The sequence below is a fragment of the Vulpes lagopus genome, chromosome 2, assembly GCF_018345385.1.
Source record: "Vulpes lagopus strain Blue_001 chromosome 2, ASM1834538v1, whole genome shotgun sequence".
NCBI classification, from domain to species: Eukaryota; Metazoa; Chordata; class Mammalia; order Carnivora; family Canidae; genus Vulpes; species Vulpes lagopus.
In genome coordinates, this window is record NC_054825.1 from 178,353,782 (window position 1) to 178,489,682 (window position 135,901).

The 135,901-nt window shown below is 62.0% G+C and overlaps 6 protein-coding genes and 2 long non-coding RNA genes across 22 annotated transcripts in view; 2 read left to right on the forward strand and 6 right to left on the reverse strand.

Moving 5' to 3' along the window:
• The first annotated feature begins 29,704 nt into the window (after positions 1 to 29,704).
• Positions 29,705 to 38,345, forward strand: C2H19orf12 (chromosome 2 C19orf12 homolog). 7 transcript variants are annotated; one of them, XM_041743398.1, is made up of 4 exons: positions 29,750 to 29,799; positions 29,982 to 30,151; positions 35,255 to 35,440; positions 37,545 to 38,345. In XM_041743398.1, the coding sequence occupies exons 2-4, from the start codon at positions 30,085 to 30,087 to the stop codon at positions 37,808 to 37,810; spliced, it is 519 nt and encodes a 172-aa protein (XP_041599332.1). In that variant the 5' UTR covers positions 29,750 to 29,799; positions 29,982 to 30,084; the 3' UTR covers positions 37,811 to 38,345. The 7 variants fall into 7 exon arrangements, with proteins under 7 accessions (XP_041599339.1, XP_041599332.1, XP_041599336.1 ...); XM_041743401.1 differs by lacking the exons at positions 29,750 to 29,799; positions 29,982 to 30,151 and adding exons at positions 31,596 to 31,738; positions 31,926 to 34,183; XM_041743405.1 differs by lacking the exon at positions 29,982 to 30,151 and having other exon boundaries at positions 29,705 to 29,799.
• A 7,232-nt stretch (positions 38,346 to 45,577) lies between these two features.
• LOC121484323 lies at positions 45,578 to 51,108 on the reverse strand. 3 transcript variants are annotated; one of them, XR_005985993.1, is made up of 7 exons: positions 50,715 to 51,108; positions 50,030 to 50,391; positions 47,550 to 47,712; positions 47,300 to 47,501; positions 46,115 to 46,558; positions 45,835 to 45,905; positions 45,578 to 45,636 (listed from the first exon to the last, which is right to left on the reverse strand). It is a non-coding gene; the product is annotated as an uncharacterized LOC121484323 (long non-coding RNA). The 3 variants fall into 3 exon arrangements; XR_005985994.1 differs by lacking the exon at positions 50,715 to 51,108 and having other exon boundaries at positions 46,728 to 47,501; positions 50,030 to 50,587; XR_005985992.1 differs by lacking the exon at positions 50,715 to 51,108 and having other exon boundaries at positions 50,030 to 50,576.
• A 576-nt stretch (positions 51,109 to 51,684) lies between these two features.
• PLEKHF1 (pleckstrin homology and FYVE domain containing 1) lies at positions 51,685 to 61,317 on the reverse strand. 5 transcript variants are annotated; one of them, XM_041744797.1, is made up of 4 exons: positions 60,619 to 61,317; positions 60,045 to 60,276; positions 55,314 to 55,439; positions 51,685 to 53,083 (listed from the first exon to the last, which is right to left on the reverse strand). In XM_041744797.1, the coding sequence occupies exon 4, from the start codon at positions 53,068 to 53,070 to the stop codon at positions 52,219 to 52,221; it is 852 nt and encodes a 283-aa protein (XP_041600731.1). In that variant the 5' UTR covers positions 53,071 to 53,083; positions 55,314 to 55,439; positions 60,045 to 60,276; positions 60,619 to 61,317; the 3' UTR covers positions 51,685 to 52,218. The 5 variants fall into 5 exon arrangements, with proteins under 5 accessions (XP_041600731.1, XP_041600732.1, XP_041600730.1 ...); XM_041744798.1 differs by lacking the exon at positions 60,045 to 60,276; XM_041744796.1 differs by lacking the exon at positions 60,619 to 61,317 and having other exon boundaries at positions 60,045 to 60,552.
• An 11,539-nt stretch (positions 61,318 to 72,856) lies between these two features.
• LOC121479385 (collagen alpha-1(I) chain-like) lies at positions 72,857 to 80,437 on the reverse strand. Its single transcript, XM_041734913.1, has 11 exons — positions 80,428 to 80,437; positions 80,072 to 80,216; positions 79,562 to 79,918; positions 79,277 to 79,347; positions 78,327 to 79,063; positions 77,987 to 78,091; positions 77,037 to 77,041; positions 76,668 to 76,794; positions 75,197 to 75,321; positions 74,189 to 75,082; positions 72,857 to 73,109 (listed from the first exon to the last, which is right to left on the reverse strand). Exons 1-11 carry the CDS (start codon positions 80,435 to 80,437, stop codon positions 73,076 to 73,078), a joined length of 2,610 nt encoding a protein of 869 aa, XP_041590847.1. The 3' UTR covers positions 72,857 to 73,075.
• A 121-nt stretch (positions 80,438 to 80,558) lies between these two features.
• Positions 80,559 to 87,415, reverse strand: POP4 (POP4 homolog, ribonuclease P/MRP subunit). 3 transcript variants are annotated; one of them, XM_041746447.1, is made up of 8 exons: positions 87,231 to 87,415; positions 86,969 to 87,070; positions 86,690 to 86,742; positions 84,929 to 85,152; positions 83,560 to 83,637; positions 83,342 to 83,403; positions 81,787 to 81,888; positions 80,559 to 80,945 (listed from the first exon to the last, which is right to left on the reverse strand). In XM_041746447.1, exons 1-8 carry the CDS (start codon positions 87,235 to 87,237, stop codon positions 80,809 to 80,811), a joined length of 765 nt encoding a protein of 254 aa, XP_041602381.1. In that variant the 5' UTR covers positions 87,238 to 87,415; the 3' UTR covers positions 80,559 to 80,808. The 3 variants fall into 3 exon arrangements, with proteins under 3 accessions (XP_041602381.1, XP_041602383.1, XP_041602382.1); XM_041746449.1 differs by lacking the exon at positions 86,969 to 87,070 and having other exon boundaries at positions 87,231 to 87,413; XM_041746448.1 differs by lacking the exons at positions 86,690 to 86,742; positions 86,969 to 87,070; positions 87,231 to 87,415 and adding an exon at positions 85,960 to 86,669.
• An 8,682-nt stretch (positions 87,416 to 96,097) lies between these two features.
• Positions 96,098 to 108,216, forward strand: LOC121479392. Its single transcript, XM_041734925.1, has 4 exons — positions 96,098 to 96,987; positions 100,120 to 100,280; positions 107,330 to 107,568; positions 108,050 to 108,216. Exons 1-3 carry the CDS (start codon positions 96,098 to 96,100, stop codon positions 107,560 to 107,562), a joined length of 1,284 nt encoding a protein of 427 aa, XP_041590859.1. The 3' UTR covers positions 107,563 to 107,568; positions 108,050 to 108,216.
• A 3-nt stretch (positions 108,217 to 108,219) lies between these two features.
• LOC121485129 lies at positions 108,220 to 112,553 on the reverse strand. The gene is made up of 2 exons (XR_005986211.1): positions 110,317 to 112,553; positions 108,220 to 110,075 (listed from the first exon to the last, which is right to left on the reverse strand). It is a non-coding gene; the product is annotated as an uncharacterized LOC121485129 (long non-coding RNA).
• Positions 112,554 to 124,255: 11,702 nt separating this feature from the next.
• Positions 124,256 to 135,901, reverse strand: part of VSTM2B (V-set and transmembrane domain containing 2B) — a 20,519-nt gene continuing 8,873 nt past the window's right edge. The window contains exon 5 of the mRNA XM_041745287.1: positions 124,256 to 124,960. Coding sequence (XP_041601221.1) covers positions 124,872 to 124,960 — 89 coding nt within the window. The 3' untranslated portion in view covers positions 124,256 to 124,871. The remainder of the gene's footprint in view (positions 124,961 to 135,901) is intronic.

Here is a 135,901-nt window from a genome sequence, read left to right on the forward strand (position 1 = left end):
GGAGCCCGCCGCCGGCTGGCGCGTGGATGAGGCATCCTGCCACTCGGGGGGGAAATCTGTGCAAGCGACCACAGATGGGAGGAAGAGCCGGTATTCAAATTGGAGGCTGTTTTGCTAACACGTTAAAGATTAACGTGCTTTTACGGGCTGCCGCAGACTGTAGCAAGACGAGTTTTCTTCTTAAAAAAGAAGGAGAGGAAAAGAAAAGAAGGCAGAGAGCTGGTGCTGGGCGCGGGTGGGGGTGCGGGGCGGCCCCCCGCCTCCTTTGCCCCCTCTGCCGGGGAGAGCCCCGCATTCTGCGGCTTGCGAGCCCTGGCCCTCCGCTCCGAGATGCTCAGCCCACCACGTGCCCGGGTGGAGGCGCATCCCGCCCCCTGCGGCCAGGTTGCCGAGCCCTTCCACGGAGGCCCGGCCCCAGCGTCACGCTGAGCGCCCAGAGCGCGTCCACGCAGACCTGCAGGCCCAGCACTCGCTCCCGTGACGTCCTGCCGAACTCCCTGACAAGCACTCCTAGCACCCTCATTCTGTACGAGGGGGAAACTGAGGCACAGCGGTTAGTGACTTGCCCAGGGCCACGCAGCTGACAACAGGGTTGAGTCCCAGCAGAGGGGATCCAGAGTCAGCCTCTAACTTCTTTTTTTTTTTTTTTTTTTTAAGATTTTATTGATTCATGAGAGACACAGAGAGAGGCAGAGACACAGGCAGAGGGAGAAGCAGGCTCCATGCAGCGACCTGACGCGGGACTCGATCCCGGGACCCTGGGGTCACGGCCTGGGCTGAAAGCAGACACTCGACCACTGAGCCCCCGGGGCTGCCCGGCCTCTACCTTTTGCAGCAAAGCTCTGCTGCTCCCTCCTACCCCCAACCTGGCCCGCAAGACCCTCTCTTCTGTGCGCTTCATGCCCAGCTCACGTTCTTACCCCAGGGGCGGGGTGGGGTGGGGGGGACTCCTGACTTCTCAGAACTCCCTGCAGGGCCCCAGGGGGCAGAGCAGAGGTTCGTGGGTCTTTGTAGCTTGAAACACGGCTCCCCGTGAGGGATTTGCTTTTAATTTTTGCAAAGTAGCACACGAGGTGGGGAGCTGGTCAGGGAGGTAGGACACGTAGCAGGGGCGACGGCGGAAAGCCTGGTCTTAAAGCTCCCATGGGGCCCGTGTGTGTGTCTGTCCCCGGCCCTGGGGTCCAGCCGGCTGCTTTCTTCTGGAAGATGCTTTGGGTCGGCTCCCCAGGAAAAGGAGCCTCCTGAGCAGGTTTCCCTACCGGCGCCCTCGGAGGGCCCGTGGTGGTAGTTCAGCCCACCTCACCCTGGGGCCCAGGGTCCCGGAAACCGGGGTCTGGGGCGGGCACCAGGCAGAGAAGGGCCTTCCAGTGGGCCAGGACGGTGGGGTGCAGAGGCGGGCACCTGCCCTTCCTCATGGTCGCCCCGGGATGCCCGCTGCGGAGTCAGGCCCCGACAGGCTCACCCCCGAGCCCCCTGCTCGTCCCTCAGGCCCTCGTCCCGGGCTCCGTGCTGGCTCATAACACAGGCCCGGCTGGGGCAGGGAGCCTAGTGGGTGCTCTTTAGTCTAGTGAAACAGAAGCAGGACCGGCTCTCAAAGACACAAGAACACCGGTATCTGTGGAAGCTCCCTCCCCCCGCGCCCGGGGCAGCCTGGGTGGGGAGGCCTGTGGCAGCGGCAGGAATGCTATGGAAACTGGCTGATCTGGCTCGGCCAGGCCCGCCACGCCCCCCGTGCCTGGCCCCGTGCAAGTCGGAGCCTTGGTTTCCTTATCTCTGTAATGGGCACACGGGCGATCTCGGAGATTACGGCCTTGTGTGTCTGGACCCGGATTCCAGTGACCACTTGCCCTCAGGGTGACCCTGGCAGTGCCAAGCGTGGTCTACAGGGAGGCTCCCCAGCTGTGGACACGGGGTAAGGGTGCCCACGTGCACGCGGCCCCGGGCCTGGCTCTCCAGGTGCCCGCTGTGTCCTTCCTGCCCCCCGCGGGCCATCGCGGGTGGCTTCGTGCTGACCCTGGCCTCTCGCCCTGGACCGCCACGGCCCCTGCACCCAGCTGGGCGTCAGCAAGCAGTCGCCCAATGAGCAACCGGGTCCCAGAGGTCACCCCGGCCCGGGCCCCCAGCGCGGCCCCCCTCGCCCCTCCCCAGCTCTCCGGGGCCCTCGCGGGACCTCACAGGTCCTCAGCGGGAGAGAGGGCAGAGGCGGAGGCTGCGCACCGCGGGCTGCGGCTTCGTTGGAACCAAAGCTCCACACATTCCGTGTTCCACCTGCCGTGACGGGTCCCACAGCACGACCACCCCGAAAGCCAGGTTCTGACTCAGCAGTCGGGCCCGGCCTCCCACCCGGCCTCCTGGGCCCCCACCCCTGTCCGGGCTGTGCCGTCCCCTCGTGCAGGGGCGCCGCCGCCCGCGGGATGCTGGCTCTCTTCCCCCGACGCCGCCCCTCAGCCGCCCCTGGGGCCCAGGGCACAGCTTCTCCATCTGGACACCGCTGACACTCTGGGGCCGATGAGTCCTTCTCAGGGGCCACCCTGGGCACCGCAGGGTGTAAGCACCCTACACCCTCGGCCTCTGCCCACCGGATGCCAGGAGCACCCCTCCTCCAGCTGCAAACACCAAACGTGTGCAGACACGGCCGAAGGGCCCGGGAGGCAGTCACGGCCCCCGCCGACCCAGAGGAACACAGTCCTGAGGTCGGCTCGGGGCCCAGGAGCAGGCCTGGGGCTGTTCGGGCAGGACGTTCCAGGTTGTTAGGTGCCCAGCGTGGTCGGGCACGGGGCCGTGTCTGTGTGGGCGCGTCCCCTCGGCCAGGTGGGATTCCCACCTCGCGGGGAGGGACAGCCCCGATGAAGGCCGTCCCTCATGCACGGTGACGGGAGCCCACGGGGGCCACTGCCTCCCTCGTGGCCGGCCCTGACCCGTTCAACCTGCTTCCAGAATGAGGCCGAACCCCTCCCTCCCCCCCCCAGCAGGTAACCCCGATCCCGGGGAGTCCGAGGCTCCCTCCTCCCTGAAGTCCCCCTTGCCTGCAGCCCCGGGTGGTGCGCGGCCGCCTCTCCGGGTGCCCAGGGTAAGTCTTGGCGACACACGGGCGAACGATGCTTATATTTTAATATTCCAAGTGCTTTGCACACGTGCCTAGAGAAAAGCCCATCGGGCCTGCGGTGTCCCTGGCGTCTTGAGGAGGGAGGCGACTTTGGGAGGGTCGGCTTCCTAGGGGCCGAGGCTAGAGCACGATGGGAGCGGCCGGGATGGTGGCTGCAGTGACTCGAGACGCGTGAGCAAGGCGGGAATCTGTGTCTTCATAGTGACCCTGGAACACGGGGAGACCTGGGGGCGCCCGGGCGGCTCGGCCGGTCGACCTTCTGCCCCTTGGTTCCGGCTCGGGTCACGCTGCCAGGGTTGCAGACTCGAGCCCCGGGTCAGGCTCCGCGCTCAGCATCCCCCTCCCCCCTCCCTCCCCGCTCATGTTCATTCTCTGTCTCAGATAAATACAACTTACCAGGGCTAGGGACGGCCCCACGCGGGGCTGCCGGTCCCGCCTGCGCCCCGCTGCCTCGTCCGGCCTCAGCCCCCAACCACGTCCCCCGAGACACGCGGCTGGTCCCTCAATGTGTCCTCGTCGCTTGGAGGGACTGGGCCCTGTCCTGGACGTGCAGTTGTCCTGTTTCTGGGCCCCGAGCGCTGGGCAGCATCCGTGACTCCTCCCCCGTCCACGTCCAGGCGGCCTCTGTATCCGGGGTGAGGGTCCCCCGCACCGTCCATCAGGATCGGCCCCAGGACTGCGTCGAGGCCGCTCCCGGAGCCCTGCCTCTCAGCCCAGCGGTGGTGTCCCGGCCGGGCTCCTCCTGGGCGCCCTGTGGCCGCGGCCCAGCCCCCGCCTCCCTGACCGCCTCCTCCTCCACCCCAACCCAGGGCGCTGGCCACGGTCTGTGCGAGGACACCCCTCCCCGACCCGGGACCAGGACCCCTTGTGCGGGCCCCAGCCCCACCTGGGTGGTTGGGGGGCGGCCCCCGGGCCTGCTGCGGCCCCACCGGCGACCCAGGGAGCCCCTGCACTGGGCGGAGAGGGCTCTGCTTTGAGGCAACATTTGTGAGTCTTAAAGTTGTTTCAGGCTCAAGCTGTCAGAGTCGTGCGTTGGCCGAGTCCGCGCGTCTGCTGGGTTGTTGCTCCCAGAACCACTGGAGGGGTGGGAGCGCCTGTGCGAGCGACTGTGTGGTGTGGTGGCCGCGCTCCTGGAAGCGGCACTGGGCTCGGGGGCCCGGCCTGCAGCCCGCCCTCCCGTCTGGGCCTCGGGACCAGGGCGCCACGGGGGCAGAGCAGGGCCGGCACCCTTCCTCCTTGCCCCCGGCCCCGGCTCCCCGGCCCCCCGACCCCCAGCCCCTGCAGGCCAAGCCCCTTCCTCACGGTGCCTCAACACAGCCCCTGCTTTCTGGCTATGTGAGAACCCCGGGCCCCCGCCTAGTGCCAGCTGACTTCAGGGACCCCTTGTGTCATGGCTTGTACAACAGCCTGGGTGACAGCGGATTTGGGGGAATCAAAGAAGTAGGACCAGGCGCCCAGCGATCCTAAGACGCGTCATGATTCCAGCAGGTGAGAGGCTGGGGACCCCAACCAGGTAATCAGGCGTGTGCCTGGGGCCCACATGCCGGGGTACGGTGGCCTCGGGACCACCTGCCAGCCCTCCCCAGACCCTGGGGCCACGGGCGGCAGCTATGGTCCTCCCTGCCATCAGGGGAGCAGCCAGGCCGCTGGGGACGCCCCAGAGCTGCGGGGCCCCGACCTGTCCCTACACAGGTGACCGGTGGCTGGGGGTATGGGCGGCCTCTTGGGGTCGCAGCTCCTCCCTGGGTCCTTCCCATCCTGTGACGTGTGGCGGCCCCAGGGGCCACGAGCTCCTCACCTCCTGTCCCCTCTGCGTTTGAACGGGAGGGGAGTTTCAGGTCGGGGGACGGTGGGCAGGGGTGAGGGTGGCCGGGCACGGAGACGGGAGCCCTGCACCCCCTGCTGACCCGCGCCAAAGTGCTTCTCTGACGGCTCAGATGTCCGTGTCGCCTGGGCCTTCCCACCTGTGACAGGCGGCGGTCCTGCAGTGTCGTGGAGCTGGAGGCCCGGTCAGCCCCGCTGCCCTTCCCAGAACTGCTGGAACCTTCTGCCCGGGTTTCCTCATCCTGCGTCCGGGGCGGCGGTGCTGCTTGTAGGCTGACCCCGGGGCGGCCGGACTGTCCCGTCGCATCCCTGGGGCCGGGACTCAGGCCCTGCAGCGGTCGCCCGGGAGCCTCTGACCCGGGGCTGCAGCCGATTTCCAATCGGTTATCAAGAATCGAGAGCCGGAATCCCCCCCGGGAAATATTAGTTCTTAGTGCACAAAGTGGCTTGGTTGTAAATACCCATAAAAACGACGTTTTGTGCGGCCGGATTTATTCTTCACCCGGTGGAAGGATGGTAGCGCATCCGACTGCATAAATCTGCCACCGCCTGGCACCTGCGGCCTGCGTGGGAGCTCACGGCACGGCCCCGCCCGGCCCCAGGGCGCTGGCCCCATGGGGACCCTTCCCGGGGCTGCTGGGGGTTCCGAGGACGGGTGGGGACTGGGGGCGCCACAGGGAGCCTGCCTGGGGGGCTGCGGGGTGGAAGGGAGCCCCTCCTGGAGGCCACCCGAGACCCTCCTGGCCCGACGCCCACGGCCTGCCACCCCCGGGCCTCACCTCCACAGGCCCTCCTGCCTTCTCCACGATCCTGCCCCGTGGACGCGGCTCGCCCCTCCGCCTCCCCTGCCCGCGTGGACACACAGAGACCCCCAGGAAGGAGCATTTCTTCCTTCTCTGTCGCTCCCAGGAACACGCATCCTCTGGGGGCCGAGCTGCAGTGTCTTGGCCCCGGGGTCGCCCAGGACAGGGCTGACACACAGCCCAGTGTCACCGGGTCAGCAAGTCCCCGGTGGTGATGACCAGCGCAGCGATTGTCCCTATTCTCTGCCCGCTGCGCACGGTCGGTCCCTGTAATCGTGACCCCATTTGATCGCCGTGGGCTCGGGGTGCCTACGCTCGTTTGGAGACGTGCACACGGGAGCTCAGAGGCACCCAGTGGTCCGGCCAGTGACCCCCTGCCGGGCCTGAGGCCCCGAGATGTGGGCGGCCGTCGGGTCCCACCTGGCGCTCCCCTCGCGGCCGTTGTGAGCGGAAGGGAAAACACGCAGAGGGGGCGGTTCCCGGAGCGACTCGGGGGGCAGCGGTTTAGGAGAACGAGGTTTGGGCTCGCTTCAATGCTCTCTTTGGGTGTAGACGTGGCTCCTGACACCGTGGCCAGTTCCACGTACTGATCTCTGCGTGGTGCGAAATGCAGGCATCTGGCCGGCATCTGCGACCCTGCTGACACGGGTGAAGGCACAGTCGGCGCCAGGGCAGGGCCGGGCCCACGGGGAAGCCCGCAGTCCAGGGCCCGGGCTGCTGCTGGACCACGGCTTCCCCTCCCACAGACGCTCTCTGCGTTTTTATTCCAAACATTTAACTCGCACAGTTGACAGAAAGGCTATAGATTTCCCCCCAAATATCCATTTGCCTTTGCCATTTATCTACTTCGATCTGAGATACAGAACATGATGGGTGCCCGAGGTAAATCAAGCATTTCCCGTCTTCCGAAATGGGTTTGCAAACGCTTATTTCATGCCATTACCATTTTTTTTTCTGTTTCTAACAGTAAATCAAAAAAGTATCGCCCATCCATCCACTTTAAAAGTAATGCCTTTCTTATGCGTAATTACACATACCCAGTGGAGGTCTGTGTGTGCGCACCGTAAATCTCCCCCTTTAAAAGGTTTCCCCTTAAGTACATCGGTGACATAAATTGGTGTAGAGCAAATTTATTTATTTAATAGGTTTATTCTTTTAACTGGTCTGATAACCATTACTGTTCAGTGTTTGGTCGGGGGGAGGGGGGAGGAGAGAGTTCTTATTAATTTATCTGATTTATTTCCGTGGCGGATATTTATGGAAAAGGGCTCCTCTGGAAATGAGGGTGAAGGTGATTTATCGGTTTAGCAGGTTTATTCTTAACTGGCCTTCAGGCAGACCCGCGCGGTGCTCACGGGGCCCCAGGAGAGTTCTTGAAATAATCGAAGGGGGAGAAACTACCGGGAACTTCGGAAGCTGCTTTCTTGACCAAAGTCCTCCCGAACGAGGCAGTAAAGGCGCACAAGTCTCAAAACCTGAGATGATTTAAAAAAAAAAAAAAAAAAAAAAAAAAGGAAGGAGAGAGAGAGAGAGAGAGAGAAAGAGAAAAGAAAGTGTCTCAATAATAACATCCCCAAAATGTTTTGGCAAATTGAAGAGAAAAGAGAATCTGCTAATCAGGCCCGTGTAAACTTGCTCGCTTTTGTAAATCTTGTTTGTAGCTCCTGATGGTGTTGGAGTGAAAGCAGACAGGCCCAGCTGGTGGAGGCGAGGGAGAGAAATGCTGAATTTTTAGCAGATCGGGGTTATTTTTAGGCATTTAAGAGTATCTTTAGCTTCCCAGTAAATGAGTCCATCAGAAGGCCGGGGATGGAGTAATCAGAATGCAGACGTACGGAGCAGAGCGCTGCGGCCCGCGGGCCCCGGTGCGCAGTGCAGGACCCGTCGGCCGGGCACGGCCGGGGACAGGCCCGCTCCCTGCGTCTGGCCCCGCTGCCCAAACCGCCTGCAGGAGGCCCAGCCCCGCCGCTCACCGTCCCCTGGGCCCTGCTCCTTCTCCGTCCTTGTTCAGGGGCCCAGACTGGCGGGCGGGGGACAGTCGCCTTGCAGGGAGGGGGGCCGTGGGGGACCCGGGGACGAGTGTTCAAGGCCGGGCACCCGGGATGTGTCTTTCAGGACAGGGGACGGGGTGAGTCTCGGAGAATCTTGGGAATCCGAAGAGAATCTGAGGTCCTGAGGTCCTGCCCAATGGAGGCCTGAGGCTGGTGATGGAGGTGACCCACCTGCTGGGCCCACGTTGATTGGGTCCCTCTGCCCACGCAGAACCGGGAGGCCCGTGACAGCCTCCACTCCGTCCCCAAGCGCCAGGTGTCCCCAGGAGCGCCGCTGCCACGCAGCAGGCCTGACCCTCGAGCCCCGCTGTACCTGGTGACACGGAGCGTCCTTTACAAGGAAAGAACTACGGAATCGTGTGCCAGGCCCCGTGCTGGCTGTGGGGGTGACGCACCTCCAATCCGTGCTGGGTCCCTGCCCCCAGGGTGGGCTCCGGGTCCTGGGTGGGGGGACCGGCTGACGGCGGCGAGGTGGGTGCATCCGCCACACGAGCCGGCTGCTGCCAAGTGCTGCGGAGGCCAGAGCTCTACTTTGAAACTTCTTCCTTCCAAACTTTGCTCCCGTGACGTCGAGCCGGGCCCACGGCAGGGGTTTCGAGTGCGCCCGTCGGTGCCGAGCGACAGCAGCGAGGCCGGCAGGGTGCAGGCGGCCTCCCAGCTGCACGAGTGCGAGACCTGCTGAAGGCCGTCCGTGTCGGGCCACCTGCCTAGTGGCCCCGCCGCCCAGCCTCGCCCCGAGGGCCCCAGCCGCTGCCTGGGGTGGGGGGGCGGGGGCAGCGTCCATGCTGCTTCCAGGTGGCCCGGGTTGAGGCCTGCGGACCTGCTGCGGTGCCTCCCCGAGCACCTGCTGCCTCAGTGCAGCCACCGCCGCGTGTGCCGGGGCCGTGGGGCCACCGAGTGGCCGTCCTCCCGCGGTGCTGCGGGCGCCCTCGGCGGGGTCGGGTCTGCCAACGTGAGCATCCAAACCCCTGACGGGTCACAACGACTGATGATGGACAAGACGACAGACCGTGGTCCCTGTTCCCCCGGGGCCGGGGCCGGGGCCGTAGACTCGCTCCTGAGGTCGGAGAACGACGAGACCCCCAGGTCCTGCCCGGCCCGCTGAGGACCGAAAGGGGACGTTCCGGGTGGGAACTCAGGCCTAAGACGCCGACGGGACGGCCCTGCGGCGGTTTATCGTCTGTTTGTGTGGGTCTTGGGAGGCCCCGGGGTGCTGGCCCAGCCTCCGCCTCCCCGTGGACAGCAGGTTTGGGTGCCCTTGTGCCCAGTGGCCCAGGGAGCCCCGCGGGCGAGGCCTAGTGCGCAGGGCTCCTGGGCTCCCCACCATCCCCGGGAGCACCTCCGTCCTCTGGCCCTGGCCCTGGCGGTCCCTGTGCGCAGCTCCCTTCCTCAGCTCCCGAGTCCCCGCGTCACCTCCGGGAGGTCTCCTCGGACCCCCCGCACCAAGGTGCCCTGCTCCCCAGCCTCTGACCGGAGCCTCCACTGTTATCTGGCTCGTCCTGTGTGTCGGCCACGTCCCTCAAGCAGGACATGGGCTCTGTGACGGCAGCGACCTGTCTCTGCGCCTACCGCTCGGGTCAAGGGTGGGGACAGGGCCCAGCAACTCCTGCCACGAGCTCCCGGGAGGCCCCTGATGGGTCTGTGCCTGCGCCCGGCCCAGTGGCACACAGACACGTCTCCCTGTGTCCCCAGGGCTCAGGCTGGTCTTTGGCCATTCCCCGGGGACAGAGGCCCCTCCTCCAGGGATGTGTGCACACACTCGGGGCCTGAGAGCTCCGGGGGCCGGGCCACCCACGTCGGTGGATGGCGCCGACCACACACCCGTGGGGCCTTGCAGGCCATGCACGTGCCGGTCACCACGTCCCTGAAGCCACGTGGGAAAGATGGCCCAGGACCCCGCGACGACACGAGGGCTGTGTGTGGGCCGGCGGGAGGTGGGGTTGGGGGCCCTCTGAGCCCCTGGCCCGGGGGCCCCGCTGCACCCCCCCGTGTCAGGCGGGTGAGCCAAGGGCCCCGAGGGAGGAGGTGCGGCAGCGACGCCAACAATTAGGCGGAAAGCTCCCTGTGTCAATTTGCTCTGGCAGCGGCGGGCTCGTCTTTGTCGGGTGGAAGCTCATCGTCACACGCGGGGGCCGCGGAGGGTAAGCATTTTAAGCTGCAAATATTGTTATTCATAATAGGTTGGCAAATATTTTCCAATTAAGCCAAGTGCCAACCTCTGGAATTACGACGCTGAATCCTCCCGCCGTCCGGATCCTTCCTCTTGCCCCGTTCTTAGGCAGGGGGCCCGGGCCGGCCAGTGCCATCCTGGGGCTGTGCCCGCGGCCTCCCCGCGGCAGGGGTGCCTCGCCCGCGTGCCTCCCATGCGCCTGCGTGTGCCGCGGACCCCTCTAGGCGGGCCACCCCCACCCTCCGAGGCGCGCTGGCCTGCTCCGGCTCAGCAGATGCTCCGGCAACCGTGACCCCCAAGCTCGGGTGTTCGTGGAGCTGCCCACACCCCTCCTCGTGTGTCTGCCTGGCACCTGACCATTTGCCGGGACTCAGACACGGTTAAGGAGCTCACCCCCATCCCGGGGCGCACACGTTAGAGGGGAGCTCAGGACAGAAGGGGGGACAGACGGTGGCTTCGAAGGACGGATACAGCCTGAATGTGCAGAGGCTGGGACGGGCATGGCTTGTCCGGGGAGTGGCCGCAGCAGGGCGCCCCGTAACCCAGCGCCGCTCTCTCCTGGCTCCCAGGCGCAGCTCCAGCGGCCCCACCACCGGGCCCTCCCCCGTAACTCGGCCTCCGCCTGCGGCCCTCCAGGCGCCCCCCACAGCAGGGCAGCCCGTCTCCCTGGGGCTCCAGCGGACACCTGGGGGTCCCTCCTGACCCCCTTCTCTTCTGTGCCCACAGCAGCAGGCGTGTCGTGCCCCTCAGCTGCCTCGCCCAGGCCCCCCAGCTGTTCACAGCCGGGGCCCCCAGCCCGCCTCCTGGCCCTCTTGGCCCAGCCCGGGTGCCGCCCGGAGATGCCGGCGGGGGCGGGGGGGCCCCGTGTTTCCCCGCAGCCTCGGAGGCAGAAGCAGAGCTGGGCTCCCGCCGCACCCGCCCCACTGGGAGGGAGGCCAGCTTTGGGCTCCCCGCTGATAAGGACACTAATCCCGTCAGGAGGGGCCCACCCTTGTGATCTCAGCTACCCCGGGCACCTCCCAAGGGCCCCACCTCCTAAGGCCATCACACTGGGCGTTAGGGCTTCAGATATGAATGGGGTGGGGGCCAGCCCCCCAGGCTCCTCGACCCCCAGCCCCTGCTCCTGTCGGGGGGCAGCTCCCCTGCAGGCCCCACCTGCCCCCACCCCGCCCAGCGGCCCAGCATCCAGGACAAAGCCCCATGACCCAGTGGAGCCCACAGGCCCGGCCGGCCCCTCCCGCTGCAGCTTGTCCTGACACCCCCCCACCCCCGACCCTCAGGACACCGGGGGAGACGAGAGACGGGAGAGACTCGCGCAGCCGCCGTAGCAGAGATGCTGGACCGTGAGGGGCCGAGGGCCTGGTTCTCCCCGAGAGCCGGCCCCTCAGCCCGGCTGCTTCCACGTCGCGAGGACAGTCCCTGCGTCCCCCGGCCCTCCGGAGCTCTGTCCCATGGGCAGGGCCTTTAGGAGCAATGAGACGGGACCTCGTCGAATAACCTGCACTCACGGGCTGTGAGGAGCCAGCGGGCCCCTCTCGTCCTGAATGGGGGTGGCGGGGGCCACAGGGTCCCCGGGGAGGACCCGCGCAAGGGGGTTCGGGGGGCACCTCAGCCCCAACCGCGATCAAAGGGTATCTTCCTAGCAAGTCCTTGTGGCCTAGACTTGATCTTCGCCCCTCAAGGCAAGACAAGAGGGAGCCTCTGCTCCTAACTGAAAGGTCGCGCTGGGGAAGGTGGCCCGAGGACAGCCTGGGCTTTGCCTGCACACGCCCGGGTCCCCGGCGGGGCTCCCAGGCGCGGGCCTGCGCGGCACAGCGGCCCCTCGGCCGGACACCTTGAAGTCTGGACCCCAGGGTGGCGACTGGGTGCAGACCGGCACCTGCCAGGAGTGAGCGGGCGGGAGCAACGGGCAGGTGGGGGACCGGCTGAGCGACGCGACCAGCTGAGCGGCTGTGGGAAATCCTCTCCCCCTCCGAGCTTCGCGTCCCCCCCCGGCCGGTAAAGGGTGACAGGTGGCTGCATGAGGACCCTCCGGCCCTTGAGAGCTCCTGCAACAGCGCTCGGGGGGCCAGGAGCCGCAGGGCTCTGGGCGAAAGGCCTCTGCAGCCGCCCTGGGCCGCATCCGTGAAAGGGGTCCCTGGCCAGCCCTGGGGCTCGGAGGAGGGCGCCCCCAGAGCCCATGTGGCTGCACAGCCTGCGGTCACGTTAGCTGTCATGCCCGGGATTGTCCCCAGTGTCACTGGAGCCCAGGGAGATGCATTGGAAGCAGCAAACGTCCTGTTAGCTGGGGGGGCCCCTTGCCCCAAAGGCAAGGACGGTCTGGCTCCTCGGGCCCTCGGCATCCAGGAGAAAGGATGGTGGCCACACAGACGACAGGCTCCAGGTCCGTGACATGGTTGTGGCCCTGCTTCCCGAGGGGCACGGACCCTGCACAGGGAGCCCTGGGCTCAGGCGTGCGCTGCGGAGCCTGAGGAGTCGGTCGCACGGAGAGACGGGGCGCCTGCGGGGAGGGGGCCGGCCCCCAGGCCCACCTCAGAGCCTGCTGGGCCCAGCACAGGAAGCCCGCCGGGGCTGTGTTCCGGGGAGCCAAGGAGGCCCACGTGGGCGAGGGGTGCCACCTCGGGCGAAGAGGTGGAGGACGCTGGGGTGTCCAGAGCAGGGAGCTGGGGGACTGGCATGGAGTGAGCCTGGGACGCGGGACGGGGCCTGTGCCCGCCCCCCAGTCCCTGCAGTCCCCGGAGAGCGAGGAGCTCAGTGCGGCCCCGGGCTCCAGGACAAGGACCAGGGGCACAGAGGGGCGGGGCCTGGGATGGACACGGAAGGTCCCAGATGGCCCCAGAGGGTCCGCAGGTCCCAGGGGCCAAGATGAGGTCAAGAGCCCCAGGGGGTGGGAAAGGGGACGGCAGGGCTGGGGGTCTTTGGTAAGAGGCGGTAACTGCTGCTCTGTCAGCGAGCTGTGCACGGGGGCGGGGGGGGGGGGGGGGGGGGGGGCGGGGGGGGCCCGGGAGCCGACCCCACAGCCCAGGGCTGGCAAAACCAGAGGCGGCGACGATCCTGGCCCCCAAGTCCAAGTCCCTAATCACCTTGAAACAACCCCCCCCCCCCCCGTGTTAGACTTAGCTCCTTAGGGCAGTTTTAGGTTCACGACAAAATTGGGGGAAGGTGTAAAGGTTTCCCACCTACGCCCTCCACCCCCTGCCGTCAGCGCGCCCCCACCCGGGGTGCATTTGTCACTATGAACCAAGCTGCGCTGACACGTCGTCATCCCCAGAGTCCACGGTTTCGGGGTCACTCCTGGGGCTGTTCACTCGATAGGTTTGGGCAAATGTACACTGACCTGCACCTACTACTCTGGCACCGTACAGGGCATTTCCACCCTCCTAACCCGTCCATCCCTCCCCGGCCTCCCTTTTCAAAACCACTTTTTGAAAGGCCCCAACCTTCACTTAACACTTATTTTGAGTGTTAAGAATTGAGGCTCGCCCGGGGCGCCTGGGGGCTCGGTGGGTTAAGCCTCTGCCTTGGGCTCAGGGCGTGATCCAGGAGGCCTGGGATGGAGCTGAAGGCACACGTCCCAGGGTCCTGGGATCGAGCCCCGTGTCCGGCTGTCTGCTCCATAGGGAGTCTGTTCCTCCCTCTTCTTCTGTGCTCTCTCTCTCTCTCAAATAAATTAATCTTTTTTAAAAAAAGATTTTATTTATTTATTCATGAGAGACACAGAGAGAGGCAGAGACACTGGCATGGGGAGAAGCGGGCTCCCTGCAGGGAGCCCGATGGGGGACTCGATCCTGGATCCCGGGATCACCACTTGAGCTGATCGCAGAGCCACCCAGGTGCCCCAAATTAATAAAATCTTCAAAAAAAAAAAAAAAAAAAAAAGATTGAGGAACTCCCAGGAACCAGGAAGGAGGATTTTGATCCATGGTTAGAACCATCTGATTGGAAAAGCTGCTGGTCTCTGTCTCGCCCTCTGTCTCCAGCAGACCCCATGGGGTCCCCGATTCCATAGATTCAGGAAGCCCGGTGAGTGCCAAGCTTCCTACCAACTCCTCAGAAGATAAGTCGGGGCTGCTCCGTCGCTTAGAGAGCGCAGGGCCCCCCTCAGCCCCGTGGCTTCAGGGGCACAGGCAAGGGAAGCAGAGGCCCCTGTGTGCACACGGATCACCCAAACTTCATTTTCTTCTCGACACCAGAATCCCTCCCTGCCCGGCCCGTCAGCACCCGGCTCCGACCCGAGCGTGTTCGAAACTTCCACCAACAGAAAGGAGGTGGGATGCAAACCGTCTGGAATGGGGCTGAAAATCCTGACAAAGACCAAGGACTTTGTGAAGTTGATGAAAATGCTGTTGGAGAGTTTCTGGGATCATGTGGAAAGCCCTGAGCCTCTGGCCAACTTAGATCAGATAAGGATCAAAAGAAAGAAAATCGACAAAAATGTTGACTTGTAGGAGTTCAAAGGAGAATGATTCAAATATCAAATAGTTGAAACCTCACATGTTTTTAAAAAGAATGATATTTTTGTGATCACCCTGTAGAAGTCGTAAGCTAAGGGGGCCGCAGCATGTCATCATGCGCTTCGGCCAGAAAAGCCTTCTTCTCCCTAAAACTAAGACAGTTAGGAACAACAATACAAAAGTTATACATAAAATATAATGAAATAAATAATATAAAATATAAAAGTTATAATAGGAAATAGTCAATTCATTCTTTGTCCTAATATTTAGAGCATAGTGGCCATAATAACCTAGATTTTAGTTTAATTTAGTAAATTATTGAAAACAAACTTATTTTCAAATAGTTGATAGGTTCAATTTTGAGGGCAATGACCAAATCATATTTTTTACTCATTTTTATTTTATTTTTTTATTTCTTTAAGATTTTATTTATTTATCCATGAGAGACACAGAGAGAGAGGCAGAGACACAGGCAGAGGGAGAAGCAGGCTCCATGCAGGGAGCCCAGTGTGGGACTCGATCCCAGCACCCTGGGGTCACGCCCTGGGCCGGAGGCAGACGCTCAACGGCTGAGCCCCCAGGCGTCCATTTTAAGTGGCTTCTGTTTGAAGCTTTCTGTCCAATTCTAAGTGAACAAATATGTCCCAAGGAGTCAGGCTTATTGTTTGTTTTGGCTTTTGGTTTTAATGAACATGATAATTTATGACTGATCAGATTGGGAATTTAAATCATTAATGTATTTATTCTCAACTTTTATTTTGAAATTATCTCAAATTTCATTAAAAATTGCAACAATAGAACGAAGAACTTCTGTCTGTCCCTCACTCAGCTTCTCCAAGTGTTTTCACAGTTACCACCTCTATCTTATCACTCTCTCTTAATTGATAGACATATAGTATCATTTCTTTCTCGAAACACTTGAGAATAAGGTGCTGATCTACTTCCCCTTTCTTAAGTATTATTGGGTATATTTTCTCAAAAACAGATACATTGTCTTATACAACCACAGTTCAATTGTCAAAATCAGGAAATAACTGCTGATATAATAGTGTTATCTAATCTATAGATCTTCAAATTTTACCATAAGTTGCTCTTTTGACCTTGTGGGAACCTACTGATGTCTTGGGAGAAGTTCCAAAGAGATGGAAATCCGTTCATGTGTTCATCCAATCAACCAACCAACCAACCAAGCAACCAACCTTTACTGACCCTTTCCCCATGTGCCAGGGACTGGGCAAGGGCTGGGAACCAGAAAGGAATCCTACATAGACCCTGTCCTCAAAATGATTTTATAGGGGATCCCTGGGTGGCGCAGCGGTTTGGCGCCTGCCTTTGGCCCAGGGCGCGATCCTGGAGACCCGGGATCGAATCCCACATCAGGCTCCCGGTGCATGGAGCCTGCTTCTCCCTCCGCCTGTGTCTCTGCCTCTCTCTCTCTCTCTCTCTGTGACTATCATGAATAAATAAATAAATAATTTAAAAAAATGATTTTATAAAACTAAGAATCAAAATGCCATGAATAAAATGATACCTCGGGATTCTCTACCACGATATGGTCTGAACAGCGCGATGGTGTCCATTATGGCGTTAGGCCAGGTGGACCTGGTGAGCAGCAGGCGGCAAGCCCTGGATGTCTTACTAAGACGACACTTGCATGCCAAGGGCAGGAGGTGGGGGGTGTTCAGGGCACCGCCATATGGGTGAGGTTTTTAGAGGTCTCACTGGCCTGCCAGTTGGCAGGACTCCCTTCTAAGGTAAAGCATGAGCAGTGGCAATGCTGGATCATCTCCTACGGAGAAAGAAGCCCAGAGCTGGGTGCACTCCTGGGATTCCAGGAGAGGCACACTTGGACATAGTTCTCCAAATCCATTACTCAGATGACTCGGAGGCCTGCCCGTTTTGAGGGAGTTCAGAGCAAGAGCGGGCTCTTCAGCAATCTGCTCTTCTACTAGGGTTGTGTGACCCAGAGGAACCAAAGGTGATAGACTCAGTATCCATTATGACGGAGAAGGGTTCCATGCAGAGTCTCTGGCGAGCCCCAGTGGGAGAGTCCTAGTCGTCCTAGTAGAGACCTTCAGCTTTCTGGAGAAAGACCCTTCCTTCTGCCGCAGAGAACTACTCCGGTGTGAAAACCAGCTCCTGCTGTGCAGCTGGGTCGGCCAGAGACTTAGCGCCGACTAAAGGGAGAGCAGCGACTGTGCCGTTGCACTAACCATAATGAGTTGGCAATGGCCAGACTCAACCAGTCACTGATTGCAAGGGCACAGTAGCAATCACAGCAATCCGTCATGCAACGAAAATGGTGCATTTGGGATCAGGCCCAGAGAAGTCTAGTAGGAACGTAGAAGTTGTGTGAACAGGAGGCCTAGACCCTTACATCATCTGTCTCTGACGCAATGACAGGTCTCCCTCAGCTCACACTTATAGCCTCTATGGTTTGAATGTTTGTGTTCCCTGCCCCTCTAGTTCATATTTTGAATTCCTAAACTCTAAAGGTGGTGGTATTGGTAGATGGGGCCTCTGGGAGGCCGTGAGGATGGAGTCCTCATAAATGGGATTAGTCCTCTTATAAAAGAGGCCCCAGAGGGCCCCCTAGCCCTTTCCACCACGTAGGGACACAGGGAGAAGTTGGTGGTCTGCAACCCATAGGAGACAGTCACAAGACACCGAAACTCCTGGCCTCATGACCCTGGGCTTCCCAGCCTCCAGAACTGTGAGAAATAAATGTTTGTCCCCAGCGTTTTGTTACAGGAGCCCGAAAGCACTAAGATAGGGCCGTGTAGGCATACGGTAGGGTGGAGGACGCGTGTGCCTGTGTCCTGCTGATGGAGGAGGAGAAAACTGGGACCTGGCTCATACGTCGGTGTTAAGTAAAAATAAACTATTGCCCTCAGGCTGGGACAAGGGTGGGACACACCTTGGGTGAAAAATTTATCAGTAGTGAAGATAAATGTTACTGTAACATTTAAGTCAAAATTAATACAAAAACATCCATGATGAGTAAAATACCAAAATCTGCAATAAGCACAGGCTCAGTAACAGCACTGTGCTGGGCTGTACTGAAGCTTGAGGCAAAAGGATAAATCAGTGATACTAATCTATGGGAATGGGAACGCGTGCACCAATCTTAGGATTTATGTTAAGGGTTCACCCTTCCCCCCACCCCTTGTTAGGGTTAGGGTTAGGGTTCGGGTTAGGGTTAGGGTTAGGGTTAGGGTTAGGGTTAGGGTTAGGGTTAGGGTTAGGGGTTAGGGTTAGGGGTTAGGGTTAGGGTTAGGGTTAGGGGTTAGGGTTCGGGTTAGGGTTAGGGTTAGGGTTAGGGTTAGGGGTTAGGGTTAGGGTTAGGGTTAGGGGTTAGGGTTCGGGTTAGGGTTAGGGTTAGGGGTTAGGGTTCGGGTTGGGGGTTAGGGTTTGGGTTGGGGTTAGGGTTAGGGTTTAGGGTTAGGGTTAGGGGTTAGGGTTTAGGGTTAGGGTTAGGGGTTAGGGTTAGGGTTCAGGTTGGGGGTTAGGGTTTGGGTTGGGGGTTAGGGTTAGGGTTAGGGTTAGGGTTCAGATTAGGGGTTAGGGGTTATGGTTAGGGGTTAGGATTTGGGTTGGGGGTTAGGGTTTGGGTTGGGGGTTAGGGGTTATGGTTAGGGGTTAGGGTTCGGGTTGGGGGTTAGGGTTAGGGTTTAGAGTTAGGGTTGGGGTTTAGGGTTTAGGGTTAGGGTTAGGGGTTAGGGTTAGGGTTCAGGTTCGGATTAGGGTTAGTCAGAAAACATCTCCTGCAGAGGAGACTCTCGGCACTGAGGTAGATAAGATGATTCATCCTGCGGCTCTATCATCAGCCACCTCACTGCTTGGGCAATAAAGGCTTTCCTGATTGACATGGCCAAGGTGGCAAAGATCAGGCCATCGGCGGGCCCAACACCATGCATTCCTTCTTACTAAAGATAGTCTGGCTGCTGTGACCGCTCAATACCTTTTCTCCAGCAACATAAACCAATATGCAGGTCCTCCCTGTGACGCCATTTCTTAAGGAGACCAGCCACTGGTGTGAAGTTAATCAGATTCCTTCTGCCCGCGAGGGACAGTGGTTATTCTTCGCCAGCATCAACACTTATTCTAGATACGGATTTCCTTCCCTGCCGTAGTGTCTTCACCAGCGTGACCATCCGAGGACTTACAGACGCCGGGTTTATTGGCATGAGTTTCAACCATTGGCTCAAGCCTGGGGATCTGTTTGCTAGGAAAGGAGGTAGACAATGGGCTTGTGACCACAGGATTCACCCAGAAGCAGCTGGCCTGATAGAAGATCGGAATGGCCTGTTAGGAGGCCGTGAAGGGAAAACCCAGGTAGCTGGGATGCCATCCTGTAGACGGTAGTTCACGTGCTAAACCCCAGGTTGGTCCTCTCTTCCCAGCAGCTGAGACACATGGGTCCGAGAACCAAGGGGCGGGCGTTGGAGTGGCTTCTCTCACCTTCCATCTTAGGGACCAACTTGAGAAATCCGTGCTGCTTGTCCTCACGACCTCAGGTCACACTCTGGCAAACTAGCCATCTTGGTTGTTGACGAGGGTGGTGGGAGGGGAGGACACACTCTTCCACAGGGGGACGTTGGAAACGTCACTGATCTTGACAACATGACTACTGCCTGGTCACCTTGGGTTCCCCACGGAAGTGGGCCAGATGCAAACAAACAACTCCCACAACAAAAAGAAATGCCCAACACAACTAGAGGGACCCTCTACCTCACACTGCCCACAAACACCAACTCAAAATGGATCGATGACCTGCACACAAGAGCTAAAACCGTAAGACTCCAGGAAGAAAACAGAGGGGCAATACTTCTTGACCGTGGGTTTGGAAACGGATTCTTAGATTATGACGCCAAAAACATGCAGAACACAAGAAAAAATGTATTGGACTTCATCAAAACTGAAACGTGTGCATCAAAGGACCTTAGCGAGAATGTGAGAAGATAATATATGGAATGGAAACATATTTGTAAATCGTATAAGAGGTTAATATCCAGAATACAGATGACTCTCGAGCAATGTAGGGCCCTGACCCCCACGTAGTTGAAGATCTATGTACCTTTTCTTTTTTGGAAAGTCTTTTTTTGGGGGAGGGGGATTTTATTTAATAACATTTAGGGAGGAGCAGAAGGAGAAAGACAACAGGTCCCACATTGAACGAGGAGCTCACCGTGAGCCTCGATCCCACGACCTCGAAGTCAGGACCCAAGGTGAAAGCAATGACTGCACAACTCAACCGACTGAGCCACCCAGGCCCCCTAAAAATCCACGTACAGCTTTTGACTCCCCCCAAACTTGACTGGTATCCTACTGTTGACCTCACCAATGGCATGAAGAGTTGATTAACACATATCGTATATGTTATATGTGCGTTATATGTATCATATTCTTTCAATAAAGTCAGCTGGAGAAAAGAAAATGTCATTAAGAGCATCCCAAGGAACAGACACCACATTCATACTACTGTAGTATATTTACCAAAAAATTCCATGTGGAAATGGACACACATGGTTCAAAAGCGTGTTTTTATGGGTCAACTGTATATAAAGAACTCCTACGACTCAACAACAGAGAGATAAATCAATTGAAAAATGGGCAAAGGACTTAATAGACATGTCTCTACATAAGATGTACAGGTGCCCGGGGATCCCTGGGTGGTCAGTGGTTTGGTGCCTGCCTTTGGCTCAGGGTCTGACCCCAGGGTCCCAGGATCGAGTCCCGCATCAGGCTTCCTGCATGAAGCCTGCTTCTCCCTCTGCCTGTGTCTCTGCCTCCCTCTGTGTGTCTCTCATGAAAGATTTTATTTTATTTTATTTTATTTTATTTTATTTTATTTTATTTTATTTTATATAATTCATTATTTAAAATGTAAAATAATTTATTTATTATTTATTAAACTTTAAAATAATTTATTATTTATTAAAATGTAAAATAATTTATTTATTATTTTATTTTACTTTATTTAAAATAAAATTTCAAAAAAGAAAAAAGATGTACAGGTGCCCAAAAGCACATGAAGAGATGGCCAACAGCACCGGTCCTGAGGGAAATGCAAGTGGGGCCATGAAGCAGACACGGCGTCACACCCGTTAGAAAGGCTAGTACAGAAGGAAGCAAAGGACAAGTGGTGGTGACCATGTGGAGACGTCGGAGCCCTGGCGTGCGCCGTCGGCGGGAGTGCACAAGGACGCGGCTGCTGTGGACCACAGCGGGGTGGCAGGTCCTCAAGAAATTAAAAACAGAATCAGCAGCAATTGCACTCAGGGGATAGATCCGAAATATCGGACGCAGGGACTCGGACGAACGCTGGCGGCCTCTGCAGCAGCATTCGCAAGAGCCCCAAGGGCGGGAGGCACCCGAGTGGCCATCGACAGATCGGACGCTAATCCAGGGTCGACGCGCAGAGGCACGACATTCGGCCTCAGGAGGGAATGAGATTCCAAGACCCGCTGCGGCGGGGATGGACCTGAGGACACGACGCCGAGCAAAACGCGCCGGGCCCGAACGGGCAGCAGGTGCGACCGTGCTCGCGGGGAACGTCCAGAGCAGGCAGGTGCACCGCGGCAGCGAGCCGACGGGTCACAGGGGCTGGCGGAAGGGGAAGCAGGGCTTGTGGCTTCCCGCGGGCCAAGACGAGGGAGTCGGGAGTGGCTGGTGCGGGACGGGGGTGATGGCTATCGCCGTGGCTCCAGGGCCGTCGGCCGCGGGGACTGTGGCTGGTCTCTGCCTTGGAGACCTGGCGGCAGATGGGAGCTGATGCAGCGCACAGGGTGTGAGGGGGGCCGGGTGGACTGTGCCGGACAAGCCTCTCGCGGCCCCACGTCCCCCTTGGCCTCCGCTCTGACGCCAGCTGCGGCTCTGGGGCAAGCCTCAGCTTATCTGGCCCTGATAGCACCTTTGCCTCAAGTGTGTGGTTTGCTGTTTGCCCCGGGGTCTCCCTAACGCCGTGGCACCAGGCGGCAGACGGCACGCGGGGCACAGGGGCAGCCTAGGAGGGCGGGAGGTGACGCTCGGGGAGCCTTGGGGGGTGGGCTGTAGAGGGGGGTCAGGCCCGGTGGGGACGGGGGATTAGCTGGGGTCAGGGCGGGGGGCGGGGTAGGCAGGGAATCCGGGAGTCTGTGCGGGGCTGCGCCCTGGCCGCCCCCAGCAGCACCCACCAGCCGAGGCCTCGCATCCTTACACCTGCTCTCCCTCCTCTTGGGCTGCATCCGCCCGACCCTCCTCCCTGTCCCTGGGGTGGCCTCTCAGAGCAGCCATCCTGGGTCAAGCCCCTTCCTCGAGCTCCGCTTTTTTTGGGAAGGACCTAGGTTAAGCTGGAGTCTCCAAACTCCCCCTTCCCCTGGGAAAGCCCCCCCCGCCCCCGTCCGTCCCCGTGGGGCCGAGAGGGAGGAGAAAGCACGACGTGGGAGGCTTGTGTGTGGCCCGCTGCGCTGTCCCTGGAGCCAGCCGGAGACCCTCGGCCTCGCAGGGGCGCGTGTGCCCCGTCCGGGCACGTGGAGAAGAATCCATCGGAGCACCATGGCGAAGGGAGACTCGGAGTCGCTGTCGCTGCGCAGCCCCCGCAAAGTGACAGCTTCGTCTGTTGGACCAAAATCCAGAGCAGTGCCCGGCTTCGGAGCGGGGGCTTCCCGGATTTCCAGATCCCGAGCTCCCCCTCGTGGTGGCTTCCACTCATGCTCCGAGCTTGGCCGTGAAGCCTCAAATTTCCAGCCCGTTTCAGGGCTTTTTTCCTCTTAGGACCAGTCATCAGGTGTTTGAATCTTTGGTGCTACGTCTGGGTTTAGAATAAATAATCGTGTTTTATGCTCCGTCTGAGAGTAGCCGTTGAGTGTCCGCGTGGCTGCGGGGCCGAGATGTCGGTGGAAGGCGCAGCCCCTTTCCGCAGAGGAACAGCGAAGGAGGCAGGTAAAGCGGCATCCCCGCGGGTGGGCGCAGGGGAGACAGCGGCCACTGCTTGCTTCCGTCCCAAACCCGAATTCGTCATCCTGCCTCGCTCAGGAACAGGTACGGGGAGCACATGCCCTCCTTACAGTCGGCCCACGCGAGCGCGTGAGGGCGGGGTGACGTCCACTGCCCTAAATGTCTCACGGAATGAAAAGGCACCTTCGCCTTAGCGGGGCTCAGCAGCTTCCAGTGCAGTGGGGTTGAGGCTCTAGCACAGTCCAGTGGGGCCGACTGTCACGCGCTCCGGGTAATTCATACGCATGAGGAGACGTTATCATTTTTGGTGCAGTTTTGAAAGGAAGTATTAAGGGCGAGAATCTGATTTTAAGTGATGGGAAGAAAAAAAAGGTGTGAATTTAGCTCCAGACTCTGCAGAGGATGAAAGAAGATGTTATATTTCTGTTTGAGACGTCGCAACGCCCTCTGGCCCCCTGCCCCGGCGCACCTGCCCACGGAGCGCTGGGGACGCGCTCAGTTGCGCCACTGCTCCCATTAACAGCCTTGCAGGACGGACCGTCTCCGAGACGCCCCGGGTCACGGCAGGGCGACGGATTGCTCTGCAAAGCGATGGCGTATGTGGGATACACCGAGAGATCTTTTACAAAAGTAGTTGTATTTATTGTTTTTTTAAGATCTTATTTATTTATTCATGAGAGACCCAGGCAGAGGGAGGAGCAGGCTCCATGCAGGGAGCCCGATGCGGGACTCGATCCCGGGACCCCAGGGTCATGCCCTGGGCCGAAGGCAGGTGCTCAACTGCTGAGCCACCCGGGCGTCCGTCAAAAGTAGTTCTAAAAAGTACCCGAGATTTGGGGCGCCTGCATGGCCGAGCGGAGAAGCAACACACTCTTGGTTTCGGCCCAGGCCTTGAGCTCAGGGCCCTGAGATCGAGCCCCGTGTCCGGCTCCACGCTCATCGGGGGGTGTGCTTGAATTGTCCCTCTCTCCCTCCCTCCCCCTAACCGACAGACCCCCTAACCCTAACCCTAACCCTAACCCCAACCCCCCGTCCTCCCGCTCTCTCACTCTTGCTCTAAAATAAATAAATAAGACCTTAAAAATGAATAAATAAGTACTCAAGATGTGTCAGTTTTCTCAAGACGCTATTTCTGTGTTAATCAGCTGTCCTGCGGGCACGTCTGTGTATCTACAAAGATTTAAGATTTTAAGATTTGCTATTTTAAAAACCGCATAATAATTGATGGGGGTGCGTGCGTCTCTAAGGGAAGGGCCGTTACATAACCCGCCGTGGGACTCCAGGCAGCCGTCTCGCCCACGGCTGTCCTCGAGTGGACGCACGCCCAACAGTGTGACCTGCTAACCCGAGGGTAAGGAGTTAGTTGCAGCCTTCGACCCCCAACCGGGGAGGAGCATCCACCCGGCGCGGGCCTTGGGCGGGGGCGTCCAGGGTGACAGTGCGGGGGGCTGGCCCCGGGAGGGCAGGTGTCTCAATAGCATCTCCCCCGCTCTGGCCGCCGTAAACCCTCCAGGTCCCCGACAGCAAGCGCGCGGGGGTTAGAGACGCCTCGGGCAGGAGCCGGGAGGCCCTCGGCGCCCCAGTCCCCTGGGCCAGGCGAGCGGAGCGGGAGGGGCCTCCGAGCGAGCAGCTGACCCAGGAGGCTGAGGGGAAGCGGGACGACCGGGGGCTCCCACCCTCTGCCGCGCTCCTCTCTGGCGGTCTGTGGGGTGCTGCGCCGACGTTCCCCTCCACGTGGGCTGGGAGCCTCAGCCGCTTTTCGTCATGAACGTGCAGGTGACTTGCATGGGACCTGAGCGACTTGGAGACACCCACGAGGCTGACGCCTGCTAGACCATGATAGGTAACGACTGTCCCTGGTGGACTCCAGTTACGTCTGGTCATTCGGCGGGTGCCAAGGACACGGGGGGCGGGAAGACACAGCCAGTCCCTCTCCCGTGGGTCTCACGTTCGGGACGGGGAGTGTCGTGCCAACGCGGGCGCCCCAGGAGAGGGGGATGCTATTAAAGTCCACCTAATCCAGGCTGTGGTTGTGCTGACACGTTGGCTGCAGCCACCCCACTGCGTGCACGGTCATCGCAGATTTCCAACGAGGTGTGCGGACCCCCAAGCACGGCGCTCGGCCTGGTGTCCTTGCTGAGGCCCCACGGCCGGCGACACCTACAGCCCCTCTACTGCACTGTAGCACTAATTGGCGTCCGTTTGTCTCCTCGTGTCCTCCCTGAGGGACGCACGATGAGGAATCTTGTCCCTCTTGACTACTGTTCTATCCCCCAATCCGGAAGGGGCCCCGAGTCCACGTCTGTTGGACAGATGGCGGCTTGGCTGCGACTCGGGACACCATTAACAGTAAGCGACCACGTCGTTTCCGTCGACGACAAAGACAAACGAGAGATGGCAGCGTCAGCCATGTCGAACCGCCCTCCGGACCCTCAGAAAACCCCTGGAAAGTAGAACTGATGGTCATCGCTAGTGGTGACCAGTGTCCGCGAGTGCTCTCCGTGACCCTCACCTACTGTATTCACATCCCCTGCAGCCCCGGCCAGACTGACGGAGGCTGGGCCGCACCACCCCTGGGATGCCAGGACGTGAGGATGTGGAACTGTCAAAGCTGGAGCGGGAGGAGATGTGGCCTCTGCTCTGTGCCGGGATCACTGGCTCGGAGGACCCCGCCGCCTCGTCGTGAGGGTGCTCAGGAGGCCCTCCGGCGCGGCCCGCGTGTGAGGAGCTGAAGCTTCCACGGCCATAGACGCCTGCCGTGGCGGAGGCCCATCCTCCAGCCCCAGTCGAGCCTTCAGATGACAGGACCCCAGCCCAGGGAAAAGCCTTTCCAAGTTCTTGACCCGCAGAAAGAGCTGGGAGGAGATGTGGGACACCCTTACCGTTGCCCTAAGCCACTAAGTCTTGACGAGACCTATCACGCAGCAATACTCCCAGGTAAGGTGAGGCTGGTGCAGCTCCGTGAGCCAACGATGGGCGTCTCCTCAGCCTGACACGGCTTAGAAAAGCAATTTGAGAACGTCTCACTTATTAAACGTTGCAACGTGGACCTCAGGGGTGTGCTCCCTTTGCGGACACAACTTGAGAGAAGCCCCTGAGCCTCCTGCTCCTGCCAGGACGCGGCTGCCCCTGAGCCCCTCCTACGTAGATTCTGGAGCTTTCCCGGCAAGGAAGGCAGGCTGGACAAAGTGAGAGCGTTGACTCCCCCGGCCGAGGCGGACTCCCCCGGCAAGAGTTGGCGATCTGGCTCAGAGGACTGAAGCCGGGCTCTGGCCCGGAGGACACCTTCCCTCTGCCCCCCCGCCCCTGCCATCCCCGCGTCCTGCCGCAGCCCCGATGATCTCCACAGCACCGGAGGAGGACTGTGCCCTGGGACCACAACGCAGGCAGGGCCACGACACATTCGTGTACGACGGTCCGACCGCCTGCCGGAGGGCAGCAGCAAGCAGCGGGGGAAGGCAAGAGCCCGGGGCGCGCGGCTGCATCTGCAGATCCACACACACGAGGGTCCGCAGGGGCTTCCTGCAGGCCCGGCGCTCTCCGGCCAGGCTGTGCCCCGTGGCTCTGTGCTTGCCGGGGGGGGGGGGGGGGGGTGGCAGAGCAGCGCCCTCCCCTGCCCGCAGCAGAGGCCCCGGGGCCTTCGTCCCGGGGAAGCAGCGGGCTCCCCACCCGGCGCTGGGAGTGCCCGCCGTGTCCGTGCTCCCTGCGCCGCGCCCTTGCCCGGTGCTCCCCGGCGTCACTGGACGCGGCTTTGCTCCCACCGCGTGGCCTGTCGTCTGTGAGGTTCCTGGAGATGTTCTGAGGAGCTCGCTCCACGGAAATGCCTGGCTCCCGTGGGCCACCCCGCCCCCGCCGGCCCAGCAGGGCCCCCACCCGGGCCACAAAGGCCTCCGCCCCCCCAGGCAGGTGCCCCCCCCCCGCCTGCGGGTCTTGGTCGGGCTGGCTACCCAGTGGGCTCCGCGGCCAAGCCTGAGGGCAGCTGCCAAGGGAACCCCCGTGGCGGGTCCCGCGTAGGCAGGGGGACGGGGGAGCGGCCATGGCCAGAGCAGGGCCTGGGGGACACGGCGCCCCTCACATCGCTGACGTCCCGACCCACGGAAGCTGCACAGACGCCGCCTGTTTATCCGCCCAGGCCTCCCCCCGGAGTCCTGCTCAGGGCCGGGCATGGGGGTGACGGAGCCTCGTGCACCTGAGGCCCCAGCCGGGAAGCCCTGGGGGAGCACAGACGGAGTCTCCGCTGTCCTGGCAGAAAGGGGGCCCGAGAAGGGATGCGCGCCCACGGCACCCCTTTCCCCGCCGCCTTCCAGCCTCAGGTCCGGCGGGTGCCCCCCAGGGGAGCAGGGACAGCCAGCTGCCGGCGGGAAGGGGTGTGGGGGCAAGGGGAGACCCCGGGCAGCTCCCAAGGCTGCGGCGCCCCAACAGAGCTCCGTCCACTGCGGGGCGTCCCTCTCCCAGGAGCTCCCACTGAGGGGCGTCTCTGTGCTGGAAAATTCCCGGGTCGTTCTCCCGCCAGTGGCTTGGTTCACGGTGGGGGGCGGGGGTGTGCGTGCGACCCCGAAGCCGCCCTGCCTTCCACGGCCCCCAGCCCCCCCGCAGGGCCCTCCATCCCGTCCGTGCTGCGGGGAGAACGGGCGCCCAGGGGTCTGGAGGTGTGACCTCACTCTGGAGCCGTGTAACCCGGAAAGGCCGTTCCTCTCCCTGCATCTTGGGGAGCCTGAGGAACCATCTGGAAACCAGGGTGCCGAGAAGACGTGGGCTCCGTCTAGTGGGGGGCTGTGGCTGGGAGCCTCGGCCCTTCCCCGGGGCCAGGACGTGTCCCTGTCGGTAGCTCTGGCTCTGAGCTGACAACGCGGTTCTCCAGGGACGCGCGGACGTGGCGGCGGTGGCAGAGGTGCTGCTGACGGCGCTGGAGTGTGTGGGCAGGTGTTCGGGGACTCCTCGGGGTCCTCCCACCTGTCACTGCGGGGGGGCCCTAAACCAAGAGCTGATGTCCAGGATCGGGGGACCACCCTTTCCCCAGGGGCGGTGACGTCCCGGCTGCTATGACCTTCGTGCTGGCGTCAGGGACGTGCTTCGGGATCCAGGCCGTGCTTCCAACAGGGGGTCAGAGGGCAGTGAGCTAAGGGGGGCCTCCTGCCTGTCCCCCTTCTCCCCACCGTGGGCTCCCGCCTGAAGGAGGAGGTTACATACCTGAGCTGCGCTGGACGTTTCAAGGTCTCAAGCATCCACCCACCATTTACTCCTTCGGGAATGTTGCTGTGAGGCTCCCCGACACCAGGGCTCTGGGTCTTCTTCAGCAATAATAACAGAACCTCAGCGCGATGCCCTGTGTGCCCCCAAATTCACGTGGAGGCAAATTCAGCGTGACTGTGCTCGGGGATGGAGCCATCAGGAGGCACCTAGGGTCCGTGAGGCCCTAAGGGAGGGGCCCTGGTGTGACAGGACGGATGGTCGCGGAAGGGAGACGGCAGAGACTCGCACCCTCCGACACGGGCCCCGAGGGCGCACCCCGGGCTGCAACCGCCTCGCGGCGTCCAGGCTTCCAGGCTCCAGAACTTGGGGGAATCGGTGTTGGCTAACCCCAAAAAACAACAAAAAAAAAAAGCGCCACATTTCATCCCAGAACAAAATCATGAACACGCCAAAGTTTAAACCAAGAAAGAGAAACCGCGCGGGGCGCGCTGAGGGAAGAGCTACTTGGGAGAAAGAGCCTCCGCCCTCCGAGCACCCGGAAACCCCGGCCTCCGCACCCCGCAGTGACCCTGCCACCCCTTCTGTGCTAGAAGGTCCTTCCGACGGACACGGCCGGGCGATACAAGTCCTGCTGTTCCAGAAACTGTTCTGACGGCAACGGGATAATTCTAGAAACAGCGGCGTGAGCCTGGCCTGCTCGACAGAACCATGGAACATCCCGCACCTCGGACTGAGGATCAGTGTTCCGGGGGCACAGGCCTCCTCAGCGAGCTCCACACGGAAGACGACGTGGGTTTTCCTCCCAGCTCTTCTGCAGCAGCTCCGCCTCCCAGAGCCCCCTCGGGGCCGTCCGTGGCTTGACCCCAGGGGCCCGGCCGCTCCGGGTCCCACACTTCACTTGGTAGAGTTTGGAGGAGGGCACCTCTCTATTCTCTCCACAGACAGATTTTAGGGTGCATCTCGGCTCTATCAGGCTCGCTGCGTGAACCCTAACTGAGAATTCCCGGTTGTAGCGCAGGGGACCTCTGGAACGTTCCGCGGGGATGCAGTCGTGCACGGAATGCATCGCCACGCTCCCCGCTTTGCAGTTTATGAAGCACTTTCCACTCTGGCCCTCCGAGGGCGCCGAGGGCGCGGATTCTTAGCCTCATCTCGCAGCTGAGGGCGTTGGGGCCGTCCGGGTGGAAGCAGGGCCAGGGGAGCCGTCTGGAAACTGCACTCGCACCGTAACACGCCGTTTTTACTCGGCTCGTCTATTTACTTGATGTGGCTTTGGGGAAAGTGACAAAAATGACGGAGGAGCAGGAGGCCAGAGGGCCTGTGAGCCGTCCCCTGTCACCTGACTACTGACTTCTGACGGTTCATCCCGGTGACTTGGAGCGTGTAGGTGGGACCTGGAGGAAACTCACGCGGCAGTGATGGTGGCTGAGGGACCCAGGGAGTGTGCAAGGGGGACATAATAGTGGATAATAATATGAATGAGGATGACACACACTCAGCACATGGCAAATAGGTGGAGAGGTGCTAAGTGATGACAAAGGGACAGGATAGCCGTCGGGACCTAAGTACCAAGGAAGAGGACGACTTGAGTACTTAGAAGGACGATGAAGCCCGGGATGGGCTCGTAACCAGTCCCAGCCAGCTGGTCCCACAACAGCCCTTGCTGAACTAAGCTCCCCGAGACCAAAGGCGGGCGGCCCCGTGGTCCCTCCACGACGTTGACGCATGGGCAGAGCCTGAAAGTTCCTTGTGCCCCAGGTGCCATGTGCATCCTCACACGCTTACCTGGCATTTGTGGAATACCTGCGTTTGGCCTTGAATTGTGTCACCCTGGAGAGGCATCTGCAGCCCTGACGCTGGTACTTGTGCGAGGACCTTGTTTGTGGTCCCTCGTCACAGGGCTCTAGCCAACCCATCCATCTCCCTGCTACGTGGCCAGCAGTGCACCGAACATCCCACGTATGAAGGGAATGGCGTGCGTCCCCGGAAAGACGGGGCCACGGAAGGAAGGGTGTCCTAGGCCGCACCCCGTCCCATCAGCCCCTGTCCTCTGCCCCAGCCCGCACATGGTTGAGATGGACCTTGCACCCTGCAGAGCTTCTGCAAGCCTGGAGAGCCTCCGGGGACTGACCGTGCCTCCCTTCGGCCTTTGATCCAGGCTCTCTGAGCCTCGGGCCCAGGGATGCCCCTCCCCGTCCTCAGCAGGCACAGGACAGAGTCCAGGGACCTCGGGAAGCCCAAGGTGCTCAGTTAACGTGCGGTGAGTGATGGGCCGACGTCCGACACGGGCTCTGTGGACACAGCCTGGCATGCCGGGGGCCCCTGGACCTCCCGCATGGTGGACCGTGCGTGGTGGGGGTGGGGGGTGGGGGTGGAATCAGTCTCCTGCCTCCCTGGGCGCGAGGCTCCCACTGCGACTCTGGAGATGGGCTTCGTTTTCAGAGTCTATGACATCAACAAGAATGATCTGGATGCCCAGGCATCACCTCCCCGAGTCTCCAGAACGACCCTATGAGAAGGCACCATTATCGTTGCCATTTCCCAAATGAGGAAACTGAGGCATAGAGCAGCTGAATGGCCTCCACAAGGTCCCCCAGCCAGACCTCAGCACGGTGGGTGTCACGGGGGCACTGTCTGGACGCCGGGCCAGGGCACCGCGGTGTCATGCGCTACCCCGACGGGCTTGTGTGCGTGCGACCCCACGGCTTCATTCATATCAGGGTGCAGGTCCCAGGTGCAGAGGTGGCGGGGCTGCCCGTGGCTGGCCTGCCCTGGAGGACCCTGACTGTGACTTTCCCTTCCAGCATCTCTCCTGCCTTCCCACCTCCGGGGAGTCGGCGGCCCGATTCCTTGAGGAGCCGCCAGAGGGAGCCGCCCGCAGGGGAATGGGAGGGGAGTCTGCGGAGGGCCGGCCCCCAACTCAGGGGGGCTCCTACTGGGAGAGGGTGGGACATGTCGGGGCGGGCAGGGAGTGTCCGTCCTGCCCCGGATAAGACTGTGTGGTAGACAAATGTATAGTAAGGGCCCAAGCCCGCCTCAGGGGTGCCTGCCCTGCACGCGCACAAGTGACAGTAATAAGGAGGTGGGAAGAGACCTCTGGAGGGAAGGACAGGCTTAGGGGATGGCTGGTGACATGGTCTCACAGGGTCTGCCTAGCCCCCAGCTCACCGAGCTGCACGCGGTAAAGAGCTTTTTAAAGTCGCCACATGTGTACCTTTTTAAAAGACCCACCTACGGGCCGGGATGTGCTGTAGCATACGTGCGTGCAAGTGCGTGCTGTGCCTGCGGGCACCCGGGCACACACACTCCCAAAGTACTTTCCATTCCAAAGAGGAAAAAGAAATGAAAGGAGCCAGGCAGTGTGAGGGCGGCCCACGGCCCGGGGTGCCAGGCGCCCGGGGAGCAGGGCTCTGAGCCAGGGGGGGCCCAGGCTGCAGTCAGGCCCCTCCACCCCCTACCTGGGTGCCCCGGGGAGCTGCCTCCCTGCACCTCACTGCATGGGGCTGATCAAGTGGGGTCGTCACCGAGGCACCCCGGGGCCTTTTTCAGATTTGAGAGGCTTCCAGGCCAGCCTGAGTCCGTGGGTGGGGGTGGGTGGGGGTGAGGGTGCGGCTGCGGGTGCCGGTGTTGTCCATCCCCCTGTGACCTGTGCCCCGCAAGCCCAGGAGTAAACCCAGGCCTCAGTCTCGCAAAGGCCCAGACCCGAGGCCCGCGCGGTCCGGGTCACTGCGGCATCCGCATCCGGGCCTGGGGGTCGCGGGGGCCTCGTGGCACCGAGGGGCGCCCGGGTCAGCCGCCAGGGGAAGGGGCCGGAGCCCAGCGGGAGGGGCGCGGCCGGGCCGGCGGGCGGGAGGGGCGGGAGGGGGAGGGGGAGGGAGGAGGAGGAGGGAGGAGGAGGGAGGAGGGAGCCGCGGCGGAGCGGACGCCGGAAGGGCCCGGGCGGGTGAGCCGGAAGGCGGCGGCGCTGGGGTGCGGGCGGGTGCGCGGGGACCGGGAGGGGGTGCGGGGCCGGGGCCGGGGAGGGGAGGGGGGGGGAGGGGTGCGGGGACCCGGGTGCGGGCGGGTGCGCGGGGCCGGGGAGGGGCGCGCGGCGGCGCTGGGGGCGGTGCGCGCCGGGGCGGGGCTGCGGGCAGCAGGGCCTGGGGGACGCGGGGCCGGAGGAGCTGGAGCCTGCGCGCCCCCGGGTCGCGGCCCGACAGGTGCAGGCCTGGGTCCCCCCGGGGTCGCCGCCGGCAGGTGCAGGCCTGGGTCTCCCCCCGGGTCGCCGCCGGCAGGTGCAGGCCTGGGTCCTCCCGGGTCGCGGCCCGACAGGTGCAGGGCCTGGGTCCCCCCGGGGTCGCCGCCGGCAGGTGCAGGCCTGGGTCCCCCCGGGGTCGCCGCCGGCAGGTGCAGGCCTGGGTCTCCCCCCGGGTCACTGCCCGGCAGGTGCAGGCCTGGGTCCTCCCGGGTCGCCGCCGGCAGGTGCAGGCCTGGGTCCCCCCGGGGTCGCCGCCGGCAGGTGCAGGCCTGGGTCTCCCCCCGGGTCACTGCCCGGCAGGTGCAGGCCTGGGTCCTCCCGGGTCGCCGCCGGCAGGTGCAGGCCTGGGTCCCCCCGGGGTCGCCGCCGGCAGGTGCAGGCCTGGGTCCCCCCGGGTCGCCGCCGGCAGGTGCAGGGCCTGGGCACCCACGGGAGAGGCCAGCGCCCGGGGCGCGGTGCCAGGAGACCTACGGGCTGCGGGGCCCGCCCCCGGCGCCAGGTGTCCAGGGCCCGTATGAACCACTGAGGCATGGAGAGGCCGAGTCACGGCCCAGGCAGCACAGGCGGCCTAGCGGGCTGCGACCCCAGGGGCGGGACTCAGGGCGCTGGCACCCAGCGGGGCCTCCGCAGTGGCCGCGTGTGCGTGGGCTCCGGGGCACCGGCTGTGCGCCCCTCCCGTGTGTGCAGGGCGGCGTCCTAGGAGGATGCGGGTGCCAGCACCCCGCCGGCAGGAAGTCCCGGGATGGGGGATGGTGAAGATTCCCCGGGGGAGGGGGAGGGCAGCCCGGGTGGCTCAGCCTTTAGCGCCGCCTTCAGCCCAGGGCGTGACCCGGGATCCCGGGATCGAGTCCTGCCTCGGCTCCCCACGTGGAGCCTGCTTCTCCCTGGGCCTGGGTCTCTGCCTCTCCCTCTCTCTCTCTCTCTGTTTCTCATGAATAATAATAAAAAAAAGATATCCGAGGGGCTGGAAGTTTCCTTAGCCTTTACAGAAAGACATGGGGAGATGCCAAGAGGCCAAGAGGTCTCAGGGTGACCTCCCTACTGCTGGGAGGGCAGGACAGCCACCCGGCCCAGGCCTGGGGCACAGGGAGGCGGCACCTGCTCCCCTAGGGCGAGGGGTCAGGGCAGCCCCGCACTTGGTCAGGACAAGTCAACGCACATGGCCGTGGTCGCCGGGGTTTCAGCACCGGCCACCCCAGTCTGTCAGGAGTCCGGGCTGCTGCGACAGGGCCGCAGGGGCTGCAGGGACATGTGCCCCGGCCTGCCAAGGAGGAAGACAGGCCCGCCGGGAGCCGGGGCCACACGGCAGGACCCTATAGAGCCCAACAGGGAAGAGGCAGGACTGAGGCCACTGAGGCTGCATCAGGGCTCTGCGAGGCACCGGGTGCCCTCCTAGCCTCCCCTCTTCGCAGCCTCCCCTCCTCCGAGCCTCCCTCTCCCTGGAGCCTCCCCCTCCACCTCCCTCTTCCCCGGAACCAGCCTTGCAGCACCCCAGCCTGGTGCTGGTGACATCAGGGCCACCAGTTGGTGCTGCCCCCCCTGCCCCCCAGGCAGCAGAGGGGCTCTCTGGGCCCAGAGCCCGTTTGTGCGTGAACCTGCTGGTGAAATACGTGTGCCATGGGGAGGCACCGGCCCACCCTGAGGCCTTTCCCCCCGCGTCCCTGCAGTACACACAGCAGGCGAGGAGTGGGGAGACGCAGCACCAGCTTCCCACCCCGCGTGGTGAAGTCACGAGTCAGGAGCCAGGCTTTCAACGAGGCCCCGGGCCCCGGGTCCCAGCCCTTCCACAGGGTCAGCTGATGCTCTACCTGCTAGTGAGGCCCCAAGGAGCTTCACCCAGGGGTGTCTCCCAGTGAGGCCTCGGTGGGGAGCCCCTGCACCCAGCCAGAGGTGGGCCGCGTCCACCGCCCGACACCGGCTGGCTCCCCAGCTCCGCGCAGCCCTGGCCTGTGCCCTGCCCGGCCCTGCTGGGCTCCGGGGGGCCCGGGGGTGCCATCTGCACCACGAGGCCTCCCTAGCCCCTGGCGTTGCTGGGGAGTCATTCAGAGCAGCTGGGAGCTAGGTTCCCTGAGGGACGCTGGCGGGGGGGCTCTCCTGCCCCTTTCCGCGCATTTCCTCGCCGCGCAGTGTGAGTGCGGGTGCGTCCTCCCCACCCGGGAGGGCAGCGCCCGGGCAGCCAGCCCCGCAGCCCATGGTGGGCTCCTCGGGAGCCCGCAGCGGGCAGCTCACCGCAGCCTCCAAGGGCCCGCCAGGACTGCCCGCGGTCCCCTGCTCCCCAGCACAGCGGACGGCCAGAAAGCCGGCAGGAGCCGGGTGTGAACGACACAGCGGGGACCCGGAGGACCGCTCGCTCCACGAAGGGACCTACCGTGAAGTGAGACCCGTGGGTTCTCAGTACTCGAAATCCGTTAGTATTTGACACAAAACTCATTTTATTGGCATAGCTGCGCAGCACCTGCGGACTGGGTACACCAAGTCACAGCCCGCGCCCCCTCCTCTCTCAGTGACTCGCGCCAGGTGCAGTCCGGTTGCTGTTAGGACTCCAGTGCGTCACTGTGACCTGTGTGTGCACGGGGCTCGCCCGTCCCGGCGGCTCGCTTCCAGGGTGGAGGAGGGGCCAGGACTCTGTGCCAGGGCTGCAGTGGGGGGAAAGGAGCCCGGGCGCCACGGGTGTCCTGGCAGGTCCGGGACGCAGGGAGCCAGGGCGGGGCAGGCGCACCTGACCTCCTCCAGGCCCTGGAGCACCCTGCGCGGCCTCCACACCCCACGTGGTCAAGCAGACACGTTGGGGGGATGTTGGTGGCACCTTCTGAGCTCGAGGGCAACGTGGCAGGTGGCAGGAGCCCTGGGTCATGCTCTCCTAGGCTCTTGCTGTCCACAGTGCGGTTAGGACGCCAGCTGGAGGCTCGTGGCAAAGGCAGCAGCTCAGCCCGCACCGTGGCTGTGTCGCCTCTCGGGTCGTGGCCCTTCCCAGGTCACCTGGCCCTGCCTTCGCAGCCCACATACGGAGCCTCACTGGCGTCAGTGGCATGTCAGAGGAGTGTATGGGTGAGAGAACATCCGCCAGGGCCACCCTGACCCCCGCCGGGTGCCCACCTCCGATCCCCTCAGACCTCGGGAGCTCAGCCTGTAGCTGGTGTGTCTGCACTTCACACGCAGGACTGGGCGAGTGTGCTCAGGGGCCCAGGGCGGGCACACACGGTCCCCGCGTCCAGCGCCTCCCCCTGCCCCGTCCCAGGGCCGGGATCGAGGCCGGGCCATCGTGCCCCCTGCCAGGCTCCAGGCCCCGGGGATGCGGGAGCCAGCAGAAGGCCGCGGACGCCAGGAGGGTGCACTGGCCTCCGCGGTTGGCCGGGGGGAGCGCGTCCTGGCCTTGCTCCAGCCGAGCTGCTGCCGTCCATGCGGGACTCGGCCTCGACCCTAGGAGGAGTAGCGCTTGGGCGGAAATAGTCCGATGCTCATTAACACTCTCCCTTAGAAATGCTTCCTTCGAGGCTCGCCAAGATGCCCCTCGTGGTGGAAGACGTCATGAGGCTGCTCTGCTCCATCGCTGAGGAGAGGAAAATGCAGGCAGCCGTCAAGCACTCTGGGAAGGGCGCCCTGGTCACTGGGGCTGTGGCCTTCCTCGGTGGCCTGGTCGGAGGCCCACCCGGACTAGCTGTTGGTAAGTGCAAGCTCCGCGCGGGGCGGCCGCCTCCAGGGCGTCGTACAAACAGCCCTTGACACCACAGAGACCCCACGGAAGGGTGACCCGTGTGCGATGCTTTGCGCTGAGGTTGCTTCTGTGACATGGTCTCCGTGGACCTAACTCATCCTATGGGCAACACGGGCTTGAGTGTGAATGTCTCAGGAATCCGGGCATCCTTGCAAATGGCACGTGTCCACGCAGACCCGGGGCGTCTCTCCCCACAGGGACGTGTCCCAGCGTCCGACAGTGGGGCTGTGCTGGGTCCCCGCCGGCCTCCTGGCCCTGGCACCATTACGTGTCCCTGCAGAGGGAGCCGGGGGGAGGCTGGCACGGCCGAGCACCCACGAGCAGAGCCGGGGGGCCCCTCTCCACTTGCTCGTGGGGAGAGACGGCCGGGTCCCGGGTCCGGGAGCAGACGGGCCCAGGCCGGAGCAGCAGCAGCCGTCCAGGTGCAGATGAGCGCACCTGCCGCCGGCTCGAAGCGTCTCTCGGGCGTCGTGGGGGACGTTCAGCAGACCCTGGGAACGGCTGCTTTCCCCTCCCGAGTCCTCCTTCCTCTGCAGCCGAGGGGCAGCCTGGCCGGGGCCGCGTTCCGCCTCGGGGCCCGAGGCCGGCCTGGCTCCGTCCCGGGGAGGAGCGGGTTTCCAGCTGCGTCCACGCCGGGCCTCCTGGGAGGCTGCAGGCTCCCGCCTCCTGGCGGGGCCCACCCAGGCCCGGGCCCCTCTGGCCCCGGCGTCTCCTTTCAGAGAAACCCTTCACTTGGACCGGGCCGTCGAAGCACAGAGCGGTTGGCGGACCGTGCGGAGAACCCCCCAAGCCCCTCAGCCGCTTCCGTTCCCCCCACGTTCCCATCCTGCGTCCTTGCGGTGCATTCGTCACAAGTCAGCAACCAACCCCGACGCGTCACTGTTCTCCGTTCCCGGGCTCGATCGGGACTTTGCTAGTTCTCGCATCAAGGGTCCCTTCCTGTCCCAGACCTTCGGAGGAGGAGGGGCGCCCGGCTCATGGCCCCTTTTCAGGGACACGTGACCTCCACGGGGCCTCCCTGGGGACGCCCGCCGCGACCTCTGGTTCTGGGGGTCCTTGCCAGGTTTGTCCACGTGACCCCAGCGCCTCTCCTGTCCAGGCTCTGCCCTTTCAGGGTCACTAAGTAGCTGCGCCGCATCCATTAACACCTCGTCATGATCTTTAAGGATCATGGGATTTTTAATGAAGAAACCTCGCATCCGAGTGGTAGCCGTGGGCTGGCGAGGGGTAGCCACGTCCTTTAGGCAGGGACCCAGCTCCCTGTCACCCACGGGCTCCCTGAGCCGCCCTCATTCCTGCCTGGCCCCAGAGGGCACCCGAGTGTGGTTCCCCCGCCCCAGGGCCCCTTCCTGTAGCAAACCTGCGGCCCACCCGACCAGATACAACCATCCCTCGACCCAAGCCCTCGAGTCCCAAAGTCGTGCACCCGAAACTGGATCCTAAATTTACCTTTAAAAATGTCGATTATGCCCCTTTGAGGTCGCGGGAAGAGTAGGAGCAGGTACCCTACATTGGACGACTATCACTATACACCTCTGGAGAGCTGGCGTGGACAACCACTGCCTCCAGAGTACAGGTCTCCTCTGTCCCCAGGGTCCCTTAACCACGTGCTTTCAGTTGACATTTCCAAAGTTCAGGGACAAAGAGCGTATGATGGGGAAGACCCAGCCCCAGCACGGAGATGATTCTCCTTGAAAACGCACTTGCTTCTCAGCTGTCTGCTTTCAGGTGAGAGGGTTCTGTGGGAGGCAGGAAGCCTCCAGGCCCTGGAGAAGATTTTAGTTGGTGCAGCTGCGAGGAGACACCTCGTGCTGCACCTGGGAGGGCAGAGCTTAGGGAAGGGCATCCTGGGTGTCAATTATCCGAGCCAAATGGACCGAAGTCCCCGTAAACCTCTGCCCCCCGACTGCGGGTGGAGGGACACGAGGCCGAGGCCGTGCCTGCTGCTCGGGAATGTGCCCACTCGTCACAGCCACGGGCGTGCTCCCAGCAGGATCCCAGGCCTTCGTGCACGCATAAGGCCCAACTCATCGAAGCCGTCCTTGTTTTGCAGGGGGGGCCGTTGGGGGCCTGTTGGGCGCGTGGATGACAAGCGGACAGTTTCAGCCGATTCCTCAGATCCTGATGCAGCTGCCGCCCTCTGAGCAGCAGAAGCTCTTTAATGAAGTGACCGCCATCGTCAGGCACCTGGAGTGGACGGACGCCGTGCAGCTGACCATGCTGGTCATGGGCAGTGACGCCCTGAAGCAGCAGCTGCTGGCCATGCTGGTGAACTACATCACCAAGGAGCTGCGGGCCGAGGTCCAGTACGGTGACTAGAGGCTCCTCCTGGGGGCGGCTCAGGTCCCCCCGGACGCACAGGAGGGGATGTGTACTTGGGAAACCCCACATCGCCCGTGTAGTGCCGTAGATGGAGTGAAACGCGCTGGAGACGCTGCTACTGTGCTGCATCGTGTACTGGAAATTATTTATGAAGACGCTGTTTTGGGGTCCTGACACCCCGATCGCCGGGAGCCTGGCCAGGAGCAAATCTGTGCCTGCTGTGGACGTGGGGGGCGCTTCCTGAAGCCACCTCTGCTCCCGTGGGGGCCCCGTCCTCAGCACCTGCTACGGGACCCGTCCCTCCCCTGCGGCACCGCGTCTCGGGACCTGGGAGCTGGCCCCGCGGGAATCCTGCTTACGTCGTGTGCCCCTTGCTGTCACTGCCTCGAGCCGCCCCGTGACGGACGGTGGCCCGGCGACTGCAGCCACAAGCGCCCAGGCACCTGTCCCGTCCCCAGGGCCTCAGTCTCCCCATCCAGAAGGCTGTGGTAGTTGTTGAGTTTTGCTCTGTCAATTAAATGCCTCCAGTCGAGAGTATTGGTCTTTCTGCAGTGAGAGGATCTAGGAAATGCGTCCACCCTACACGGTTCTTATTCTGGGTTCCCTTTGCTCTCAGAACCGTAGCTGGACTCGGTGTCATCAAATTGCAATAAATGTCTCCGGACGGGCCTTTTCCGTAAAGCGTCTCCAACATCCAGGGTCGCTCACACGGAGCACAAGGGAAGGGGCTGGATTTGTGGCTTTAAAGAGTGACACAAGCCTCCCAAGTCCGGTGCCCGAGGCCTGACCCTGCAGGCTGCCCGCTTTGCCGCCCTTGCTGCCCTGTGCCCACACGGCCACAAGCATCCCCAGGCCTCCCCGAGCCCGTGCACAGTGTCCCTCGGGTCCCCAGGCCTGGGCAGGACACCTGGCCCAGGCTGCCCTGGGGTGAGGAGGGGCACTGCCGCCGAGGAGACGGCATCCTCCAGGCGTTACTCCAGGGGTGTAAGGACCGTATCAGGCTGAACTAGAGCCCACACGGAGTAAGGCCAGACCAGGGCCTCTGAACTAGGACCCCACGACCACTGGGTCTGGGAGAGCTGGGCCCAGCGTGAGCAACCAACCGGGGAGGCTTCCCTCGACCCCTCCAGGCACATTGTATGACAAATCACGGCTCCGGGGTCCTGGTCTGGACGCCCCGCACTGATGTCCCCGGGAGCCCCTCCCACCCCCTGGCCTGCCTGCCTTTATTCCTGGGAAAGACACTGACAGATGGAGCAGCCCTTCCTGAGTGAAGTCACCCGGGACCAGCGGGGTCCTGGGGTGCCCTGGGATGGGCTTTGGGCCCAAGAGGGCAGAGCAGACCTCCAGTCCTGTCTAACTCGGGAGGAGAAAACATTTTCCTGGCTCTCCCCTCGCCTCCTGTGCTTTAGTGTTTCCTTCTGTGTCTCCTTTGCAAAATCTTCATTTATTTATTCTTTTAACAGGTAATAAGAGCCTGGTGCAAAACTCGGAAGACTCCAGAGAGGACAGACGGAAAGGCGAGGCTTCCCCCTGCATGCAGCCTACCCCAGCCCCCTCCCCAGAGGCAGCCACTGTGCCCCAGTCTTGGGTATTCCCTCACTCGCCTTGAAATGGTCTTTGGAAACCATAATCATTTCCTTGCACTTGTGTTTACTGATGAAAGCTTAGAAAAATCCAGAAAAGGATCAGGAGACCACTATCAATGTTACCATCCAGAAAACCATCCTTAAAGGAATGTGTGAAACGTTCCTCCGGCTTCAGCACACCTTCTAATACCAGGTGTCGGCATCTCCGACACACTCACATTCTTCCCGTTCAGACGTCCTTGAACATCGTTACCAAGTAACACTAACATCTGTGACGTCGTCCTTTAAAATGTCTCGTAAATATGCGTCATGGCCGTGGAGCATCCCGGCACTGAGCCCGGTCCCCGGTGTGGTTTTCACTGCTGCAGCGAACATTTTGCGTTAACCTTCCTTCACATCTTGGACTCGGACAGACACTCGTTGAGACACATTCCCCAGAGTAAGACTGCCGGAGCGAAAGTCTGTGCTGTTTCTGAAGGCCTTAAATTCAATCAAAGTTCCTTTGAGACAGGGAGTGTCCGTAAGGTGCCCTCCCCGCCACAGGGTTTGGGGTACACATCTCACTGCATCTGCACCAAGACACAGGAGGATGGTGTATCACAATTCCTTACTAGATGGGGGATTATGGGCATCTTGGGTGGATTCGGTTTTCTTTGCTAGTGGGGGTGCCAAGGCCGGGGTGGCCTCCTGCTGGCCCTCTCCCCAGGTGGTGGTGACGCACGCCCCCCAGGCCCAGTGGTTGACTCCCAGCAGAGGGTGAGGGGGTCCCAGCCTGAGCAGAGGGCTGGGTGTGGGCTGGCCCCTACGCTGGCAGGGTGGTGGCCAGGTGGGCAGTGACAACGGGGTGGCTGGAAACAGCTGGCGGCTGCCAGCAGGGCAAAGAGGCAGCCGAGGAGGAGCCTTGGTGGTGGTGGGGGACCCAGTAATTATAGAAAGAAACCACCTGTTTGGGCCGGTTATTAACCTGCTTCGGGTGTGCACATGACAGCACCGAGCAAGGCTCTTCACAGGCAGACGGTTGTATTTTTAGCTGGAATGAACTCTCTTATTTTTCCGTCTTCTGAGATGTCTGGGTTGGATGTAAACACGACGGAGGTGTGTTGCGATGTGGGGGGGCAGTGAGGCCTGGGGCTCCAGGGTTGGAAGGAGGTGGTCCTCTCCCCATTACTTGTTGAGAGGAGCCATCTAGTGGGCAAGGTGGCGCATCCTCTCTCCTCCCTCCCGCCTCCCTGGGTCACCTGCCACCTGCCAGGCCAGGAGGTGGCTCCTCAAGGATGCCCTGTTAGGACTTCCCCTGGGCTGGGGGGCTCGGGTCTTCCTGAGGTTTGAATAAGCCACGAACACAGCGTCACCATGTGTCCTGCAACGTGTCTGCAGAGAACCCAGAACGTGTCTCGATCCCGAACAATCAACACATGGGAATGAAGACCCGCCAGGACTGGCCTAAACCACCCCGGGAAGGGGGCCGTGGGGAGGTAAATGGCTTTACTGGCCAGAGGAGGCTTCTCGGAAGACTTGCTAACAGCGGGTCAGGAGGCGAAGCTGGGGCCCGGCCGCCTGACTCGCAGCCTCGGGGCAGCCGTGGGGACCCCAGATGCTGGCAGGCAGGGGGAGCCGCAAGGGGTTTCTCTCCACTACTGACGTGGTGGCTGTTTCTTTCATTCGTGGGCGTCTCAGGGATGGCCTTTCCCCGTTCTCCTTTGCAACGAAGCGAAGCCCTGAACGATTAACGGGTGAACGTCCATACAAACGACCCAACCCAAACTGGCAGGGCCGTAGGATGACGACGCACACGGAGCGGCGGCGACCACACGCGGGGACACTGTCCTCTGGGAGAGCGACTTGAAGAAGAAAAGCCTCAGGAACCAGGAAGCTGCACACACTTTCCAGCCAACACACTGCACTTCAGGGAGACAGGACGAGACAAGAATCTCAATGGAAACGAGATCAAGATGCCCAGGGCCCTGCTGTTTGGGGCCGCAGGAGAGGAGGGAGCCGCCCCAGGGCCGAGCACCAGGGAGGGAGTCAAGGTGCCTCCTGGGCAGCCTCATCACTGATTGTAACGCGGAGGAGACGGGGACGGGCCTCTGGGATTCAGATCGGCTGCCTGCACCGCGTGTGCCCCACAGCAACTTCACACTTACGGGCTTGGGGGGAATAAAGAGAAAGACAAACGGGAACTGGTGCTGGGGACCGCTCGGGGTCCCGGGCAGTGAGAGCCTGGCTCAGAGGAAGCCGCACAGGTGGGCCAGGATCTCCGGGTGTGGCACCTCGTGCCCGGGGGGATTCCAGGGTGTAAACACGTGGATTATGCACCTGTCCTGAAACCAAACAAGAACCAGCCTGGCCCCCAGCTCCCGGGGCTGCCTCTCAGGGACCGTCCACCGCCGCCCCGACTGGCCTGGAGGCCCTCCCTCTCGGAGGCCTGGCCCCGCTGGCAGGGGAACGGGTCCCGCTCATCCCCAGGCAGGTGGCACAGGCCCCTAGGCTTCCGGGCAGGAGGGCCTGCTGAGCCGGGAGCCCTTTGGGATGTGGGGTCTTCTCTCTGGTGTCTCTGCAACAGGACGTGACACAGCCACAAGTGCGAGCCACAACTATAACTTTAGGTTTCCTACGTGCCACATTTTTAAAGAGTAAGCAGAAACAGGTGAAATTCCCTTAGTAATAGAGTCCAGCCCAGCGCACCAAGCGATTATCGCCTCAACGTGTAATCGCGATGGATGGCTCTTGAGATATTTTCCTTTTTGAAAAATATTGAGGCTTTGGAACCTGCTGTGACGCTGTTACGCCTGCACCACAGCTCCATTCTGAAGCCACGTGCCACCCGCCTATGGCCACTGGCTGCCACCCTGGGCCTCACCGCTCTGCAAGATACGGGAGAGAAAATGTAAAGCTGGAAGATGGTCCTTTTCCACTTGGGCTGCCGGGGACACAGACTCTCCCTGTGAGGGCAGGAGCCTCCTCCCCCCGTCCCTTGTCTCAAGCCCAGCAGCTGGGCTCCCTCGAGGTCGAGAGCAGCTGGGATGTTGCTGTGGACTGAACTGTGTCCCCCAAAGCCAAATTCAGAAGCCCTAACCCCCAGTGTGATGGCATTTAGAGGAGGGGCCTCTCGGAGGGGTGGGGGGAGGAGCATGGGGGCAGGCCACAGCGGGAAGAGGGCTGCTGCAGGCCAGAGCCCCCCAGGGTCCGGCCGGGCTGGCCACCTCTCCTGGGCTCCAGCCTCCACACCGTGAGCCACGAACGTCCACCGAGAGGCTAAGTACCCGGTCTCCAGGGCTTCCTTGTGGCAGCCCAAGCCCCCTGAGACAGAGGAGGGGCCCTGGGACAGCGAGGACCTACTGGTGACTCCTGCCCGCCCTCTCTCACTAGATGGAGGGGCAGTGGCACTGTCCCCCGGTCTCGAGGGGACCGGCTGGCGGCTGCAGGCTAAAGACCTCCTCCCTGGCTGACCCTGACCATCGTCAGCAGAGGGCTGCTTGCTGCAGCCACTGGACCCGGCCTTGTCCTCCTGCCCCCACAGAGAGCCTCAGAGGCCTCGGGTCCCTGCACTCTCTCCCCCTGCACCTGCCTCCCTGATGCGGCCAAAGAACAGCACGTGACCCCACGGACCGGGGTCACTCGGTTCATCGGGCGCAGCTGTGTTGCCGGCGAGCACCCTGGGTTCCCCAGCCACCTCCGCTGCCGCTCACCTCGTCCCCGGATCCCGACCCTCGGCCTCGGCCTCGGCCCCGGCGGTGCTGCCTTGGCACCCGTTTCCGTGCGGACACGAGAGAAAGGTCCCTGTGGACACTGTGCCCATGTCCGCTCCTGGTCCTACGCACTGGCCTTGACCCTGACGGGCGCCAGCCCCTCCGCTGGGCACCCCTCTCCCTCTGGACGCCGCTGCTCCCGTCATTCCCTCCTTCCCGCTCACCACCATCCACACCCGCCCCCGTTCCTCCCGGAGCAAAGCACAAGAACATTTCAGCGAGGTGTGGGGACGATTCCAAGGGGGGGTAATTGTCTCGTCAACATGCAGAAAAGGGAAGCCGGGCAACCCCCTGTCTTGCACCATATGATGACAAATGAACTCAAAATAGGGCATTTCTTGGATGAAAACATGAGAACAAGTCTTTACGACCTTGTATGAGGTAGTGGTTTGTCGATATGACGCAAAACCACAGGGGACAAAAAAGACCAGTGGGATTTCATGGAGGTTAAAAACTTTTGTGCTTCGAAGGACACCGTCAAGAAAGTGGCAGCGGGGGGGCGGGTGGGGGGCAGAAAGCACAAGATGGGACAAAAGAATTACAAATCATGTATGTGGTAAGGGACTAGTATGGAGCATATACGAAGAACTCCCAGCCCAGCAATAAAGAGACAAAAATGGGCAAAAACGGTTCAAAAATGGGCAAAGGATTTGAACAGACATTTCTCCAAAAATGGCATTCAGACGGCCCGCAGGTGCATGACAGGGTGCTGCACGCCTTCCGTCCTCAAGACCACAGCGATGGGGATCCCTGGGTGGTGCAGCGGTTTGGCGCCTCCCTTGGCCCAGGGCGTGATCCTGGAGACCGGGGATCGAATCCCACATCGGGCTCCCGGTGCATGGAGCCTGCTTCTCCCTCTGCCTGTGTCTCTGCCTCTCTCTCTCTCTCTCTGTGACTATCATAAATAAATTTAAAAAAAAAAATTAAAAAAAAAAAAGACCACAGCGAGATGCCGCTTCTCACCTCTGGTGGCTGAAATTAAAAAGGAAATGACAAGTGTCGATGAGGGGAAGAGGCTGGACCCTCTATACGCTGCGGGTGGGACCCAAAATGCTGCAGCCACTTTGGGAAACCTCTGGGCAGTTCCTCAAGATAATACTAACCACAGAGTTGCCCTGTGACCTAACAACTCCTGGCCCAGGGACGCGCCCGGGGAACCCAAAACGTGTCCACACGAAGCCTCGAATGTGAAGCGGCAGCTTTGTTTCGTAACAGCCGCGGCGAGCACACCCGCCGCCACCAAGCAGCTGGGCCCCGGGAGCGGAGGCCCCAGCCCCGGACCCGCTCACAGCCGCACCCCGGCCACCAGCACATTCTGCTGCTCCTACTGCCGGGCCCCGGCGACCCCTCTCCTCCCCGGCTCCTGGCCTCCCCCTCCTGGCCCCTCCGGCGCCCCCCACCCCGACCCGGCTCAGGGCAGCAGGTGACGCCCTCAAAGGAGAGTCGGTGCCACTTCTCCACCGCACAGCCCCCACGGCTTCTGTTTCTCACTCCAAGCAAAGCCGAGTCCTTAGGACGCCTCCGAGCCCTACTTCATCTCCGCGGGGTCCTCACCGCCCGCCACCCCCCTCGCTCTGCCAGCCACACCGGCCTCCTCCCTGCTCCTTCACCAGGCTGGGGACATCCCCCCGCCCCAGGGCGCTTGCACTCGCCGCTTCCCCTGCCCTGGATGCTCCTCTCCCAAAGGCCGGCCCCATGTCCTTCAGGCCTTCACTCGGGCGCACCTCAGTGACGCCGGGCAGGCCACTCGGCCTGGAACTGTACCCGGGCCTCGCGGCCCCCGTGTGGCACTCAGTCCTCGGCCGCCCTCCACCATATGCTTGTTCCCGCCCCCCACCCGCGGAGGCATCTACATCCAGGGCACGAGCGCCCAGATCACCCTTTCAGAACACAAACTGGTGGGTGAGCAGATGCAGAGGCCGAGGCGGGCAGAGCCCGGAGCAGGACTCCGCTGTCGGAGGGGGAGGTGGCACCGCGTGCGCCATGTGGACCGAGCTGCAGGCCATCGTGCTGCGGGAAGTAAGTCAGAGACAGACAATTCTCGTGTGATCTCGCCCATACGTGGAATTCAAGAAACAAAACAGACGAGCACAGGGGAAGGGAAGGAAAACTAAGAAAAACAGAGAGAGAGACAAACCATGAGACTCTGGGCCCTAGGAAACACTGAGGGTCCCTGGAGGGGAGGGGTGCGGCGGACTGCGGGACGGGCACCGGGAGGGCCCGGGATGGGGTGAGCGCAGGTGCGTGTGCAACTGACGGACCCCTAAGTTCTACCTCTGAAACCAATGATGCATCATATGGTAATTAATTGAATTTAAATTAAATTTTTTAAAAGAAGGAAACAAGGGGATCCCTGGGTGGCTCCGCGGTTTGGTGCCTGCCTTCCCCCCAGGGTGTGATCCTGGAGTCCCGGGATCGAGTCCCGCGTCGGGCTCCCGGCATGAAGCCTGCTCCTCCCTCCTCCTGTGTCCCTGTTTCTCTGTGTCTGTCATAAATAAATAAATAAATAAACAAATAATTAAATAAATCTAAAAAAAAAAAACAAGGAAACAAGTCGATAAAGGAGCACCCCTGGAGCTGAGCTGGGGAGGGCCCGGTGGGGTGTTTCCACAGCACCCCCCAGGGCTGGGCCCTTCGGTGCTGGAGGAGCCCCCACGGAGAGGAGGGGGTGCGACGCCCTCACCTGTCTTCACTCGCGGGAGCTCCACGAGGGGCGATTTTGCCTGCCTGCCTCCCAGCCGTGGCCTCAGCGCCCTGGGGACCCGGGAAGCAGAGTAGAGGCTGCGCGGGGCTCCTCGGGCTTCATTTCCCATCTCCCCTGTGAGCGCACAGGCCCAGCGCCGCACCCGCGCCTCCCGCCCCTGCTCCTCCTGCGTCCCCTCCTCCCGCACCCCCTCCTCCGGACGCCCTCCCCCCACACCCTCCTCCCGTGCCCACTCGGGCAGAGGCTGCCTCCCACTCACCCCCGAGGGGAGCCCTGAAGTCAGGCTGGCGTCTGAGGCCCAGGTTCCAAGTGACCCTCAGGGTCACCGCAGGGACAAAGCCCTTCGGTACCGGGTGGCGCTGAGGAGCGGGAGCACCTGCAGCCGCCTCTGCCGAGCGGCCGCCAACTGCTTGAACCCTGCAGGGACCTGCCCGGGGCCTCTGCTGGCGCCACCTGGACGCCTGTCCTGGGCCCCGCGGCCGGGAAGGGTCCCAGCGCTTCCTCGGTGACCGCGGCCCGCTGGGAACAACGCGGGTGCCCGTGCACAGTGGCTGGACACAGCTGCGCAGACTTGGCCCCACGGACTGTTCTGCCCCCGAGAAGCACCAGCCACAGGCGCCGACGCCGGGCGGGGGGGGGGGGGGGGCTGCGCTTCATCCGAAGGCACAGACCATGCACACAGTAGGGTCCTGTGTCTGTGAAGCTAAAAAAAAAATCTCAAAGCCAGAGGACGACTTACGGGGAACAGTTACCCTTGGAGGCGGGACCCTGCGGGGCCCTGGGTGCTCTGGGCGCTCTGGGCGCCTCTGCCTCTCCGGTGTCCTAACTGGACGGGGCTGGCCACGCTTGGTTTCCCCAAACCAGGGCTGCACCTGAACTGGGTGTGTTGGCCGGAGCCCCGAGCCGCGCGACCACCCGCGGGCGCCTGGTGAGGTGTCGCCGTGTCTCTGCCTCGCATGAAGGGAGCAGCCCCGCTGCCCGGCGCCCGAGGCTGTGTTCCACGAGCTATTTTCCCTAATTCAAGTGACATCTGCCCCGAGCCTGCGACAGCCTCGTCCTGAGCCCAACCTGGGCCCCGACCCTCCAGAGGGCCAGGCCGGGCGCCCCCGCTGCGGGACCCAGGGCCACCCTGTCCGCACCAGGGGCAGGTGCAGGCGGCCCCAGCCCCACCGGCGTTGCCCGGGTGTGCACGGCTCGGCTCACCCAGGCCGGTGGCCACAGCCGGAGGTGCCCCCCCCCCACGAACACCCCTATGCCAGCCTCATCTGCGGGGCCCCTGCAGGCTCCCGGCGCTACCGGCCGGCCCCGGCCCGCACCCCGCGCCCGCCCTCCCCAGCACCCAACGCCGGCTCACGGTGCCCCAGGTCCCCCAGGTCAGTGCGGGCCACACCCGGCTGCTCCCACATCCCCCAGCGGCAGCCCCGGGGGTCACCGGCCTCCTCACCTGTGCAGAGCAATCAGGCTTCAATGATCCCCTCCGGGGGCTGAATCTGCCGGCAGAGCCCCCAGAACTCAGGGGAAAATGTTAGTTCACTGCTTTATGATAAAGGACAGAGCAGACGACACAGGAACCCCGCCCCGGGGAAGCCGTGGGCAGGCGGGGCTTCCTCCCCTCTCCAGGGCTGCCCCCTCCAGCGCCTCCCCCCCTCTAGCACCTCCCCCCTGCACCACCTCCTCCCTCCAGCCCCCCCCACAGGGCCTCCCCCTGCAGTGCCTCCCCCCTCTCTCCAGCACCTCCCCCCTCCCAGCACCTTCACAGGTTCCCCAACCCAGAAGCTCTCCAAACCTCGTACTTCTGGGGTCCTCATGGCACCTTCATCACGACTGGTCATTAAATGAGTTTCTGGTGCCCTTTCCCTGCAAGTTCCAAGCTTCTGAGCACGGCCTGGTCTTTCTGGTGCCCACTAAGCTCTGCCTCATTAGGGCACAGGCCCCCGTGTCACCCAGGACATTCCAAGGCATCTGGGAGCTCCGTGTTAGGAATTGGGAGTAGAGACCAGTCTCCCCCCCCCTTTTTTTTTTATTATTTCAGGCAGGAAACAGCAGGGGGTGAGCGCCTGGAGGAAAGTGCACAGGAAAGCCCCAGGTGCCCCCCACCCCGTGAACCCCCTCCAGCAGGGGGGCAAGGAGGTGGGAGCCCAACCGTGCACCAGGGTGAGGACGTGAGTGCAGAGCAGAGGGCGTGAGGAGCCGGGGCAGGTCCCGGGGTGATGACTGCATCCGGCCCTGCCCGGCTTCCTCTCGCCCAGCGCCTCTGCCTCGACTCCTCTTAGACCAGCTCCAGCTCCAGCCTGTGGCTAGCTGGGCCCAAGGCCGAGAGGGTTCCTCTAGTTCTGGGGGGGGGGGGTGCTCCAGGAGGCTCGGGTGGGATGCAAAGGAAAGCATTTTGGCATTTGAAGAATGTTGGCAGTTTGCAAACTGCATAAAGCTTCCTTGTGTAACACAAAGGAGAGTGTGTGTGTGTGACCGTGTGCCCACGGGCCTGTGTGGGGTTCCCAACCCTGGAAGCCTGGGCCCCACCCCCGGCTGCGGCTGTGGGCGGGGTGTGGGGGTCCCGTGGAGCCCCACTGTGTGGAGAGACAGTGGGCAGCACCAGCGCCGAGTCTGGCCACGGGCACCCCCCCCCCCCCCCGCCGCCTCCCTCCCAGCTTGGGAGCTGCTCCTGGGGCTTGGGCTAGGAACATCTGGCAGGACCCCCTACAGAGACACTCCAGGGATTGAAATTTCCCCTTGTTTTTGCCCAGAAATGTCTGGCTTGGTCTCCCCCAGCCCTCGTCTCTCCCTCCCTGCCCACCAGCCCGCCTGCTTTCGGCATCGGAACATTCCAGTCAGAGCTGGGCTCTGTGCTGGTGACGGGAGCCAGCAGGAGCGGGACGCCGGGAGGGACACGGGACAGGACTCGGGCCACAGCCTCTCCCTGGCACCGACCCTGCCCCATGAGTGTCAGGTGCACCTGCCCCGGGGGCCTCGGCTTCCCAGCGGTGCCTCCTGGATTTTCATCTCAATTCCGGACTTGAGCCCCACCGTCACCCTCTATTCCTCCCTTCCCGGCTGCTCCAGAGCCAGGGGGATGGGGGTGGGGGGCAGCCGGAAGGCAGGGGGCAGGCTGGGAGGGGCGGGAGGGGGGGGTGTGCTCACTGTCGCTGTGGGGCAGGAAGGACTCTACCTCGAGGGGCGTGGCCAGGCCCGGCTCTGGGGGCCCCAGTGCTCCACAGGCTCCCCACTCGGGCCTGGGTTGCAGAGAAGGGCACAGGAGGGTGGGGACAGGCAAGGGGAAGGTCGGGGCCCCCCAGCGTCTGGCTCAAAGGCGCGGGTGCAGGTGCCAGCGGAGGCAGGACCAGCTGGTTAGGGGAAGCCGGCGGCGTCAGCTCGGGACCCAGGGCCTCGGAGGGCGCCGTGACCCCAGCCGACCCCCCACAACTCAGGGAAGTTCCAAGGCCACCCTCCAGGAGGGGCGTCCGTGGAACCCGCTGAGTTGCGGGGCTGCCGGCGAACGATGAGTGAGGGGCCCCAGCCCTCAAGCAGCCCGGCCTCGAAGGCCCACCCAGGCCCCTCATGAAACACGGAGGGTGGGAGCCGGAGCAGGGCAGCAGGTGCCCTGGGGGGCAGGTGGGACGGCCACGCCGGCCCGGGCAGCAGGGGTCTGTGGGGTGCAGGTGGCGGCGGCGCTGGGGTGCACAGGCCGCAGGCACAGGCCGCAGGCAAAGGCCGAGGCGGGTTCAGCGTCAGCAAGTCGCTGGGACATGCCCAGGGCCAGAGTCCCTCCTGCGGCCGCAGCCTGCACCCCGAGTGCCGCCCCGGGCTCCGGTGTCCCGCGTGGAGGGCAGCCTGGGCGCGGAGAGGCCCGGGACCGGAGGCGGCCTCCCTACCCGCAGGCCTCGGGAGGCCCCTTCCTGCAGCCCTGGGGGCGTCGCGGGCCCGCGGAAGTGGGTGCCTGGTGCCGGATCCCGGCTGAGAACGGGGTCAGCCCTGCGCTCACGCCGGGCGGGGGCTGCCCCCCTGCAGCCTCTTCCTGGCTGAGTCCCCAAGAGCAGGCCCAGCGCCCAGAGAGCTGGGGGGGCGCTTCCTGCCCCTGCGGCCAGGGTCTGGGGGAGGGGCTGCTCCCCACCCTCCCAGGGGGAGGCGCAAGGGCCATTTCCTTATCCCGACCTCTGCCCCAACGCCCCGACCTCACCTCTTACTTGATTCACTCAGTCAATCCACAACCTCCAGTGGCAGCGACAGGCGGGGACAGGAAACAGGGAGAGCCCGAGCCCCAGTCCTGTGGAGAGCACTGTCCTCTCTGGCAAAGTCCTGCCCTCCTGGAGCTCGGCCACACCTCCCCTCCTCCAGGAAGCCCTCCCGGATCGCACGACTGTTCTGGGACCTGTGGCCACTGGCTTTGTCCGTCCCTCTGTCAGGACTCAGGATGGCCTCGTGTACCCTGGCCAGCCCTGCTGGAGGAGTGGGGACAGCCACGGCTCCCCTCCCGGGGATCCTCGGGGTCTGGGGTGGCCGTCCAGCCGCTCCCTCTGCACACAGCCGTCAGGGCCGGACCTTGAAACCAAAGAGCACACTTGCTGCCTGCGGAAGGTTCTAGAGGCTTCTGGGATGTCTGAACTGGCCCCACCACCCGTCTGGCCGCAGCCCAGCCCCGCGGCTCCAGGACACATGGACTCCTCTCCCCAGGGCCTTTGCACTGCCGTTCCCTGGTCAGGAGCGCCGCCTCCCCTCGTCCTCACCCCTGTGGAGTGCGCCCTCCGCCTGCCCTCGGCGTCACGCCCCGTCCCTGTGCCCAGCGCAGCCCCACCTGCTCCTGAGCCTGCCTGACTCCTCCGCCAGGCGAGACACCCTAAGAGGGGGGACCGTGCGCGTCTCACCTGCACCATGTCCCCCCAGGCAGGCACAGAGCAGCGAGCCCGCACGAATGAGGGCCCCCGAGGGTCGCTGGCCACTCGAGCCCTAGAGTCCTCGCAGCCCCCGATACCGTGGCCCCAGGAGGCAGCGCCCGTCCTGCAGTCCTGGGCGGGGGGACAAGGGGAGCAGCTCCAGGGGTCCCGGTGGGGAGGGCATGGCTCGGGCCACCTGCCCTGCACGGAGGGTCTTGTGCTCTGGCCCCGCGCACGTCCCTGCAGGGCAGGTCCCTGTCGAGGAGGCCGGAGGGGCCCCCCAGCAGCCTCGGGCCGGCCTCCTTCCCTCCCCGTCCTCAGGCTGCCCGGCGCCTCCCCCTCTCCCAGGCACCGGAGGCTCCAGGAGAGCAGCTGTGACCCGGGGCCCAGCAGCCGGGTTTCGGCACCTGCCACGTGGCCTGGGGACGCTCTCCTGGCCCGAGTCGCTACTTGAGCAGACGGCGACCTTGCCCTCGTCCCCTCTGCCCCGGCGGGCTCTGGCCCAGGCCCGCCAGGCGGCCATCCAAGGACCCACGGCCCGTAGCCAGCTGCGGGACGGGCCCCGGGCGGCTGGCATTCAAGGCCCAGCCCCGACACGCTCGCTCTGAGCGAGGCCAGTCGCCGCCCACTCCACGGCGCCGTCCCCGGGGCAGGCCTAGGGGAGGCCGCAGGGGCAGCGTTGAACCGGGAAGGCCCGGGGGAGCTGGACGAGGGGCTCCGTTTGCTCCCTGCCCTTCTGTTTAGACGACTCACGCCAGGGGACGGGGCTGCGGGTGCCGGGCGGTGGTCAGAGCCCCAGGTGGGCCCAGGTGGACGGGACACGTGCTCGGGGACCACGGGTGTGGCACCCGTGTCCGACCCACTGGGCCGCCAGTGTTCCCAGGAGCGCCCGGCGTGGCAGGAGGCTCCCCTGCCAGGATTTCGGCCCGTGAGGAGCCGTGACTGAGGGAGACCACACGAGTCAATGAACGTTCTTTTTATTGTGACAGCAGAGCCTGGGCAGGGTTCCCGTCACTTGCCATGAGGGGTCCTAACAGAGAACGAGGCTTTCCCGGGCACGGGGACGGATGAGGGCAGGACTGAGGGGGACCCCGGGCAGGGGCGAGATGGGGCCGGAGGCCGGGGCCCCAGGCTGGAGGGCAGGCTCTGGGCCGGCGAGGGGCCAGCCAGCTGGGCACGGGCACCGCGAGGGGCAGGGGCCGACCCGGTCTCCAAGGCCCCGGCCCTCCCGCGGGTGTGCGCGTCTGGGAGGCAGGCCCAGGGCTCCCGTCCCGTCTTCCCTCTGGTCCTGGAAGGTGCTGGCGTTGTCTGGCTCCAGGGGTCACCTGGGGCCGCAGGTGAGAAAAGGCACAAGTTCCCAGGAGGCCAAGGCGACGTGGGTTTGCCAAGTGGAAAGGGAATCCCCTGAGGCGCCAGAGGAGGGTGCCGGGGCCGATCCCAGCGCCCCGCCGCCCGCCGCCGTCTCGGGGCACCCGGGGGCGCGTCCGGCGGCCGCTCAGCTGTGGAAGGCTGACCAGGACACGCCCGAGGCGTAGAACTCCACGCGGCTGGGCCAGTCGCCGTCCCCTCCGCCCTCCTTGTCCTCGTCGGAGTCCTCGTCGTCCCCACTGGAGGCCCCGCACTCGGCCCCCCCCAGGTAGGCCCGCGGCTGCCCCGGGGCGCCCCCGCCGGGCCCGCCGCCCCCCTCCTCCTCCTCCTCGCGCTTCTGCGCCGCCAGCTCGCGGTAGCAGAGGCTGCACACCCGCAGGGGCTTGGGCGACAGGCGCGGCAGCAGGAAGCGCTCCCGGGAGCACTCGGCGCAGACCACGAAGCCGCACTTGCGGCAGTGGTGGCGCCGCGTGAGGGCGGAGAAGCGCGTCTGCGTGCAGCGCATGCAGATGTCCGTGGCCTTGTCGGGGATCCAGGGCGCCGCGTGCTCCGTGCTGGGCGGGCGGCCCGTGGCCAGCAGCTGCCGCCGCACGCACTCCTCGATGTGGCTGATCCACTCCTGGCGCTCCGTGGTGGAGGCGGCCGACACCACGAACGACTTCTTGGCCGTCTTGATCATCCAGCGGTTCTTGGCCTGCAGGGTCTCGGGCAGCGGCTCGAGCGTCACCTCCTCCAGCGGGATGATGTGCTGCCCGCGGTACTTGCGCTTGCTGAGCACGATGCTGCCGTACACCAGGATGTCGTTGAAGAGGAAGAAGATGCGCGGCTTGGCCTTCTTGCGGCACTCCTTGGTGAGCACGCCCTCGCCCAGCAGCACCCGGCCCGGCAGCGCCAGCGGCTGCCCCGACGCCCCGAAGCAGCTCTCCACCGCGGCGATGCGCTGGCTGTTGATCTCCGTGTTGGCCAGGTAATCCACCATCGTCGCCGGCGGCCTGGCGGGGCCGGGGGGTCAGCGGGGGCTCGGGCCCACACCCCGCCCGGGCCCCGCCTCGCTGACCCACCACGCGTCACCCCGGGCGGCCACCCAACCGCACACGCGCCGCCCTGGAGGCCACATGCCAACCTGGGGGACCACGGGGAAGCCCCTGGAGGCCGGGGGTGGGGCTTGGCGCCCCGCGGGGCCTGGGAGCCCGGCGAGGACACGACCTCACGCTGCCCACCCAAGGGCAGGGGTTTGGAGGGCCTCCCCGGGCAGGAGGGTGCGGGCGCACGTGCGGGACGGTGAGGGCCAGGCAACAGGGGTCTGCACCCCTCGGCCACCGCAGACTGCGCCACCCTCACAGGCCTGCAAGTGGCTCCCTCGGCCTGGGGCTCAGGGGTCACCGCGCCGAGCGACTACCTTATGGATCCTCACACCGGCCCTCGGAGGCAGAGCCGCCCGCTGCTGGGGGAACTGAGGCTCTGTGTGTAAGCAGGGGGCTCGGGGCCTTCCTCCATGGACTGTGAGGCCCCCTCCGTCCCCCTCTGCCAAGCACAAAACCTTGGTGGCCCAGATCTCACCCAGGCCCCCTCTCCTCCAGCCACACACCCTCCCGGTGACCCCCGGACTCACACCCCCACCCAAACACCCTGACTCCCCAGGCCAGGCCTCCAGCCCTGGCCTCTCTGCGCCGACGTCCACCTGCCCACACGACCTCCCACCTGCTCATCGGAGAAGCTCCTCACATTCAACAAGCCCAACACAAAGCCCACCTTTCCCTCCAGCTCTTCTTTTCCATGGACACAACCACTGCTCACCTGTTGGTTCAAGCCCCAAATCCAGGAACATCCTTGAACCTCCTCCTTCCTGTACCCCCAACACTCAACCCATGAGCAAGCTGCACCATTTTTTTTTTAATATTTAATTTATTTGCTCATGAGAGACTCAGGCTCCCTGCAGGGAGCCCGATGCGGGACTCGATCCCAGGACCCCGGGGTCGCACCCTGAGCCGAAGGCAGATGCTCACCCGCTGAGGCCCCAGGCGCCCAGCTCCACAGTTTTATCCCCCGCACCCCGTCTCACCAGGCAGCTACACACTGAAGCAACAGCAAGGTGCCATCACGTCGTCCCTCGCCGGCTCCTTCCTGTGACTGGGCTCTGGGTTCTCATCTCCCCCCAGAAAGGCCCTGCGACAGCCCCAGCTCAGGGAGCCTCCCCTAACCCCTAACCCCTAACCCCGTACAGGGTCGGCAAACTAGGGCCCGAGGGTCGCATCTGGCCCACAGCCTATTTTTTTAAATAAAGTTTTATTGGAACACAGCCGTACCCTTTTAGCTACCCGGGTCCCTGGCGGCGTTCGTGCTGCCGCGGCGGACACAGCCCCGGCCGCGAGGCCTAGGATGCCACCTGGCCTCTACGGAAAACGCTTGCTGGCGTCGTTCTCCAAGACGTTACCCCACTCTGTGTTTCTCTCCACGGGACTTCGGAGGGCCGAGCGTCTTCTTGTCTCCCTGTCCTTTGCTCCTGGGGTTCCTATCTCCCGCCCCGGGTTCCAAGCTCCGGGAGACCAGGGGCCCTTTCTCGGTCACTAGAGCAGCCCCGGTGCTGGGACGGGGCGAGCACAGGCGTCCCGGGAGTCGGGAGTCGCTAGTGAGCGGAGGAGCCTTTGCAAAGCTGCCCGAGGGCGCGCTGTGCATGAGTCAGCTCCGACTCCTGAAGAGGAAGCAGGTGAGAGCTGAGCTCACCGCCGCCTCCGTGCGCCCGGCCACGCAGTTCACACATTTCTGGGTCACCACGCTGCAGTTCTCTAAGTCACACGGCTTGTGGGAAGCCAGAGCGGGGCCCAGGGTGCAGGCTGCATGCATTGCACAAGAGGGGTGCTGGGGGCCCCCGAGTCACGTGCCACTTGCCCCCTTCAGACCACAGGCATCCTGAGGAGTGCTGCCCCTGCTGCCTTATGTAAGAACCACTACTTCTAGGTTGCTGATCTTGGCCGTGTGTTGCCAACCTGGCTGATAATTGGCCCCTGGGCTGGGGGCTGGGGACTGGGGGCTGGGACGGCCGGCTGAGGGCTCCCCGGGGGGAGGGGGGCTCAGGGCGCAGCACAGGGACGCAGCCAAGAGCAGGGGATTGGCGACCTGCAGCCCAGCTGAGAGACGCCTAGCACGGGGCGGGGGATGGGACGGGGCACCCGGCCGGGCGGCTCGCACCCGGGGCGGCCGTCGGCACCTACGACCACTCACCCAGTCCACGCGGCTCAAGACGGAGTGAGCACAGACGTCACAGGCCGAGCGGAAAAGCAACCTGCCAAACGGTACGTGACAGCGTCCGTGTCCACATCACACGTCTCAAGTGTTCAAGAACTCGACCTACGAGTGAAGACGGAAAGGATGGGACTTCACACTCATGAGGGTGGCGACTATCAAAAAAAACAACAACCCCAAAACCCCAAATAACAAAAACCCCAGGCAGTAATAACAGGTGTGGGGAGGATGCGGAGAAGTCGAAGCCCCACGGGCTCCCCGTGGGAACTACAAGGGGTGCGGCGCAGGGCGCAGAGGCTCCGCGGGAAGGGACGAGCACAGAAACCATGCGGCCCCGGGATTCCAATCCTGGGGGTCTCCCTGCAGGACCAAAAGCAGGGCCTCCAGGCCGGGGGGGCACACCGTGTTCACGGGGCAATCGCCGCGGCAGCCGAGCCGTACCAGGAACCCACAGGTCCGTCGGCGGACCAAAGGCTGAGCAAAATGTGCAAACGGAGGAGTAATCAGCCCTAAAAGGAAGGCGGCTCTGACCCCTCCTGCCACCACACGGAGGAACCCCGAAGACGCCGACGCTCAGTGGGATAAGCCGGCCGCAGAGGGACAGGTTGGGTCCCCACCCCTGCGGCATCACACGCAGCCAAACACAGGGGCACAGGTAGAAAGGTGGCTGCAGGGGTGCGGGGGATGGGGAAGAAGGGCTGTGACGTCACAGGGCAGAGGCGTCCCGCGCCCAGGCCAAGGACTCGTGGGATGTCTCACTGGGTGACACACACTAGACAGCACCCAGCTGTCCCCCTACGAACGGCGAAGGCCGCTAGACCCCAATGATGGACCCAGCACAGTCGGGAGAGGGTGGCCGGGGAGGGCACCTGGAGGGCACCAGCCACGGGCGGGGGCGCGTACGACTCCACCTTCATCTACCACGTTCTGTTGCTTTTCTTTAAAACGAGCAGCAGCAAAGGGACAGATTCCCAGGACGGCAACTCCAGGAGGCGGGAATGCGGGCTTGGGCGACTCCCTCTCCTCGCAGGAGGAAGGTGTCCGCCGCTGGCTGGGGCTCCACCCGTGGGCTTGCACTGGGTCGCCGGCGGGGCCCCCCGGACCTCGGTGTCCGGGCACAGGGACACAGGAGATGCCGGGAGGGGGCCCCGAGGACGGATGCCGCTTGTTCCCTCCGGGCGCACCTGCGGGGCCAGCTGCCTGGCCGAACCGAAGCCAGAAACCCAATCTTGGGGCCACAGGCCGAGGCTTGACACATCTGGCACGGAGGCGGGTGGGCTCTGCGCCGAGGGAGACGGCCCCCCATCCGGCCTGCGGGGTCCGGTGAGCAAGAGGCCAGCCCGCCCAGGTCCCCGCTCGGACCCGAGGGCCCAGGTGGCCGGCACGGAGGACGCGCACAGCAGCACCCGGGGAGCGGAGAGGTTTAGGCAAGAGAGGGCCTACAACATCGCCTCCTTGTCCCTTGTGGGGGGCCGGGACCCCCGCGCCAGGGGCCCTGCTGCCTGGCCCCAGTCGGCGATGTTGAGACCCTCCGCAGGCCCCAGGGGCCCCGGCCGGCTGCTGGCCCGGGAAGGCCAGGATCTCTGCAGGGGGGCTGGGCTCTGAGCCGATCCCATACGCGGATTGGGGTACCCAGAGGCTCTGCTGCCCCTCTCCCCCAGGAGCCTCGGGCGGGTCCCCGCCGGGGGGAGGGCTGCCCCCGCCCCATGTGCCCACCCTTCTCACGCCCGTCACTTCACCCTGGTTGACGCGGCCTGGAGATTCGTCTTGTAAATGCAGCAGCCCCGCGCCCAAGCAGATGGGGACTCCTGCTTTTGTTGCTCTCCCCAAAGAGGTGAGCCTCCCTCCTTGGGGACACACGCTGATCCCACTGTCCCTGGGGCGGCCTGCCTCGGGTGCCTGCGGTGCGGTGCCCCGCCCGGGGTTGGTGGGGGCGGGCTCTGTGGAAGGGTCGGTGTGTGGCGCAGGGAAATGAACACACCTGCTTTCTGGGGGAGGGCTTGGGAGGCTGCCAGGCTCCTGGGTGGCCCCCTGGACACAGGGGATCCCCCCGAGGGGGCTGACGGTGCCCCGCAAACACCGGGTCTCGGAGCCGTGCCCCAAGCACTGCGGGGTGGCTTCGGTCCTGGGCCTCGCGGGGGAGGCTTCGCACGCCAGCTACAGCGGGGCCGGCAGGTGCACGTCCAGTCTGACCCCTGCCCACTTTTCTAAATCCAGTTCCCGGGGACACGGCAACAGAGACTGGCTGGCAAAGCCTAAAATATTTACCATTGGGCCCCTTACAGAAAAGGTTTGCAGATCCCCGGTCTACACCCCCGAGGCGGCAAATGGGCGAGGGCCCGGCTCCGGGGATGCGTCCGGGGGACCCTGTTCTCTCCTGTCTTCTGCTCAGAAGCAGCCTGTGTGGTTCGAGAGCGATGTCTGGCCCCCACCCCGGGAACCCTGGAGAGCAGGACCTCGGCGGGGCACCCAGGGCCACCCTCTGTTAGACCTACAGCTGGGGACACTGCTTATCGAGAGGGGGCTCCCCGGCCAGGGTCAGAGGCCCGGAGTCGAGATGCGGCCCCTGTACCGTCCTTTGGCCTCTCTGACCAGGGCCAGGCTGATGCACGGCCGCCCCCTTCCCTGCAGCCCCAGGCCCCACCGAGCTCCCACACCTGCCGGTTTCGCCTTCCGAATATGGCCTGGAAGGCCCGTCTTGCGCCCCCCACGGTCCTACCGGGCTGGCACCAGCTTAGGGCAAAGCAGCAGAGTCCGGCCCCCAGCCCGCCTGCAGACTTCCCCGAGGGACAGGCCACTTCTGAGCTAGCGCTGGAGGCCGAGGGCGGGCGGGTCAGTGGGGGGGGGGCAGGCAAGGCCGCCAGGAAGTAACCTTACACCAACCTGACGGGAACGGGAAGAGCCAGTCCTGCAAAGCCCGGAGCGGGGGGAGAATGTTCTGGGCCTTGGGAACAGCTCCAGAGCCGCGGCGGCCACAGAGGAAGGAGCGAGGGGCAGGAGGTAACGCGGAAGGGGCCAGCAGAGGCCACGCATGAGGGGCCTCGGGGCCAGGGGAGGATCTGGGTTTCTGTCCAAGGGCAGGAGGAGGGCACCACGACCCAAGGGCCCCTCCTTCCAGAGGCGCTGACCCCGTGTCCCCCCTGCCCACCCCCCCTGCGCTTCCCGGAGGCCCTTCTCCACCAAGAAGCTGGGAGTGAGGAAAGTGAGTCACAGGTGCTCTTAGCCCGGAGCCTGCAGCTCACCAGGCAGCACGGGAAGGAGGCGAGGCTGCGCCCGCAGAAGCCCCCCAGGGGAGGTTCCACCTCCCTCATCAAAATTGCTGCCCGAGGGCCCAGCTCCAGCGGGGCTGCTCCCGCCCCAGGACAGAATCTGGAATCCCCAGGACAGAATCCGGAATCCCCAGGTCCCCAGGACGCCCAGGGGCTCTGTGGTGGAGTCTGCCTTCGGCCCAGGGCGTGACCCCGGGGTCCCAGGACCGAGTCCCCATCGGGCTCCCTGCACGGAGCCTGCTCCTCCCTCTGCCTGTGTCTGCTCCTCTGTGTGTCTCAAGAATAAATAAAATCTTAAAAAAAAAAAGAATCGGGAATCCTCAAGTCCGGAGGGCAGCACCGCCCTCTGACCGCCCGACCCCTGCTGCACCCGCGCCCAGGGCTCCCTCGGGGCCCCGGCAGGCCCCTGCCCAGCCGGGCGGCCTCACCCCCTTGGCAGCCCCAGGGCTGACGTGTGCAGGACACAGGCCCAGGGCGCCGCTCGCCTGCACCGACCCCAGTGGGAGCTGCGCCGCAGGGACCCAGCAGGGCCTCCCTCCCTCCCTCCCACCGGCTCCCCCCCCCCGGGTGACCCCGCACCCCCCGGCCCCGCGGAGGTCGAGTCCGGGCGCCCCCACCTTCGGGGTCCCGGGAGCCTTCCTCTTCCCACCAGCCCCGCCGAAGACGCCGCCGCCTGCTCAGCCCTCGGGGCTGGGGGGACCTGCGGCCTCTGGGCCCCGAGAGGGTCCCGCCCCCCGCCCCCCGCCCGGCCCCGCCCGGCCCCGCCCGGCCCTACCTCCGCCGCGGGGCCTTGCGCGCCGAGCCAGCCGCGCTCCGCTCCGGGTCTGCGCCCCCGCCCGCCGCGCGCCGCCTCCCCGGACCCGCCCCGGACCCGCCCCGGACACGCCCCCCGCCCGCTCGGCCAATCGGGCTCCCGGACCGCGGGGGGCGGGGCCTGGGCGCGACCTCGGAGCCCGCGGCGGGACGTGCGCGCAGCCCCAGCGCCCCAGGCGGGGCCGGGCGGGACCTGGACCCACGGACCCTGCGGGAGACCCCGGGCTGCTGCTCCAGGGCGACCCCGCGAGGCCCCCCCTGCACCCCCCGCACCCCGGATGCTCCCGGGGCTGCTGCTCCAGGGCGACCCCGCGAGGCCCCCCCTGCACCCCCCGCACCCTGGCTCCTCCCCGGGGCTGCTGCTCCAGGGTGACCCCGAGAGGTCTCCCCGCTGTGCCCCCCGCACCCCGGATGCTCCCGGGGCTGCTGCTCCAGGGCGACCCCGAGAGGTCCCCCCGCTGCGCCCCCTGCACCCCGGCTGCTCCAGGGTGACCCCGAGAGGTCTCCCCGTGCTGTGCCCCCCCTGCACCCCGGCTGTTCCCCGGGCTGCTGCTCCAGGGTGACTCCCCCAGGTCCCCCCCTGCCCCCTGGTCCCCTGCTGTACCCACCCCACACCCAGGCTGCTCACCCGGCGCTGGAGAGGGTGCTCACGGGACCCAAGGGCATCGGGGGTGTCACCGAGGGCGGGACTGCCTGGCGGGGACTGCCTGGTGGGGACTGCCTGGTGGGGCTCCCTGCTGCCGGCTGCCAGTCTTCTCTCAGCAACTACTGTAGGTTTCCGCATGTGACAAACCGGCAGCATTTAACCCTTTTTACATTTTAATCTTCTTATCATGGGACCTTTGAAACCTGAGCGGAGCCTGAAGGAGAATCGGGTTTGGTGCTGCGTCCCCACCCAGGCCCTCCCGCCTCCTGGGACGGGGAAGGAAGTTCCCGTCCTCGCCCCTCCAGGAGGCCTGCCCAGTCTCCCTCTGGTCCCCCCACTCCCCGCACTTCATCTCCCATGTCCTCTTCCTCTTCCTCAAAACCCCAAGGCGGTCCCACCTCTGGGCCTTTGCACGTCCCTCCCCCCTACACCTTCCCGGGATGGCTGCACCTTTGGCTCTGGGGTCCCAGCCCTCGCTCCCCCGCACTCGGGCAGCCCCGCACCCCGACCCCCACCCCGCGTGACCTCACCCAGGTTTACAGTGTGTACATCTTACCCGCGCACTTGCTTAGTGCCCAGGGCTTGTCCCCCCAGCTGGGCAGGGAGCCCCCGGCCTCTCCCTCCGTGGGCCCAGCGCTAGAGCGAGGCCAGGCTCCCTAGACACACGCAGAAGGGCAGGCCCCGGGGCTTCGGAGAGGAGCCGGCTGGGCCACGCGGTGTCCATGGGCAGGGAGGCAGGAGCAAGAGCTGCTCCGGGCTGGAGGCTGGAGGCTGGAGCCAGGGGGCCTGAGCCCGGCAGTGGTGGGGGTGCGGCCGGCAGGCACAGCCCGTGAGGAGGGGATGGAGGGGATGCGCCCCTCCAGGCCTGGGGTACAGCCAGGGGTGCGGCCAGCAGGCGGACTAAGGAAGGAAGGGGATGAGGCAGGGGAGGAGAAGGGCGGGAGAGGCCGGAGAGGGAAGGGGTGGAGGTGGCCGGGAGGAGGGCCGCTCCCACCCTCCCTGCGGTTAGCTCCGCACGGGGACAGGCCGCGGCCTCACAGAGCCCCCCGTCTCGCAGGGAGAGCTTTCAGGTTCGAATCAGGATTTTCACCTTCTGGTAAATCAGAGGATCAGAAAACACAGTCCCCGGTCTCTGGGTGGAACTGTCCCCTTCAGATTGGGCACGTGACCGCATCGGGGACAGTCCCCACCCTGTCCGTGGGTCCCTCCACCCCGCTTTACCCTCTTAGGTGCTTCCGGATGAATAAGCACCCGCAGTGCTGAGTCCCGATGGGGCAGCCGGGCCTCTGTACCTGCGGAGGGGAGACCAGGCCCAAGGACCCGGGGCTGACTCAGACCCAGGTCGGCCGGCGGGGACCCTGACACCCCGGGAAACGTCGCCCCAAGGGTACACACTGCCTGTTGCCAGGGGCCGGGGGCCGGGGGCCGGAGGGTGGCACTGGAGGGGCACAGTGTTCCGTGACCGCCTCCGTGCCAGGTCCCCCACTTCCCCGGCTAGAGGGGCTTCGGGGGAAGGAAGGCCCTGGCTGCGGTGTGGTGGCCTCGGCAGGAGGGCCGACCCCGGTGCGACTGCACCCCTGGCACCAAGCCGTGCGCCTGGCCAGAGGGAGGACATGTACCCGTCGGCCCTGGAGCTGAGAGGGGTCAGACGCCCCCGGGGGCTGGCCTCCCCACTGGCCCAGGACCCTCCGGGGCCTCAGTGTCCTCCTGGTCCCTGGTTCCAGCGCCGCCATCCCCGCCGCCTCCGGCTGGAGCTCTGGGAAGTGCCCTGCGGCCGGGGAGGCTGCTGGTCCTGCTGTCCGTCTGTCCATCCGCCCCTTCCCAGCAGGGACCAGCTGTGGGCGGACAGGCCTGGGCGGAGGGCCGCGCTCCTGCAAGTACGAGGAAAAACTCGTGACTCCGGGAAAGGCAGAGGGTGACTCAGCCAAGCCACAAGCTGCGGAAAAAATGAGCTCTCCCCGAGGGTTTTGTTTTGTTCTTTTTTTTTTTTTTTTTAATTTGCTCCTCGGGTAAGAAGAACTTTCGGAGGGAAAGCTGCCTTCCAGACTTCAGGGAGCAGGCTTTCTTCGGGGACTGCCGAGGCTCGGGATGTTAGGTTGGGGGTTCGGGCAATCACCTCGGTGGAAAATGCCAGAAATGCGTGTTGGATCTTCCCCTTAAGTTTGGTCTAAGCGCCAAGTGCTGTGGCCGCGGCGTTCGTAGTAGCTGATCTCTGCTCGGACTAGGCCAGACTAGGCCGGTCGTTCCCCGCGTTGAGCTTGGGAAAGGGGGGGCGGACTCAAGCATTTGGGGCAAAGGACCAAGACCAAGGGAAATGTGGCAGCAGGAGGGCGGGAAAGCAAATGGGGCAGAGTAGTGACCGGTGACGACTCCAGGTCAGGGGTCGGCAGATTTTGTCGTGAACAGGGTCAAACAGCCCAGACCTGGCAAGCAAGCGGTGCTGCGGTGCACAGAGCAGCCTGGCCGGGGCGGCCCGTGGGCAAGCTTCCCTCAGCGCCGCCGACGTCTGACCGCCCGTGTGTTGTGAAACATTATTTTCCTTTTTTTCCAGCCACTTAAAAATATAAAAGCCTTTGTTAGCTGACGGGTCACGCGAAAACAGGCCACCGGCTGGGGTTGGCCCACCCCCGACTTGACATGTCCCTCGGACGGTTCTTACGACCCTTGTGCTCTCCGGAGAGTGTTCAAAACGGAAGGTTGGGGGAACAAATACGGAAAAAAAGCGAAACAGCGGTTGTCCTACTCATCACGGGCAGGTCGTGGACTCGACCTCACATCGGGCCGCTGGCCACCCCTCTGCACGCGGCTTGCTCTATCGAGGACGCGCCTGAGGCTGAGTGTGCAAGCCGTGGAGACGGGGGCGCCGGGGACGATTCCTCCTGGAATGGCTCTGAGATTGGCTTTGCAGGAGGAGCCCCTGCGAGGTTCGGAAACTGATGTCACAGGAAGATCTCTCAAGATGGCAATTTTTTTTTTTTTTAATGGGAAGGATCGTTGGAGTTTGGATTGCTGCAGGATCGGATTGAAACCCAGAGGGAACCTCCGGTCTCCCGTGGGCGGGACAGCCGTGGCCCCCTCCTCCACGCCCCGGCCCGGCCCCGCAGTGTCAATATTTGCTGGGTGTGCGCTGGTCGTTCCAAGTCTGCACGTCCTTGTCATGTTTGCGGGCGCCGTCCTGCCTGTTTCCCATCCCAGGTGTCCCCGTGAGGCTCTGACCAGGCCAAAGGGGAAAGCGAGAACCGTGAGAAAGGCTGCCCCCTTCGACAAACGCTTCAGATGCAGGAAATGAATGTCGCCCCTGAAGAGAATCTCCAGGATGGCCGAGGCTCACCGACGCCCTCGGAGCCCCGGCGGCCCCGGGGGACAAGGCTCCATCTCGGGCGTTCATTCCTTCGGCAGCTCCCGGGCGCCGTGGCCGAGCAGGGTGGGCAGAGGCGCCCGCGTCGGGAGGCTCCCCGGAGCAGGGCAGACCTGGGCAAGCCTCGTGATTCCCCAGGAGCGGGGCCGCTCGCCCAGAGCACAGGGCACAGGGCGTCCTGGGTGACAACTGTCTGTGTTGGATGACAAGTCTGGGAGCAGAGTTTTGGCGCCAGAAAGTCAGCCTTTGGGGCCTGGCTGGCAGGGGACTCTTGCTCTGATGCATTCACGTCAAGAACAGGAAGTTTAGGGACCAGGAGCCTCCGAGACACTTATCCTTGGACGTTGTTGTGTTTGTGCAAAGGGATATACGCTCACACTTACTCGTCATGGCTCCGCTTACAACAGGGAAGTCATGGCCCAGCCCCAATCCCCAGCGCAGGCGGCTACTTAGGTCAGGGCACGTGCACACGGTGGCCGGGCTGCCCCGGCGACAGGGAAGGAGGCAGGTCTCCACGGGCTGAGGTGGAAGGATTTCCAAGACCTACGGGGCAGGAGAAGGGTAAGATGCAAAAGCTTGCAGGCACGTGCCACCTCCTGTGCGGTGTGAAAACTACTGCTGGCACAGCTCACGGGCACCTGGGCCCAGCGGTGGCCTCCGGAAGGGCAAAGGGAGGTGCGGACCGACGCCGGGGGGACCCACACTCGTATCCTTGTCTGCCTCCCTCGCACACTCGCGGCTGAGCCTGCGTGATCAGTGGAGACCGTGGAAATGCCCGTGCGTGACTCCCCAGGCACCTGCCTTGCTCTCGTGATCACTGGCGCGAGGGGGAGACACTCCTTGGTGCCGAGGCTGCCCAGCAGCCCCACGGAGGACGCGAGGCCTCCCGCCGGCGCCAGCACCGGCTTGCCAGCCACGCGGGGGCTTGTCCGGGCCCAGGGAGGCCGCGGGGCTCCACCACACAGGGTCTTGCCTGCAGCCCCCTGGGCGGCCTTGGGGCAGAAGGATCCAGCTGAGCCCTCCCCGGCTCCCGACCCGCAGATGCCCCATGACCTGCCTGTTATCTCAAGCCACCAAATTTTGAGATAATTTCCTATGTGAACAGATAACTTCCCATCCTTTTATTTCCTCTAGCCTTTGTGCCTGTGCGTCCGTGCACGTCCAAATGGTGGCGGTGGTGGTGATGCTCCTCGTCGTAATCTTGGTCGTAATCCAGGGCACACCATGGACTGTGCATTCAGGGATAATCTCCGGTGGGTCGAAGCGGTTTGCAGAGGTGGGAGCCAGTGCAGGGCAATGAGACCTGGCCCAAGTGGGCTCCTCGTGAGTGCTCAGCGAAGGGGAGGAGGACTCGAGTGACTTCCAGGGGTGCGGGGCGGGGGGGGGGGGGGCGGCCCACGTGCAGAGCTTGAGCAGCGCTTGGGTGCAGAAGTTTCACACTAGCTGCCTGCAGGCTCACAGACCCTCTCTGTTTGGCCGGCACGCTGGATTTCAAAATCTGAACTCGAAAAAAAAAATAAAAAATAAAATAATGAAATAATAAAATCTGAACTCGACACCCACCAGAATCGCCAAAATTACAAATGTTGACGATGTCAAGTGTTGCATATGTGGCTGGAGGGAGTGTAAACGGATGCAACTATTCCAGAAAACCATTTGGCAGAGTCTCCTGGGCTCAACCTCTGCGACCCTGTGGCCCAGAAGTTCTACTCCTCAGTGTTTAGCTCCGAGAGGAACGAGAGCACGGGCCCACCCACGTAAATGTGCAAGAATGCTACACGCTTGTCCTTCCTAACAGTAATTAATCCAAAGAGGGATTTGGGTTAATCCAAATTAATTAATCCAAGCCAAAGAGGGATGCGTTGAAACAGGTGACAGGGAGGGAGTCCGTCTTGTGGGACTGAGTCCCTGGCCTGTGGGATCTGATGCCGTCTCCAGGTAGGTCGTGTCAGAATAGAGTAGGACCGTAGGACGCCCAGCTGGTGGCCGAGAATCGCTTGGATGTGGGGGGAAGCCCCATCCATTGCAACCGGATGCACAAAGCTGATACCCCCTGACCCCCCCCCACCTGCTGCACGGTGGGTGGGTGGCCCAGGCGGATGGCTTGGCTCCCTCCCTCCGTGCCGACACCCTGCTGCTGTGTCCACGTGCTCCCGCCAACGGCTGAGCATCCAGGGTGCTAGTCCGGGTCTATTCCCGTGAGATGTGGGCCTCGGGCCAGGTCTTACTTTGGGCTGTTTTCACAAGTGATGGACGGGGAGGTTAGAAAGGAAGCAGTGATTTGTGGCCCCCCTGGAGGCTGGAAGCCTGAGCTCAGGGTGCTAGCGTGGTGGGGTTCCGGCGAGAGCCCTCTTCCGGGTTCTAGACCGTCATCAGTTCCTTGAACCCTCACATGGGGGAGAGGGCATGGGCTGGCTCTCTGGCCTCTTCTCATGAGGGCCCTAATCCCATTCCTAAGAGGGCCCCACCCTCAGGACCTTGTCCCTCCCGAAGGACCAAACCTTATCACCTTGGGATTAGGCCTCCATGCACGCATCTTGGAGGGGACACACTCAGCTCATGTCGGGCTCCGCGGGCTCAGGGATTCCCCGTCGGCCCGGCCGAAGCGTTCCTGGAGCTGCTCTGCAGCTTGAGACTCTTTCTCCCCCAATCCTCCGTCTCCCCCTCTTCCTGGGTGTCCCACCGCAGAGCCGTCTGCAGGCTCTCCCCACCTTTCCTGGAAACCTCTTCTTTATCCTTCACGGGTCTTCCCCCCAACTCAGGCGCCCCCCGCCTTGGTGTCTGCTTCTTGGAAGACCCCAAGTAGACACGGATACGCCGGTAGTAGTACTCCCACCCCCCAAGGCCGCAACCTCCGGACACCTTTAATGTCTCCAGGCTCCCTGCCTCTGCGCTTTCCCAAACCTTCATCTCTCTCCTCCTCTCCAACTGAAGAAATGCAAGAGCTCTGATTCACCCAGCGGAATTTTCTTTTTCCTTTTTTGATTAAAAATTTAATTTTCTTTTTTTAGTTTTCCATTTTATTTTTTAATTTTTAATGTTTTAAAAACGATTTTACTTATTTATTCATGAAGGACACAGAGGGGCAGAGACACAGGCAGAGGGAGAAGCAGGCTCCATGCAGGAACCCCGATGGGGGACTCGATCCCGGGACTCCAGGATCGCACCCTGGGCCAAAGGCAGGTGCTAAACCGCTGAGCCACCCAGGGATCCCCAAATTTTTCATTTTATTGTTTAATTATCATTGACATATAACATTGTTAGTTTCAGGTGTCCAACATAATGATTCGATATTTGTGTCTGTCGTGATCACCGCACGAAGCCGCCCTTGTTTATTTTTGCTTTTGTTGCCTTCGCTTTTGGCATCAGATACAAAAAAAAAAAAAAAAAAATCAACAAAACTGATGTCAAGGAGCTCAGCCCCCGTGTTCCCTTCAGGACTCTCATGGTTTCAGGACTTACAGTCAAGTCCTTAATCCATTTTGAGTTAATTGCTGTTGATAGTGTGAGGTCATGGTCCAGTTTCCTTCTCTCGCCCGTGCCCGTCCCGTTTCCAACCCCATTTATTAAAGAAGATGTCTTTTCCCCGTTGTATTTCTCGGCTTCTTTGTTGTAAAATAACTGGTCATGTACGTGTGGGTTCATTTCTGCGCTCTCGATTCCGTTCCACCCAGCTGTGTGTCTGTTTTTAGGCCAGCACCATACTCTTTTGGTGACTGCGGTTCCGTAATGTAGTTTGAAATCAGGGAGTATGATGCCCCAGCTCTGTTCCTCCTTCCCGAGATTGCTTTGACTATTGGAAGTTTTCTTGGAAACAAAAATTGTCACCTCTTTCATGATGTGCTCTATTCTTGTGTTTTTCTTTTAAATTTATTTATTTATGATAGTCACAGAGAGAGAGAGAGAGAGGCAGAGACACAGGCAGAGGGAGAAGCAGGCTCCATGCACCGGGAGCCCGACGTGGGATTCGATCCTGGGTCTCCAGGATCGCGCCCCGGGCCAAAGGCAGGCGCCAAACCGCTGCGCCACCCAGGGATCCCTTTATTCCTGTTTCTTGAGACAAACTCTGGCAGCATCTTCAAAAGCCATCTCATCGAACTTCTCTGCTTAGACTCCATAAAGAGGATGAGGAAGGACAGTGTTCGTAACAAATGGTGCTGGAATAATTAGATGTCCAAATGCAAAAAAAAAAAAAAAAAAAAGAAAGAAAGAAAAAAAGAACTTCCAGCCACTTCCAGCTATATCTCATATCTTATGTAGACATTTACTAACAGTGGATTGGAGATCTACACGTAAGCCATCAAACTCTAAAACTGCTAGGAGAAAACATTGGGGAAAATCTTTGAGCTTGGGTGAAGCAAGGAGTCCTCAGACAGATACCAAAAGCATGATCCAGAAAGGAAAAAAAATGAAAAATTGCACTTTACCAAAATCAAGTTTTTGTTCTGTGAGATACACTTTTAAATAAAGAGAAAAGCCACAGGCCAGGGGTGTGTGTTTGCAAATCACACATCTGACAACGGGATAAATATTCAGTGTATATAAGGATCTCCCAAAACTGGACCGAAACAGAACTGTCCGATTTTTAAAAGGTCAAAATAGCTCAGTAGATGCTTTACCAAAGGAGGTACGCGGATGGCAAGTAAGCAGTGAGAAATGCTCCATCCCGCTAGGCAGTAGGGAAAGCAAATGAAAACCATCCTGAGAAGCCACTAGGCCCCCTCTGAACGGCTTTGGGAACCAGACCCAACAGACGCCAATACCGGGTGCTGGCGAGGTGGTCGATGACCGGAGCGTTCACACTTGGCTCCGAGGAGTGCGAAATGGCCCAACCGTGGGAGACACAGGTCCACAGTGTCTGGGGAAGTTAGGTGTGTTCTCCCCGTGCGGCCCGGCAAGCTCACGGGCGCGTCCTCGGGGAGACAGAGACTCTCGTCCACACCAGGCCTGTTAACTGGACCGCACAGAGGAAGGCCCGACCGGCCCTGTTGCTGGTCAGGTGTGGGGTTGACGGCACGGGAGCAACATGAGGCCGATCTGGGGGGTGATGGGTGTGCTTTTGTGACACTGGAAGTCAATTTAAATAACGAGTCTTAGTAAAATACACAGTTGTGTCATCTGTGATTTAGGATCTCCGGGCACACAGAGCACTTCCCACATTGGCTCTTTGCACGATTGCCAATTATTTTCAAATGTGTGTGTGTGTGTGTGTGTGTGTTTCAAAAGTTTAATGTATTAGATTTTTTTTAAAAAAATGGTAAAGTCTGGGAGGTGAGGATTAGTGGCCATCTAGGTACTAAAGAAAATCATGCTGGGGACGCCTGGGGGGCTCAGACGTTGAGCCTCTAACTTCGGCTCAGGGTGTGACCCCAGGTCCCGGGATCGAGTCCCGCATCAGGCTCCCCGCAGGGAGCCTGCTTCTCCCTCTGCCTGTGTCTCTGCCTCTCTGTGTGTCTCTCGTGAATAAATAAATAAAATCTTTAAAAAAAGAAAAGAAAAGAAAATCATGCTGGAAAACTTCCAAGTTACCTATTGTTAGTGAGGAGGGGAAAAAAAAAAGCAGGCTCCGTCTTCCGTTGTGGCCAGAAGCCTTAGGGAAAGGGCCCCCTTCCATTCTGCTAGGAATTCTTCGGTCATTTCCTGACTGGGAAGCGGGGTAGGAACTTCCCTTCCCCTGGGGAAGCCACTGGGGGGCATTTCCCAGGTACAGAGCCGCGGCCTCCGGCCTCCGTCCCCAACCCCAGCAAGCAGGACTCGGAATAAATAAAAATGAGTCAGCAAGAATGAAGGACACGCGCCATCAACCACAGCAGCAGCAGCACCACTCCGCCGCGCCAAGTGCAATCAAGTACGACTAGAAAGATCCAGAACAGAACAATTCAAACCCCAGCTAGGCCCGGAGGCCTTCGGGCCTGGGCGGGATAGCGCCGCACCCACGCTTCCAGGCTCCAGAGTCCTGCGGGAAAGGAGCGGTGCCTGAGGCTGCGGACCCCCGCCCCAAGCCCCAGCCTGTAAGGGGGGCCGGGGTCGGGGACCGCGGGACGTAACCCCGCATCCCAGGCAGACAGGCCGGGTCCTGAGCGGCTTGGGGGAGAGATGCGCCCCTGCGCCCCCACGGTCCCCTGGCGGTACGGGACAATCACGTCACAGCGCTCCCACTTCCTGCCCCGGGGCCCCTGACACCTGCCACGTCTGCCCAACCAGCTCTCGGATTTCCTTTGCTTGCAACGAAATACACGTCTAGGCCCCAGAGGCACAAACTGTGCTGACCCCAGAAGGTGAGCACCCCACTGCGCCCGGGACTGGGTGCCCCCGCCTGCCTGGGCCTCCCGGCACCCCTGCTCCCCATCCCGGGCGGGCAGCGCCTCTTTGGAACCCAGGGCTCTTGCCTGGAGCCTGTGGCCAGGCCCCTGCGGGGACGGCGGGGTGACCGATGTCCAGCAAACGGCGGACACTGCCCCCCGCCCCGAGCCCCCTCACCAGGCTGGGGCAGCTCCGGCGGCCGGAGAGCTCCCAACCGCCAGGGTCAGGGCTGTGAGGAGCCTGTGGGCGAGTGTGTGCGGGAACGGAACTGGGAAATACTGACCGTAAAACCAACAGACCAAAAATAATGGCAACAAAACGTCCCAAACGCTTCATCAAATTAAATCTCAAGGTTTAAAAAAACCAAGCAGAGCAGCCCCCAGAGGCCTACCTTGAAGTGCCTCCCTCATCCCCTCTCCTCCCCCAGCCAGACACCTGCCGCTCTTCCCTGATTGGCCTCCGCCGTGCAGGCTTTTAAGTTTTAAAATTTTTTGGTTTTTGATCTCATTTTAAAAAATATTTAACTTATTTATATTCAAATTCGATTTGCCAACATGTAACACCCAGTGCTCATCCCGTCAAGTGCCCTCCTCGGTGCCCGTCCCCCCGTCCCCCCCACCCCCCGCCCTCCTCCCCTTCTGCAACCCTTTGTTTCCCAGAGTCAGGAGTCGCTCATGGTCTGCCTCCCTCTCTAATTTTTCCCACTCAGTTCCCCCTCCTTTCCCCTATAACCCCTTTCACTCCTTCTTATATTCCCCAGATGAATGAGACCATATAATGTTTGTCCTTCTCCTATTGACTTACTTCACTCAGCATCATACCCTCCAGGTCCATCCATGTCGAAGCAAATGGTGGGTATTTGTCCTTTCTAGTGACTGAGGAATATTCCAGTGTCTACATAGACCACAGCTTCTCTATCCATCATCTGTCGATGGACACCGAGGCTCCTTCCACAGTTTGGCTATTGTGGCCATTGCTGCTAGAAACATCGGGGTGCAGGTGTCCTGGCCTTTCCCTGCATCTGTATCTTTGGGGTCAATCCCCAGCAGTGCAATTGCTGGGTCGTAGGGCAGGTCTATTTCTAACTCTTTGAGGAACCTCCACACAGTTCTCCAGAGTGGCTGCACCAGGTCACATTCCCACCAACAGTGCAGGAGGGTTCCCCTTTCCCCACATCCTCTCCAACATCTGTTGTTTCCTGTCCTGTTAAGTGTCGCCCTTCTCACTGGTGTGAGGTGGGGTCTCATTGTGCGATGTCTCCCCTACCCAGAGCAACTTCCGCACTCATGCAACCCCCCAAACACCGTGCAGCCCGAAAGCCTTGTAGCCTCAGCCGGAGCTGGGCGTCCCGTGCGCCTGGAGCTCAGGGGACTGTGTGTGACCTTACAGACTGAACTTGCAGCTTCCTGGAGGAAGGGATCTGCCCCCTCAGGCTGTGGGTGTTAGTGCAGCGGAGCCTGGGGCAGCTGAGCGTCATGGGGCAGCGGAGGGTCAGGGGGGCAGGGGAGGGTCAGGGGCAGGGAAAGGGCAGGGGGCAGGGGGGCAGGGGAGGGGAGGGCAGGGGGGCAGGGGAGGGACGGAGGCAGGGGAGGGCAGGGGGCAGTGGAGGGTCAGGGGGGCAGGGGAGGGCAGGGGGCAGTGGAGGGTCAGGGGGCAGCAGCGGAGCAGGCGGGAGGGGCAGGGCGGGCAGGGGAGGGGCAGGGGGCAGGGAGGGTCGGGGGCAGGGGAGGGTCGGGGCAGGGGAGGGGTCGGAGGCAGGGGAGGGGCAGGGGGCAGGGGAGGGTCAGGGGGCAGGGGAGGGTTGGGGGCAGGGGAGGTTGGGGCAGGGGAGGGCAGGGGGCAGGGGAGGGTCGGGGGCAGGGGAGGGGCAGGGGGGCAGGGGAGGGGCAGGGGTCAGGGGTTAGGGGAGGGTCGGGGGCAGGGGAGGGGCAGGGGGCAGTGGAGGGGCAGGGGTCAGGGGAGGGTCGGGGGCAGGGGAGGGGCAGGGGCAGGGGAGCCTCAGGGGGCAGCGGAGCTCAGAGCACAAAGGCAGCCGCGCTGCGTCCTGAGCACGAGGACTGGGGAACACGTATGCCCCGTGGAGAACCTGGGGGCTCGGTTTCCCTCCTGCGGTGCAGGAGCCTCAGAGCCCCGAGCCCTCCCCTCCGCACCCCTCCCTGGCGCCGGCACGGGTCGCACAGGTCGCACAGCCCCGCTGCAGTCCGCGTCCACCAGGGCCGGGCTCCCCTGGCCAGAGGGTGTCGGACCATCTAGAGCCCAAGCGTCCGGCTGCGTCACCCGCTCCCCGACTTCACCGTGGCCTGCAGCCCTGCAGCGCCGCCGCTGACCCCCGCGGCAGGTGTGCCCCCGAGCCGGGGCGTCCCTCCGATGTCGCAGCACATGCCGAGGGCCTGCTCACCGCCCGAGAAGCTCAGCAGAGGCGAGGGACAGCCGGGCCGCAGAGCGCCGGCAGCACAGGTCACCCCACGGACGCAGCCGGCCCATGCGTGGGCTGCGGTTGGGAGGCCGCGTCCCCCTGCCCGGCCCTCAGGAAGGCCTCCCCCAGGGTCGGAGTCCCCGTGTCCTCTCTGGGCGGCGGCCCCTGCGGCCTCATTCCTGGGTGGGGGCGGCCCTGCCTGCGGCTCCTTCCGGGGCCCCCGGGGCCTCGCAGCGCCTCTGGGTCTCGTGTCCACGCCCGGCCGGCGGCCTCCTCGCACGTCTGGATTCCCGCTGCTTTCTGGAACTCTCTTCCGTGGGAGTTCCACCTGGGAGAGGCAGCCCCCGGCCTCGGGGGGCTGGTCGCCCAGCATGCGGCGCCCCTGATGCCCGGGTGTCCCCGGCCGCTGCTCCGCGGCTCAGCCTCCTGACCATCACACGTGTGTGGTCGCCGTGGGTGTGCCCCGAGGCGCGGGGGGCTCGAGGCAGCCGCCTCCCGTGCAGCCACGCGCCACGCACACGGGAGCTGGTTTCTGCGGGAGGAGCCCCAGGACTCCAGAGCCTGGCGTGGGGCTGCCACTTACGGGGCCGTTTCCCTGCGAGTCTCGTGCCGCAGGAGGGAGCCTCACGGCCGCGCCCGGGTCTGTCGCGCGTGCAGGGCCTTCTGATCCGGGCGAGGGGGGGATCCCTTAACGGGAGTCACTCTCCATCAGAGGGAATTTTTATTTTTATTTTTTATTTTTATTTTTTTTTCAGAGAGAATTTTTAAAAAGGGAAAGTGACGTGTCCTGCAGGAATGGGGTCAAGCTCCGCGAGCGCTCGTGTCCCATCGAAGCCGACGCATGTTCTCGGGGCTGACGCAGCGCGGATCACGGCGGTCGGGCGGCCGCATCCCCGGTCAGGCTCCGTGTGGTCGCGCGGTGGGACACCCTCTGCTTCACGGGCGCCTCTTGTTTCCGCGTCGCCAGAGTCTGCTTTGCAAAAATGTGCAGCCGTGTTAGCAATTTTCTGAACCCACTGGAATTCAAGTCGTTCTCCTCCGCAGCGCCTGGCGTGTCGTTATCCGGGTTGATGTTCTTCCACTGTTGTCTGGTCTGTCACCGTTTTTCTTGATGATTTGTTCATTTTATCGAAAAGAGACACCATTTATTTATTTATTAAAGATTTTACTTATTTATTCATCAGAGAGACACAGGGAGAGGCAGGGACGCAGGCAGGGGGAGAAGCAGGCTCCATGCCGGGAGCCCGACGCGGGACTCGATCCCGGGACCCTGGGATCCAAAATGAGACTTTTTTTTTTTTTTAATTTTTTATTTATTTATGATAGTCACAGAGAGAGAGAGAGAGGCAGAGACACAGGCGGAGGGAGAAGCAGGCTCCATGCACCGGGAGCCTGATGTGGGATTCGATCCCGGGTCTCCAGGATCGCGCCCTGGGCCAAAGGCAGGCGCCAAACCGCTGCGCCACCCAGGGATCCCCCAAAATGAGACATTTTTTAAAACGTATGTTACCTTGAGTTCTACTCCTTGATGCTAATATCATTACCCCCCCCCCCCACACACACACACGGTGTTGTGTTTGCTAAACCATCCTCCGGCACACGAATGTGGCCCAAACAGTCTTTTCCACGACGTGAAATTGCATGTCGCGGCGGCGTGCGCGTGGGTGCCTTTCTCACCAAAACCGCCGCCTTCGCGCCGCTCCACCGGGCGCCACAGAACCCAGAGCCCGGGAGAAACGTCTCCTGAAACCGCCCGTCTCGGGGGCGACCCAAGCAGGCCCCACGGCCTCAGAGCTGCACACGCGTGACTGACGAGCGGCCGGAGCCTGGGGACTCGGTGGGGACAGTGGGCCAGCGGGCGGTGCCCCGGGCCCGGCAGGAGGTGCAGCTGCCGCGTCCCCAGGATGTGGCAACATGACCAGGCCCGAGTTCCGCCCCATGTGCACACGGGGAGGGGGCCCGCGAGTTCACAGGCCGGGCCCGTCCTGCCACACGGAGGCTGACGCAGGCACCTGCACCAGGAGCCCTGAGCCCTGAGCCCCGCCTTACCTGCGGCAGGCTTCCTCGGTTCCCCTCCGAGTCTGTCCCTGCCTGGGGCAAGTCCCAGCCGCCACCCTCAGGCTCCCGGGGCCGCCTTCGTCCCTGTTGGGGACCCGAGGTACCGGGGCCCACGCGGAACCGCAGTCGGGATACCTGAGAGGACGGCTGCGGGCCTGGGGGGGGAGGCTCCGAGGAAACCCCGCGGTGGAGCCAGGCGTCCACACTCCCGTCGTCAGGGCCCTTCTCCCCTCCCCGGTCTCCCGGCGCTGGCTCCTCCCCCCGCCCCTCCCACCTCTGTGTGTCCAGGTTTCTGTTTTCCCACCGTCCAGACCCAGCACACGTGGTGACGGGTCACTGCGTGACTCAGACAGAGAGAAGCCGTCACCCGGGGAGCTGTGGGGAGAGGGAGGGAGAGACGGGGTGGGGGGGGGGAGCCTGGGGGGGAGGGGGAGAGACTGGGAGGGGTGGGGAGGGGGAGAGGGATTTGGGAAGAGGCTTTTCTGTCCCAGGAGCGGACGCAGGGAGCCGCCTGGGAGCGAGGCCGCTGGCGTGTGGCTCGCGGGGAGAGGCAAGCGCGGGGGAGTCCGAGCCCTGCCCCGCTGCCCTCGCTCCTCCCCCGAGCGGCCTAGTCCCGGCTCCGGCCGTGGGTTCTGAGCGACGCCGGCAGGTGCCGCCCGGGGCCACCCACAGACCCGCGCGAGCAGGTCGGCGGCTGCCCTGACAGCGTGGCCGCTTCCCTCCGGCCTGCGGACTGTGGCGGCACCAGGACCCCTGGGGACGCGTCTCTCGGGACCTGGGGGCAGCACCTGAGCGCTCGGGGCTGAGGCGGGGCTCGCGCCTGGAGCCAAGGCCTCTCCGCACCCGGCAGCGGCTTCCTGAGGCCGCGGCCGGGCCCCATCCAGCCTTATTGCTTAATGAAAAACAAATTCCTGAGTAATTTATTTTTCTGAGCTTTTTTTTTCTTTTTTAATTTTATTGTTACTATTTTGTGTCCCCCCATAAAACCGCCGGCCGCACGAAGGCGAGGGGGAAGCCCAGGAGCGGGGAGGCAGCTGAGGCTGGGCGCGGGCTGCCGGGCCGCCGCCGCGCTCCCGCCCGGGGTTGGGGGTTGACATTGGGGAATCCTGCGGTGGGGCCGGGCCCTGCGGGGTCCCGAGGGTGAGGGGGCGCAGCGGGCGGCCCCAGGGCAGGACCGGGGTCCCTGGGGCCCCGCCCCGCGCTGCTGCTCCCTGTGAAGGTACAGTCTGTGCCCCAGGCGCCCCCGCCCACGTCTCCCGAGGGGACTCTGGCCTCGGTGCCCTCGCCTGGACCTGAGGGACAGATCCCAGCTGCATCTCAAGGTCACCAGGGCCCCGGACTGGATGTGGAGCCAGAGAAGCTGGAGCTTCCTCCCACCCGCGAGGACGAGGAGGGCCCTTCTGGCGCCGTTGGGGTTTTACACGTGGAGCCTAGAGCCGCAGCTCCCAGAGGCTGCGACAAGGGAGACTGTCGGCGGGTGCAGAGCCTCGGGGAGGGCCAGCGGCCTGGGGGGCTCCCTGTGCCGGCGTATTTGTCCCATACTCTGGGGCCAAGCTGCAGGGCCTCGGATCCCAGCTCCGCTCCGGCCCCTGACTTCACTCCTCTGGGCCTCGATGTCCTCGTCTGCAAAATGGGAACAAGACAGCACTGACCTCATCAGGTAGGTGGGAGGACAAAGTGTGCCAAACGCTCAGAATAGCGCCTGGCAGGTGCTTCCTAAGTGTTCACGCGCCAAGGAGCTTGTGTGCTCCACTTGTTAAAAATCACGTGTATACGGACTTCACCAACTCAATTCACATTTTCCCGGAGACTTTAATTTCGAAAATGAGGGATGAGACGTCTAGAAGTAATTTTGTCGCCGTGATAAACCCAAATCACCGAGAAATGGGGGCCAAGCCCTCCGTGGCGAGTCAGGCCGCGTGCAGGTCAGCGTGGCTTACGCTCGGCACCGACCCCGGGTGCTCCGCGCTCAGGAGCGACAACAACAGACAACATAGAGCTCCCCCGTCTGTTGCTACTGGATCCGCAGCTCTGGCCCTGGACTCAGGGCTCCGCAGGGAGCTGAGCCCCAGGTGGCCCTTCTCACCCTCCTCCCCCCACGTCCGCCAACACCGCGGACGCAGGAGCCCGGTGGCCAGAGTCCGCCCTGGGCCGACTGCAACCGGAGCGGAGACCTGGGGCCTCTCCAGGAACGGGGGCTTCCCTGCGCAGAGGCGGCCCAGAGGGCGACCAGAGGCAGAGGCAGGCCGCGGCGGGAGCAAGACGACGGGCGGGAGATGCTCCCGTCGGGGTGCTGGGCAGGCGCCCACGTCGCGGACCCAGGGGTCCGTTTCCAGTAGGAGTAAGACACGCAGAGAAGCAGCAGGAACCTGGGCTTCCCCGACGAGCCAGGGGACCCTTCCGTGCCCTGCGGGAGGCTGCAGAGGTGGGATCCCCGGGCTGGAACCCGGTCCCTGCCTCCTGCACCCACCCGGGGCTGGTGGGTCCCTGGGGACGAGCCCACGCCCAGAGCGCCGACCCTCCCAGAGGCAGGAGGAGGTGTGACCCCGCACTCCTGGGCCGGCAGCGTGACCAGAACAGCGTTAGGGTCACACGTCCTGGGGAGACAAAGAGCCAGGAGGGTGCTTTCCGTCTCAGCTCACACTGGGGAATGGGGGGGGGGGCGGCTGCACCCCCTGCAGGGCTCAGCTCCTGTGGGTTAAATGCATCAAATGCATCGGTCAAAACCACCACACTCCCCGAATCATGTCATTCGGGGCTGAAAATGGAGGTCAGGGTCAGGGGGGCCTTGAGCTCGGGTTTCCTGAGGCAGGTCACCTCCCAGGCAGGTCGCCCGTACCGGGCCTACGGGTGAAGCTGGAGGGGATGGAGGGGACAGGGAGGGCACGCCGCTGCGGTCCCTGTAACTCAGGAGGGCGGGTCTGGGGGGCGGGACCCTGGGGGGGCCCATGACCCTGGTCAGACCCACGTGTGGGTTTGGAGCAGGACGGTGACAAAGGCCCTGGGCCGTGGGGTGGGGGCGGGGGACACAGATGCCTCAGGACGGAGCCAAGGCTTAGCCGCGGCAGGTGCCCCGAGAGGCCACAGGAGATGTGCACACGGGGAGCGAGCGCTGGCTCTGGGACAGCAACGCAGCTGCTCCGTGCAGGGGTGGGGGCAACACGGTGCGCCCCCACTACCGCACGCCCGCGGGCCCCGCCTGCCCCCCATCCAGCCCTCGGGCTCCGCGGTGGCAGGTGCACCAAGGGGAGGCCAGGCCACGGGGGTTGGGCCCCTCGGGGGGGCCTGGTCGGTTCCGGACCCTGCTGGGGACCCTGTGCGCCCGTCTCTGCGGGTCCACTTAGCACCGCACGTCCTTCACGGCTCAGGAAAAATTACCAAGAATGTTATTGACTCTAGTTCTAATTTGTCTAGCACTCGTGTTAATGACGCCTATTTAAGACATCCATTAGAGGCCCGTGAGGTTAATTAAACGGACGATTCCAGAACAGTTCTATTAGGAACCCCCCCCCCATTAAATTAATATTATAGACATTTAACAGATGTCCTAATTAGGCATTATGGCGAAGAAATGCAAACTAAATTAAAACAAAAGCCATTGTCCAGAAAGAAAGCTCTTTACCGTAATTTACGGCTTTTTTGGGGAATGTGACTGTTTCCTCCTCGGAACCTGAGATGAGCCCTCGGACCGTCTTTCCCAGCATCTGGAACTCGTCACCCCGAGAGCCCCAATCTTCCGTCACAGGCAGACGTCGCGGCTGGACCCCATCTGGAGTCCACGGGCCTCACCCGCGTGACGGAGCAGAGCAGCGCGGGCCGCAGGAAGGCCCAGGCTCCCACGGCAGGAGGGGACCGAGCCCGGCCCGCTGGGGGGGCACGGAGGGGCTCGGTGGTCTGGGGACGCGGGAGCGGGGCTGGCGAGGGCGGGGCGGCAGCAGCTCGGCTCCTGAGCGGTGCTGCCCCAGTGCTGGGGGGAGCCGGCCGGGCTCGTGGGACGGCGTCCTGCAGCCCGGCGGAGGGCTCCAGCAGGGGCCCCGGCACGTGCACTCGACGACGTCCCACCAATTCCCTGCAGCCCTCCTGCCCCGGTGCCGGAGGTGGAGGGAGGCCCTAAAGGCGGTGCCCTAACCCGCAGGGCGGCTGTCCTAACAAGGGTTAGAGACGCCAGACGGCGCTCCCCGCAGCTGCAGAGGCCAGGTGGGGACACGGCAACAAGGCGGCCAGGGAGACGGCCCTCAGCGGGCCCAGCCTGCGGCCCACCCGAGTCCTGGGCGTCCAGCCGTGGGGCAGCAGGTGGAGAATTTTCTGGTGTCCACGCAGCCGACGGCAGAGCGGTTAGGCGGCCCGAGCCAGCACCGCGGCGACGACCGTCCCACAGCGTCCCTGGAGAGGCTCCGGCCTGTCCTGTGGGCCCCGCAGTCGGCCGCTCGGCCCACTCGCGTTTGGGGGAACAGTGGGTCCCGGGCTGATGCCCCCGGCCCGCAGCTCCCGAGTCTCGCCCTGAGGCGGTGACCACTCTGCTGCCGCGCGGCCCTCCCGGGTCTCCGGTGCCCGACGGTGGGTGCAGGAGCCCGACACGGCCTCGGCCCTGCTGCGGTCTTGCTCCAGCCGTGGAGGAGGGGCCTGGGCTGCAAACGACCACACGCCCTCCAGGAGCAGCCCCGTCCACCTCCCTAGGCCTCAGCCTCTCGGGGCGCTCCCTGAGAGCCAGTGTCCGCTGGGCTGGGCCCTTGGAGGATGGCCGGTCCTCAGGGCACAGGACCCCAGGGCACCCTAGAAACAGGCAGGCGCCTTCTCCGCAGGCGTCCTTGGGGGCAGGGGACGGAAGCCCACAGAGGAAACGGCCGTTCACGCGCAGACGTGAGTCTGCACCAAACAAGAGCGGGTTTCACGAGGCAAGTGGCACCACCACGTTTCTGGAAAGCAGCCGCATGTGCACCCCAGGGCGCCCTCCCCAGCGGAGGGCTGGCACGCGCAGTGCGGTTAGGGAGTCACGGCGCCCCGGCCGTGGGCACTGGGCACAGGCAGGTGTCGCGAACGCCGCCGGCCCCAGCGGGAGCCCAGGTGGTAAAGGCCCACGTGACGCCCGCGGAGCAGCCTCCTCATCCCTGCGCTCAGACCCCGGCTCGGCAGCCCGCGGTGCCACAAGGCTGTGGGCGCACAGGGCTCAGGCGGTGCCGGGGGCGGAGAGCTGCAGCCCGGGCAGTGACCACCCCTGGGACAAGGCCCCGTGGGCACGGACGCGGGCGACCCCGAGCCCTGGGAGGCGCCGAGGCAGCCCTTCCTGCTCGGCCAGTCCCAGTTCCCATTTCCCGTCCCAGGGGGTTTGTCCTCCAGGGCGGAGGCCCCGCGGGACCCAGGGACCACGCGTCCGGCCCTGCTGCTGCTCCTAGCCCGTGGTCTGCTGCGGGTTTGCGGCCAGGAATGTTTCTGGCCTCCCCCGGTTGGGGGCACACCGACTTCTCCCCGAAAGAGGCCACCGGTCCTGAGCGCGTGGCGCTCCGACCACGGCACACGGAGGCCGGCCCAACCCCGTCCCCACCCGGGCCTGCCCAGCGGGGCCGAGCTCGTGGGCTGTAGGTGCCCACCACACGGGCCTCGCCTGCCCCGAGCCCGGGCCTCCGGCCGCAGAACGCGAGGGCTCCGCTGAGCGGGGAGTGCTGGGGACGCCCCTGGGGGTCAGCCTCGGGGGCACCGCGGTCCGCCCCCGTCCGCCTACCCCTGCCCCGGAGCCCAGGAGCCCAAGAGCCACGGGAAGGCGGATCCCTGTGGACGGAGCTCCCGGCTCCCGGTGAAGGGCCACCAGGAGCACCTCCGACCCGCTCCCTGCCCCTGGGCCCTCCCAGCTCTCCCTCCCAGGGCCGACCAGCCCACAGCCCCTCAGCGACGTCGCCCTCGCTCGTCCGCTTTCCCGGAACAGCAAAGGAAACCGCAGTTGGCCGGAGGTCGAGGGCGGGCGGGCGTGAGCTGAAGCAGCCACTGTCCTCGGGAACGGGCGCCCGAGGGCAGCCGTCTGCACCTGAAGCGGAGCCGCCAGCAGGCACAACCTTTCACCGGCAGCCTCTCAGCGCCTACGTGGATGTTTTACTACTACGTCAGCAATGGGTTCATCACAGAGCGCTCACGACACACAGAAAGGATGAAAAAGAAGTGAAACCCTACTACTGCCACCAGGCAGGTCGCCCTGTGCGGGTCCTGCCAGGCTCTTCTCCCCCGGGGGCGGGACCGACTCGGCGCCATCCAGACACACGCAGCCCCACGTTCCCTGCTCCGCAGCTCAGTGCAGGGTTTCTTTCCAGATGATGAATGGTTCTTTTTTTTTTTAAAGATTTTATTTATTTATTCATGAGAGACACACACAGAGAGAGGCAGAGGGAGAAGCAGGCTCTGTGCCTGGAGCCCGACGTGGGACTCGACCCCAGGACTCCAGGATCATGCCTGGACCAAAGGCAGGCGCCAAACCGCTGAGCCACCCAGGGACCCCCTGATGAATGGTTTCTAACTCTGGTGGTGACGCGCCGCGGTGGTCGAGAACCACAGCCACCTCGTGCAAGGACACGCGGGCGGTCCCAGTCCTCGGGGCACACACAGTCGCCTCCGCAGCAAAGACCTCACAGGTCCACTGTTCCCTTTGCTTTGAATTTCTTTGCCGATCGTTCACTTGACCTCAGCTGGAATTTGCTTCCATAAATGTAGGAGACGAAGCCATCGATTTCCACCGTGAACACGCAGTTTAGCTTGGGGATAACTGGAAGAAAAGGAGGAAAAAGGACAAAAAAGTCCCGACAGTGAAGGTCATGTTGGCGCATAACGTTATCCCTAAAACATCTCGTGAGAAGTGGGGACCCACAGAGCTTGGCAGGACCAGGACGGCAGGTGCTCTTGGCCATTGTTCAGATTTAAACACAATTTGATACGTAGCTTCTAGGGTCAAAGGCCCTACACCAAGTTCCCAGAAAAAGTGCCAGGAACAGGCACTCTTCTCACATAGTTTTCAGACGGGCTCGTGGCTCTACGCCCAGTGGGGACCCCAGACACTACTTCCTGGGGTTTAAAACGAGACAAGAACATTCAGGGAAATGAAGGAAGCAGAGGGAAAAACCAAGCTGCAGAAGGAACAGCTCCCGGGGTGGTGCTGGCCTCAGGTCCGTGGGCAGGGGGCGTGGGCGTGCCAACACCCTGGAGCGTGAGCCTGCACTCGCTTCCGGGGCCCCAGGGTCACCAGCGGGCCCAGGTCTTGCAACTCCAGGGCAGGCGCTAGCTAAGCCTCCCTGTCTCTTTAGCTCCACCCTCCGGGGCAGCAGCCTCTGGGCAGGGACGCCCCAGCCATGGACACGGACCCCCGTGGCCGCACGCACACCAAGCGGCCCTTCCTGCGATCCCATCGGGCCGAGGCTGCTGGCCGCGCTCCCGGACGCCTGAGGGAGAGGCCCAGGGCAGGGTCAGGGGTGCTCTCCGCAGGCGCGGCTCGCAGTCGGCAGCGACCTGCAATCTGTGCTGACGGAGGCCAAACTGCCCCGAGAGGCCACGAGGACGGGGCTGACGAAGCAGGTGGCCACGGGCCACGTCACCGAGACACACGCACTTACCTTTCAGGCGGTCTTCTTTGGTGATGATTTTGAAAAGGTGCTTCGTTTCCTGTAGGAGGATTCCCGTGACACCCACATAGGAGGGGCATTTGGATTTTGTGACTGCGGAGGAAAGCACGTTCCAGGCCTGAGCGTCGGTGGTGCTGGGGGAGCCACAACCAGCGGGGTGGGGGCGGCTGGGGAAGGGCCGTCAGCGGGACAGGGCCCAAGCGATGAGAAGCAACGTCCCAACCCTCCCCCCTGTGGCTCCGCAGCCCATGGGCTGCCCTGACGCGGCGTCCCCCGGAGGGCCTGCGGCCACGGGGCCTGGGAGGGCCAAGGAGCCAAGAGGTCACGGGCGTGTCCAGCAGCACCGAGACCCAGAGGCGGCTGGGCGGGACCTGAAGGCGCACCTGCCCATCGTGGCCTTCCCGCCACCTCCCAAGCTCTGGCCACAACGGAATCCTGCCACAGGCTGTGGAGCAGCGCGGTGAACAGGCAGCCGGCCCCTCGCCTCTCCTGACCCGGGCCCCGTAGCCGGCGGACGTTCACGGAGCACCAGCTATGGGCCTGGCACCGCGGGAGGTCGGCGCCTGCGCAGCAGGGACCAAGGCTGTTGTGGGCTCTGCTCTCAAGGAGCAGGAGGGGAACGTGGGCCAAATCAGACAACTGATTTTCCCTGATCACGTAAGTGCCACGGTAACGGAGACAGAGGTCAGCTCTAGTGATGGCAGGCCCCCGGGTCGTGACACCTGAGGAGGGGCCTGAACACCGAGAAGCGGTCTGTGAACGCACAACCCTGGCACGGGGAGAGAACACGTGCAAGGGCCCCGAGGCGGGGCCAACCCTGGTGTGTGAGCAGCAGAAAGCAGGCGGCTGTGCTCAGACCGGTGCCTCTCAGACGCAGCAAGGAGGGAAACACGGCCTGAGCTCAGGGACAAGACCTTCCCTCTGGCTGCCTGCTGGGGGCCAAGCGGCGTGCCCGCAGGGAGGGGGTTAGGCTCGAGGCATCCAGAGGAGATGGTGCGGGCTCAGCTTCGGTGAGGACATGGGAGGGCTTGGTGCTGAGGCTCAGGAAAGAGAAAACGCAATCCCGCCTGGGGTTTGGGCCTGAACAGCCACGGTACGCACCGGTACCGAGAGCGGACATGGGGACGCCAGGGGCTGACGCGAGGAGGGGCGGAGCTGTTGTGGGATTGGAGGTTGTGGCACCCTCTGGACCAGTGGGTGGCTTGGGGGAGGGCAGCTGGAGGAGTGAAGAGGCGAGGGAAGGGCTGCCCTGGGGAGGGGACTGCGAGCGGATCCTCGAAACTGCAGGGAAACGGACCCAAGGGACCTTGTGTTCTGTTCAGGGCTGGGGGCAGTGCCGGCAGCTGCTGTGCCCTCGGGGGGCAGGAGGTCCCGTGCGGAAGGGCGCACAAAGACCATTAGAGGATACAGAGCGGCCAGAACTGCTCACCTCCCACCCTCAATGCTGGTGATCACGCGACAAGGAACGTGTCTGACTCCGAGCAGAGCCGCGCGGCCACCGAGTGACGGCACGGGCGTGCGGGGACCACGCGCTTAGGCCAGTTACCTGAAATGAGAGCCCCGTGAAGGTCTGCCTTTAGCAGCTTGGCCTGAATCATCTGCGGCTGCCTGGGAGGTAAACAGAGGCCTCAGTATACGACCATCTGGAGTCCCGAAGGGAGCACACAGTCCGCAAACTTGTGCGGCCAGCTGGCCCCGAGGCCATTCGTGTGGTCGTAGGACTGGGGCTGTGCCAAAGGGCGAGGCTTCGGAAGAGCAACTCACGTGTCCGGCTTGAGACCGCCGCACAAGTCCCGGATGTACTGCTTCCAGAGCTCATGCAGAGGGAGGAAAAGACTGTACCTGCGGCAAAGTTAGAGAAGCAGAGTCAGGCGACGTGAGCTCGGGACGGAACATCGGAAGAGCCGGTGCATAGCCTGAGGCCAAGGACTGCGAGCTGGGTCGGATCCCGATGGTACAGTGGGGAACGTGACTACAATCAGGACTTCCGGCCCTGAACCTCTAGCAGTCCCGCTGCCAGAGCCCTCTCGAGGCCACGGCAGGAGGAAGCTGCTGGCCTCCTTGGCCCCGCCGTCCTTCCTGCCGGCCGGCTGCAGCCTGGACAGCTGGTGCCCAAGTGGATCCCACAGACCACGAGGCAACACGCGGACGCGGAGCAGCCAGGATGCACCCAGGGCGACACACCAGCCCCCGGGGGTGCTCACCCACACTCCTTTCATGAGGGTTGTCTCGCTTAAGCGCTGCTGTGAGGTCGTGTGCTAAGAGCTGACCCCGGGGGGAGGCGGGGGGTACACGGGAGTTGCTGGCTGTCGTGCACGTCCCCACATAAGGTAACGGGTCTGTCTGGAAGGTGAGTGAGCAAGGGGCAGGCCCAAGGGGAGGGACCAGGTGAGGGCACCTCAAAGGCTTTTGTCTGGGGTCACGATGACTGGTCCCGGCGGCTCATGGGGAACCTGTTTCAGGAAACTGTGGTCAGACAAACGGGAACCTCAGGCTCTAACTCCGAGTGGGCTCTACTGGAGCAGACACCAGCCAGGAAAATGTGGGCAGCAGTGGCCCCTTCCTCCTCCTCCACCCGAAGCCCAGCTCTTTCTGCAAGAAGGGCCACGGACAAAGTGACTGACTTGGTCTCGAGGGACGTGGGCGGCTTTCTGGCTACCGAGCTTGGAGCCAAGTCTACACAGTCTGAGGACATGTGCACGCAGAACCGCGGCCAAGGAGGGATGCAGCGTGGGCTGGAGGGAGGAACCCCCCCCCCCCAGAGGGACGCATCCTGCCCAGAAAGTTCTGGCTCCCGTGGGCAGCACCATCTCCGGCAGCAGAACCCCAGTGGAGGGCTCCGCCTAGGGCCACTGAAAGCTGTAAAGAGCAACGTGCAGATGCATCAGGTCCTCTTCCTCTAGGAAAGCTGACAGACAGACGGCCTGCTGCCAGGGTGCCAGGCGCGGACAGACGGACAGAGGCCAGACAGTACAACAGCCAGAGCCGCTCGGGCTTTCAAAGCCACGTGCAGGCAGGCTGCCCCCTGGTGGCCGACGCAGGAGGAGCGCCCCAGGCCCAGCAGGACCCAGAAGGTGGGGCTGCTGCAGGGGCACATGCAGGGAAGGCACACAGGCGGGGAAGGCGGGCACACCTCTGCTGCTCTGCTGTGATGTCAAAGAGGTGCAGCTCCCTCCTCTGCCGGGCGGACAGGCCTTTGGATCTTTTTCTCTTCTCTTTCCGTTTGCGGCGGGTGAAGTACTCCAGGACCACAGCCTTGCGCTGCAGCTGGTCCTCGCAAGCCTGCTGGCTCATGCGGGGCATGCTGCGCTTCAGGAAGGCTCTCACGAAGGCCTCGGCCTGCTGCGCTCCCGGAAGCTGCACGGGGACAAGGCGGCTCGCTGTCCACTGCTCTGGTTGGGGCAGCCCCAGACCCCGGGCCCCGCTGCACCCCGCAGACGGGGTGCCTTCCTGACCACCCACCTCCCCGCCGGGCCTCACACAGCCTCTCATCTGCTCCGTGTCAGCTAACCCCAGCTGTCCCGATGCAAAAGTCACGTTCAAGTACAGACGCGTGACTGCCCCACAAAGCAGCCTCGTCAAAGTCCAACTTCCTACCCTACTTCTCTGAGGCATACTCTGGTATGGATTGAAAAACAAAAGAAAAAAACACCCCAATAACAACCAACCCCTTATATTTGGAATAAAACACTTCTCTGACTCTCGGCAGGGAGGAAAGGCTGAGACACGTACGACAACAGTATTCACTCAGTCACCGCGCGACAAACGCAAGCTCAGAGTAGAACCCAGCTAGGCCCTGGAGCGTGAGACGATCCTAACACTTGGGAACAGGGCACCACGTGGTGCCGCGGAGTGGGCCGGGCCTCGGGGGGTAGGAATCGGGACGCTGTGTCCCTGTTGCCATCCTCCTGTCCGCCTGCGCGGGGCCCTGTGGACGCATCACGGCTGCTCGCTCAGTCGGCTCGCACTTCACCGGCAGAAAGGGGGTGCCGGGGCATCCCAGCCTCCTGCGCTCACTCTCTCCCACAGAGAGCACAGCGTCATCTGGTGTTGACCTAGCACAGGCTCTTCGGACTTGTGGGCATCAGAACTGCCACAGCTGTGCGCGATCCCGAGAGAACTCCTAACGTCACCGCCTCTCGGGGTGGGAGTTCCACTGCTCACCCGTCCTTCAGGCGCCTGTGTCCTGGGTCGGCCCCAGCCCTGGGGAGCACCGTCTTCCCGCGTCCTGCCTCTCGGCTGAGCCACTCCCTGAAGCCCGGATGCGCTAACCAGGCTGTACATACATGAGGCCGATGTGTCGGGCATCAAGCTCTCCCTAATGGAGAAGCAGGTGACAGGGCCGTGAAGATGGGATCCACTTAGTCCTCAGGGTGCTCACAGCAAGGGTGGCAGCCGGCTTTGGGCTCTAACTAGGTTCGTTATCATCGTTATTGTCACAGCGACAGGACAATTATTTGCTTCCTTTAGGTACTCAAGTTGCCTTCCTTCAAGAAGAAACCAGATAAAGGTCGATCGGTCCTGTAGGACCTTGCGCTCACGTTGGGTCCCTCATTACGAGTCGCCAGTGGAGCCAAACTGACAAAGAAGGTGTGCGGGATCCCGGTGTCACCCATGAACCGCACTCGCGAGGTGCCGGTTGCCTGGCCTCAAGGGTCAAGGGGCTCAGCAGCAGCATCAGGTGGGCACGGCCCAGTGGCCCCGGCACAGCGGGAGAGCACACGGCCTGGGCGTCCCAGTTAACCCGGCGGGGGCGGAGAGGCCAGCGCCGACAGGGGCCATCACAGCAGCCGGCCTCGACCCGCCGAGCACCGCGCTGAGACGAGGACGAAGGCGCGGGAAGGACATGGACGCCCGGCGGCACCTTCCTGGGGCTCCCGCGCCCCGCGCCTACCTGCACCTCCAGCTCCTTCGCCTCTTTCTGGGAAAACGCTCGGTAGGTGGCACCTGCGGATTCAAGGAAACCAGAGAACAAGTGATCAGCTCCGGCCGGGAAGGCCCAGACCCGCGGCTTCTCTTTTCTTTTTTTTAAAGAGTTTGTTGATTCATGAGAGACACAGAGAGGCAGACGCGGGCCGGGGAGAAGCGGGCTCCCCGGGGACCCCACGCGGGCCTCGATCCCGGGACCCGGGTCACGCCCCCAGCCCCCCCCCCCCGGCGCCCCCAAACCGACGCGTTTCATGTCGTTCTGCTCCCGAACGACCCTCGGGAGTCGCTGTCATCCCGGGTGTGGGCGCGCACCGAGAACCAGCACCGGGGATGCGGACGCCAGCGCCTGCGCGGGCCGGTGGGGGAGGGGCCCGCCGCGTCACCCCGCCCCTCCCCCGCCGCGTCAGCCCCGCCCCTCCCCCGCCGCGTCAGCCCCGCCCCTCCCCCGCCCCGTCAGCCCCTACCCCCCCCCCCCCCCCGCCGCGCCGGGCCAGCGCGTCCCGTACCCTTCATCCTCGGGTCCTCCCGGGCCGGGCTGGGGCGGCCCCGCGTCTCAGCCTCCGCGCCCCTCCGACCGCCGGGGGCTCCGTGGGCCCGCCCCGGCCCCGGCCCCGTCCCCGCGCCCCTCGGACGCCGCACCCGCAGGCTCCAGCCGGCAGCCGGGCTCGGGCGCGGGGCTCTGACGCGCCGCCTGGGACGTCACTGACGCGCGACCCCGCGGCCGCGCCTGCGCAGGAGGCCGGCCCCGCCCCCGAGGGCCCCGCGGGTCAGGGCGTGGGAGGCGGGGTCTGCGCGCGGGGCTCGGCGGACGGCGGGGGCGGGGGGCGGGGGGGCGGGGCGGGGGCTGGGGCGTGGCGTGGCCGGGGGCTGGGGGCGGGGCCGGGGCTCCGGGGGCTGGGCGTGGGCTGGGGCGTGGCTCCGGTGGGCGGGGTCTTGGGGCTGGGGGCGGGGCGTGGGCTGGGGCGTGGCTCCGGTGGGCGGGGTCTTGGGGCGGGGCGTGGGCGGGGCTCCGGGGGCGGCGTGGGGCGCGCGTGGGCTCCTTCGCCCTGGCCCTGGCCCTGGTGACCGGTTCCGAGGAGCGTCCCCGCGGCCAGGCCAGGCCGAAGCAGGCGCCGCCCCAGCGCGTGGGGGGGCCGGTGCCCGCGTCCCTGTCTGGCGCCGCCCGCAGCTGCCGGTGCGTCGGGGACCCGGGGGCGCCCCGGCCTGAGCCCCGCCAGGCCAGCGCCATCAGCGGTCTCCGGCTTCGGCCGCCTCGGGGGGCCGCGTTCTGTGCCCAGGGCCGCCGCGTCGTGGACATCGGGGTGCACCTCCCCGTGGAGCCTCTGCCCCCGTGCGGACCGCGGAGAAGCACGTCCTGGGGGTCTCGTCTGTGCCGCGCCGCGTGGGGGAGCCGAGGGGGTCCCGACCGCGGCCTTGGGCCCGAGCACAGACGCCCGCGGCTCCTGCCTGATGGGGCGTCCTGCGCGGCTGCAAACACCTGCGCGGCTGCACACCCCTGTGAGGCTGCACACACCTGCGCGGCTGCACACACCTGCGCGGCTGCTCACACCTGCGCGGCTGCACACCCCTGTGAGGCTGCACACCCCTGCGCGGCTGCACACACCTGCGCGGCTGCACACACCTGTGAGGCTGCACACACCTGCGCGGCTGCACACCCCTGTGAGGCTGCACACACCTGCGCGGCTGCACACCCCTGTGAGGCTGCACACACCTGCGCGGCTGCACACACCTGCGCGGCTGCACACCCCTGCGAGGCTGCACACACCTGCGCGGCTGCACACCCCTGCGAGGCTGCACACACCTGCGCGGCTGCACGCACCTGCGCGGCTGCACGCACCTGCAGGGCTGCACGCACCTGCAGGGCTGCACACCCCTGCGAGGCTGCACACCCCTGCGCGGCTGCACACACCTGCGCGGCTGCACACCCCTGCGCGGCTGCACACCCCTGCGAGGCTGCACACACCTGCGAGGCTGCACACACCTGCGCGGCTGCACACACCTGCGCGGCTGCACACACCTGTGAGGCTGCACACACCTGCGCGGCTGCACACACCTGCGCGGCTGCACACACCTGTGAGGCTGCACACACCTGCGCGGCTGCACACACCTGCGCGGCTGCACACCCCTGCGAGGCTGCACACACCTGTGAGGCTGCACACACCTGTGAGGCTGCACACACCTGCGCGGCTGCACACCCCTGTGAGGCTGCACACCCCTGTGAGGTTCCACACACCTGCATGGCTGCACACACCTGCGCGGCTGCACACCCCTGTGAGGCTGCACACACCTGCACGGCCTGCTTCCGGGCAGTCGCGGTGAACCGAGCAGCGCGGGGGCTGCAGACCTGCTCGTGCCCCAGTGCAGCCTTCCTCTCGGGCGCTCATTCCTCCCTCCGGCCCAGGGCCAAGCCCCCACCTCCCGGGCCCGGCTCCGTCGTAATCCGCCTTCTGCCATGTCAGGCTCGCCCCGTCCCGGCCTCTCCTTGCTCAGACCACGCACGGACGAAGACTTGCGCACTGAGCAGAAGGCGTCGCTTCCTCACCCACCCTCTTGGTCCTGCCTGCCCTCGCTCCCCGTGTCCCCCCTTCTCTGCCAAGCTTCCGAAAGTCTGGCCTGTGCCATTTCTGCCCGTCTCATTCCCTCGCCCCCACTTGAGTCTTCTCTGGTGAAGGGGACCAGTCTTCCACGTTGGCAAAACCAGTGAAACAAGCATGTAGGGCCTATGGAAGGTCACAGCCCAGGATGTGCCCACGGCGCGGGTCGCATTGTGCCGTGTAAGCCCCCCTGGCGCTGAACCCAGGGCCTCTGGGGCAAGGACACTGGGAGCCCTTTAGTTTCTTAAGACTCTCCCTGCCCTGGTTTCCAGAACTTCATTCTCTGATGAGCTTCCTTCTACTGGTGTCTTTCTCCTCCTCCATCACAGTCTCTTTTGTGTGTGCTTTGTCCCTGGGGGTTTTATATTGACGACACCGTCCTGCCTCCACCACAAGCTCTTTCCCGTTGCCCTTGCGGTTTTACTTACTAGCTCTGTGTACTTGCTCCCAAATATTTATTTCTGGTCCCAACCTCCCCCATGAGGTAAGTGAGTTTCCAGGAAGAGAGAGGTCCATACAGAGCCCAGGGTTCTCCTCAAGATGAGGAGACGGAGTTGGAAAATCAGGGAGGCCAAAGTGACTGGCATTTTCAGGCAGCCTGCCAGAGGAGGGGTGGGGTGGGGGGTGAAGCGAGAGAGCTCGGAAGGGAAGGAGGGAGAGGGAGCACCTGGAGTCCTCACGTTCCACTCAAGTCAGTCACGCATGGGAGGAAAATTCTTGAGGCATCTGAAAGTGCTTCTGAAAAGGAGCAGGTAGAAAAAAATCTCTGGACTCCTACAGGCGGGAATAAGTCTTGCTCCCAACAGCAAACATGGAAAAACCTTGTAATGCCCTGTGTGCGAAAATACTCAGGACTCCACAATTTACAAGAAATGGACTGATTTCCTGAAAGACACAAACTACTAATGCCTAGTCATGAAAAAAAGTAGATAACCCAAATGTCCCAGTATCTATGAAAGAAGATAAATGTATAATTTAAAACCTTTGCCCAGGGTACCTGCCTGGTTCAGTCAGTAAAGTGCGTGACGCTTGATCCTGGGGGCATGAGGTCAAGCCGTATGTTGGGCGTGAAGCCTACTCAAAACGAAACACAGTGAACAGACAACCACCACCACCCCCAACAACAACAACTTCTCATTAAAAATATTCTATGCCCTGGTGTCTTTAGTATAGAAGTCTACCGATCACTGAAGAAGAAATAGAGTCAATTCAATCCAAACTCTACTAGAAACATGAAGATGAGGGAAGAGTTCCTAATTTATTCCGAGGCCAGCATTACCTTTAATTTGAAACCAGAAAAGACAAAAGAGTGGAGGAAGGCACATTAAAATTTCTCATGCACATTAGATGTGAACATTCTTTTTTAAAAAAGATTTTATTTATTTATTAATGAGAGGCGCAGTAGAAAGAGAGAGAGAGGCAGAGACACAGGCAGAGGGAGAAGCAGGCTCCGTGCAGGAAGCCCGACATGGGACTCGATCCTGGGTCTCCAGGATCACACCCTGGGCCGAAGACAGATGCTAAACCACTGAGCTACCCAGGACGCCCAGATGTGAACGTTCTTAAGATTTTAGCAACTTGGATCCAACGAAACATAAAGAATATATCACAGCCAAGTGGCACTTATTGTAGGAACACAACCACAGTTTAACATTTGAAAATAAATCAATGTAGTCATTTTTAAGAAAAAGGAAAATCCTATAATCTCAGTAGATGTAGAAACTAATTTGACAAAATTCAACATCCAAACATGGCAAACTTGTCAAAAAAATAGTATTCATGCTAAAAATACATGGTGATCTAGGAATAGAATACAATTTTGTCGTGATAGTTTCTGTGAAAAACCTGCTAACATCATCCTTAATGGTGAAAGAGGAAGCACTTTTCCCATAAGATCAGGAACAAGACAAGTACATTCATTCTTACCACTTTCATTCACTTCTATGCTGGAGGCGGTAGTTGGTGCAATAAGACATGAAAAGAAAAAAGCCAGCATATATTTCGCAAAGGTAAACCCTATGAATTTGCTGACAGTATCCACCTAAGTAGAAAATTATAAGGAATCTACAAAAAACAGCTATTGAACTTATACAGGGGGTTTAACAGGGTTGCAAGAAAAAGATCAACGTGAACGAGCACATTGCATTTCCTTAAACTAGCAACAGTGAGAAATTTAAAGTTAAAACCACTCACTTTATGATAGCATCAGAAGTTCTAACCACCGACAGATAAATTTGGTAAAAGATGTGCAAGTCCTGTAGACTGACACCCAGAAGACACTGCTGAGAGAAATTAGGGACTCGCTGAAACGAGGGGACGTAGGCCACGTTCATGGGTCAGAAGACTCAATGTTGTTAAGCTGTCAATTCTCTTCAACTTGATATATGGATTTCACGTTCTGTCCACGAAAATCCTAGATGTGTTTTGTAGAAACGGACACGTTAATTAAAAATGTATACGCAAGTGCGAAGGTCCTAGGGTCGCCTACATGATTTGGAAAGGAAGAATCCAGTTGGAAAACCTGCACTAAGTAGAAAGGGAGCAGGTGCGTTGCCAGCTGCGCTTGGAGCTTTATGGCCTGGAGCTTTATGGCCAGGTGTGGAGCCGATCGTCCACCCGTATCTCATTGCCAAGCTTGAGTCCGTCTGTGCACACACTGGGTGTTGGGCAGCTGATCTCCTTGGGTCTCTTTCATCTACCACACCCCCCTCTCCCCAACCATCTGGGATTTGGCTCACAGACCACACCCACAACCTTCTGTGGGATGTGCTGGAGCCCCAGAGCCGCCTCCTTGTGAGCGGAGAGTATCTTCTCACGTGGAGCAGCCCATAGACAGGAGGGCCCGCCGTAGGGGAAGAAGCCCTTTCCATCTCTGCCTTGAGGCAGGTCAAACTCTGGGGTGTAAGGGATCGTTCGGAGCCTCCCAAGGGTCCGCCCCAATGTGCGGCCCACTGGGAATCACGCCCTTGCCGTCTTCTCCCTTCTCCTCCTGCTTCCCTGCCACCCCTCACTGGCTTCTTCAGAAGCTCGTTCTCAACAAGTCGGCCACACCCAAGGGAAGCAAGTGCTGGCGGGGACCTAGTGGCCTCGCTGCCCCTTTCCTTTCCTCCAGCTCCGTCCTTTAGGGATTCGGGGCTAGGCTTCCTGTTTTGGAAGAAACCTCCTCCAGGTGTCTCCATCAGCGAGTTCTGCTGACACGCGGGCCTCCTTCAGGAGACCAGCTGCCTTGTGCTCAGAAAGGAGCCACGTTCACCTGGTGTCCCTGCCGCTCATGCAGCCTGGCGACAGACACGGTAGCTGCTGGATGACCCAGCATTCCTGGACTTCCATCTCCTCGTGAGGTTCTGCTCTAAGGGAGCATAAGGCGCCACCTGAGGACGTTGTGTTCTCTGCTGCCTCCCTGACGTGGACGGTTGGGATATCCCAGAGGGCAGCTGGGGGGAAGCTGGATCCTTGCTGCTGTTCTTGGTCCAGTTTCCGGAACCCTGGGCTTTGCGTGAAAACCTTCCTTCCCCCGTGTCCCCGCCTGATGACAGCTCCCACGTTACACACTCTGATGCTCTGCAATTAGGCAATAATGCGATTGGAACTAATGCCGCAGAGATGATGGTCTGCGGGGCCTGTTCATAAAGCTGCTTCTACAGTATTAAGCTCGATGTGGAGAAAGAGTAAACAGACCTATTTCTTTTTTCCCCTTTTCTTCTGTTTTACATTAAAAGGAATTGGTCTCAAAGCGGTTGTGGGTTTTATGAGTCCTCACGTCTGCTCAGCCTGTTGCTTTTGGGCCGAGACGCATCAGAGGAGCCTTCCCCTGGGATCCGTGTCTGCCGTGCAGCTGGGCAGGCTCTGCAGGCAGATCACGTCCTCGCACCTTGGGCAGCCCCTCGGATGCTTTGCCAAGCTGGTTCCCAGGGACCTGGTGACGCGGCCTCGTACCCTCCTCCCTTCCCCCTCCTGGGTCGCCTGTGGGTGGGGAGGCAGCGCAGCGTAGGAGGGCCCATCAGAGCAGCTTAGCCCTCAAACTTCTTTGCTTCAGCCCCTTTAGGAGCGTTCTGAGGGCGGCCATCCCTTTTAGGCCTGCAAGGCCTAGAGCTTTCACACAGCTGTCAGAGGCTGCGGAGGGCAGAGGCAGGATCAAATCGTAAATGGGTATAAAAAGTCTGGATTGCATCTCCCAGGAAATTATTCAAAAAATTCATAGAATCATTTGAAAATCTGGACCACAAAGGCATTCCTAAGAGGCAATTACATAGCAATAGAAGGCTTTCTTAGGAACGAGGAAAGTCTCACATATACATCCTAACCTTACATCTAAAGGAGCTGGAGAAGGAACAGCAAACACAACAGGAGAAGAGAATTAATAAAGATTAGTGCGGAAACAATGATATAGACAGCGAAGGACGGTGGAACAGATCAAGGGTTCCACCGTTCAGAGAAGAGACGGCTTCCCAGGGGAATTGCACCAAACATTTAAAGAAGAACAAATGCATATTCTTCTGAAGCTGTTTCAAAGAATAAAAATGGAAGGAAAACTTCCAAACTTGTTTTATGAGGCCAGCATGACCTCGATCCCCAAACCAAAGGCCCCACCAAAATGGAGAATTACACACCAATATCTCTGATGAACAAGGATGTAAAAATTCTCAGCAAGACACTAACCAATAGGAACTAACAATACCTTGGATGGATTATTCATCACAACCAAGTGGGATGTATTCCTGGGCTGCAAAGGTGGTTCAACCGATCAACGCGATAGATCACATTAATAAAGGAAGAGACAAGAACCATACGATCTTCCCAACTGACGCAGAAAAAGCATTTTATAAAATAAGGCAACCTTTCTTGATGAAAACACTCCACAGTGTGGGGTTAGAGGGAACATATCTCAATATCACCCAAACCATGTATTAAAAACCCCACAGTGAACATTGTTCTCAGTGGGCAAAAACTGAGAGTCTCCCCCCTAAGATCAGGAACGCGAGGGATGTTGATTCTCACCTCTGTGGTTCAACACAGTACTAGAAGGCCCAGCCTCTGCAATCAGCCAACAAAAAGGAAAGAAAAGGCATCCAAATTGTCAAAGAAGAGCTCACTCTCACTCCTCCCAGATGACATGATTCTCTAGGTGGAAAACCCAAAAGACTCCACCCCAGAATTGCTAGAGGTCATACAGGAATTCAGCAATGTGGCAGGATACGACATCACTGCGTGATCTGGCTCAGAGGACTGAAGGGCTCTGGCCCGGAGGACACCTTCCCTTTGCCCCCCCCCCAATCCTCGCAGATCCACACAAACGAGGGTCCGCGGGGGCTTCCTGCAGGCCCGGCGCTCTCTGGCCAGGCTGTGCCCCGTGGCTCCCTGCTTGCCGGGGAGGGGGGTGGCAGAGCAGCGCCCTCCCCTGCCCGCAGCAGAGGCCCCGGGGCCTTCGTCCCGGGGAAGCAGCGGGCTCCCCACCCGGCGCTGGGAGTGGGGCACGGGGTGCCCGCCGCGTCCATGCTCCCTGCGCCGCGCCCTTGCCCGGTGCTCCCCGGCGTCACTGGACGCGGCTTTGCTCCCACCACGTGGCCTGTCGTCTGCGAGGTTCCTGGAGATGTTCTGAGGAGCTCGCTCCACGGAAATGCCTGGCTCCCACGGGCCACCCCGCCCCCGCCGGCCCAGCAGGGCCCCCACCCGGGCCACAAAGGCCTCCGCCCCCCAGGCAGGTGCCCCCCCGCCTGCGGGTCTTGGTCGGGCTGGCTCCCCAGTGGGCTCCGCGGCCAAGCCTGAGGGCAGCTGCCAAGGGAACCCCCGTGGCGGGTCCTGCGTAGGCAGGGGGACGGGGAGCGGCCGTGGCCAGAGCAGGGCCTGGGGGACACGGCACCCCTCGCATCGCTGACGTCCCGACCCACGGAAGCTGCACAGACGCCGCCTGTTTATCCGCCCAGGCCTCCCCCCGGAGTCCTGCTCAGGGCCGGGCATGGGGGTGACGGAGCCTCGTGCACCTGAGGCCCCAGCCGGGAAGCCCTGGGGGAACACGGACGGAGTCTCCGTTGTCCTGGCAGAAAGGGGGCCCGAGAAGGGATGCGCGCCCACGGCACCCCTTTCCCCGCCGCCTTCCAGCTTCAGGTCCGGCGGGTGCCCCCCAGGGGAGCAGGGACAGCCAGCTGCCGGCGGGAAGGGGCGTGGGGGCAAGGGGAGACCCCGGGCAGCTCCCAAGGCTGCGGCGCCCCAACAGAGCTCTGTCCGCTGCGGGGCGCCCCTCTCCCAGGAGCTCCCACTGAGGGGCGTCTCCGTGCTGGAAAATTCCCGGGTCGTTCTCCCGCCAGGGGCTTGGTTCATGGGGGCGGGTGTGCGTGCGTGTGTGGCTGGGGTGGGGGAAAGGGGGTGTTCTCCATACTCCCCATAGCGTATTGCCACACACACCTCTGCACCCTCCCTAGAGGTTCCCCAACCTCAGCTTAGTCCTGAAAGCTGGACACCCCTTCCCTTGAAACCCTAGGAGTAAAGCCCACCCTTAGCCTTTGAAGCTCCCAAAGCCAGAGATAAATGCTGCCAGCAGTGGGGAGCTCGTGGAAAGTCCCTGATGTTGGACTCTGGCCACACATTCAGCAAATATTAACTCAGCACCTTGAGCTCTCCCCAGTCCAATGAATGGAGGGAGGGGCTTCTGTGGGCCCAAGGCTCAGAGATCCCGCATCAAAGGCCAAGGGGAGAGGCCTCTCGGCGTTTCAGGAAAGTCCAAAGTAAGCTCATCTTAGGTGAGCGGAGGCTGCGGTACAGGGCTGGGGTTGCAGGTGCAGATGGAGTGCGGGCAGGCGGTGCGTGTGGTGGAGGTGGTGGACGTGGTGGACGTGGTGGACGGCCCTCCGGGAGAGCATGTGGAGGAGGACAGCCCTCAGGCTCTAGGCTCTAGGCCAGCCCCAGTCCGGAGGCTGCATAGAGGGAGGCCGACGGCTCCACAGGAGCAGAGCATGAAGAAGGCTCCAGAGCAGCCGAGGGCGAAGGAGAAGGCTCCAGAGCAGCCGAGGGCGAAGGAGAAGGCTCCAGAGCAGCCAAGGGCGAAGGAGAAGGCTCCAGAGAAGCCGAGGGTGAAGAAAGCTCCAAAGCAGCACAGGACGACCACGTGGGTGTTGACTGTGGCAATGGTAGTGGTCACAGTGGTGGCGGCAATGCTGTTGAAGAGGACAGTGACCGCAAATGTGAGGATGGCTCAGGACATGGCAGCGGTGACGGTGGCGGCAACAAAGGCAAAGGAGATATTGTCGGAGAAGGTGATGGCGGAGGGGAGGCCTGCGATGAAGGAAGAGAGGACAGTCCCAGTGGAGGGGAACACGGCATGGGCAGTGAAGGCACAGAAGACGGTGGTGACAGATCCAGATATAGTGCAGCAGGGGAAGGCGGTGGTGACAAACGTGGTGGCACAGAAGTTGGTGAACACTTTGGTGGACGGTGTGGCACCTACAAAGGAAGAGAAGATGACGACGGCAGATGCAGAAAAGACGATGGCGGCAAAGGCAAAATCGTGGCTGAGACGGGGTATTGATATGCTCCTGGAGATGGTGATGCAGAAGACAATCGAATGGTTGCTGGACAAAGCGATAGCAGTGGTGGCGGGGATGACAGTGAAGCAGAGAATTGTGGCATCGGCAGTGCTGGTGGTGATGGCAGCGGTGGTGGCCATGGCACTGAGGTGATTGGAGACCAAAAGGCTGGGGCTGGAGGGGGGTGCAAGGAGGGGGGACGCGCTGGGAGGGTTACCTGAGGCGAGGGGAGTGCGGGCCTCCATTGCCTGCAGCTGCGGCCCAGCAGGTGCAGGGCCTGGGTCCCCCCCGGGTCACTGCCCAGCAGGTGCAGGGTCTGGGTCTCCCCCGGGGTCGCGGCCTGGCAGGTGCAGGGCCTGGGTCCCCCCGGGTCACTGCCCAGCAGGTGCAGGGCCTGGGTCTCCCCCGGGGTCGCGGCCCGGCAGGTGCAGGGCCTGGGCACCCACGGGAGAGGCCAGCCCCCGGGGCGTGGTGCCAGGAGACCTACGGGCTGCAGGGCCCGCCCCCCGGCGCCAGGTCTCCAGGGCCCCTATGAAGCCACTGAGGCATGGAGAGGCCGAGTCATGGCCGAGGCAGCACAGGCGGCCTAGCGGGCTGCGACCCCAGGGGCGGGACTCAGGGCGCTGGCACCCAGTGGGGCGTCCGCAGTGGCCGCGTGTGCGTGGGCTCCGGGGGCACCGGCTGTGTGCCCCTCCCGTGTGTGCAGGGCGGCGTCCTAGGAGGATGCGGGTGCCAGCACCAGGCCTGCCCGCCCCGCCAGCCGGAAGTCCCGGGGATGGGGGGATGGTGAAGATTCCCTGGGGGCTGGAAGTTAGCCTTCACGAGAAGACACGGGGAGATGTTGAGAGGTCGCAGGGTGACCTCCCTACGGCTGGGAGGGCAGGGACGGGGCACAGGGAGGAGGCACCTGCTCCCCTAAGGCGCTCCTGCCCGGGCCCGGGAGGGGCCGCGTCCACCGCCCGACACCGGCTGGCTCCCCAGCTCCGCGCAGCCCTGGCCTGTGCCCTGCGCAGCCCTGCTGGGCTCCGGGGGGCCCAGGGGTGCCATCTGCACCACGAGGCCTCCCTAGCCCCTGGCGTTGCTGGGGAGTCATTCAGAGCAGCTGGGAGCTAGGTTCCCTGAGGGACGCTGGCGGGGGGGCTCTCCTGCCCCTTTCCGCGCATTTCCTCGCCGCGCAGTGTGAGTGCGGGTGCGTCCTCCCCACCCGGGAGGGCAGCGCCCGGGCAGCCAGCCCCGCAGCCCATGGTGGGCTCCTCGGGAGCCCGCAGCGGGCAGCTCACCGCAGCCTCCAAGGGCCCACCAGGACTGCCCGCGGTCCCCTGCTCCCCAGCACAGCGGACGGCCAGAAAGCCGGCAGGAGCCGGGTGTGAACGACACAGCGGGGACCCGGAGGACCGCTCGCTCCACGAAGGGACCTACCGTGAAGTGAGACCCGTGGGTTCTCAGTACTCGAAATCCGTTAGTATTTGACACAAAACTCATTTTATTGGCATAGCTGCGCAGCACCTGCGGACTGGGTACACCAAGTCACAGCCCGCGCCCCCTCCTCTCTCAGTGACTCGCGCCAGGTGCAGTCCGGTTGCTGTTAGGACTCCAGTGCGTCACTGTGACCTGTGTGTGCACGGGGCTCGCCCGTCCCGGCGGCTCGCTTCCAGGGTGGAGGAGGGGCCAGGACTCTGTGCCAGGGCTGCAGTGGGGGGAAAGGAGCCCGGGCGCCACGGGTGTCCTGGCAGGTCCGGGACGCAGGGAGCCAGGGCGGGGCAGGCGCACCTGACCTCCTCCAGGCCCTGGAGCACCCTGCGCGGCCTCCACACCCCACGTGGTCAAGCAGACACGTTGGGGGGATGTTGGTGGCACCTTCTGAGCTCGAGGGCAACGTGGCAGGTGGCAGGAGCCCTGGGTCGTGCTCTCCTAGGCTCTTGCTGTCCACAGTGCGGTTAGGACGCCAGCTGGAGGCTTGTGGCAAAGGCAGCAGCTCAGCCCGCATCGTGGCTGTACGTGGCAAGGCGGGCAGGGAGTCCCATGCACGGTGGGGACCCCGGGACCTCAGGAACTGCGGGGGCCAGAGCGCGGGACGCTCTGACCGCTCCTGGGACTGCACAGAAGCCTTGAGCCTGCCCGTGGCCACGTCGCAGCCCCGCAGACTTGTGGTAAGGGCTCCTGGTTCTCTCCCAGGACCGGGAGGGTACCGTCGCCTTAGAGCCTGGTGCTGGAGGACCCTTGGGGGGAAAGATGTCAGCAGACGTTATTGAGCACCAGGGTCTGCCCCCTGCTGAGTCGAGGTCCCTCAGCGATGCTTGAGGACTCAGGTGTCATGGAAGGGAGGGGCCCTTCCCACCTGGGGTCCAGCTGAAGCCGGGGGAGAAGCAGCAGCTCCCGGCCTCTTGGGCTTTACTTCCAGGGCCCGTCAGGTGGCCTGTCAGCGCTGTGCTCCCCACACGCCCCAACTGGGCAGAGCCCACGCTGCCCGTGCCCCGCTTGCCTGCCCGCTTCCCACCCGTGTGGCCAACAGCTTCCTGACCTCAGGGAGCTCCTCAAAGCTCATCGTTGCGAAGGTCCATCTATCTGTCCCGACCTGCAACCCCCCGCATTTCCACGGCTGTGTCACCTGTCACCTCTTGGGTTGTGGCCCTTCCCAGGTCACCTGGCCCTGCCTTCGCAGCCCACATGCGGAGCCCCACTGGCATCAGTGGCGTGTCAGAGGCATGTATGGGTGAGAGAACATCCGTCAGGGCCACCCTGACCCCCGCCGGGTGCCCGCCTCCGATCCCCTCAGACCCTTGGGAGCTCAGCCTGTAGCTGGTGTGTCTCACTTCACACGCAGGACTGGGCGAGTGTGCTCAGGGGCCCAGGGCGGGCACGCGTGGTCCCCGGGTCCAGCGCCTTCCCCTGCCCCATCCCAGGGCCGGGATCGAGGCCGGGGCGTTGTGCCCCCGGCCAGGCCCAGGTCCCGGGGATGCGGGAGCCAGCAGAAGGCCGCGGACACCAGGAGGGTGCACAGGCCTCCGCGGTTGGCCGGGGGGAGCGCGTCCTGGCCTTGCTCCTTCCTGTCATACAGCAGAGGTTAAGCAGAGGGCAGGGAAGACCTTCCGTCCGGTCCGGTTCCATCTGCTTGTTAACTAAGTGCCACCTGCTTCATCCGAGCCAAGGAACGGCCCTCAGGGCCGGGGCCCTCTGTATGCATACGGCCGAGCTGCTGCCGTCCACTCGGCCTCGACACTAGGAGCAATAGCGTTTGGGCAGAAATACTCCGATGCTCATTAACACTCTCCGTTTGAAAGGCTTCATTCCAGGTTCATCAAGGAACCCGTCCAAGAAGAAGGCATCATGATGGTGCTCTGCTCCATCGCTGAGGAGAGGAAGAAAATAGCTAAACAGAAGGGCACAAGGTTTTGGGCTTTCTTTGTAGGTCTGTTCAGAGCCCAACCCAAAGAAGCTGTTGGTAAGTGCAAGCTCCGTGCGGGGCAGCCGCCTCCAGGGCGTCATACAAACAGCCCTTGACACCACAGAGACCCCACGGAAGGGTGACCCGTGTGCGATGCTTTGCGCTGAGGTTGCTTCTGTGACATGGTCTCCGTGGACCTAACTCATCCTATGGGCAACACGGGCTTGAGTGTGAATGTCTCAGGAATCCGGGCATCCTTGCAAATGGCACGTGTCCACGCAGACCCGGGGCGTCTCTCCCCACAGGGACGTGTCCCAGCGTCCGACAGTGGGGCTGTGCTGGGTCCCCGCCGGCCTCCTGGCCCTGGCACCATTACGTGTCCCTGCAGAGGGAGCCGGGGGGAGGCTGGCACGGCCGAGCACCCACGAGCAGAGCCGGGGGGCCCCTCTCCACTTGCTCGTGGGGAGAGACGGCCGGGTCCCGGGTCCGGGAGCAGACGGGCCCAGGCCGGAGCAGCAGCAGCCGTCCAGGTGCAGATGAGCGCACCTGCCGCCGGCTCGAAGCGTCTCTCGGGCGTCGTGGGGGACGTTCAGCAGACCCTGGGAACGGCTGCTTTCCCCTCCCGAGTCCTCCTTCCTCTGCAGCCGAGGGGCAGCCTGGCTGGGGCCGCGTCCCGCCTCGGGGCCCGAGGCCGGCCTGGCTCCGTCCCGGGGAGGAGCGGGTTTCCAGCTGCGTCCACGCCGGGCCTCCTGGGAGGCTGCAGGCTCCCGCCTCCTGGCGGGGCCCACCCAGGCCTGGGCCCCTCTGGCCCCGGCGTCTCCTTTCAGAGAAACCCTTCACTTGGACCGGGCCGTCGAAGCACAGAGCGGTTGGCGGACCGTGCGGAGAACCCCCCAAGCCCCTCAGCCGCTTCCGTTCCCCCCACGTTCCCATCCTGCGTCCTTGTGGTGCATTCGTCACAAGTCAGCAACCAACCCCGACGCGTCACTGTTCTCCGTTCCCGGGCTCGATCGGGACTTTGCTAGTTCTCGCATCAAGGGTCCCTTCCTGTCCCAGACCTTCGGAGGAGGAGGGGCGCCCGGCTCATGGCCCCTTTTCAGGGACACGTGACCTCCACGGGGCCTCCCTGGGGACGCCCGCCGTGACCTCTGGTTCTGGGGGTCCTTGCCAGGTTTGTCCACGTGACCCCAGCGCCTCTCCTGTCCAGGCTCTGCCCTTTCAGGGTCACTAAGTAGCTGCGCCGCATCCATTAACATCTCGTCATGATCTTTAAGAATCATGGGACTTCTTATTTTTAATTAAAATATATTTAGAGATTTTTCAAAGAATGCTGGGCTTCCTCATGTATATTTTTTCATCTTAAGCATTTTTACTATGTTCAATTTAAATTGAATAACTTCCATATAGTATATTGTTAGTTGGGGATCCAGCAGCTTATGTAATACCCACTGCTCATTAAATCGCAGGCCTCCTCACTGTCTATCACTGGGTACTCTCTCCCCTCAACCCCCATCGTCTGCAACTCTCAGCTTGTTTCCTATGATTAAGAGTCTTTTATGGTTTATCTCCCTCTTTGATTCCATCTGATTATTTTTTCCTTTCTTCCCTATGACCCTCCATTCTGCTCCTTAAATTCCACATATCAGTGAGATCATATGATAATTCTTTCTCTGAGTTACCTCGTTCACTTAGCATAATACCTTCTAGTTCCATCCATGTTGTTGCAAATGGCGAGATCTCATTCTTTTTGATGGCCCAGCAGTAGTCCATTGTATATACACAGCACCTCTTCCTTATCCATTCACCTGTGGATGGACACCTGGGCTCTTTCCATAATTTGGCTATTGTGAACATTGCTGCTATAAACATTGGGGTGCAGTTGCCACTGCCAATCACTACATTTGTATCTTTGGGGTAAATACCCAGTAGTGGAATACCTGGGTTGGAAGATAGCTCTGTTTTCAAGATTTTGAGGAACGTCCACAGTTTTCCACGGTGGCTGCACCAGCTTGCATTGTCACCAACATTGTTGAGGGTTCCCCCTTTCTCCACATCTTCACCAACATTTCCTGTTTCCTGACTTGCTAATGCTTGCTATTCTCACTGGTGTGAGGTGTTATCTCATTGCCGTTTTGATTTGTATTTCCCTCATGTGGAAATGAGGAGCATTTTTCCATGCGTCTGTTTTTCATGTGTAGGTCTTCTTTGGAGAAATGTCTGTTCATCTCTTCTGCCCTTATCATGACTGAATTGTTTTTCATGGGTGTTGAGCTTGGTAAGTTCTTGACAGATTTTGGATACTAGCCCTTTATCAATAAACATTTTCAAATATCTTCTCCCATTCTGTAGGCTTTCTTTTGGTTTTGTTGATTGTTTCCTTTGCTGTGCAGAAGCTTTTTATCTTGATGAAGTCCCAATAGCTCATTTTTGCTTTTGTTTCCCTTGTCTTTGGAGACAGGGCAAGGAAGAAGTTGCTGTGGTTGAGGTTAGAGGTTGCTGCCTGTGGTCTCCTCTAGGGTTTTGATGGGTTCCTGTCACACATTGGATCTTTCATCCACTTTGAAGTTTTTTTTTTGTTTTGTTTTTGTTTTTGTATGTAAGAAAAGGGTCCAGTTTAATTATACTGCACGTGGCTGTCCAATTGTTCCAAAACCATTTATTGAAGAGACTGTTCTTTTTCCATTTGATATTCTTTGTTAAAGATGAGTTGACCATAGAGTTGTGCATCCACTTTTGGGTTCTGATCCAACATGTGTCTGCCTTTATGCCAGGGACATACTGTCTTCATGATGACTGACAGCTTTGTAATAAAGCTTGAAGTCAGGCATTGTGATGTCTCCACCTTTGTTTTTCTTTTTCAAAATTCCTGTGGTAATCTGGGGTCTTTTCTGGTTCCATGCAAATTTTAGGATTATTTGTCCGGCTGAATGAAAAAAGTTGATGGTATTTTGATAGGGATTGTATTAAGTGTGTCGATTGCTCTGGGCAGCATAGATATGTTAACAGTATTTGTTCTTCCAATCTATGAGCATGGAATGTTTTTCCACTTCTGCGTGTCTTCCTCAGTATCCTTCATGAGTGTTTTTTTTTTAAATTGAAGTTCACCAACATATAACACCCAGTGCTCATCCCATCAAGTGCCCTCCTCAGTGACCGTCACCCAGTCACCCCAATCCCCCTGCCCACCTCCCATTCCATTACCTCTTTTTTGTTTCCCAGAGTTAGAGGAGTCTCTCATGGTTTGTCTTCCCTCTAATTTTTCCCACTTAGTTCCCCTCCTTTACCCTATAATCCCTTTCACTATTTCTTATATCCCTGTATGAGTGAAAGCATATGATATGGTCCTTCTCTGAGTGACTTTACTCACTCAGCATAATACCCTCCAGTTCCATCCACATCGAAGCAAATGGTGAGTATTCATCCCTTCTAATGGCTGGGTGATATCCCAGTATATCCAGAGACCACAGCTTCTCTATCCATCATCTGTCGATGGACACCGAGGCTCCTTCCACAGTTTGGCTATTGTGGACATTGCTGCTAGAAACATCGGGGTGCAGGTGTCCCGGCGTTTCATTGCATCTGAATCTTTGGGGTAAGTTCCCAGCAGTGCAATTGCTGGGTCGTAGGGCAGGTCTATTTCTAACTCTTTGAGGAACCTCCACACAGTTCTCCAGAGTGGCTGCACCAGTTCACATTCCCACCAACAGTGCAAGAGGGTTCCCCTTTCTCCGCATCCTCTCCAACATTTGTGGTTTCCTGCCTTGTTAATGTTCCCCATTCTCACTGGTGTGAGGTGGGATCTCATTGTGGTTTTGATGTGTATTTCCCTGATGGCCAGTGATGCAGAGCATTTTCTCGTGTGCTTGTTGGCCAAGTCTACGTCTTCTTTGGTGAAATTTCTGTCCATGTCTTCCGCCCATTTCATGATTGGATTTTTTCTTTCTTGGGTGTTGAGTTTAGTAAGTTCTTTATAGATCTTGGATACTAGCCCTTTATATGATAGGTAATTTGCAAATATCTTCATGAGTGTTCTATAGTTTTCTAAGTACAGATCCATTGCCTCTTTGGTTAGGTTTATTCCTAGGTATATTATGGTTTTGGTGCAATTCTTTGAGGGATCAGCTTCCCAAATTCTCTTTCTTCTGTCTCATTGTGAGTGTACAGAAATGCAAAGGATTTCTGTGCATTGATTTCATAAAATGCCACATTGCTATTCCTGTAGGAGTTCTAGCAATTTTGGGGTGGAGTCTTTCGGTTTTTCACAAACTATCATGTCAGTTTGCAGAGATAAGAGCTTGACTTCTTCATTACTAGCTGGATGCCTTTTATTTATTTTTGTGGTCTCATTGCTGAGGCTAGGACTTCTAATACGGTGTTGAACAACATAGATAAGAATCAACATCCCTGTCATGTTCCTGACCTTGGGGGGAAAGCTATGTTTTCCCCCAAGGCGAATGACCATTGCTGTGGTGTTATCATAAATGGAATTTATGATATTGAGGTATGTTCTATCCCCACACCATGGAAAGTTTTCAAGAAAGGATGCTGTACTTTGTCAAATTAATTTTCTGCATCTATTGAGAGGATCCTATGGTTCTAGATCTTTCTTTTTATTAATGTTGTGATGCAAACAGATTGATTGGCAGATGTTGAACCACCCTTGCAGCCCAGGAATAAATCCCACTTGGTTGTGGTGAATAATCCTTTCAATGTACTGTTGGATCTCACTGGTTAGTATCCTGGTGAGAATTTTTGCATCATTGTTCATCAGGGATATTGGTCTATCGGTCTCCCTTCTGGCGGGGTCTTTGGTTTGGCATCAGGTTTTGCTGGCCTCACAGAACAAGCTTGGAAGTTTTCCTTTCATTTCTACTCTTTGAAAAACTTCAGAGGAATACATATTAATTCTTTAAATGTTTGGTACAATTCCCCTAGGAAGCCATCCAGCCCTGGATTCTTGTTTGTTGGGAGATTTTCTATTAATGCTTCAGTTTCCTTGCTGGTTATGGATCTGTTCAGGTTTTCTAGCTCTTCCTGTTTCGGTTTCATTAGTTTCTAAGTTTTCAGGAATGCATCCATTTCTTCCAGATTGCATAATTTGTTGGCGTATACTTACTCATGATATGTTCCTATAATTGTATTTCCTCAGTGTCGGTAGTGATCCCTTTCATTCGTGATTTTATCTACTTGGGTCTTTTTTTTCGTTTTCAGAAGGCAGGCTAGGGGTTCATCCATGTTATCAATCCTTCAAGAACCAGCTCCTAATTGCGCTGATCTGTTTCACTGTTCTTTTGGTTTCTATGTCATTGATTTCTGGTCTTATCTTTATTATTTCTCTTCTCCTGATGTATTTCCTGTTTTTTTCTCCAGTTTCTTTACATGTAATGTTGGGTTGTGTATTTGAGACTTTTCTTGTTTCTTGATAAAGGCTTATATTGTTGTGTACTTCCTCTTCAGACCACCTTTGCTCTATCCTAGATATGTAGAACAGTTGTGTTTTCATTTTCATTTGTTTCCATGAATTTTTTAAACTGTTTATTTTTCTGGTTGACTCATTCATTCTTTAGTAGGATGCTCTTTAATCTCCAAGTATTTGAGTTCCTTCCAAATGTCCTATGGTGATTGATTTGTTTTCAGAGGATTATGGTCTGAAAATATTCAGGGAATATTCCCAATCTTGTGGTACCAGTTGAGACCTGCATTGTGACTCAGTATGTGATTTGTTCGGGAGAATTTTCCATGTGCAGTTGAGAAATGTGTATGCTGTTGCTTTAGGATGACATGCTCTGAGTATATCTATAATGTCCATCCGGTCCAGTGTGTCATTCAAAGCTGTTGTTTCTTTGATGATTCTGCTTAGATGATCTCTCCATTGCTGTGAGTGGGGTGTTAAGAGTACCCTATCGTTATTGTATTATCAACATTTCTTTAATTTTGATATTAATTGGTTTCTATAATTTTCTGCTCCCATGTTATAGGCATCATTTACAATTTTTAGACCCTTTTGCTGCATAAACTCTTTAATTATGACATAGTGTCTTTCTTCATTTCTTGAGTCTTTAAATTCTAATTTGTCTATAGAAGGGTTCCTACTTGAGCTTTCTTTTGATGGCCATTACCATGATAGATGGTCCTCCACTACCTTACACTCAATCTGGAGGGGTCTGGTCTTTGAGTCTAAAATGAGTCTACAATTCCTCTACCATCGTGAAAGCCTTCTCACTGCACTTTTTAATGAAGAAAACTGGCTTCCGTGTGGTAGCCATGGGTAAGCAAGGGGTAGCCACCGTCCTTTAGGCAGGGACCCAGCTCCCGGTCACTCACAGGCTCCCTGAGCCGCCCTCATTCCTGCCTGGCCCCAGAGGGCACCCGAGTGTGATTCCCCCGCCCCAGGGCCCCTTCCTGTAGCAAACCTGCGGCCCACCCGACCAGATACAACCATCCCTCGACCCAAGCCCTTGAGTCCCAAAGTCATGCACCTGAAACTGGATCCTAAATTTACTTTTAAAAATGTTGATTATGCCCCTTTGAGGTCGCGGGAAGAGTAGGAGTTGGGTAACCTACATTGGACGACTATCACTATACACCTCTGGAGAGCTGGCGTGGACAACCACTGCCTCCAGAGTACAGGTCTCCTCTGTCCCCAGGGTCCCTTAACCATGTGCTTTCAGTTGACATTTCCAAAGTTCAGGGACAAAGAGCGTATGATGGGGAAGACCCAGCCCCACCACGGAGATGATTCTCCTTGAAAACGCACTTGCTTCTCAGCTCTCTGCTTTCAGGTGAGAGGGTTCTGTGGGAGGCAGGAAGCCTCCAGGCCCTGGAGAAGATTTTAGTTGGCACAGGTGCGAGGAGACACCTCGTGCTGCACCTGTGAGGGCAGAGCTTAGGGAAGGGCATGGTGGGTGTCAATTATCTGAGCCAAATGGACCGAAGTCCCCGTAAACCTCTGCCCCCCGACTGTGGGTGGAGGGGACATGAGGCCGAGGCTGTGCTGGCCTGCTCAGGAATGTGGCCACTCGTCATGGCACGGGCGTGCTCCCAGCAGGAACCTAGGCCTTTGTGTATGCATAAGGCCCAACTTATTCAACCTTCCTTGTTTTTAGAGGAGGAGGCTTGGAGTCCTTTAGATGCATGGATTAGGAGACTCTCGAAGTCAGTTCTTCAGGCCCTAATGGAGCTGCCACCTGATAAGAAGCAAAAGCTCTTGAATGAATGTAAGGGCATCATCAGGGATCTGAAGTACACAGATGACAAGGAGCTGAACAGACTGGTCATGGGTAGTGAGGACCTGAAGCAGCAGCTGATGTGGAAGCTGAAAAAGTACCTCAACGAATAAAGTTCGGTACGTTGACTAGATGATTCTCCTGACCTACAGCACAGTAGGCCTAATTCATAGGTTCTCCTAATTCATAGGTGATTGGAAGTTGGGGTAAGCCTCACCCATTCATTATTCATGTGTTGGGCTCAACTCTCTGAACCCATGAGACATGAGAGTCCTGGTTCAGAGGTCCCACACTGATGTCCCCTGGAGCCCCTCCCACCCCCTGGCCTGCCTGCCTTTATTCCTGGGAAAGACACTGACCCAACTCCTGACCAGAGTTGAAGCAGATGGAGCAGCCCTTCCTGAGTGAAGTCACCCAGGACCAGCGGGGTCCTGGGGTGCCCTGGGATGGGCTTTGGGCCCAAAAGGGCAGAGCAGACCTCCAGTCCTGTCTAACTCGGGAGGAGAAAACATTTTCCTGGCTCTCCCCTCGCCTCCTGTGCTTTAGTGTTTCCTTCTGTGTCTCCTTTGGAAAATCTTCATTTATTTATTCTTTTAACAGGTAATAAGAGCCTGGTGCAAAACTCGGAAGACTCCAGAGAGGACAGACGGAAAGGCGAGGCTTCCCCCTGCATGCAGCCTACCCCAGCCCCCTCCCCAGAGGCAGCCACTGTGCCCCAGTCTTGGGTATTCCCTCACTCGCCTTGAAATGGTCTTTGGAAACCATAATCATTTCCTTGCACTTGTGTTTACTGATGAAAGCTTAGAAAAATCCAGAAAAGGATCAGGAGACCACTATCAATGTTACCATCCAGAAAACCATCCTTAAAGGAATGTGTGAAACGTTCCTCCGGCTTCAGCACACCTTCTAATACCAGGTGTCGGCATCTCCGACACACTCACATTCTTCCCGTTCAGACGTCTTTGAACATCGTTACCAAGTAACACTAACATCTGTGACGTCGTCCTTTAAAGTGTCTCGTAAATATGCGTCATGGCCGTGGAGCATCCCGGCACTGAGCCCGGTCCCCGGTGTGGTTTTCACTGCTGCAGCGAACATTTTGCGTTAACCTTCCTTCACATCTTGGACTCGGACAGACACTCGTTCAGACACATTCCCCAGAGTAAGACTGCCGGAGCGAAAGTCTGCGCTGTTTCTGAAGGCCTTAAATTCAATCAAAGTTCTTTTGAGACAGGGAGTGTCCGTAAGGTGCCCTCCCCGCCACAGGGTTTGGGGTACACATCTCACTGCATCTGCACCAAGACACAGGAGGATGGTGTATCACAATTCCTTACTAGATGGGGGATTATGGGCATCTTGGTTGGATTCGGTTTTCTTTGCTAGTGGGGGTGACAAGGCCGGGGTGGCCTCCTGCTGGCCCTCTCCCCAGGTGGTGGTGACGCACGCCCCCCAGGCCCAGTGGTTGACTCCCAGCAGAGGGTGAGGGGGTCCCAGCCTGAGCAGAGGGCTGGGTGTGGGCTGGCCCCTACGCTGGCAGGGTGGTGGCCAGGTGGGCAGTGACAACGGGGTGGCTGGAAACAGCTGGGGGCTGCCAGCAGGGCAAAGAGGCAGCCGAGGAGGAGCCTTGGTGGTGGTGGGGGACCCAGTAATTATAGAAAGAAACCACCTGTTTGGGCCGGTTATTAACCTGCTTCGGGTGTGGACATGACAGCGCCGAGCAAGGCTCTTCACAGGCAGACGGTTGTATTTTTAGCTGGAATGAACTCTCTTATTCTTCCGTCTTCTGAGATGTCTGGGTTGGATGTAAACACGACGGAGGTGTGTTGCGATGTGGGGGGGCAGTGAGGCCTGGGGCTCCAGGGTTGGAAGGAGGTGGTCCTCTCCCCATTACTTGTTGAGAGGAGCCATCTAGTGGGCAAGGGGGTGCATCCTCTCTCCTCCCTCCCGCCTCCCTGGGTCACCTGCCACCTGCCAGGCCAGGAGGTGGCTCCTCAAGGATGCCCTGTTAGGACTTCCCCTGGGCTGGGGGGCTCGGGTCTTCCTGAGGTTTGAATAAGCCACGAACACAGCGTCACCATGTGTCCTGCAACGTGTCTGCAGAGAAACCAGAACGTGTCTCGATCCCGAACAATCAACACATGGGAATGAAGACCCGCCAGGACTGGCCTAAACCACCCCGGGAAGGGGGCCGTGGGGAGGTAAATGGCTTTACTGGCCAGAGGAGGCTTCTCGGAAGACTTGCTAACAGCGGGTCAGGAGGCGAAGCTGGGGCCCGGCCGCCTGACTCGCAGCCTCGGGGCAGCCGTGGGGACCCCAGATGCTGGCAGGCAGGGGGAGCCGCAAGGGGTTTCTCTCCACTACTGACGTGGTGGCTGTTTCTTTCATTCGTGGGCGTCTCAGGGACGGCCTTTCCCCGTTCTCCTTTGCAACGAAGCGAAGCCCTGAACGATTAACGGGTGAACATCCATACAAACGACCCAACCCAAACTGGCAGGGCCGTAGGATGACGACGCACACGGAGCGGCGGCGACCACACGTGGGGACACTGTCCTCTGGGAGAGCGACTTGAAGAAGAAAAGCCTCAGGAACCAGGAAGCTGCACACACTTTCCAGCCAACACACTGCACTTCAGGGAGACAGGACGAGACAAGAATCTCAATGGAAACGAGATCAAGATGCCCAGGGCCCTGCTGTTTGGGGCCGCAGGAGAGGAGGGAGCCGCCCCAGGGCCGAGCACCAGGGAGGGAGTCAAGGTGCCTCCTGGGCAGCCTCATCACTGAGTGTAACGCGGAGGAGACGGGGACGGGCCTCTGGGATTCAGATCAGCTGCCTGCACCGCGTGTGCCCCACAGCAACTTCACACTTACGGGCTTGGGGGGAATAAAGAGAAAGACAAACGGGAACTGGTGCTGGGGACCGCTCGGGGTTCCCGGGCAGTGAGAGCCTGGCTCAGAGGAAGCCGCACAGGTGGACCAGGATCTCCGGGTGTGGCACCTCGTGCCCGGGGGGATTCCAGGGTGTAAACACGTGGATTATGCACCTGTCCTGAAACCAAACAAGAACCAGCCTGGCCCCCAGCTCCCGGGGCTGCCTCTCAGGGACCGTCCACCGCCGCCCTGACTGGCCTGGAGGCCCTCCCTCTCGGAGGCCTGGCCCCGCTGGCACGGGAACGGGTCCCGCTCATCCCCAGGCAGGTGGCACAGGCACCTAGGGTTCCGGGCAGGAGGGCCTGCTGAGCCGGGAGCCCTTTGGGATGTGGGGTCTTCTCTCTGGTGTCTCTTTTTTTTTTTTTCCCTCTGGTGTCTCTGCAACAGGACGTAATGCAAGCCACAAGTGTGAGCCCGTCATAAAGGACCACAGAGAGCACAATTCCACGCATAGCAAATGTTCGAATAGACAATCTGTAGAGATTGAAGAGCAATGAATAGGGGTCTGGGGCTGGGGCAGGGCAGAATGTGCTTGAGCGCCCACGGGTGTAGGGTTTCTTTTGGGGTGTTAACAATCCCCTGGAATCAAGTAGTAGGAACGGGTACACGATTCTGTGAATACACCAGGAGTCTCTGAACGGCAAACTTTAACGGATGGATGGATTTTCTGCCATGTGAAATTTATCCCAATACAGCTGTTTAAAAAGCAACTTTTACCTCTCTAGCCACTGCTTCATTTCTGTGTCCCTGTGCAGTGCAGTTCCTCAAATGACTTTGCCAGTTTGGCTTCTGGCTGCTTTCCAGCAGACATTTGGTAGAAAAAATAAAAATAAAATGGTGTTTCGCAAACGCTAATTCACGTGGGAACTGTCGCTGGTTCCTGCTGATATGTTGATACTGGGGCCTCACTCCCGGGTCCTGCATGTGCAACAAGTTCAGATGCTACCTCGGGTCAGTAGATGACAGCAGGAGGTGACTGGTGAAAGATACGGCAAGTCAGGAGCTTGAACGGTTGCTCTAGAAGTCTAAGTAACTCAGTTGAAACTTGTAGGATGGGGGTCCCTGGGAGGCCCACTTGGTGAAGCATCTGCTGTCAGCTCAGGTCGCGATCCCAGTGTCTTAGATTGAGCGCTGCATCAGGCTCCCGGGTAGGAGGAGGGGGAGGAGGGTCTGCTTCTCCCTCCCCCCAGGTCTCGCGTTTTCTTTCTCTCTCTGAAATAAACTCGTAAAACTTAAAAAAGTAAGTCACGTGCTAGAGCTTCCTGGGACGCGGAGGGTTGGAAGTACCACGCTTTGTTAACAGTAAGATGTTTGGAAACAAAGGGGCTTTTCACAGCGCGGGGTCAGTGACCTTGGGGCCGTCGTACAGCACAGTCTGGTAAAGCAGGGAAGGTCTTTGTTCACGCTCAAGACCTAGTCTCAACGTGGTTTCCACCTGTAAAGCTTGCAGGCTCCCGGGTCTCACGTGCTCGGGGGACAGAGCGTGGGTGTCACTGGAGTACGCGTAAGCGAGAGGCCTGCTGTCAGGGCCGAACACTGGGCAACGCGGCTGACGTGGGCCGTGGGAGCTCCGCTGGCCCCGAGCTCCCGAGCGCCGCTGAGCAGGCCGAGCTCCCGCGGTGCAGCACACGGAGGCTGTTGTCCTGCAGCGGTCGCGGGGCCTGGTTCTCCCTCCCCAGGACCGAGGCGAGGAGGCCTGTGTCTCAGGAGCTGCCCCAGCACCGAGCGCGCTTCAAGGGTCCCAGGCGCCAGCGCAGGCGGGGAAGTGGTGCCGCCGCGTCCGCACCCACGGTCCTTGGTCCTGGAGCCTCGCGCGGCCGCGCCCTGGTGCGCGCCTCCGCAGGGTTCATCGTTTTAGACGCTTTATCACGAGAGAGGCAGACGCGGGCCGGGGAGAAGCGGGCTCCCCGGGGACCCCACGCGGGCCTCGATCCCGGGACCCGGGTCGCGCCCCCAGCCCCCCCCCGCGCCCCCAAACCTACGCGTTTCATGTCGTTCTGCTCCCGAACGACCCTTGGGAGTCGCTGTCATCCCGGCGCGCGCGGAGAACCCGCACCAGGGATGCGGACGCCAGCGCCTGCGCGGGCCGGTGGGGGAGGGGCCCGCCGCGTCAGCCCCGCCCCTCCCCCGCCGCGTCAGCCCCGCCCCTCCCCCGCCGCGTCAGCCCCGCCCCTCCCCCGCCGCGTCAGCCCCGCCCCTCCCCCGCCGCGTCAGCCCCGCCCCTCCCCCGCCGCGTCAGCCCCGCCCCTCCCCCGCCGCGTCAGCCCCGCCCCCCCGCCGCGTCAGCCCCGCCCCTCCCCCGCCGCGTCAGCCCCGCCCCTCCCCCGCCGCGTCAGCCCCGCCCCTCCCCCCCCCCTCCCGCAGCGCCGGGCCAGCGCGTCCCGTACCCTTCATCCTCGGGTCCTCCGGGGCCGGGCTGGGGCGGCCCCGCGTCTCGGCCTCCGCGCCCCTCCGACCGCAGGGGGCTCCGCGGGCCTCCCCGGCCCCGGCCCCGTCCCCGCGCCCCTCGGACGCCGCACCCGCAGGCTCCAGCCGGCAGCCGGGCTAGGGCGCGGGGCTCTGACGCGCCGCCTGAGACGTCACTGACGCGCGACCCCGCGGCAGGAGGCCGGCCCCGCCCCCGAGGGCCCCGCGGGTCAGGGCGTGGGAGGCGGGGTCTGCGCGCGGGGCTGGGGGGGGGGGGTGGTGGGGGGCTCAGGGGCGGGTCGTGGGCGGGGGCTGGGGGCGGGTCGTGGGCGGGGCGCTCGGGCGGGCGGGGGCCTCCGAGGAGCGGGCCTTGCTGAGTAGCTGAAGTAGCTGCTGGGGCCTGGAGCGCCCGGGGTGACACCGGGGAGACCCGGGCTTGGGCGGGACAGTGGAGGCTCACGGGTGGGTCCGGCCGCTGACAGCTTCACTGGAGCAGTCGGGCCGCTGTGCTGCGGGGAGATGCAGAGTCGCCGGTTCCGTGGTCGCCGATGCTCCCGTGACAACCCGGCGGACGGCGGGAGCGTGAGGCGCAGGGCTGGGTCTGGGTTCACCTGATTGGATCATCACTTGGTGACGGTGACTGCTGGACCGACTCTTTGCGGCTCGTGGGCCGTGTCAGAGCCCTTCTGGGGAGCGAAGCGCCTGAAGACGTCGCTGGCATCCGGCCCCGCCGCCCTCCGCCACCCAGGAGTCCTCCTTATCATCTTCGCTGGGCAGCCCGGCGGTCCCTGGTCCCTGGTTGGCTTTGGGGAGGGAGGGATGCGCCCTGGTGAGGCTGGAGGGTCCCCTCGGCGGTACCCCAGGGCCTAGGCCTCAAAGCACGGAGCCGCCCGGCAACAGCAGCGCCACGGATAGGGATGCAGCCGCTCAGGCCCTCTCTGCGCCTGCACCTTAACCAGAGCCTCCAGGGACCGGTGTGAGCAGCCCCGACGTAAGGGACGCGGTACAGGATCGTCCTGGATCCCAGTGGCTCCCCGTTCGCTCAGCAGCAGAAGGAGGCGGGGCAGGAAGCCACCTGGGAACTCTGAACCCCATCTCCTTCCTCGTCACCTTTGATGGGATTGGGGCCAATCACTGCCCTTCTCTAGGAATTTGGATGGGGCCGTGTGCACGCGTGTGCGTGTGTGTGAGGTGCACACCTTCTCCCTGGGGCGCCGGATGTAGAACTTACACACCTGAGAGCGGGTCAGGTGCACATCTTTAACCAGCTGCAGGGCCCCGAGCAGGTGGATGTGTCAGGCAGTGGATAGCGCCGGCCTTTAGGGTTCTGTGGCAGCCCCATCCTGAAGCACAAGCTCCTCTCCCACCCTGGGGCTCCGTGAGGTACCCTGCATCCCGGAACGTCCCCGTGAGCCTCGTCTGCCTTGAGTGGGCCGGCTGTGTCAGCTGGGACTTGCGGTGGCAGCAGGGAGCCCGGACGCTGGCTGCCTTCCTCTGGAGAGGACGTCTTGGTTGCTGAGGGCTTTCAGGGGCCCACGGGAGGCAGGTGGCCCCAAAGGAGCCGGGCGGGTGGGCAGCGGAAGACCGAGGCAGGGCACTGCAGGGCGGACAGGCCAGTAAACATAAGCCACGGCCACGGGGAATGGCCCAGGCCGTTCTCACCCTGGGTCTCCCTCCCGAGGCTGTCCAGGGCCGGGGAAGGGGCCGACGGAGCTGCCCTGGCTCGCGGGCCCCTCTCAGATCCCCCGCCACGGATCTGCACACAGCGAGGGCGTAGTCAGTCCCCAAGGGAATATGGTGATGAAGGAAGAACGGCTGCTGGGCAGCCCCGACGTGCACGGCTCTGAGTCCCGGTCGAGGCAACTAGTTTGAGGGTGATTCTGCAAAGCTGGCAGGAGGGAGCAGAGAGCGAGCCCAGAAGGAGGAAAAGACGGTAAAGGGCTCTGTCTAGGTCACCTGTGTGGGCGACGGGACTCGGTGTCCTGAGGCAGGCCGAGCGCCTTTGACATGACCCACCAGGGATGGGAGAGGCATGCCCAGGGGACCCCCGGGCCTCACCCGAACTCCTGCGCCGCCCCTGTGCCTGCGCCACACTGAACAGGCTCTGAGGCTTAGCAGAGGCCCTGGCAGAAGAGCAGAGGACACGGACCGGGCCCCTGGGACGGGCCCTTGGGCACCACCTGGGAGCAGAGGACACGGACAGGGCCCCTGGGACGGGTCCTTGGGTGTCACCTGGGAGCAGAGGACATGGACTGGGCCCCTGGGACGGGTCCTTGGGCGCCACCTGGGAGCAGAGGACATGGACTGGGCCCCTGGGACGGGTCCTTGGGCGCCACCTGGGAGCAGAGGACACGGACAGGGCCCCTGGGACGGGTCCTTGGGTGTCACCTGGGAGCAGAGGACACAGACCGGGCCCCTGGGACGGGCCCTTGGGCGCCACCTGGGAGCAGAGGACACGGACCGGGCCCCTGGGACGGGCCCTTGGGTGTCACCTGGGAGCGCCCACCGGCGCTGGGTCAGTCCGAGAAGGCCGAGGGGAGGGCCTGCGTGGTGCAGAGCATCTTTCCGGTCATGACGCACTGATCGTGTTTAAATGCCCCCAGTAACCTAGATGCGGGGACGGAGTCGATGACCCCAAACGGGACTGATGCAGTGAGTACCTCAAAACACGCCACGCCAACCATGTCGTGAAAATTTCCCTTTCGGTCTTGACCAATGGCGTGAGTCGGGCACTTGGGAACCTTACTCGTAGGACCGAGCAAGGACAAAGGCTCTGGTCTTCCTCTCCGGCCTGTGGGCGCCTTTGCACGGCCTCTTCTACGGAGCACGCACCGGTAGGAGGCCAAACGCCTACGTCTGTTCAATAAATAAAAACCAATTGCTGACATATCTGCTGTGTTTAGGGCATTTTTCTTCGTCCCTGCCTCATACAACGGAGGGGGAAACGGCAAGTTCCTCATTTATTTGACTGATTTTAGTTTTTAACAGGTCAGCCAGCGCAGGGCTTTGACCCGGGTCTGCCTTCCGCTCGCCGAGCCGCCCTGGCCCCGGTTCCGTCGTCCCTGGGCGTCTGTGCGCAGAACCGCGGCTCTGGCAAAGGTCGGGGCGGACGGGCTGGCGCTTCTTTCCTTCTGCGGTTCTCCTTGTTAGGTTTGCTTTGCCGTGTGCGTGCCGTGTCCCCCCACGTCGTCTCCACCGTGACAGGTGCCCTGACTGCCCACGCCGTGCGTGGATGGCTCAGCCCCCTCCCCACTGCAGCTGGCTCAGCCTCCGTCGCAGTACATCCTGGGCCCGTGCGGAGACCTCTCCGTGTTCCCGAGGGGCCTCTGAGACCCCCGCGAGGGCCGCCTTTGCTCAGCCGCCCCGAGACCCGCTGCTTCTTGTTTCCACACCTCAACCCATCTGGGAAGGAGTCGCAGTGAGGCCTCCACCTCCGGGGACGCCGCTGTGGAAAAGTGCTGAGTTTCGCTGCAAGGAGACGGCTGCGGTCCTGGTTGGGGACATCCCGCTGCGTCCCCGTCACAGGCCTGTCCCGCGGCAGGGAGGCCGGGAGGCTCCTAAGGCCCGGCCTAAATGCTGCTTCAGTTCAAACCACGAATGGGGAGCCCGTGCTTCCCTCCCGCACCTCGTCGCAATTCATGGTTTCTCTCCCTGGGCCCCTTCCCACCCCATGACTGTGCTGATCTTGGTCCACGTGGAATTCCAGTTCGCTGTGGGTGTGCTCACCCCTCCTGCGGGGCCACCAGCTCCTTCGCCGAGTGGGGGCCGGGAATCCTCCCACCGTCAGCTCTTTCTCCGACTCGGAGCTGCGTGTGTCTGAGTGACTGACAGGAGCTAACGGCCCCGCTGCAGACCGTAGGGCCTGTGGCACACGGACACCCGTGTCTCCAGCCTCCCCTGCCTCTGAGTCCCGCTGGCCACCTCTCCCGTGCTTGGGCCACACAGCTTTCCCTTTTGGGGTGACGGTCGGTGGTAGATCCCCACCTCAGGGGAACCCCTAGCTCCCACCTCAGTGACCTGCTGATGCTCGGCCACCGGGGGGCCTAGTGTGAAAATCAGCATGTCCCAGGAGAGCCCTTCCCAGAGCAAATGTTCTGCTGAAAACCACTGGGAAGTTACAGTTTACACACTGAATCTTCCCTGTGTGTGAGAATTGCTTTAATTAAAGATATTTTATTGCTTTGATTTTATTACGGAAGTAGTGTTCATCGTGGCAACGTTGAGCCTTGCAGTCAGCCACCAACGCACACACCATCCCACCCACCATGGTGACGTCAACCCTTAACACCTTGGGGTATAACCATCTAAACCTGTGTGTGTGTGTGTGTGTGTGTGTGTGTGTGCGCGCGCGCGTGCCCCAGTGCTTCTATTCTCTGTGTAATAAAATCCAGATTCAATCCTTATTTTAAACATGCTGCAGGAACCTGCTATTTAAAGGAATTCTAGGGATCCCTGGGTGGCGCAGTGGTTTGGCGCTTGCCTTTGGCCCAGGGCGTGATCCTGGAGACCCGGGATCGAATCCCACATCAGGCTCCCGGTGCATGGAGCCTGCTTCTCCCTCTGCCTATGTCTCTGCCTCTCTCTCTCTCTCTCTCTCTGTGACTATCATAAATAAATAAAAAATTAAAAAAAAAATAAAGGAATTCTAAAGTAATTCCTTTCGGGATATGAATAATTCCTCTAGGATTTATTGGTCCCATGGGGTCAGGGAAAATCTGAAGTTATAAACTGTTTATGGTTGGGAGTGTCTAGGTTTGAAAATCTTTGAAAATTTCTATTTCTGTCCTGCTTCCATATCCATGCATCCATGTATACTTCTTCCATCCTTCCATCCATCCATCCTTCCGTCCATCCATCCACTCATCCATCCATCCATCCATCCATCCATCCATCCATCCATCCATCCATCCATCCATCCATCCATCCAATCTTCCATCCATCCATCCATCCATCCATCCATCCATCCATCCATCCAATCTTCCATCCATCCATCCATCCATCCATCCATCCATCCATCCATCCTTACATCCATCCATCCATCCATCCATCCATCCATCCATCCATCCTTACATCCATCCATCCATCCTTCCATCCATCCTTCCACCCAATCTTCCATCCATCCATCCATCCTTCCACCCAATCTTCCATCCATCCATCCATCCTTCCACCCATCCTTCCATCCATCCATCCATCCATCCATCCTTCCATCCATCCTTCCACCCAATCTTCCATCCATCCATCCATCCTTCCACCCAATCTTCCATCCATCCATCCGTCCATTAATCCATCCTTCCGTCCTTCCATCCACCCAACCTTCCATCCATCCATCCTTCCGTCCATCCATCCACCCAATCTTCCATCCATCCTTCCATCCATCCATCCATCCATCCATCCATCCATCCATCCTTCCACCCAATCTTCCATCCATCCATCCTTCCGTCCATTAATCCATCCTTCCATCCACCCAGCCTTCCATCCACCCATCCTTCCATCCATCCATCCTTCCATCCATCCTTCCATCCATTCTTCCATCCTTCCATCCATCCATCCTTCTGTCCATCCATCCACTCATCCATCCATCCATCCTTTCATCCATCCATCCATCCATCCATCCTTCCATCCATCCTTCCACCCAATCTTCCATCCATCCATCCTTCCATCCACCCATCCTTCCGTCCATCCATCCACCCAATCTTCCATCCATCCTTCCATCCATCCATCCATCCATCCATCCATCCATCCTTCCATCCATCCTTCCATCCATCTTCCATCCTTCCATCCATCCATCCTTCTGTCCATCCATCCACTCATCCATCCATCCTTCCTTCCATCCATCCATCCATCCATCCATCCACCCATCCATCCATCCATCCATCCATCCAATCTTCCATCCATCCATCCTTCCATCCATCCATCCATCCATCCATCCATCCATCCATCCAATCTTCCATCCATCCATCCATCCATCCATCCATCCATCCATCCTTACATCCATCCATCCATCCATCCATCCTTCCATCCATCCATCCATCCATCCTTCCACCCAATCTTCCATCCATCCTTCCATCCATCCTTCCACCCATCCTTCCGTCCATTCATCCATCCATCCATCCATCCATCCATCCATCCATCCTTCCACCCATCCATCCACCCATCCTTCCATCCATCCTTCCACCCATCCTTCTGTCCATTCATCCATCCTTCCATCCACCCAACTTTCCATCATCCATCCATCCATTCATCCATCCATCCATCCATCCATGCATCCATCCACCCATCCATCATCTATTAGCCTGTTATATATTTTTAAATTGAGTGTTGAGAGACTGACATGAAGAGACAGGCCGGGAACAGGGCTGGGCTGATGGAGTGCCCTCCACAGGGAGCCTCGCACACTCAATGCCACATATTTATGGTGTTCCCCAAGGACTGGATTACACCAGGAGAGATGGACATCCCTGCTGCACAAATTAAAAATACTCCGCAGTGTGGAGCAGACTAGCTGAAGATGAGCATCTTCTCTCTTTTATTATTTATTTTTAAAAAAGATTTTATTTATTTACTCATGAGAAACAGAGAGACAGAGAGGCAGAGACACAGGCAGAGGGAGGAGCAGGCTCCATGCAGGGAGCCCCATGTGGGACTCGACCGGGTCTCCAGGATCACGCCCTGGGCCAAAGGTGGCGCTAAACCCCTGAGCCACCCGGGCTGCCCAGCATCTTCTCTTTCAACAATGTAGTTGAATGTCTCTCGGCCTGAACCCCTCGCTGTATTGATTCGAGGTAATTATTTGTGCATTCGAAATCTGGCCGCCCCAGCCTGGGAGTGCCCCGCATCGCCACACTGCACGGCCACCTCCTCCCCAGCCGTCACTGCCAGGCCGGAAGCCGTTGACAGTTCTGAGGACAATTAATCAGTCAAATGGAATCAGTTTCTGCTGATAAAGGAGCGCCTTCCCTGTAAACCTGCCATTCCATTTTATGGGAATTAACGTTCTGAAAAGGGACTGTCGTCTGCTTTAGTTAAAAGCCCCGATTCATTAGGACCCTGTTTGGAGAAGCCGTGGGAGGTGGTGGTTGGGGGAATTAAGTTTTTACCATCGAGGGGCTTAGAGCTGGGTCACTGGAGAGGAGCAGCTTTTGGGGAGTTAGGGAGCAGGACTATGTTGGGCCGCAAACAGGGCATTGGTCGGTTATGCAGATAACAGTGTGTTGGTAGATTGTGCTGTGGACATATTGCAGAGCCTCCAAAGCAAAAATGGAAAATCTTGTATGCCATAACTTACTATAAATAAATAAATAGCACCGAAAACCCAACATTTGCAAGGAAAAGAAAACCCCGCTTATCTGCAATCCGATTTCACTTTCCTATGTTCTTAAATGGAAAACTGGATACATGTTATACAAAAACATCAATTATGTGCTTTGGCGATGGGATTGTGCTTAGCCCTCAGACTTCTTTGCTGCAGCCCCTTTAGGGAGCGTTCCGAGGGCAGCCATCCCTCCTGGGCCTCCGGGCCTGGAGCGTGCACACAGCTGTTGGAGGCTGCGAGGGCAGAGGCAGGATGCAGGCTGGCCAGGGCCTCCTGGGGGCGGGATGCTCCCCCAGATGCTCAGGGATTGGGCCCCTCACGAAGCGGGCTGGGGTGGGGAGAGAGCCCGGGGCTTGTCCGGAAGTGGGGAGATTGCTCCTACTCAGGGGACAGCTGCTTGGCACCCATCGCCTGTCGCCACATAGGAATGTGGGCTCCGTCGGCCACATACTATGATTTTCTCAAGAGAAGCCAGAAATTGGATTTTTACATGAGGTGTACTAATATTGTAAAGTTTGCAGGCCAAGCAAAACATGTCTGAACCCGCCTCGGAGGCTGTAGGAAGGGAAAGCTGAATGTGGCTTTTGTGATGCAAGACAAACCCCGGACGGGACTGTCTCTTTTTCTTCTGGTTTTCACCTCGCCAGTGCTGAGTTGGCGCTGGCCAGGGACTGGAGTGCGGGGTCACTCGCTCCTTCATTCGAACGAATGCAACCGGGACCTGGACTCACCACTCGGTTTGAAACGAAGATCTTGAAAATCCCCTACAACCGCTGTGGGCTCCTCCTTCACTCCATCTCTCTGCCTCCTTGGGCCAAGGCAACCATACCCATCACTCTCCTGCTTTCCTTTTAGGTTTATTTCACCTATAGGTTTTTAAAAAATATTTTTCATTCATTAGAGATTCAGAGAGAGAGAGAGAGAGAGAGAGAGAGAGAAGCAGGCTCCATGCTGGGAGCCCGACGTGGGACTCGATCCCGGGTCTCCAGGATCACACCCTGGGCCGAAGGCGGCGCTAAACCGCTAAGCCACCGGGGCTGCCCTCACCTATAGGTTTTTAAAGAGCCTGTTAGTCCATCCGTCCGTCCATCCATCTGCCCATCTTCTCTCTATCTTTTGGCTTTCGTTGGGTTTTGTAACTGTATAAAAATATTATACTGTACGTAATCTTTTGGGACTTACCTTTTTCAACCAATAGGTGATAAGATGCAGTTCATTTGTTTTATGTGAACGTCCAGTCCTGAGAGTCAGTGGCAAAGCGTTTCCAGCGAGGTTGCGCCAGTTTATGTGGAGCGTGTGATCCACATCCTAACACCTGGTATCGTCAGACGTTCGCCTCGTTGGTCGTGATCATTATGGACTCGGTCTGCCCTCCCGTTATCCCTCGTGACGCCGAACACGTCGCCAGTGTTTACCGGCCGTATTTTTTGTGGTTCTTGTCTTCTGTCCTTTTCCCCATCATATCATCTGTACTTTCCCGACCGATTTCTACGAGTTCCCTTGCAAGTGCTCGATAGTAATCCCTTAATGGAGGCATTTTCCGAGTCTCTTTCCACTTTCTTTATAGGGCTCTTGATAAACAAAGGCTCTTTATCATACTTGGTCACGATCCTCCATCTGCTCTCTCATCGTTACCATTTTTGGAGGGTTATTTAAGAAATCCTTCCCGACTTCACAATCTGAACGATGTCACCCTTATTTTCTAGGGCTATCACTTATTGATAAGAATATTACTTGTCACTCACCCTCTAAAAAAAAAAAAAAGAATCAAGTGCAGGGAACAAATCTGATTTTTATTGGGTCTCTGCTGGTTGGTGGCACATTAGACCCGGCGTCGAGTCATGTTCTGTGACTCGATGGACATTTTCATGCTCCGCCGCCCTTTGTCATCTCAAAGGGGTCACTGCTGGTGTTGTTTTGAGACTTGAAAGACTCGTGTTGTGTCTGCAGGCACAAGAGGGGGCAGGTCTTTCCTAAGGGTCCTGGGTTATCCATGCATTTCAGGGCCCTGGCAAAGGCTCTTCCCGGCAAAGGCAGGCAGGGGGGCCTGGGGGCAGCAGCCCCACCACGTGGCCAGGCTGACGTTCCCCCAAGCGCTGGGCCGCTGCCACCGCGCCACCACTCACTGCACAGAAAGCCCAAGTGTTCTCAAGCTGGACACGCGTGTGCATACACACGGGGAACAGCGGCACCGAGCCTCCTGCCGCTTCTTATCCGGAAAAAGCGGGGTGGGGGGTGCACCCTCCCAAACGCCGGCCACCGGATGCCCGATGCCATCGGATGTGGGGATGAGCCCGTGCGGGGGAAGCAGCCCCAAGACAAGCAGCAATCACAGCCCCTCAGCCACGAGCTCAGGGTGGCTCACCTTGGTACGTCCCCACCGAGGCCAGTGCCCGTCCGTCAGAGGACACGTGCGGGCCGGCGCTCCCTGGCGACTGGGGTGTGGCCCACCCTCCCCAACAAGCCCTCTCCCCTCACCTCCTTCCGCCTCCCCCACCCTCCCACCCAGTCTCCCCCTGCCATCCCTTCCCTCCTCCCCACTCCTGCCTCCTCACCCTGGGTTTGGTGTTATTTGCAATGATGCCCCCCGCCCCCCGCCCGCCAATCCCTTCCAGTCCACCGGGTGGTCTTCACAGCCCGGGCCCACTGAGTCACCGCAGTCCCCCTTCTCAGATCAAAACATTCAAATTTGTCCTCGTGCACGAGCCCCTGTCTGTCGTGGCCTGGGACCAAAATCCAAAGGAAAAGGTGGTTTGGTGCTGGGTCCAATGCCACGGTTTCCATTTCGGGTGGGTGCGTGCTCCTCTGGCTTAGACAGGTCCCATAAAGTTCAGTGCGGCCTGCCCCTTCTTGGTGGTCGCCCCGGGGTGCTGCAGGAGGGACCTCAGGGAGCCCGTGTGGAGGTTGCTCTGTGTCAATCTGCTCGTGGGTGCACAGGTGCAACTGCACGACTCCTTTCTTTGAGTCCAGGGCATGTGGTCTGGGGGGTCCACGGTCAGAGGGATTTGCTTCTGCCCCTCATGGACCCCACAGGGCCTTGCTCTGCCCTCCACTGGCCTCTGTTGGGGGGTGTGAAGCGCAGCCTCACTCGTGGCTTCCTGCACGTCCTCGGTCTTGAGGGGACGACGGGGCTTGCTCCTCCGAGTGAGGGGCAGCCCTCGGTGCAAGAGCAGGCCCCGCAGAGCGGCTCCGGAGCCCGGCTGCTGGCTCTCTCCGATCACCTTCCACCTTGATGGGTGCTGATCGGCAATAGGGGGTGTGAGCAACTTGCCGTATCTGCGGAAACAGCAGACGCGGGGAGGTCTCCCCATGGCCTCGCCGGGCATCAGCTCCTTCCTGGGGTCTCTGCACCCTGCAGGGGGGATGGCAGGACCTTGGGGGGCTGGGGACTGGCTGGATGGTGGGGCGCCCCCCACCACGGCCTGAGGGCACTTCCAGCACCGCCCCGCACGGGGTGCGCTGTGCACAGGACGCTCGGGCCCTGCAGAGCCCCCAGGCCATGGCCAGTCCTCCCTTGAGGACCTTGCCTGCGCCTGGAAGTCACGCCAACGCCTGCTGTGCGCCACACACAGGCCACAGCTGGCTCCACGGCCCCACGTGCCACAGGATGTGGGGCGATGAGCAACATCCAGCACAAACACACCTGCTTAGAAACCACCTGGGTGAGCCGAGCCAGTGGGTTCCGGCTAATGCCAGCCGGTTGTGGACTGAGGAGCGGCCCCCAGGCCACGCCGGTTTGCTTCGGACGCGTGGCACCTGCCCACCGCGCGTCTCCTAGAGGCTCGAAGCCACCTCTCCGTGCACGACGAAGGAGCACCCCTCGCCGCCCCGAGTTCCCTTCTCAAACGAGCAGCGCACCCAGGAGCAGTAAATACCCAGATGCACGACTGTGTCCCCCAAGGGGGCAAATGCACGGCACAGTTACCCCGAGCAAAGGGGCAGCGCTCGTGACTTTAGGTGCCACCTCCTCCCAGAGCCCTTCTCTCCTCCCCAACCCGGGCTGGGGGCTCCTCTTGCTCCGCCCGTGGGGCGCCCTGTGCTCGAGGAGGCCGGGGCACGGCTCCCTGCGGCGTGGCACAGCGGGCACGGCGGTGCGCGCCAGGCTCCCGGGCTTGCCATCCACACATGCCCGCAGAAGCGTTACTTCAAAGTCGTTTTTTATTCAACTGTTATCCAGCAGGTATACAATACGGTCTATAAACAAGTGTCTGACCTTGTTTCCAATCTTTATTTAAAAATAAATATTATTGACAGTGGATTTTAATCATGATAAGATGTATCTCTTTTTTTTCTTTTTAAAATCAAAACGTCTCAAAAGAAATAACTTACTTTAATAAAAAAAAAAGGAAAGGCCCCCAAAGGAAAAGAGTAAATAAAAAAAAAATTCCTAAACACAAATAATCTACTAAAAATAGTTTTGCTTTGTCAGAAAGGCCTTTGACCCAACATTTTTTTTTTTTTTTTTTTTTTTTTTACGTAGTATCCTAAAGATAACTGCTCAACAGTTCGTGCAAAATGAAGACCTGGAGGAAAAGTTTAGAAAAGAAAAAATACATTGAAGTAGAGAAATCACTGGTCCCATGCAGGCCGCATGGTCCAAATTCCATCTTATTTGGGAACTAGATGCGTGATTCTAGGTGTTGCACGTGTGTGACCTCCCCCAAAATGTGACTGGGTAACTGTCCTCGTGGACCTTGTCATGCTTCCCCCAGGCTCCCAGCGGCGTCCGAGGCGTCCGAGACGGGGGCCGTCGCGGGCGTGGGCGGGGCCGTGCCCGTCAGTGCCCCAGCAGCAGGCGCAGGAGCTCGTGCAGAGCTAGGAGGAGCAGGGACAGGAGGGGGTCTGTGGCGGAGCTGGGGCCCGTGCCTGCAGGGGACGAGACAGCGGGCGCCGTTAACACCGGATCCACGAGCCCCGCGGGGCCACGAGCGCGGGGAGAAGCCGCTGGGCGCCCTGGGACGTGCCTGTAGGGGGCCGCGGTCAGAGGCCAGGCGGCCTGGCTCGCGCGGGATCGCAGTCCTGGAGCCCAAGTCACTTGAGCTAAATGGCAAGACGACGCGCTTCCTCCCCCAACGCTCCCCTCGGCGTGTGCTGGAACGCAGCCGGGCACTGGCGGCCCAGATCCCCCCACTCCGGGGAGCCTCCGTCCTTGCACACGACTGAGCCCTCCAACCCCGGCCGCGACCTCACGAGTGCCGTCTTGGGCATCCTGTGTTCCGGAGCCTTCCCCGTGGGCTGTCGGCGGGGCCTCGGGGTCAAGGTGGGGCGCTTGGAGATCTCTGGCTCGGGGAGGCGAGGGGTCAGGTCCTGGAGGATGGAGGGTCACCCCCAGCGGTGCCCTCCCCGGGCGGCCGGTCAGCAGGCCTGCGCTGTAACCTGCGGAAGCCCCAGGCCTCGCCCGGGAAGCGGGTGCTCCGGGGTCCCGAGAGGAGCCGGTGGGGGACGCAGCGCCCCAGCCCCGAAGGGAGGTGACCGCAGTGCGCTCGGGGCCGGGCTGCATGCGCGAACGCGGCCTCTGGCCTGCCCTGCCCACCCGCACCACGCGGAGGCCTCTCCCCTCCCTTGGCTCGGACAGCTGGGCCGCGGCTCCCGGCCCGGGGGAGACACGCAGGACGCCGTCCCCCGAGCCTCGCAGATGGGACTCCCGCTGTGGCCGCCCCTATGCAGCCGCCCCAACAGGCTGGGCCCGAGCCCACGACCTCCCCGTGGCTCCCAGTCATGTGTGCAAGGGGTTTCCCCCAACCCCAAGTCCCTCAGGCTCCGGCAGCAGAGTGTCCTGGGCCCCAGGGTCCCTCCGTGCAAGGGACGCGGATAAGGATCCAGGGGCCGCTCCTGCCGCAGACTCCGGATTCCACCTGCGGGTTCCGGGAAGCGCGGGCTGCGCTCAGGTGTCTGAGTGGGAAGGGGGTGGGCGGCGGCGCTGCGGTCTGCCCCCCCCCGCCCCCTGAACCCCGAACCCCAACGCCGCGCTCCCAAGCTGAGAGACACAGGGAAGCACCAGGAGGCGTGCGCCTCCCTCTCAGCCACTGATCCCGCGCCCACAGCCCTCCTGCACCCCCTGCGGCCCGGATGTGCCTCTTGCATCCCCGAGAAGGACCACGGGGGGACGTCGGTCCAAGGGCCCGGGTCCCCCTTCGCTGCTTTTCCAGTCACGCATCACAAGGGATGGAGGTGGACACCACTGCGTGGCCGGGTGCCTGGACTCGGGCGCAGGGAACGGGGGCGCGGCTGGGTCAGCGCTGCCCCCGGGCCCCAGGGCTCGCGTGGCCGGACGGGCCTCCAGGCCTCCAGGCCTCCTGGCTCAGGTCTGACCCTGACCCTCGTGTGGCACAGGGACAGCGCGGGAGGCGCAGGAGAGCAGGTGCCGAGCAGCGCCGCGGGCCCTGTGATCCAGGCCAGGTGACCGAGCCGGGGACCGCGGGCACGGGACGGGCAGGGGACTCTCAGCTGGCCTCCCCGTACTGCTGCCGGCCTCCCGGCGCCACGCGGGGTTGTAAGATGGAACGAGACTCCGTAGAGACCCTGGGTTAGAGCCAGCCCCCGCCGCGCCGTGCTGGGCCCGGGTGAGCAGCGGGCGCTGGCCGGGCACTCGGCGGCCCCAGGGCCACGCGGGGGGCAGGCGCCTGGCGTCTCTGCCGACGGCATCTCGGGGGCACAGCCAGGGTTGGCTCCCGGTGGCACCTCATCTCCCCCCTGCCCAGCCTCCCAGGGAGGGGCGGAGGGCGGGCACCGGGACGGAGGCGCCCCGGCCAGCGCTGTGACCCTGGGCAGCACCGTGACCTCTGTGGGGCGCCCGCCCTGCCCACTCCCTGCAGGGAGCACACGCCGGGGGGGTCACCAGCTCGGGGGCCCAGCGAGGCCCGACCACAGTGGGAGACGGCCACGATGGCCACCACCTCCTCCCCTCGCCCCTGCGGCCCCTGCGGCCCCGGCACCCACACCTCCTCCGCTCACCCCTGCGGCCCCGGCGCCCACACCTCCTCCCCTCGCCCCTGCGACCCAGGCGCCCACACCTCCTCCCCTCGCCCCTGCGGCCCCGGCGCCCACACCTCCTCCCCTCGCCCCTGCGGCCCCTGCGGCCCCAGCACCCACACCTCCTCCCCTCGCCCCTGCGGCCCCGGCACCCACACCTCCTCCCCTCGCCCCTGCGGCCCCTGCGGCCCCGGCACCCACACCTCCTCCCCTCGCCCCTGCGACCCAGGCGCCCACACCTCCTCCCCTCGCCCCTGCGGCCCCGGCACCCACACCTCCTCCGCTCACCCCTGCGACCCCGGCGCCCACACCTCCTCCCCTCGCCCCTGCGGCCCCGGCACCCACACCTCCTCCCCTCGCCCCTGCGACCCAGGCGCCCACACCTCCTCCCCTCGCCCCTGCGGCCCCGGCGCCCACACCTCCTCCCCTCGCCCCTGCGGCCCCGGCGCCCACACCTCCTCCCCTCGCCCCTGCGGCCCCGGCGCCCACACCTGCTCCCCTCGCCCCTGCGACCCCACACCCACACCCTCTGGCCGTGTCCCACCACACTGACTCCCGCCTTGCTCACGTGACTTGCCGAGGTCAATGAATACCATCAAGGGTCTGGCAGACAAAAGCTGCGAACCTACTGCACACGGAGCTTGCCCTTCCCCTGGGCCTCTTGGGGGCCACCACCCGTGAACAAGCCGGGCCAGCCCGCCGCGGGACAGAAGCCACGAGATGTCCGGCGGAAGCCCCTCCACTCCAGACGGCCGTCGGCGAGAGGGCAGCTGTCCCCAGCGGCACGTGTGAGCCCAGACAACACGGGCGACGGGCTGCCCACCCGACGGGCGGGATCGTGAGCTGAAGGAAAGCTTCCCGTATCACAGCAAAGCCACCGAGTTGGAGTCCCTGCTGCCCAATCACGGAAACGACAGTGCCTCCCACGGAGTCGGTTGCTTGCGGACAGACGTTACTGAAAAGGGTAACACGGTGACTTTTCCGAGAAGTGCTGGAGAGCAGCGTGGGGCACTGTCGTCCTCTCAAGGAGAAAGTTTTCCAAGATAGAAAAGGTGGGGAAAGTAATCTCCCCAACCTTTTTTTTTTTTTTAAAGATTTAATTCATTTATCCGAGAGGGAGGGAGCGCACAAGCAGGTGGAGGGCACAGGGAGAGGGAGAAGCAGACGCCCCGCTGAGCAGGGAGCCCAATGTGGGGCTCGATCCCAGGACCCCGAGGTCGCGACCTGAGCCAAGGGCAGACGCTTCACCGACTGAGCCCCCCAGGCGCCCCTCCCCAACCATGTCTTACAAGACAGACAGACATCGCTGGGCCCTCTGTGGGAGAAGGACCCGGGTGTGGGGACCTCTGGCTAATCTCTCCCTAGATATCCAGACGCACCCCTGGCTTCCAGGCAAACCAGGTCACAGCGGGCAAGACTGACTTCAGGTGGCCCTGCAGGAAGGGGCCTTGACGCTGGAAGGGGCCCAGGGGTCTGGGAGCCCAGGGTCCCCTCCCCCAGGGCCGGCTCCTCGGAGGGACCTGCTGAGCCTGTGGCTGCTGGGCCCCTAGGGGCTGCCATCCTAGGCCCTGTCCGTGCCAAGTAACTGCAGCAGCGGGTCTGCCCCCCTGCTCCGGGGTCACCCGACCCTCCAGGGCAGGGCTGGGGGTGGGGGCGTGGGCTCAGCAGAGGTTGGACCTCCGGGCCTGGGTGCTCACGGTCCCTGTGCCCACGTCCTCCCCTCCCGACAGCGGCAGGAACGGCGCTGGCACGTGCAGCGGCTCATGCGTCGTGATTAAGCTGGCAAGTCGGGCTGCTGAGAAGCAGGCGGGAAAGCCCGAGGCGAGGGAGGCCGTGTGACGGGGTAGAGGCTGATCCAGCCTGTCACGGTCGAGTCTCACCGCTCTGCTAATCACTCGGGAAGAAACGAGAACTGCTCTTGCTCCGCGAATAACAGCTTTGAGCACCGAGACGGTGAGCAAGGGGAGACACCCGCTGGAGCCGCTTGAGCGGCTCCCAGAGGGCACGGTGGGCACCCAGCGCCCGGGGCGCGGCTGGAAGGCCCTCGTTCCCACTGACACTCCACGCACAACGCCGGAGGCCGCGTGTCCGAAACAACCTGGAATCTCTGGGGCCGTCGGAGGCCTCACGATCGAAGCGGAGGAGGAGGTTTGGCTTGGGTCACCCTCTGGGACGGTGGCCGCGTCCACGCTGTCTGGAGGCTGCGCCCCTGAGTCAGGTTCCTGGTGGGCGCGTGTCTGTGGGGGATCCAGCAGGTCACCCCCGGTGAGTCCCCGACTCCCACGGGCGCAGCAGCACCGGAGGCCACCCCCCCACTGCAGGCGCCAGGAGCAGCAGCTGTGCCGGGGGCACAGACGGCTCCGCGGCCTGGTGGGGTCCGTAGCACCCGCTGTGCTGGCCGCGGGCAGAGGGAGCTGTGGGCCCCCGGTGGCCTGGCTGCTGCAGCGGCGGAGCTGCCCTGGGTCAGGCTTGGTCAACGATGCCCCCGCGGCCCGTGCTGCCCGGACACTTCTTGTCTTCTGCTATAGATTAAAACCTAAAATTTAATTCAGGTTTGCAAAGAGCAAATAAAATTCAGCTACGTGTGGAGCCTGACTCCTTATGCAACAGGGAACAGGCAGGTCTGGCTCTCGGGGCCTGGGCCAAGGGGGGGTCACTCTGAGGGCTGACGGCGCAGGCCCGGCCCCCGAGTCCTACTAGAATATTCACCGCTGAGCACAGGTGCCAGAGAGCGAGCCCAGTCTCTGTGGGCAGAGACGATCCGCCGCTAGGCCTGGTGTCCCGACGTCAGGGCTGCGATACGGGTCCTGAGGACAGTCCCCCCCCTCTGTCACCCAGAGCACAGCCGCATGAGTCTGTCCTGCCTTTTGTGCCGTCGTGACCCACTGCTGACACACGGGCTTCTGGGCTAGAAAAGGTGGGAACCAAGCTGGTGCTGGGACGAGGCCTTCAGGGCTGACGTGCAGAGCTGGGTCTCTCCCCTTCGGCTCTGCCTCCCCGGCCAGGGGCCTGGCCCCCAAGAGGCAGCAGCCTGCGTGTGGCAGGTCGTGGCAGGTCGTGGCGGGCTGGCCTCCGACCTCCCCTTAGCCAGGGGACAGACGCCGTGTGGTGGGGCAGCCGGGCTGGCCTGGCCCCCACTCGTGTCCCCACCTGAGGCCTGGGCCCCAGCACACCTTGGGCCCGTGGCACCCCAGCTGATGGCGAGCGGCCAGGGTGTGAGCAGCTGCCGTCGGGCAGGGATGGCACATGGGGTCACCCCGGCCACGACGGAGACGCCGATGATCCGGGGGTGCCGGCCCAGAGCGAGCGCAGGGTGGGGGTGCTCCCGGGGGCTGGGCTCGCCCTCTACCGTGCCCCCTTCCCCAGCCCTGCCCCTGATGGTGGGGGGGTCCCACAGAGCCCGGCCATGGGCAGGACGAGGGGCTCGGGTCTCAGAGGGGTCTGGCTGGGTGCACACGGATTTTACGATCATAAACTATCCTCTAACACGGAACACTCGGGAGGCGCTTCCGTGAAAGCCCGGACTCGGGCGAGCACAGCCAGCCAGGCCCGGTCCCAGCCTCCTGGGCGTGCTCCCCGCAAGCCACAGCCCCGTGGCCGCTGCTCCTGCCGCCTGCTGATCCCTCCTGGCCCCCAAGGGACCCCAGTTACGTGGCCCCCCTCCAGCAGGTGGGGCGCCCTTGGCTCAGCCGGCCTCGCTCGCCTCCGGCACCCAAGTCGGCAGCTGGGCGGCAGCCTCCAGGAGGCCGGGCCTTGACCCTGCCTGGGACCCTGCCGCGCACTCCCGGGGCGCCCAGGGCCACCCTCTGCCCCCGCCCCCCGGGATGCTGCACGGGCCTCCCCCGAGGGGGCAGGTGCCGCCGTGCAAGGAGGCTGCTGCCCTCGTTTAGTTTTAACTAAAGCCTCCCCCCGGGTACTTACTCCCCGGGAGTCCACGCGGAGTCACCGGGCACCAACAGAACCGGACAGAATTAATTTCTGCCATAAAATTAACGGGGGCTGGTAACCAGGGCAAAAGCTAGGTGCCACCCGAGCCTTGGGCTTTAAAGGAAGGCGAGACCTTCGGGAGGAAGGCTGGGCGCGGAGGCTGAGGCGCAGGAGGGCACACTGGGTGCCCGGGGCCTGCCGACTGCCCTGCCGCCTGCCGCCCGGGCCCGGTCCGAACACAGGCTGCCCGGGGGCGGCCTCGGTCCCGGCAGCGGAGGACCCAGCCCCCGAGCTGCTGGAGGCGGGCGCGGTCGGCCGGCGAGGCAGGAGGGCAGGTGGAGGCGCAGCCGTGGCCCATTCAGCACGCCCTTCGCCACGGTGCCGGGGGCTGTTGTGTGTAGTCTGGGGACACGGGGATCGGAGACGTGTCGCGCGTCCTCGAGGCCGAGGGCTGCCGGGGGCGACAGGGCACCACTTCGGCTCGAATGTCAGGGAAACGACGACGACGTTAAGCCCGTGTATGTCCCAAAGACCACGCGGGACGTACTAACGCTGAGACGCCTTCACTCGTTTGCCTGAAACTCCGTGAACCGGGCGTCCCACGCCTCCTGTGCTACACGCCGCCCTTCCGGGGCCCCGAGGGTGCACAGCAGAGCGCGCCCCCGTCCCCCGGGCCCCTGCGCGACCTCGCAGGCCACTCCCCAGCCCCCAGCCCCCAGGGCTCCGTCCGCTCTAACCTGCGGGGCCCCTCCCAGACCTCCTGGCACCTGCAGGTGCCTCCCGGCCTCGCCAGCCGAGCCCGCCGTCCCCCTCCGCGCGCTCAGGGCCCCCGGCTCCGCCTGGACGCTGCCCGCACCCTCCGTTCCGGTTCTCCCCAGCTGCACTCGGGTGGCCGCGGGGGTGACCCTTCGACTCCGGCCTCCCGGCTCCCCCCGCCCGCACCCCCTGCAATGCTCACAGAGCACTGGCGGGGCGAACGGACGGAAGAGCCTCTCAGCCCGCGCCTCCGGGGTGCACCAGACCCCCAGCGGACGCTTCACGTTTGCAATCTCATTTTTCATCCTCAAGCACAAGCCGGCGCCCGAGGCCCCTCGCCGTCACCCATCTGAGCTTTCAGCCGCCCGACACCGAGCGCGGCCCTTCGCCCACCTGCTCCTCCGGCTGCCGTCACCGTTCCACGTTCACCTCCTCTCCGTTCTGCTGCCCGCCGTAAAGACGTGTTTGCTTCCACTACGGTCACGCGCAGCGGCGTGGGCCGCCTGAGATGCCTCCCTCGCGAGGCGGCGTCAGGTTCATACGAGAAACAGACACTTGCATCCTTCACGTAACTGGTACGTCTTCGGGTGACGTCATGGAGGTATTTGGGCGATACCAGTAGCTTTTAGATCTTCTAAAGCAGTGGAACCCGCTTCTAAAGCCGATGGGGCAACGGACGACCTCTCCGGGCCTCAAATGAGTGGACCCGGCCCTCCCTTGGGGGGCCCCCTGGTCCCATTGAGTCCCACGTGTCCCCTCCGCAGCCCTCCTGCCCTTGATCCGGAGCCCGCCCAGGTCCCGCTGGGCACCCAACGCCGGCTGCGCGGAGGCTGCACGGGGGCTTCTGGGCCTCGGCCTCCCCGCCACGCCCGGAGGAGCGCACCTGGCCGTGGGGAGGACGAGGGCGGCAGCTCCCGCCAGGACACGGCCGCTCGCCCGGGCCTGGATCCTTCTTTCCTGCTTCGCGCTGAAGCCTTTTCCTTAGAAACACAATTTAGCTGAAAAGCTTCACACGCGTCAGCTGCCCAGGGATGGGGCTCTGAAGAGTCTGCGGCGTGAGCTCCTTAAAGCCAGCGCAGGGGCGCGGCCCACGACGTGTCACCCGCTGGAATACGGCGCCGTGGCCGAGGACGCCGAGGGAATCACCGCCCCGCCTGCCTGCTGCTACGCGGTCTCCGACCTGAATACGGCCGTGACCTGCCCACGTGCAGATGGGGATCCCGAGACGCTCGGACACCGTGTCCCCGTTACCTTCTACCTGGACGGAGCCACCGAGCCTGGGTCGGGCCGCATTCGCCGGCGCCCGCGTCCAGCAGCCAGAGGACCCCCCGCGGGCCTCCACCTGCACGTGGCGGCCGAGCCCCAGAGACGCCGAGCGTCGGGGCAGCGGGAGCGGCGGGGCCACTGCTCACCCACTCTCACTGGGGCCTGGGCCTGAGCAGAAGCAAGGGCGGGTGGGCACGGGGGGCCACCCAGGGCCTCTGGCTGGGGAGGGACGATGGGCCTGCGGGGTCGGGGGGACAGCTGCGGGGGGGGCCCTGGGCACGGGGGCAGGTCAGCCTCCTCACCCTCAACCCACTGGAGCCCACGAGCACCCGCCTCCCCCTCCTGCCCCACCCACCCATCCACTCATCCTTCCTTCTCTCCCCCGCCACCCGCCCATTCACCTCCGTCCTTACATCCACCCTCACCTCTGCTCATCCTTCCACCCCTGCACCGCCCTCACCTCCGCTCATCCTCCCTTCGCCCATCTGCTCCCCGTGCTCCCATGCTATTGCCCTTGGGACAAAGCCCAAGCTCCCGACTCTCTCATAGGCCTTATGGAGCCGGAGCTCTGAGCTACCCTTTACCTCAATTTCCCTCTGTGCCCTTTCTTGCCTGCTGCCCCAACCGTAGTAACGTTTGGTCATGCCTTTGCTCTCCTCTGTTCTCTCCTGCCACAGGATCTTTGCACGTGCCGTCCCTCCTTCCTGGAAGGCCTTCCCGCTCTCTTTACCGTCTTTGCTCTTAGCCATCTTTCGGGTTGTGGCTCAGGTGTCATTCCCTCAGGGACCTTTTCCTGACCGGGTCAAGCCCCCCTATTCCTAGCTCCCGTAGCCCATGAGTCTCTCACGTAGGGAAGTAATCTCCACTGCGCCCTGAACTCACTTTCAGAGAACTTCTTGCTCATCTGACTGCCATGGTGAGACTGTGAGCTCCTCCCCGAGACGGGGCTGGGCCTACCCGATGCTCCGGGCAGCCCCGGGCTCCTTGGCTCTGGCCACAGCAGACCTAGCTGGCCCACACCCCCCGCTCAGAGTGAGCCACGACATGATGTCAGCTCTCCCTCCTTTGCATTTGTTAAAGATGCTTTATCTGTGCCAAGTGGCATTGGTGTGAGAATCAACTGCAATAGACGTTGCTATAAGGGGACGCACGCCGCAGCTGGGGTTTCCTGGCTCAAGGAAAACTGACTCCCTCCTGAGAGGAGCTGAGGGGCAGGGGCCAGGGATCGGCCCAGCGCGGGGCTCCCTGTCTTTGGCGACTGCTACTAAGAGTGGGTGGGCCTCTTCGGGGTGGGCCTGCCTGGGCTCCCGTGCTGGGTGGGGGCGGCTCCCATGGGGCAGGGAGGGTGTGGCTGGGCACGAGGGGGCACCTCCCCGCGGCGGCCACTGACCGGAGCACCACGCAGCACCCTGGTCAGGAGGCATCTAGGGGGAGGGCGTCTGGGAGGAGCTTGAGCATGAAAGGCAGCCGCGGGCATTCGCGTGGAAGAGCCAGGGGAGGCCAGGCCCGGGGCGGTTCTACCTCGAGGGGGACCCGGGGCACCTCCTGGGCCGCGTCCTGCTCCGGAGCGGGTGCTTCCTTCTGCTCCCTTCTCCCGTGGAGGGGCCCCTGCCTAGTGCTACGCCCCCCAGGCTGTCCTCAGCCCTTGGCTTTGCAGCCACAAACAGGCGCCTCCTCCCATCGCCCTGGCCTCCCTGCCCACGTGGCCTGCACCACAGCGAGGGACGCAGGCGTATTGCGGGTGCACAGCGCGGCCTGTAGCAGGTGCACGGACGTGGTGGGCCTGAGAAACCAGGAGGAGTTGTCCTTGCTCACCAAGGAGCCCCTAACTCGCTGAAAACAGCCGCAGCCAGGCCAGGACGAGGACGATGCGTCCCCCCATTTCCTACCCCCCCACCCCCCGAGAAAGGGCGCGGGGAGAAAAAGGACAAAACTAGAGGCCGCCGAGCCGTTCGCAATCTGAAGGCGCTTTCTGTTCTGCAGCTCGGGGCTCCCTTCTATCACGCTCCGTGGTGCTCCCGGCATGGGCAGCGGCAGAAATGCCCTGGAGCGAGGCCTCAGGTCACAGGCCACGGAACGACCCCGGACAGTCAACGGCATTCGCCCAAGATGGGGACGAGAGGCAACATCTAAGCAGCACTGTGTGGGTGCCAGGCCCCGAGCTCCGCTCTGCCCGTGGATCCTCCATGGGACGGGCACCACCCGCATGACGGCGCACGCGGACGTCGGGGTGCAGGGCTTAGGATTCGAGTCCAAGCAGCTGGACTCCCGTGGAAGACGGGAAGCACGGTAGTCGCGAGGGTTAGGAGGGCACGTACCGCGCCATCGCGGAGGCCGGGGCCGAGCGGGGCCCAGACCGGGCAGGCTGAACAGTGAGGAGCACTGGAAGTGCCAGGACGGAGGCGGCGAGGAAGACGTCCTCCCGACTTGCCCTCGGCCTCTTTGGGGTTAGCGCTTTGTCTGTCCCACCGCAGGGGGCAGCTCCCGGGGGAACGGGCCAGCCCACGTCCCCCGGGCTCGTCCTTGGCGCACGCTGGGCGTCCAGCTGGGAGCACCCAGGCAGCGCCCTGTGCGTACTCGGCCTCCACGGACCTCGGGCGTCTCTCCCCAGGTGGCAGCCCTCCCGGCAGGGCGGTCCCTCCTGAGCTGGACAGAGCAGAGCCTGCAGGGGTGGCCCGTGCGCGGATGGCAGGGGGGCACAGGCTTCCGGAATCTCTACCTGGGCCCTGCGTCGTGCAGACCGGGGCCCCCCGAAGCCAGTCACAGCAGCTTTGATACTTCGGTCCAGGGAGTGATGAGGCACAACACGGCGGCCGGGAACTGCCTGTGGGTCCCGTCGCGGGGCGCACCATGCAGGTATCTGAACGAGGGGCTGGGCAGTAGCAG

Bases quoted from the DNA above. Each gene is read 5' to 3' on its own strand.
- C2H19orf12 (XM_041743398.1), top strand. From the start codon at position 30,085: ATGAGGAAACTGAGGCATAGAGCAGCTGAATGGCCTCCACAAGGTCCC. The intron at 30,152-35,254 runs GTGGGTGTCACG...ACTCTCCCTTAG, and splicing joins CCCAGCCAGACCTCAGCACG to AAATGCTTCCTTCGAGGCTC. The intron at 35,441-37,544 runs GTAAGTGCAAGC...CTTGTTTTGCAG, and splicing joins CCCACCCGGACTAGCTGTTG to GGGGGGCCGTTGGGGGCCTG.
- PLEKHF1 (XM_041744798.1), bottom strand. From the start codon at position 53,070: ATGGTGGATTACCTGGCCAACACGGAGATCAACAGCCAGCGCATCGCC.
- LOC121479385 (XM_041734913.1), bottom strand. The intron at 79,348-79,561 runs GTCCCTGGGTCC...GTGCGCCCACAG, and splicing joins GCAGCAGGGCCGGACGCGTG to CCTTGTGGCACCGCGGGCTG. The intron at 75,083-75,196 runs GTGCGGCCGGCG...TTAAGCAATAAG, and splicing joins TGGGCTTCCCCCTCGCCTTC to GCTGGATGGGGCCCGGCCGC.
- POP4 (XM_041746447.1), bottom strand. The intron at 83,638-84,928 runs GTGTGCCCGCCT...ACTTTGCCGCAG, and splicing joins ATCACAGCAGAGCAGCAGAG to GTACAGTCTTTTCCTCCCTC. The intron at 81,889-83,341 runs GTAACTGGCCTA...TTTCCTCCGCAG, and splicing joins TCACGGGGCTCTCATTTCAG to TCACAAAATCCAAATGCCCC.
- LOC121479392 (XM_041734925.1), top strand. From the start codon at position 96,098: ATGGAGTGCGGGCAGGCGGTGCGTGTGGTGGAGGTGGTGGACGTGGTG. The intron at 96,988-100,119 runs GTGATTGGAGAC...TCCGTTTGAAAG, and splicing joins GTGGTGGCCATGGCACTGAG to GCTTCATTCCAGGTTCATCA. The intron at 100,281-107,329 runs GTAAGTGCAAGC...CCTTGTTTTTAG, and splicing joins CCAACCCAAAGAAGCTGTTG to AGGAGGAGGCTTGGAGTCCT.